Source organism: Micromys minutus, assembly GCF_963924665.1.
Source record: "Micromys minutus genome assembly, chromosome: 27".
In the NCBI taxonomy this organism is placed as follows: Eukaryota; Metazoa; Chordata; class Mammalia; order Rodentia; family Muridae; genus Micromys; species Micromys minutus.
The window spans coordinates 5,366,465-5,510,643 of NC_137962.1; the positions used below are offsets into that span (position 1 = coordinate 5,366,465).

Genomic DNA, 144,179 nt, shown 5'->3' on the forward strand with positions numbered 1-144,179 from the left:
GAACCATAGGCTTCTGTCTGTTTATAGCCACGGATCCTTACCTGGGTTATAGGATACAAAATAAAACAAGAATAAAGAAATCTGGAAACAAAGCTAAGAAGTGGTTCATGCAGAGTTGCCACTGATCACTCAGTGAATGTGTGCTGGGTACCACCATTTGAAGATGCTCTCACCGTACAACATTGAGGCTCAAACTGTGAGCCATGACTGCCTGTTTTCAGTAGGCTCACATTGTTTTGGGGACAGAAATCTATGAACTTGTCATCAACATGCATTTATATATAAAATTTTAAATATTTTCAAGTTAGGACCACATTAGTAAAATGAGAATTGCACACCTTGCTTAGTATAGACTTTTGGGGACCCTAACTTTTAAAGTCTATACACATACCTGTGACTCAGTGGCCTGAAGATCACCTGAATAGCCATGTTTCTGTTCTGAAAGAGAAAGGAACATGCAGAAGACCAAACAAAAGATGTTCTTTTATTTATTTATTTATTTATTTATTTATTTATTTATTTATTTACATACTTAAAATCTTCATTTTATTACTTTTAAGTTTTCATTTTATTATTTAATTTATTTTTATGTGTAGTAGTATTTTGCAAACATGCATATTTGTACACCATGAGGCAGCAGTGCCTTTAGGAAGCAGAAAAGGACATTAGATCCCCTAGAACTGGAGTCACAGATGGTTGTGAGGTAGAATATGGGTGCCAGGAATTGAACTCCAGTCCTCTAGAAGAACAATGAGTACTTGTAAGTACTAAGCCAGTGGTTCTCAACCTTCCTAAAGCTGCGACCCTTTAAAACAGTTCCTTATGTTGTGTGACACACAGCCATAAAATAATCCTGTTACTACTTCTTAATTGTAAACTTGTTAATGACATGAATTGTAATGTGAATATCTGATATGCAGGATATCTGATATGTGACCCCACTGATTGAGAACCATTACATTAGTCTCTCTCTCTCTCTCTCTCTCTCTCTCTCTCTCTCTCTCTCTCTCTCTCTCTCTCTCTCTCTCTCTCTAGCCTCTCAAGGGATATTTTAGTATCCAGATTAAGGAGTGATGTTCATCATTCCTGTTCAGTCCCCATTGAGCAAAGCCCAGCCATTTGTCTACATACTCTTGAAAGGAACCTTGGGAAATGTAGTCAACCTGTGTCTTCAAGAAGGAAAGAAATGGGTGTTATAAATGGCTTGAAATTTATGAATTTCTCTAACATTAGATTATGTTTTTTTTCTAAGAAATTTGACACAGTGACTCCTAAAGAGTATTTAATGGAGAGAGGCGGGGATGATGCTGTCATGTGCAATTGATGTTGGCCTGTGGCCTTTGTGCAGGAGGATGGAGTAAGTAGAGTATGAAGTGGTGTCCAGCTGGGCTACAGATAGGCCTGTGTGGGCACATCTGCTTCCTACATTGTATAATGGTCTGTAATTAGCAGGTTGCTACAAAAGAACACAAGACTCTCTAGTGAGGTGGTTTTAAAGCCACAACAGGAAATAGAAGCAACAAGAACAGACTGCAGAAAGGTAGTCTGTAAACCGATCCTGCCCTTTAGTGTGACTTGGGAGCAGGGTCTATTTTGTTCCTCTAAATTCCGACTTTAGGTCTCTGTTAGGTCTTGTCTAATTGATCATCGTGCTGGGACTTTGTACAAGACTTTGCAGTTAGACACAGCCCTGTGGCCTGGCTCCAAAGCTAACTTCTCTGTGTCTTGGCATCCTGTCTCCGGCATCACTGTTCCTAGCAGTACAATTCTCTGTGACTTCTGACTCACCCTCTCTTTGTTCCTCATTGACAACTTGTCCTCTTCATTCACATTTGGTCTGATCCTCTCTTGGGTATGCTTATAATCATTGGAGTATCCCACGGTAATTCTTAACATCTTATGTTACAGATTTTTGTTTACTTGTTTATATGTCTGTCTGGTGACCCTGACACTTTGAAAATGTGAGAAACAATTTAACTTTATAATCTGTTGGACATTTCATGGACAAAATGCTTCTGTGTTAGCATGGTATTCTTAAAATAATGTTTAAGTAAGTATTCTGCCTTGACTCACGAAGCTCAATGTATCTGTAGCTCTGTTTTGATTGGCCATGGGATTCTCTTCCACTTCATCCAATGTGTCAACTCCTTTTTTCTCTGCTATTTACATGACTGAGTCCCTCTTGCCACTCTGGTCTCAGTGCATTTGTCAACTCCTCAGACGGGCCATCTCAGTCTTCTAACGCGAGAGCTGTGTTCTTTAATTTTCTTCAATATTTTACACTTGGAAAATTTCCCACTTATGGCTCCTCATACATCAGGATTAAATACTATTACAGTCTGGTAAATACCTTTGTTGTATGCATGCAATATACCAGAAATTAAGAGCACAGATCAAAGTGTTCACATGAGTTTATCATGTTCATTTATCTAATAACCTATTTATTGCCTATCTCTTTCACTTGAGTCAAAATTGGTCATAGGGGGAAATTTATTTGAATTACTATAGTATGTCTTAAATTGTAAATGCTCAGTGTATATTGAATTAATATAATTATAGAACCACTAAGTATTTCGTCATCCTATGCTCCTTTTCTTTGCGATATCAGGCACAAATGGCCATCTTGGGGGCTGATTGGCTGAGTAGATGCCAGCCTTCTAAGTAGAAAAGCAGACTACTGAGTTCTATTAATATAATAGAAAATACTTTTTGGAAATTCATGTAAACAAATAGTAAAACTTGACAGATGACTCAGCAGTTGAATGTACATTTCTTTTCCTTGCATAGGATCTAAGTTTGATTCTCAGTACCAGGTTGGATGTTTCATAACCACTTATAAGGCCATGTCCAGGTGATCCAAAGCTCTCTTCTTGCCTCTCAAGAATCTTCACACATGAGGCATATGTTGACACAGGTATATATACCTGCAAATAGAAATAATAATAAGTCTTTAAGTGAATGAATAATAGTTATATCAAACAAATACTAAAAGAAAAGCATGGGAATTGTATCTAGGCAAGAGACGAGTTCTTTGTTGTGCAAAAAATAAAGTCTTCATTGATTATTAGTTTACAGGAAAAATTTTTAGAAAGCAAACTAGTAAATGGCCAAAACCTAATGTAATGGCTGAATTTTATGATTAGATATCAATATCGGGAAACAGACTGCATTGGAGCTGACTCACATTAGTTTGCAAGCTGTCCCAAGAATGGTCCTGCTATCTTCCAAGGTCTTCCTGGTGGAGGTTTAAGTAGATTTAAGGATTTCATACTTACATCAAGGCTAACAATGCTATCAATCAGGCTTTAAGGTCAGGATAGCAAACGTTGTTTTAAAGTTTTGGGAGATGATTTTATATACAATTGCACATCTTAATTGGGTTTCAACTCTGGGAGATAAAAGTAGAAGATTGGACAAAATGGAGACTGAGGATTTCCATGCATCAGGATTCCTGGCATTGTCAGTACAATGCTTTATACATGCATGTACATATGTACTAATCTATTGACAACATCAATGTAATTGTGGCATTTAGTTCAAAGAGAATGCTTGGCTGTTAGATCTCATCCAGATACAGCCATAAAGAGGTTATTTGCAGACAGAGACTGGGCAACATTTTGCTAGACCTCTGAAAAAAAGAAGCTCTTAGATTCTTAGATTCTTAGAACTATCTTTGTCTATCCAGCTCCATGATGTATATTTCCATTTTGGGATTAAAATATTCTGTGATCATGATAAATGGTCATAGATTAAGTCATTAGAACAGGAGGCATAAAGCAGCTGGGTGACATTGGATGAATCACATACATTTTTCTTCTTTTGACTTTGGTACCTATTTTGGTAAAATAGAGGAAATGGGGACCCATTGCATGACAATAAAGGGACCGGATCTATTGGGGCTGCCTGGAGAATAATTAGAGGCAAAAGATTAAGGGGTATTGGTTTAAAAAGACCATGTGTGAATTTGGAAACTAGATATAGAATAAGACAGTTGGGTCTCTGTACAGGCCTAGAGACATCACCTGTATAAATTCTGGACGATGACCACAGCAGAATAGATCAGTGGTAGTTTCAGGGCATAGCAGCCCTGTGTGCTATGCTCATGAATTTGTACCAAACCCTGCAAATATGTCTGTGTCTGCTGTGTGATGCTGGGGGCCATGGCTTGAAAGACAGCTGAGACAGCTGGAAGAGGAGCTAGGGTGACTTGAGAGCTGGCTTGCTGATGGCTGCCAAGCATCTTCCATTAGGCAGCACATGGGCACTCCTCAAGCATTATAGCTTCCAGGAGATCATACTTCCCCTCCATGGCTATTTAAGATTTTTGTTTCATCTTACTTGTTTTTTTGTTCATTTGCTTGTTTGTTTTGCCATGTTGGGAACTTGACTTTAATGCCTCACATATAGTAGACAAAGGCTCTACTAGTGAGTTATAGTTCAAGCTCCTTGAGATTTTTGAAAGAAAGTGTTCCAGCAAGCAGAGTAGAACCCGGCTTTTTACTGTGCAGCCCCGAAAGTCGCATCATGTCATTTATGTTTATTTATGTTGAACTTTATTGAAGCTATCATGACTTGGTCATGTTGAAACTCGGGGAACACAGACTCGATTGCTCAGTGGGAGAATCCTTTTAGAACTGACAGTTGTACCATAAAATCATCAGAGAGCTTAGATAAGTTTCTTGAATTAGTAGGAAGATTTTTAAAAAGTATGGAGAAGAAGCAATAAAAAGCAAAAATAACCATCATTATAGCTATCCATGTAGTATGTTGGTATGGTAGACACTTATGTATGCTTTACAAAGTTGAGGTCACTCAATTGCCACAATATTCCAGAGAGGCAGTAATATTATTATATCTGCTCCGTAGCTAAGAGAACAGGACGGCAGCTGAGATGACTTTCCAAGGTTCTTTCAGCTAATGATTTGACATAGTAGGAGCAGCAACACCGAGCATATATTGAATATTCACCAAGTGCTTGGCATGTGGAGAGCCTACATGATAAAATACACTGGGCTGTGTCAAGCCCGTGTTATGAATTGTCTTAGTTTTCCCAATAATCTGGCAATGTATATACATTTGTTGTACTGCCTTGTACCAGAGAAAGTGGAGGGTCAGTGACATTACCTGCTCAAAACCAGGATGTTAGAAAAGGCTCAGTTTCATTTTTGTCTTCCGTGAAGTCTGGAGTCTGGGATGTATTCAGTTGAGAATGGGGAGAGATGAGTTAGGGAAGGGGGTTCTATAGATTTTGGTAGAATTAGATTTGGACAAAGTTCAGTGTTTCAGTGGGCACAAAGGAAAAAATATCCTCGGATTATGAGACAATGAATATGCAATTGTAAGTGTGTGTGTGTGTGTGTGTGTGTGTGTGTGTGTGTGTGTGTGTGTTTGTTTATGTGTGTGAATGCATATGCATGTGAGTATTTGTGAGTGGTATGTGTGTATACATGTGTGCCTCTGTGTGCATTTTTTTGTGAGTGATATATGTGATCCTGTTTGTGTGTGTGCACTCAAGTAAAGCTCCCCTGAATTCAGCAAGCATCTTTGACTATCATGAGTTTATCTCTGCTGGTTCCCTGCTGGAAGTAAGAGAGGCCCATACAGCATTATGGTCCATATGGCATTAACTCCCACATCCTTCCCAGTGCTCAGCAAGGCAGTACTTCCAATTCACTGTCCAGGGAAATTGTAGAGTGATGATTAATATCTCTCCTTTACAAAGTCCCAGAGGCCTGGAGATGCAGGAAGAAAAACAGTTAGATGCTCACTCAAAATCGAAATCAGAGTTCAGATAAGAGAAAGTTGATTATGCTAATGGTATCTTTTTTTAATTAAACAACTTTATTTTAAAAAACAGAAATAAATGTACAGATTTAAAAGCATTTTTGCATAAAACTATATGAATATATATATATATATATGTGTATATATATATATATATTTGTCAGTATTGGGTCTTCATGTAGGACTATGTCCAATTTTCTGAGGAACTGCCAGACTGATTTCCACAGTGATTGTACCAGCTCACAACCCCTCCAACAGTGGAGGAGTTTCCTGTTTTTCTGTATCCTTGCCAGCATCTGCTGTCATCTGAATTTTTGATCTTAGTCGTTCTGACTGGTGTGAGGTGGAATCTCAGGTTTGTTTTGATTTGCATTTCTCTGATGACTAGGGATGTTGAGCACTTCCTTAGGTGCTTGCTAATGGTATCTTATGAAGAAATTTGTAGTAGCATTGGGGATGGAAGCAGAAAGTGAATGCATAGCCCCTTTGTGCCTAGAGTTTTCAGATAGCCTGGACTCTGCTCTGCTCACATCTGTTCACCACGACTTCCTCTTTGACCTGAAAGTCACCATGCTGATTCATCCGTCAGTCACTGAAGTCTGGATTCCCCGTGGCTGTGCTGTTCTAGAAGCCTTCAGCTGTCATTTGATGCTTATTAAGGACAGTGAGTCAGGATGGTGGCTTAAGACACAATTTCCACTCTGGTCTGTGCTCCCTTCCTCTTCTCCTTTTGCTGAACTGTTCTGAGTTTGCACATTCAGAAGGTTTTTTAGCGGGTAAGAAGAACTTGGGCTCTGGAGTATCAGAACTCAAGGGAAGTCTTAGCTCTGCAGTTTACTGTGTGACCTTGAACAGGCTTATGTGCTTTGCATAGTTGCTATAGAGCAAAGTAGGATTATACGTTTTGTGTATGATTAAATATTAGGGCTTTGCATAAGATTTAGGGAACACTCATCATGTAAAAATACCCACAATTCCCTTGCGTAAAGGATTGTATACTACATTTTTCACACTTTAGCATGTATAGATGACGGGGTGATTTTAGTGTCTTTCCGGTAGAATTCTGGGAACCATTTTCTCCCCCTTTTTTTCCCTTATTGACTGATATGGATCATCTCTTCAAAGCACTTTTCTGTGGATCTCTGGGGTGAAGGGAAGCAACAGCTCTGGACGTGGTAACATGTCTTAGCCACCCGGGCAGCTACAGCCTTGAGGTCGGCAGCCCATGTGCTGCTTCTGCTCTGTGACTCTACTGCTCTGTCCGTGGCAGAGTTTCCATCTGTTTCATTGATTGTTTGGTGACATGACTAAGCACCAGAACAAGTCTTTTGTACTTGGATGCTGTGGGGCAGAGCTGGCAGGGCCTGTGATTCCTGACTTGGGTGGGTTCTTAAGCTCTATTAGATGGCTCATCCCCACACTACCACCTAGACTATTTAGTACAGATATTACCACAGATTCCTTTGATCTCTTTAGAAGCAAAGAAGCGCTGCCTTCACATCCTTTCTTCCCTGAGCCTGACATGTAGAGACTCTTTCACCCATGACCTCTGTCCACAGCAGGTAAAGCCACCCTTTGCCATACCCCGTCTGTTCCAGGTTCTCTTTCAGCCTGATGCCTCTGTTCTTTCCAGTTAATGGACATATAAATGCTGTCCTTCTCAGTCAGCATAAAGAATGGCTCTTACCCTCCCCTGAATAGATCTAATGGAAGCAGCTAAGAAAGCGAGAGTCATAAAACAGCTATGCAACTCACTAGTTTTATATGAACAAATCGCCTAACCTCTCTCACCCACAACTGTTCATATTTGAAAGGGCGGGGATCATGCTAATTGCCCTGTTTCCCCCTCCACCCCATTTACTGTGAGAATCCAATGAGATAATGTCTGTGGAAGTGCTCTGTAAACCCAACACTGTAATTATAGCAGGATGGTGTATTATTATTAAAAACTGGTTTTCCTGATTCCTCCAGCCCCTCCTCCCTCCTTCTCCATCTCCTGAGTTGACTGGACAATGGAGACTCAGTGGAAGTGAGCTTTGGGGCAGAAAACTAGCAAAACTTCTGTTTTGCATATCCAGAAGTCAGATGACTTCTGACCCCGGGAGTGCCCTTGGCCTGGCAGCTGAGAATCCTGGTGGAAGGAGCTTTTGTGATGTGGGATGCATCACACAGTACCCAGTGAGTAAGTCCTGCGTGGGTCGGTGTTTCCAGCGACCTGGCCGCACGATGCACTTCACATATGCCGCTCTGGTTACTTTCGTTGTCGTATTGTCATTTCTTTTAGGGATCACATGTCCTGGCAGACTGCCTCCACATTTCCTTGAAAGGAACCTCTTCATTTATGTTACCAATTAGCTTAAGCCCCACACTGTTGTCTCCATTTTCTTCAAGGCTTTTCAAGTGCAAGGATTGGTATCGAGTCTTCTGGCCTTTCTCCTAGGGCTTCTGAGCTTCTCCTGTCTAAACCTTCAGCAATTTTACACTTATACAGTTATTGTTGCTATTTCTTTTTAACGTTTTAAACCTTCTTTGTCCAAAAACAGCTCATCCTAGTTCCCAACCACAGATAAAGTTGACCTGAACCCCTTTGACAATGTGAGATACCTTTTACTACACTTCTGTAGTAACTTGCTTTCCTCTTCAGGAACCACTGGTGATGCTCATGCCTCAGAGGCTGTCTTTTTCCAGAAGCTGATAATTCCACAAGACTGGCCTCACATGCAGAGTGGGGGGGGGGGTTAATATTCAGGACCTGGTCTCTGAAAGTGGAGGCTCTCAAAGATCTTAACAAATAAACACAGATGGGCAACACAAAAATGCATGCTGCTCTTAAATTTTCTCTTAGATCTTTATACATGCCAATCAGCTATAGTTGCTTAGTATTTATAGAACGCTTTCTCTGTGTTGAACCTCTTATATAACTCAAACTTCAAACTTCCCTGTGGACTCAGAAGTACTGTTATTCTCCTGCAACTTATGAAACACTGTGGCCCAGGAACTCTTGGTTATTTATCCAAGGTCACCCATCCAGTAAATAAAAGATAGATCTTGAGTCAGATTTGATTTCTTCAAAAATCCAAATTTGCTGGGCTGGACTGCATGGTCTCTGGTCTGAAATCTTAAACTATATTATGAATTAGCTTCCTGCTTTTGCTCTTCTTTTTCTTCTCCTTTTTCTTCTTTTCTTCATTTTCCTCCCCCTCCTACCCTTTCTTCTCATCCCTTTCTTCTTCCTCCTCCTCCTATTCTTCTTATTTTTCTTCTACCTCTTCTTTTTGTCCTCTTTCACTTCTTCATTCTTCTCCTTTTCTTTTGAGACAGTTTCTCCATGTTGTCCTGACTGTTCTGGAATTCACTGTGTAGATGGGCTTGAACTCAAGAACCCTCTTTACTCTGTCTTCTGGGTTCTTGGATTAATGGCATGTTCTCCCATGCCCAATGATGGCATTTTGCTCTTTCTTAATAGTTGTCTGAGAATTAAACAAGAGATAAGATACAGAAAGGCTTTAGAGTGTGTGTGTGTGTGTGTGTGTGTGTGTGTGTGAGAGAGAGAGAGAGAGAGAGAGAGAGAGAGAGAGAGAGAGAGAGAGAGAGAAAGAAAGAGAGAGAGAGGGCCACAGGTTGGTGCCTTTTTCAGTAATTTTCCATCTTATGTTTTGAGATTGGGTCTCTCACTGAGCCTTGTACTCATTGATTTGGCCAGACTGACTGACCAGAGAACTTCAGAGATCCTTCTGTCTCTGTCCCCTCAATACTAGAGTCGTAGATGTATGCTGCCATACTCAGCATTTAATGTGGGTGCTAAGAATCCAAATTCAGGTCTTCATGAATGTGCAGCAAGCACTTTACTCACAAAGTAGCTCCCCAGCTCGAGGTCTTAGATTTCCTCTTTTAAGTTCAGGGAATTTTATCCATTAAAATTAATTGCTATTTTTCTTTCTTTTTAATTAAAATGTTTTATTGGATATTCTTTGTATTTACATTTCAAATGTTATTCCCTTTCCTTCCACTACCACAACCCCTCCCCCTCCACTTGCTTCCATGAAGGTGTTCTCTTTCCCAACCACTCTCTCCCACCTCAGTTTGCATTCCCTACACTGGGAAAACACACTTTCACTGGACTAAAGGCTTCTTCTCCCACTGATGCCAGACAATGCTGTTCTCTGCTCCATGTGCACCTGGAGCCATGGGTCTCTCCATGTGTGCTCATTGGTTGGTGTTTTAGTCCCTGGGAGCTGTGGAGGGTTCAGTTGGTTGGCTTATTTTCTTTATGGTCTTTGCAGACACTAGGGACATTAACATATAACTGAGTTTCTGGAATTTTGTTGGTGTTTTTATTTGTTTGTTGTTTGTTTTTCTTTTTTTAACAGAAGATCTTACTGTTACTGTGTAGTCTGGGCATCTTTGAATTCACCATTTTCTGTCTCAGCCTCCCAGTGCTGGAATGCCAAGTGTGACCCAGCATATGTAGCATATCTGAGTTTAGCTGAGGAACCGGTCACTTCCTGGGAGATGGACAGCCCATCCTTTGTCAGTTGAACCTATCTTTCCAGAGAAGCCTGTCGTCCTAGAGCAGTGATTCTCAACCTTCCTAATGATGCAACCTTTTAATAAGTTCCTCATGTGGTGACCCTCGATTATAAAATCATTTCATTGCTACTTCATAACTGTAATTTTCATAGTGTTACAAATCATAATGTAAATATCTGATTTTCAGGATATCTGGTACATGGTGGTTGCAATGGAATCTTAACCCACAGGTTGTGAACTGCTGCTATAAAATACACTTGCATAGGATCATTAGAAAAAAATCTAGCCCCAATCTTCCATATCTTTTTGGCTACCTTATAGCAGCTGCTATGTGGGCATGTCACCCTGACTACATTCTAGGCTCTGGACTCTTATATATTTCTCTAGACAGGATGGCATGTGGATCTCTGAACTCTTTTTTTTTTTTTCTTTCACAAAACAAAGGTTAAAGTCTCAGTCCCCATCAGGTGAGAACCTGGGGCCAGAGGCAGCTCTCCATTTCCTTAACCAATGATAACTGAGGCCAAAGATTCAAGAATTAGGATGTTCAGTGTACTGCCCATTGGAACCATGGGAAATGTAACGAGTCCAACTTTGATAACACACCATGTTCACATGAATAAATGGCGTCAGGAATGACTGTGGAACTGAATCCCAACTGACCTATGCAGAGAACAAGGGAAAAAATGACAAATGTAAAGAGCAGGGGTGGGTCACAATGTGACAATGTTCATTTATATATGGAAGAAAATCTGAAAGTGTGATGGGTAAAAGTGCTTATCTTGAGGTCATGAAAGTATGGGGACTTTTCTTGTTCTAAATTCTCTAGTTAGGGGAGGAAGTATAACTTAGTGGTTATGGAAATGGACTTCAGAATCTAACTGGTCTGGCTTCTGTCTTTTGTCACTTGAGAGCGTTGTCACCTGAGTTTCATTATTTGTAAAACAAGAACCATGATAGTGTTTGCTCCCTAGCCTTCTTGGGCTTTGTGGTGGGGGTTCTAGCTGTATGCTTGATGCTCTTCTAAGCAGTCTGCATGTGCCTTCTCAATCATTGTTTGAACTCTACACGTGAAGAAGCAGAGAGGCCAAGATATTTCTCTAGTCCTACGATAGCTGTTACCATTCTTGGCACACTAGTTCATTGATGATGGCCAACATGGAGTTTGTTCTGTCATCCACATCTCCCTGCTGACTCATTCTGGACCCATTTTCACTATCTCCGCCCCACCCCCAGAATTTTCTTACTGGCACGTGTCTTCTATCCTCTAGATGTTTTCAGTCTTATACTTACTTGTTAGGGTTTTTTTTTTTTTTTTTTTTTGAATGAACTAATTATTGAGAGAGCAGGTGGATGGGCATTCAAATCATACCACTGAATATGAGGAAGTATAAGAATAAACCTCATGACATGGCAGCGAGGAGTTACCAGTTACCTCTATTTCTCACCACAGAGGCCCAGGCATGGACTTAGCATTTGTCTCTTGCTAATCATCTGGAGAAAGTGCTAGTCCTAATGAGATAGTGGGTAAGCAGAAAGGCTAGTCAGTGAGAATAGCATCATCCTGGGATCCTAGAGGAAGCTACAAGAGAGGGGACAGTGATGTGAGAACAGAAAGTAGAGAACTGATGTAAAAACTGGCAGAGCTGGTGAGCTGCCAGAATTGGGGTCTCATCTTTGCTTTTTCACCTATGGCTTAATACAGTCTTTGAGCATCATTTTCTTCTCCTCTGTCTCCCTCCTTCTCGCTCCCCATGTCCTTCCTGCTTCCTTTTTTGTAAGATGCATGTGTGTATCTATTGCTCACTTGCTGTGGTACACATGTTAAAGTGAGAGGACAACCTTGAAGCAACATCTTACCTAGTTTGCCTTTGAGATAAGTAAGCCAGCTTCACTCAATGAGGAGTTTTTTATTTTTACTTTTTAAATTTCCATTGCCCATCTTGTCATAGTAGCCCTGAGATTATAGGTACATGTTTAAACACTCAGATTTTTACTTGGGTTCTGAGGATTTGAACTCAGCTCTTTGATCTCGTGTGGCAAGCAGTTTACTCACTCTGACCTTTCTTTGCAGCCTGAACTTTGTTTTCTGATGTTCAAGATGCTGCAGTTGAGTGAATAGATTTTAGCAAATCCATGTAGGGACACATAAGGCAGGAATATGCAAGCACTGGGTTCAACTGAGAGGTCCTGGCTCAGTCAACCTGGATCACCCTGGTAGAGAGTGATCAAGAAAGTCTCTCAGTATTAGCCTTAGGCCTAAACATGTATCCACAGGCATGCCTGCACATGTGGGAATCTATATACACAAATGCATGAACACCCTATGCACATATCCCCACATACACATGAAAAAGGGTGAAATGCAATGCCTTATATGTAGTAGACATCTGTTTACTCTTGTTTGAATTTAAACGGTCAGTATTATTGTTTTCTTTGCTTTTTTTTTCTTATGTAGAAAAGGGCGATATAACCTCTATGTAGTCCAGGGAGGTCTTAAACTCACAATTATTTCTCAGGAATTTGAGTAACTGAGATTTATTATCATGTATTGCATCCATCTTCAATATTATCATAATTATTACCATTTATTTATTCATTTAGTCATGGGTCAAATGTGTTGGTAATATTCTAGTCAGGGTTCTAGTGGCTTGTGCGCTGTGGCCTGGCTAATCCAATCATGGATGTTTCCTAAGAGAAAGGCCAAATGCCTGGTGGTTGCTCAGTCCAGGAGACTGGATATGTCAGCTAGTCAGTCTGGGTTGGTATCTTCAAGAAGTAGGAACTAAGGCCTCAGCATCAAGACAGATAACCTGGCCAGCCGAAGTGAGGACAAGTAGGTAAATAACAAAAGCTTGCTTATTCCATGTTCTTTTATGTATGGCCCGGGTTTAGGGTGGCTCTTCTGACCTCAAATGATTTAATCAAGAAGAATCCCCTTCTTCTATGCCCAGATACTTGAGTTTCAGTTGATTCCACATGTGGTCAAGATGAGCTTGACCCCTGCTTCTGAAGATGCGTGCTTCAGCTTACCCAGACATCCGCATTGCACAGCCCTTGACTTGCCCCTTATGTATGACTTTTTTTTTTAGATAAAACCACAAACCCACATGGGCAATTAGAGATTCCCAGTGGCAGCAATTTAGGATGATTTTGACTAATTGCTTTCCTCTGTGAAAGAGGACATCGTCTTTGACAGCTGGCCTGAGAAATCAGCTGTGTTTGAGGAGACTTTCTGTTCTGGCTATGAAAATGGTCGGGGTGGGCAGTGAGCTGCTCTAGTCAGAATGTTGTGTCTGCTTTAGACCTGCACTGGCCAAACCCTGAGCTCTGGAAGACACTGCACTGAGTCAATAGGCCTTTGAGTATGTGGAGTTATATCCTCACTCACAGTTTAACAAGTTTAACAAGGGTTGCTACTGAGAGGATCCCTAGACAAGGAAAGGATGGAACATCTGATGACCTTATATTTCCTCTCCTAAAGTCCATTGGGAGTAAATTGTGTGGCCTCTTCTTTCCCTCCCTCATTTCTTCTTTTCTCCCTTCTCCATCCCTTTCCTTCTCTTTCCCTCCCTCCCTCCCTCCCTTCCTCCCTCCCTCCCTCCCTTCCTTCCCTTCTTTCTTTCTTTTTCTACTTTTCTGCCTCAGAGAAAGAAATATACCACCAGAGGAAAAGGAAATCAATTTACATTCTTACTTTCTTCTAAGGGCAAAAGAATGCACTGGTTTACTCCCAGGACTCCCTTTCCATCTCTGTGGTCATCAGTGGGTGGAGTTAAGTGCGATAAGGCTGGGAAGGGTCTTGTTGCCACACTTTGTGCTCCTGTCTTTCTGGATGTGGTTTGTGTCACCTCTGAGCACTGTTTCTGTTCTCCTGAAATCGTGTTTACAGTGAATGTAGCATGCTGGGATCACACAGTGAAACTGTAGGGGGTGTCTGAGTTCACATGTCCTGCATTCCAGGCAAATGTTTTTAATATTGAGCAATGCTATGGTTTGCCAGGGTGAGGTCTATGCAATTGGAATGCCACTGAAAAGGAAAGTCCCGGACAGATAGTGACTCAAATCATCTCCTCCACTCACAATCCTTCGGGCTGTAATTCCTTCTCAATTCCCTCATGATAAATACAGCTCAGTGTCCTTACTGACCGCACAGCTCTTATTGGCTCTGATAAGTACAACTTCCCAAGAGATAGGGACACAAACTGTCATATTTTGTTGAGTCATGTGTGCTCAGCAACTCTTTCCCAAACATTGCATCAGTAATTGGCAGCTCCCAGGTCTCTGCTGAATGACACTCCATGCCCAGGAAAAGCTCTATCCATTTCATTAGAAAAAAAAAGTTGTCTCCTCTGCCTGGCTGTGATAGGAGGCTGAACCCCCGAGGGAGCAAAGACAAACTGCACTTTCAGATAAGTTAGAAAACGATGGTTATTGTAATTTCCACCTACACTGGTCTCCTAGCAACAAGACAGCTGGTGGCTTCTATCAGGAAAAGGAAGCCTGAAACTTGGGGGAGCCCATCTGAATTCTTGTCTGCAGTCTGATTTATTTGAAGCTTGGCTGCATTCTTGGGTGTGGAGACCCAGAAGTCCAGTCATCAGAGCATTCTCTGACCTTCACTTGACCTCCATCAGTGAGCAGATAGAGGGAGAGCAGTTGAGAGGTGCTTACACAAGATCCTTTAACAAGAATCTGCTTGGTTGGGAATGGATATTTCCTGATTTGAGGAGGGGCAGTTGAAAGCCTGCCTGTGACATAGAGTGAAATCCCAGAAAAAGCAAGGAGCTAAGTGGGTATCAGAAGTCAGGGCTCCTACTGGTGTCAACCTCTCCCTGAGGAGGACAGGCAGTGAGTCCTTGTGCTCTTTTTCTCACACAGTGTTGCCTTTTTCAACTATAAAGCAAAGGAACTGAAATAGTTGTTCTCTCAAAGTTGTATGCCTATATGTGGTTTTAAATAATTTCCCCAACATACCATCATATGATCAGCCTTTCTGTCTGTCTGTCTGTCTGTCTCTGCTTCTCTCTCTCTCTCTCTCTCTCTCTCTCTCTCTCTCTCTCTCTCTCTCTCTCTCTCACACACACACACACACACACACACACACACACGCACACACACAAATTCACCAATGTTGAGCAAGAATTCAAATCCAGGTCTGGATCCTACCCTATGAAGTTACAATATTCACATGCAGCAGCAGCTATGTGGCTGATATCCATGTCTTGTCCAATGGTTCTACTCTCAACTATTAGTCTATGGGAGTAGAACTGCGACATTCTTTAACAGAGACCTTAGTTATACTCTGCCTTTAACATCTAGTAGACTCAGAAGTCTCCAGTAGGAAACAGAAATAAGAGCCTTTGAGTAGCTGCTACAATGTGGATTAGGAACCACTGACATGATGTTCATACTCAGTGCCTGTTCCACAGTAAGAGCTCACTAAACAAGGAAGGGAGGTGGAAAGACAGACAGAAAGAGAGGCAGGTAGAAGACAGACAGGCACACAACAAACACAGAGACAGAAAGAGAGAGAGACAGAGAGAGAGATATTCGTTATAGATCCTTGGAGTGTAGAGACTTGTTCTAACTGTTCCCCAACCTTGGTATGTTTGTGGCACACAGATAAGAACTAACTTCTTTAGCTAAACAAATTCAGCACACACATACACACACATACACACACGTGCCCACCCAGACACACACTTGAACACACACAGACACACACACACCCCCACTTATGCATACACACACATGCACATAGGTATGCTAAAGAATAATGGACATCAGGACCCAGTCTTTTCAGGACTTTTGAGGCAGAGCCTTCATTTTAGAGCCTCACTCCACAGCTAAGGTTACTAAAACGATCTGACAGCGATTGATATTTCATACACCATTTAGTGTTCTTCAGTAATTCCTGAAATATGCATTTTTTGGCTTTGCCCAACACTCTTGATTTCTCCCACACTGGTCAGATAACATTAGGGTACTTCTCACCACCCCCCTGCCTCTCTTCTTTGCTCATCCGTCATTATGTCACCCCCCCTTTTACATCATTGTTTCAGAGCAACTTTTCCAGATAGTTTGCTACTCTTCACAACTGTGAGACTCAGGATGTGAGTAAAGACAGCAGAATGGAGAATGACAGCCAAAAGTGTAACTTCCACATCTTTATTCACATGAGTTGTGAGGTGATGGGGTGGTATAGGCCTTTAATCTCAGCCTGTGGGAGGTGAAGAAAGGAGGGTCAAGAGTTCATTGTCATCTCTGACTGAATGGCAAGTTTAAGATCAGCCTGTACCACAAGATAATTTGCTTTCAGATGAATAAATAGGTAACTAGACAACTAAATGTAGAGCATAAGGGGAGGAACATGCCAGACATCTTTTATCAAAGAGTGAACTTGCTGCTTTGAAACGGTAAAAACCTCACCTACTCCTGTATCACCACTCTGGAGCCGTGAGTACTTCCTGGGTTTTTGCCTTTAGGCTCAGGATATACTTTTTATTTCTTGTTGTTAATGACCTTGGAGGATGAATACCAATGATGAGACCTCAATTTCAAAGGGCATAGTTATTGACACTTAGACAGATTAACTAGTGAACCCGTATAACCTGAGTTATACCTGGCATAATGAAGATTTCTACTTGGGTAGCATGACTCCAGAGCAAACTCTGCTGGCGGGTATGGTCTACCAATTTACTCAGTGTCCCTAGGGTTTTGTGATCCCCTGCTGATCTGGAGCCTCCTTTTGGCTCATCTTGAGGGCATCAGATCATTATGGTAGGACACATCATTGCCTCTTAGATTAAGAGTCCAGAAGCTAGACAAGCAGCAGCCACTGGAGTTTAAGAGTGAAAAGACTTTTCATAAGGTCCCTGTGATTATTGAACTCCAGCTGTGGAGCATAGCCTATTATTAGGTTGTGACATCAAGTTAATAGTTCATGACCCACAGTGCAAAAAAGTGAAATGAAATACAACAGACAGTAGTAGAGGCAGTGGGTCAGTGGGCCATGGCGCACTTGTATGTCATCGATATGTGTATATGGTTTGAGTCACTATGGAAAAGAAGTTTTTATTGATGGTTATACCTGCCCATTCTTTCTTTCTTTCTTTTTCTCTTCCAATTCATGTTTTATCTAAAGAGGTTTCATGTACTGTGTGGGGTGTGGGGGGGAGACATAAAAATAAATTAGAATGAATTTCATGAAAGTCTCTCTTCCAGGTTCTATCTGTTCCCTGTTTTGTTACTTTATGTAATATTTCACATTCCTAACAGAGGTGGGCAACACAAGTCTTGTTGTTGCCACGTATGCTTAGCACCCACTAAACAGAAGAGAATCGAAGAGCCACTGAGGTCTACGTCAGAACTGTGGTGTGTTGGATAGTGATCCATTCTTGTATGATATGGCATTATACCCAAGAACTGGTATGCATGTAGGTGTGCACGCAGAGCTGGGCAGACTAGTGTAGAATAGGCAGGAGGATTAAAGGTGTGGTTACGGCTGTCTGTTTTAAGACATTTGTAGGGGTTAGTGTGACAACTTATTACTTATACTGTCTTTACAAATGATGTTCAGAATTGAGAAAATTATTTAAAGAAATGTAGTAAATGTTGCTATCTGATGAGTCTAGAGGAATAAAAGCTGGGTGGCATAGTGGGGACAAACATGAACAGGAGAGATTATCCTTTGGTTCAGATCAACAGCGTAAGTACAAATGTGACAGAAATTTAGTTGACAGTATTACAGGGCTCAAAGTCCAGGGTTGTTAAGTAACTTATCTCTGAGTAGTCACCACATCCTGGGCCCAAACTCAAGGTAAATGTGGCTGCACTCAGGTTTTTGTGGACATAACATTATGGAGTTATAATCTGGGCATAACTGGGGCAGAGTTTACAAAAAATGGTTCAGTATTTATTCAGAGTTTACAGCCTCCAAGCTAAGTCTCTTTCTCTAATTCCTCATTCTAGCTTAGTCCCATGACTTACTTTGAGAATCAGAATATGACAGAAATTACTTGTCATTTGAACCTATTTCCCAACTTTCAGCACTCTGGTGTGTGTGTGTGTGTGTGTGTGTGTGTGTGTGTGTGTGTGTATGTGTGTGTAAATAAGACATGGTTAGTCTTCTGGAAGAAGGCAGTGATGAAGGTCCTTATCTGTCCCAGTCAAAACCATCCTGTCCCAACCAATAAAGCCACTTGCCATCTGTATAAGCCTATTTGAGATCAAGCACACTCATCTTGTGCTAGAGCTGCTAACCTGAGAATTGAGACCTTCTTTTTGAAATAGCCTCAGAGCCTAGCAGATACATGCATAGCCCTGTACTAACATACCCGTTCTGAGGGTCCTATCACAGCCATGTCTGAGTATAAGAAACATTAACTAGAAGCATTCACAATCATTATCTAGAAACACACACACACAAACACACACAGTGTTCAGTTCAGGTTGATGAGCAAGGCACTGTGGCTCTGAAAACCTTCTGGATAAAATGTTAAGAAAGCTATATACTGCCCAAGTTAGCCTTGAACTCCTTAATCTCCAAAGTGAATAGACGAGATTACAATTTCCTGCTGTGTTGGCTCAGCTTTATGAACTCCAGGTTGTTCAGAGTAGCTAGCACTATTTCCAGATAGCAGAGGACTAGGCATAAATGATCTTATCTTTCTGTTCTAGGACCCAGGCTCTCATTTCCTCTTTAACCATTAATGGGAAGATGAGGAGACAGGATCTTTGCATTTTTGGTGGGTCTAGAGAACTTGAGTGATCTTCATAGCTAGCTGTAACATTGAGAGCAGGTACACCTGTCTTGGTGCACAGCTGGATGGTGGCTCTTTCAGAAAACAGGCAAATAGCATGAATTCTCCATATTGTTCCTTTAGGTCCAGTGTTTAATTGTTTTGTCACATCTCTTTGGGAAATGACAACCACAAAATACAGAAATAAAAAAACAAAGGTCAGTTTTAAGAAACTTAACTTTAAGAGTGAAGAACGTTTGCAGAAGTAGGGCCTTGGCCTCTATCACATGGGATTGGACACTAGGTAAATAAAGCAAACAAACAAATAGAAAGAGAGACAAAGAATTCAGAACTTTGATAGTATACGAATTGACTACAGTTCTTAAAGGATTACATCCATTTTTACTGAAGCCACTCGGTAGGCAGTGTGAACCTTGCTCCTTGGACCTTGTCTTAATATTTTCCTGGGCTATGTGACCTATTTTGGTCAGTGTGCAGAGGCAGGAGTTACAGAGAGGTAGACTTGGTCCTTCAAATGACGTCACCTGTTTCCATTTATTCCTATGAACTTCTAACACCATGATAACAGCATGTCCTAATCAGCCCAATGATCCCAAGCTAGAGGAGAAACAGTAGAGCCACCTGCAGCATACAATGAATCCTTCACAGCTAGTCCACACATTTACACCTGAGAAATTAATGCCTCCTGTTTGATGTCTCCAAGGCTTAGATAATGAGTCTTAACCAGCAGCAGCTGAAGAGCACACTTCTGAGACTAAACTTAGCAGAAGGACTGGCAGCATCACCAGTTCCAGATTCCTGATTCACGGAAGGACTGTGTTTCCAAGCAGGATGAGGTGGTGGAGTGAGCTGCAGGGGAGGCTCTGCTTTATGCAAGTTGTTCATGGCTTTTCAGGCAGCGATCCCGGGTTCATGCATAATGACTATGGTATTTGGAGGAAGGCTTGTGGTTTATTTCAGTTGTGTTTCAGCAGCTGGGAGGGTGAATATTGGGTTGTGTGCATGAGTGTGTAGAAAGGAATTGCAGAGTAGAGACTGTGGGGAAGGTTGGATGCCTCATTAAAGTGTTGTCCTTGGATTCAAACTACTGGGCACTTGTCATTCAAACTGTTTCTGCTCCCACTGGTCTCTTAGTCCTCCTCAGGAAGATCCAACTCACCACGTTCTTACTAGCATGAATCTGAGTTCAGGGGCCACCTACTGGAACCCCAGGTTTTTGGGTCTCTGGACAAAGAGGCTGTATCCAGGGGCACATGGTGACACAGCAAAAATCGAGACAGTTTATTGAAAGGGAGACACTCTTGGGAGTGGGCTAGATAGTTGCAGAAATATACTGTCAAAACTACTGGCCATGAGATTCATGGACCTTTATGGGTCATTAATGTAGCACGTGCTTCTCTTGCTTGTACAAGATTATTCTGTGACAATTATGTTAAGTATCTGTTGTATGTAACCTTTCCAGTACTTCTCTGCTAACTGGCTTCACAGGTTTCACTGGCTTCTTTCACGTTCATCTTGATGTAGTTGTTTTTTTTTTTTAGTTCCCTATTCTTCTACCACTGAGTTTAATTTGTATCTTCCATATCCATGACATTTCTATCCTGTGAGGACCAATACCACTTTAAATTCTTTAAGCTGAGTATAGGTGTATAATGTCTTAACATTCTTTTTGACTTTCTAGGCTGACTTACACTTTTCCACCGGCTCACAAAACATGGAGTTTGTTGCTCTCACTAAGGCCCTGCTTTTAAAGTTGAGAGCCTGGAGAAGGCTGAGAGCATGGTTCTGCTCCTATCTACCCTTTTCCTGGCGGGAAGTATTTCTCAAATGCAACGGATTTCATTGTCTTTCTTCTGTAAGTTTGAACCCCTGCAAACTTTGATACGCACAGTCTCATAGCTCTCTAGTGCCTGACTTTCATTTATTCAGTCATCATCTGGTAATTGAGTCTTATTGAGTCAACAAAGCCCACTCTTTGCTATTCATGTGTGTGTGTGTGTGTGTGTGTGTGTGAATGTGTGTACATTTTTTGGTACTATTCAGTTGCTCCCTGACATCTTCTACCATGTGCTGTTTTTTTGCTCTCTCTCTCTGAGTCCTTAAAGATCACTCTCACATGAGGACTCTTGCTATCCCTTTGGCTATGATTTCTTCCTCAGTCTGTTAGTCTTCTTAGTCTGTTCTTCCTCAGATCTCAGTTTGAGTCGCCTTGACTGTCCTGAGTATTTATTCTGAGGGCTCGAGCTTCTTTCTTCTATCACACCTTCTAGTCTTTGCTCTCAAACTGTCAATACATTCTGAATGTCTTGTATCCCTCTTTCTCCTCCCTCCCCTCTTTTTCCACCCTTCCAGTCTTCCTTCTTTTCATATAATGCTTAATTCTTGACTTTTTTTTTCTCTAAAATACAATCTGAGGTGCTAGTATGACTGCTCATGGTGCTATGTGGAGAACTGAGGTGGGACATAAAATTAGCACTTGGCTTGGTCTGTAAGCAAAGATGTGGAAGTTAATGAAACGAGAGGGAGATATAGCACTACAGGTTGAAGCTACCTGAAGATGCAGGACCATAATGTCCTCATTGGTTCTTTTGACTCTCTGGAAGCTGGTTCAATTGAAATATGCACACAACTACACATACAGCATGCACAAATATCCCAAACAAACAAACATCATACTCTATGTTTGTGTAGTTTTCAGAGCCTTCTGCAACAAATATTATCTTAACATATATGAGGACAGTGACCAGTGGGTCTGTTAAGCTTGAATTACCACAGCAGCAATTTTCCTTAATAATCATATTCAGGTCAGTATCCAAGGTCTGGATGCTGTGTGACAAAGTAAGACAGTCTCCAGAGGGTCCCAGTGTGCAATGGCTGGCTCAGCAGACTTACCAGGAACACTTAGCTCTTTGGCTCCAGCCGTTCTTAATGTCCTCCTAGGTTTGTGTCTAAAACTAATGGTAGAGAAAAGAGCCCCATGGAGTTCAGCTTGACTGTGAAATCAGTGGAACTCCTCTGATAGAGAAAGTAAGTGGGGAAGCCAGAGCTGACCTCCCTGGGGCTGTTTAGGGGCCAAGGGTTCAGGGAGTGCTTCACACAGGATATCTAAAGTTGCCCAACTTCCAGGAGGATCTAATTAGCAAACATTTTCAAAGGGATCAAGCTGACTCCTGAAACAAAGTCTGCCATACACAGCCAAGGTGGGTGAGTAAATGTTTAAAGGGTATGCCTGTGTAGGTGGAGGGAAGAAAGAGGAAAGACCAGGAAGAGATAGGTGCTAACTTTGGAACACTGTTGTGTAACTGCCCTTGACCTAGCCCCTTTCAGTAGTCAAACAAGCTTCTGTGGAACTCACCAGACTCTCAACCAGGCTGTATCGACAGAGAACCAACATACAGACACCCACGCTATCCTAGTACCATAGTAATCACCACAATGGTTTAGGATATTTGGTTTCTGCGAGAGCTGCATAAGGGTCTGGAATGGGACACCGTACATTGGAAAACTCCTGTTAATATGCAATCAGTAGTAAAAGTTGGTCTTTACCCCAGCAATGGTGTCATTATATGGACTAACTCTCTGGGGGTGGTGTTTAAGGCTACATGGATGTCTGTCCACTGCTCCTCTACAGAAGGTCAGCCTCATCTAAGGGCTTTTTCATATTCTTCATGCATTCTCAGTTTTTGTGGCCAATTATCACACAGCTTTTGCACCACACTGTGTTAGAACAGCAATTAGCAGGACTCCCTGGGTCTCAAAAAAGGCTCTGGGAGAATTAAAGTACAGGCGGACAAATGACCTGTTACGAAATGCACCTCCAGTGCTGGTCCTCTGACTAACCTGGGACAGAAAGACTTTCAGCACTGAACTTAAAAACCTATAGTCATACATGGATTTAAGTTCATTTTCTGGAGAAAATTCTAATGGAGAACAATGCAAACTATTATTATTATTATTATTATTATTAATTATTATTATTATTATATTTTGTTTGTTTTTAGAGGATACATGCATGCACGTGTGCATGCACGTGTGCATGCACTGTGTGTATCTGTGTTTGAGCAAGAAAATAACTTTCAGGAGTTAGCTCTCTCTTCCCACTATATGGTTTCTATATGAGTCCTGGAGACTGAACTTAGATCATAACACTTGGCAACAACCATTTTATTCTACTTAACCATTTTGCCAGCCTATGAGTGAGACCCTTAATAAGTTTTATTTGAGGTGACATAACAAGGGAGAAAAACAAATTCTGTCTTCTGGGCACCTGTGGTGTCGCAGTCATACTGCTGACCACCATCTATTTATTATCTCATCTAACTTCACAGTGAGTTTGAAAACCAGGCACTATGACCACTGTACAAGACAAAACTTGGAGACATCTGCTATGCCATATGAGTCCCAGTTCCTTTGCTTTCCTCTGGCTGGTTCTAGGATTTGACCTCTCACAATGAAATGAGCAAGATATCATTCAGTTAGCATTAGACAGGTACAGGAGCAGCAAAGGAATGAGCCACTTACAATGAAGGTTTTATCTCTCCTGGGAAAATGGGAATTTCCTATTTGGAGAGAGTGGCTTTGCTTTGAATCTTCTGGCTACTTCCTATGACGCTCTTGTATGTTATGCTAGTTCAAGACTTAATACTTCTATTGGAACGAAAGAAACCTTTTCATTTCCTCGGGTGATCATTCTCAGGAAAGAGCTAGTTTTGGAGGAGGCAGACTCTTAGCAAAAGCATACTCCCACCTTTCCACTGTACTCTGAGAGCCTGAGTGAATTGTCATGCAGAAGCATCACTTGCTGCAGTTTCCTATCATCTGATAGACACAGAAAGGAATGGGGCCAGCCTTTCTGCTCCATCTTTTGGAGAGCTGATGCCATAGGCTGAGTTTTAAGAAGGAACTTCAGTGGGGAACCTTTGTATGCCACTCTGATTTCTGAAGCTATGAGGAAAGTCTAGTCAACCCTGTGGCAAATGCCGTGTCAGGAAGGATGCAGAAAATGTAAATCAAATGAATGATACATTCCAGCTTAGGAGGTAGGTAGGCATTTTTAGCTGATGCTGAAACTCTGGGTTTTGTTTATCATCTGCCCAGATATGGACCGAGCACATACATAGAGAAATTCCCTAGGACCGTACTCTTTTTTACCACCTTTCTTCTTTTTCTTTGGAACAATGAAATAACAGCAAATAGAAAAACATCTTGCAATCAGTTTACTTGGAGCCAAGCCTGAGCTTCATATATTTTTCCCATGAGTTAATTGAGTTTAATAATTGCATCTCTTTAAACTGAGTTCTTGTTACTCTTTTAAAGAAAAGCTGACTTAGTGCCTTCAGAGCTTAGCATGTGGTATGTTGTGGTGGAAGTCTCTGTAAAGTCTGCTTCTCATTTTTCCCACGCTAGGTTTTTCAGAGTGCTGGAGACACACATATATGAAATTTGAGCAGCACTAGTGGAATCCTTCAGATAGATTACTGTTTCTAGAAACAAGAATGAAATTATAATCTTTCAATGAACTTTTGTAATATCTTCTTCATCACTTTCTAAGCAACCTTTGACTTTCCTATTTCTACTAACTTTGCCCTACACAGTACAGATCACCATTACAATAGGCTAGTCATTGATGTCCCTGAAAGCTGTCACTATCTAGGCCGGCTCAACTTACACACAACATGCATTCATTTCCTTAGCAAATGCATATCAGATAGCTGTTAGGACTTTAGAACCATGGTAGATGTTGAATATTTTCCTAGTGAGTTCAAATATCCACCTCTCACTTTGAATTCTATCCCTTTTATTCCTGATGCTTTGAGTGTTCAGTGTTCTGAATCATATACATGCATACTCTGACTAGACCAGTCTCTTCATCACCTTTGCCTTTGTTTTCCTGTTCCTCCTCAAGCTATGCCCTCTCATCTCAACCTCACTTTTTCTAACCTAATAATGAACCAAAAGCTTAGGTAATAATTTTTTCATGAAACTTTCTTGTCTCTCCCTTGCAAAGACCCTTGCTGCTTAGTGCCTTTCAAGTTGCAAATTAAATTTTCAAGTACATGTTTTACCCCCTAAATACCTGAGAATTGATTAGCTATTAACATAATACACATGTTGGAAATAACCCATTTGCTATTGGGAATATTTAAAACATTACTTCAGATGTATTTTTATCTAACTCTTATTAATGATGTACTTTCCAATTTGAGAAAAGATTCCACCTTCTGCAATAATTACAGTGGAAATACAGTAAGTTAGACCGGCCTTGGGAGCACCATGGCAGGTAGGTAAAAAGTTGTGACCTTGCATATATAAGTAGATTCTAATTCTGAGAGTAAAATGTCTAATACGGAAATTTTTGTTATGTCTCTCTATGCTTCATTTTAAAAAATAGAAGATAGAAGTAATGGAGATTAATTCTATTCTCCAATTTACAGAGAGCAGTTGTAGAAATAGTTATAGACTCTCTCTCTCTCTCTTTCTCTCTCTCTCTCTCTGTCTCTCTCTCTCACACACACAGAGTGAGAGTGAGTGAGTGAGTGTGTGTGTGTGTGTGTGTGTGTGTGTGTGTGTGTGTGTGAGAGAGAGAGAGAGAGAGAGAGAGAGAGAGAGAGAGAGAATCCTTTGTGCTTATGAGATGTGCCCATTATTAAAATCGACCATGGATGCTTTCGTTATGATATAGAAGCAATGACAGTATTTGGATCATTGTACTATCAAGGATGTATCTCAATCTACTGTTCGATGGGTCTCATAGGTTTTTATTTGGAGAGTTGTCTGGCATCGAATTGCCTTCCTTGTTAGATAAAGAGGGCTTTTTTTTTTGTTTTTTGTTTTCCAGTACCATATATAGAATCCAGGGCTTCATACATGCATGGCAAGCACTCTACCATGGAGCTACATCTTCAGCCAAATTCCTTTTATTTTGAGATGGGCATACTAATGGCTTGCCTTATACTTTGTGCCCCTAGCTATTCTTGGATTTTTGAAAAAAAATTAGATTATGTTTATGTATCTATATGTGGTGGTGGAGTATCTATACATGAATGCAGGGACCTATGAAGGTCAGAAGAGGATGTTGGATCTTCTGACATTGAAAGTGCTTGTGAAGCACTTCCTGTGAATACAGTGAGCCAGATTCAAGTCCTCCACAAGAACATCAAGAGTTCTTAAAGACTAAGCCATCTCTTTTTGTCCGTAGCCTTGAATTTTTGATTTGTCTCTCTCAGCCTCCCAAGTAGCTGTGACTACAAGCTGGTAGCAGCAAGTCTAAAGAACCTCTACTCATCACAGGTGTCAGCAACTGTCTTCAATGAGAATGTCAGACTTAGAAAATGCTTAAAATATGGCCTCAGTGGGAGAGAAAACACATAGCCTCACAGATACTTGAAGTGCCAGAGTAGTGGGATACCCATGGGGCACCCTACATGCTCAGAGGAGAAGGGGAGAGGAGATAGGAGATGGGTTATGGAAGAGGTGACTGGGATGAGGCTGTAAAGTGACTAAGCAATAAATAAATAAATAAATAAATAAATAAAAATTTTTAAAAAAGTGATCCACTCAAGCCTGCCAACTTATTTCTAAGACTTGTGAGTTTGTGATATTCTCGTCCTCTGAGCTTTATTTTATTTTATTTATTTATTTATTTATTTATTTATTTATTTATTTATTTACTTATTGATTGATTGATTGATTGATTGACTTTGATTCTTGTACACTGTACTCAAACACTCTACCTCTGAGTTACACCAATAGGTTTTTAAACGTTTGCTTTGGGACAGTGTCTTGCCATGTTTCTCAAGATAGCCACTAAATCACTATACAACCCTAAAAGTCCTTTAACTTCTGATCCTTCTTCAGTGCTCAAGTTTATCAAGTATAGGATATAGAATGTGGCATGCACTACTATATTCTCCACATTGCTCTGTGATTTTGAAATGCTTGTGCCTAAAAATTAAGTGGTCAGTCAGAACTGTTCACAGTCAAATACTCTGAACTTGTTTTTATAAGCATTTTATTACTATGGACTTCAGATAAACTTTTGGCACAAGCTGAAGACTCAATCATCTATTTTATAAAAAAAATATGAACTTGAAGCTAAGAGTGTAGCTTTGGCAATTTAGGGTGTCTCTGACACTTTTCTAAGCAGCAAGGAAGTCGTGGTTCAAAGATTCATCTTTGATACCATCCTTGTGAATGGCTCCAAAGTAAAGGGAAGGATTTTTGCTGCTATTGTGGTACTCCCATTGTTTACTTCCACAGAATCCTGATCAAAAAAAGAGGAGTCAGCACCCTATAGATTAACCATTTGCTTTTAAGTTGCATAACATTTAGTTTCACAATATATAATCTCTCAATGTGGCTCAATAGCATGTTCCCATTTTTCAGTCTTTTCTTAGAAGGGTGGATCAGTCAAGGAAACACGAAAGTTCTTTTTCTCAGTCCATGAACCCATTGTAAGGAAGCACTGCCTTGTGTTTAACCTTTCCAGTCTAATTATTGCAGAAGTCGGTTATCCCTTTGTCCTTCAGGTGTCTCAACCATAAACTGGGCTACGTAGCAGCAGAGTATCATTTCAAGTAATAAATAAAATTATTGTCATGCTGATGCAGTAAGCAAGATTCTCCCAGGAATAAATCTACCTAGCAATGATAAGAAAACCAATGGTAAGAATTTTATGAAGGACTTCTGTGGTTTGGTTATGCACCATTGAGAAGAGTTGGTAACTAAATGGCTTTGATGAGGCATGGGCTACAGCAAAGTTCTGTTTTTCTTACTCAGGTAGTGACCTTTTGTCAGGGAAAGGAAGGGGCCTCAGTGCTAGCCAACACAGTCTCTTTACTAAGGCAACTAACTAACTGTGGGGTGGCTATTCTACAGATGAACAAAGTCTAGTGTAGAGCTCTACCTTGGGCATCCAGCTAGAACACAAAAACAAATGGACTAAGGCTACTCACTAGCTTTGTTGGCTAGCTCTGATAAAGCGAATAAAATCACTTGAGCCTGACTATGCTCTAGAGGTGAGGGTATTAGGTACACAAGCTGGCTGGATCCAAGAACTTGAAACTAGCTCTTGGAGAGACTGTTTCAAACCAAGTTCAGATGGGGAAATATAATTTCAGTGCCTTCATAATTGATGAAGAAGGGGGTACGTATGTTCTGTGCTGGTTAAAGGGTTGCAGGGCCGAGGAGGTCATGGCTTCCACTGATAGTCAGCTGTGAGGTGGAGGCCTGTGACCCCAGCCCTTCTGCTCCTTGTTCAATGAGACTGAAAGAGTTGGACTCAGAAAAGGACTGCCTCAAGCCTCACTGAAATCTAGGCAAAGAGCTCTAATTAGACCTTAACTTCTGGTCATCTTTCCCCTCATTAGTCATCATCTTCTATCTCCAGCTTCTTCCTGTATAATAATTTGATAGGTAACATTCATATTGGTTGATTTGCAGCATGAAATTATAGGTAAATATAATTTGTTAAGCAATAATTGCATGGTATTTACTTCAATTTTTTCCATTTATTCATTAGTTTAAGGTACACTTGTAGAGTTGTGGCCATGTAGGAGATGGAAGGGCTGCAACAGTATGCAGGCCTGGAGTACTTAAGTGTTAGCTGGAATCACTATCACTGTGACGAATACTAGCTAGAAATATATAAAAGAGAAAAAGTTTACTTTGGCTCACACTCTCAGAGGTTTCAGTTTACTAAGGGAGGGAGAGTAGTGTAGTTGTGTTCCTTGCATAGCAGTGGAAAGAGATAGATAGATAGATGATAGATACATAGATACATAGATACATAGATGATAGATAGATAGATACATAGATACATAGATAGATACATAGATGATAGATAGATAGATACATAGATACATAGATACATAGATGATAGATAGATAGATAGATACATAGATACATAGATACATAGATAGATACATAGATGATAGATAGATGACAGGCATGGGGAATGTGGAAGGCAAGAAGAGGCAGCTGCATGGACAACATAGAAAAAATATAAGCTGAAGATAGAAGAGAATCTAAAAATAAAATACTAGGAGAAGGCTATAAAACCACAGTGCTGCTGATAAAGAACTTATCATCCCTTTAGCAGATAGTATTGACACAGTACCCTGCACTGAAGCATTGAATGGCACTGGGCGAGGTGACGTAGAGTAGGTCAGTGGAGTGGTCTAAAGCTGGAAGCTGGCAAAATTCTAAGGCTCTTTGTCGATGGCCATTCAGAGAACTTCTTTCATACCAGCTCAGCAGCATGCAGCTCTGCAGATACAAAGATTTGCCTTTCAATCTAAATGCTATGCCTTTTCTTTTTTGTCTCTAGGGCTTTGGATGGAATGAATGTGATTATCCTGAGCTCAGGAGTCTGAAGCCTTAGGTTAATATATATTCAACAAATATGCCCAAATGTATTTGTGGGCCAAGCTTCTAAAGAAGATGGTGAAGATAATGATGGTAATGTTGAGGATAATGATTGTGATGATGTGAAATGTATAAATTCAATATGACAACCTACTGATCACTTTACCATATAGGCTTTTCAAAATATGGCTTAAGATTGGTATTAAAATCTCTAATAAATGCAACAATTTATTGGATATCATATGGCATGACAGACAGAGCTGGGACAAGGACCCAGTACTCCATTCCTTTATCTAAATCTTTGTTTCATATAATGAAATTTCCCTGCTCATAATCCAAAGGAGGAAACAATAGCACTTTTAGGTATATAAATCAGGAAAAGTCTCTGTTTACTCTTTCCTACAATAAATGAGGATAGGGAGTTGTATTTTTTTTGGTGGGCATGGAGAGGGGAGATCAGAAGTGACAAAAAGGTAATGTGTCATTGCATCTCTAGTTAAGAACCCATTGGAGTTTTTATATAAAGAGGCAAACTAGAATCAAAATACCCAACTCTGCTCCTTTTATCTGGCACTTACTATGACTATATGGCACAACTCTGTGACTCAGTTTTCCTTTTATATCGTGATGTAATTAACCCCTAGAGCTGTGAAGTTATATAAACACATGTAAATAATATGTAAGTACTTGGAACTGTGCCAGTACATGGCTGCAGTTTCAAGGACATTCGGGTTTTAAGATTCATATTTCAGGGGCTGGAGATGTGGCTCAGTGGTTAAGAGCACTGACTGCTCTTCCAGAAGTCCCAAGTTCAATTCCCAGCAATTACATGATGGCTCACAAGCATCTGTAATGGGATCCAGTGCCCTCTTCTGGTGTGTCCGAAATCAGCTACAGTGTACTCATGTACATTAAATAGATAAATAAATAATTCTTGAAAGTGATTTTCATTTCTTCTCTACTTATCATTCTTACCTTCCTAGAATTCATCATTTCACTGGTATCTGTTTCCAGGAGGACGACAGGTCTAGAAGGGCAAATAGAAGGGGTTCTTCATTTCTGTAGTTCTAGTACCTAACACATAGAAAGCCCATATGGACAATTGTTTATTGAAAAAGTGAATGAATAATTACTGGAGTATCTTGTGTAGTGCAGAGTTTAAGAAAAAGTAGATAAACTATTATTTATTTGATCATCAGAGGAGTCCCAATTCTTCATGACACAGTAAATAAAAAAAAATCAGCAACAAAACATCAAAAACAAGTAGGTGCATGTCTTCTCAAAGTTCTGCTCCTTTTGTACTTTTACATCAACAAATACATCTCTAAGCACTTGAAATAGAGCCAGTGTTCACTTTGAACAAACACTAGGCGATCAGGTATTTGTGTTATCTGAAATGTTTCCATTCCAGATGGATATCTGGATCCATTCCCCATGAACAAAAGGAATAAGGTTCTATTTTGACTGCTCTCTATAAAAAGTGAGGATTCTACTATAATCTCTGTTATATATTCAGCTAAGAACTATGTCCATTGTTTGATGAGTATTCGATCCATACTTGTATAAATAGTTGGGTTTTCGAAACTCTTTGATTTTCTTATTACTATAGCAAAACTCGTAGTTATTTTATCCTACTATTATAACTGTTAAAGAAGCTTTACTTATGAGAAAAGTTTAAACCTAAGGTGCTTTTTATAGTTACTCCTGCAACCAAAGTGTCCCAGGTAAGGACTCAGTGAAATTAAAAAGGGTTCTGTTTGCCCAAAGCTATTTACCAGAGTTACTAAGCAAATAGGAGAAATGGAACAAAATGATAAAAACAACCTGTGGTTCTTTCCTGTGGGATTTTCTGAGTTCTATCAAGACAAAACTAATAACTGATGGAACTGGCATCTTAGAGAAGGAGGAGGGCAACATGCATTGCCAAGATCTCAAAACCTGTATTCCATGAATGTAGTCATTCCCATTTTCTGTAGTTCTATCCAGATCTTGTAAAAAAGGATTCTTTTGGAATGCTGTGCAGGTAGAGACACTGGCCAATGGCATTCCCTGGAATAGAGGGTGGGCTAATCCTGGAAGTATGGCCTGAATGGTTCGACCTGGCCTTTCTCAGAAATGAGGGCTCATTATGCAACCATATCCAGTAGCAGCACAAAGGACATGGAGCATTTGGTTGGTCTCAGGTTATCAGCAGTGGCACCTTTGTGGCCTGGCTCAGAAAAGGATGCAAATATTTAAGTAGCTGCTTGGGTTCTCACAACTGGCTCACTAGACAGGCTGACGGCTCATTTGCTTTGAAGTGAATATGATTTTATTCTATTGAATAGACTAGGAAACTGCTGTGAAAGTTTCTTAAGGCATTCAGCCAGGAACTGTTAGTGCCTAGTTCCCAATTTGGAGCTTTGGATGCCACATCCCAAACTGTTTTCTTATAGCAAGTCATAGTAGAGATTAGGAATATTTAATTCATTGTCATTGTCAAATTTATTAATTTGCTTGGAATCTCTTTTTAGTCTCTGAAACTCAGGTAACTCCCAGGTTTGCAGGTTTTTCTGGTAGCCAAACACCCTTTGGATTTCAACAACTCACAAACACAGAACACTTAATCAGTATTGGGAACAATGCTAAAGGACATACAGACTAGAACATCTCTGTCCCTTGCAGAATTATTACCTTTGTCTCATATTATTAACCCTTCCATTTAATAGTGACAATATTAGATTTAGTCTGAAGTTACAAGATTGCCCAGGTATAAAGTGAATGACATTCCCGAAATTTTGAGGCTGTGAACTGGCCTCCTCCTGTAACCAGGCAAGATGTCCAGTGGAGGTATTGTGACACCAACCCTGCCATATAACCTCTGACCTACAATTTGTCCTGCCTACAAGATATGCCAGGGAAAAGGTGGTGCAGAAATTGTGGGAGTGGTGAAGCAATGACTAGTTCAGCTTGAGATTCATGCTATGAGATGGTTCCTGTTGCAGTAAACATTAAAAAATAAAAAATGGTTTATCTCTTTATCAGCCCTGTATCTCACTCTGTGGGCCTGACTTTAGTATAGAGCCCAGTGTGCCTCTACTGCCCGGTCCGAGCTGCTACCTGGGTCTCACTCCGTTCGCACAACTCCCTTCCCTTGGCGGTTTTCCTCTGCCTTCCCTATTGCCTCCATCCCAGGTGTTTCTCTACCCCAAAATCCCACACAAACACAACTCTGTAGCTCGATAGCTTTTCATACAGGTTTATGTATTCAATTCTGAATCCACAAACCCTCTACACAATAAGATTACATCAAATAGACAAAGATACAAACTGCCCTTCTGTATGAGATATTAGACCTATGAAATCCTAAATGTTCATAGCTATTTAACTCCAATTAAACCCACCTGGATCTAGCTCCTCTTTATGGAGGTTCATCTTGGAGTTTCTCTTCTGTCCTCCTCCCTCCTCTAACCTCTCCTCTCTGATTCTCTCTCTCCACCTCCCTTACCCCACCCAGTCACTGGCTTTTCATTATTTTGCTAATTAAAATGGGAAGATTCAGATGAAATCACCTCATGAGTTTGTGACTAGGCAGTTCTTCTTTGGGAAGTGGAATTAACATTAAAATAAGAACAGCTTCAAGACAATCTATAGGATCTCACCCATGACACTGCCTGTTGGGGCAGGAATCAGAGTCTGGAGTCTGGAAAGACCACACACACAAACACACACACACACACACACACACACACAGCCAATGGAATGATTTATAATGATAATGTGATATTCTCATAGATAGTTGCCCAGCCCAATTGTCATTAGAGAGGCTTCATCTAGCAATTGATGGAAACAGATTTAGAAACCCACAGCCTAATAATAAATCTAGCTTGGGAACCCTGAAGAAGAGACAGGGGGAGGATTGTTGGAGCCAGAGAGGTCAAGAAAACTCACAGAATGAACTAACCTGGACTCATAGAGGAACACAAAAATTGAACCATTAACCAGGGAGCCTGTATATGTCTGACCTGGGTAGTCTGCCCACATAATCACAGCTGTATAGCTTGGTCTTCTTGTGGGACTTCTAACAGTGGAAGCAGGAGTTGCCTCTGACTCTTTTGCTCCTTTTGGAACTCTACCTGCTACTGGGTTGCCTCATCCAGCCTTAATATGAGGGAAATTGCATGGTTTTAATGCAACTTGATATACTGTGCTTGGTTGTTATTCATGGGAAACTTCCTCTTTCCCAAAGAGAAACAGGATCGAGAAGGGCAGAGAGGCAATGAGGGCAAGAACTAGAAAAGGAGGGAGGAGAAACTACAATCTGGATGTAAGAAAAATAATAAAGTACCTTCTTCTCAAACCAACCAAACAATTACCCACCCAAACAAACATCAAACCAAACCAAACCAAACCAAACCAAACCAAACCAAACCAAACCAAACCAAACCAAACCAAAACCATAACCATAACTGTTGTTAAAATCATGGAACACCAATGTTGCTAAAAGTCATGGGGCTCCAATGTTGTTAAAAGATGACATCACAGGTTTCAGCACCAATGTTAGGAAAAGAATGAAGTGGGGGACTATGGCCCATGGAGGTATGGTGAGGTGTGGGGGCAAGGGAAATGCCTCTGGGGGGGGGATATGTTGGGAATCCCTTCCTCCTGATGGACCAGCCACACGATGGTTTAGTATAGAATAGACTTTATTCAAGTCATAAGAGAGTTAAGAGGGTAGTAGAGGAAGAGAGAGAGAGAGAGAGGGAGGGAGGGAGGGAGGGAGGGAGAGAGAGAGAGAGAGAGAGAGAGAGAGAGAGAGAGAGAGAGGAATAGAGGAGTAGAGGCCGGCCATGAGCACATGGAGGGAGGGGAAGTGAAGGGAAAGAGGAGGGGTAAAGGGGAGAGAGCAAGGCTGCAAGAGCACGAGAGACAAGAGAGGCAAGAGAGAGGAGGGGGCAAGCAGTTTCTTTTATAGTGTCAGGTCACTGGGGCAGAGCATACCTGGCTATTGCCATGTAACTGAGGGGTGGGGTATACCTGATTGTTGCTAGGTAAATGAGGGGAGGGGTTTGCATAATTCCAACAACAACCATAACCATAACCCAAACCCAAATAACAAAACAACAACAAAACCCCTCAAACTAACAATCAAACAAACCAACCAACCAGCCAACCAACCACCTGAAGCCTGTTTGGCTTCTTAGTATTAGCCATGCAAGTGCTTGTCCAGAGGTAAGCAAATGACATTAGTGGTTTTCAATGTGTTCTTAGAACTAGAAGTTCTGGTGTCTATCAGCAACTTGCTAGAAATCTAAATCCTTAGTTCCACCCAAGACTAACTGAATTGGAAACTGGGGGGGGGGCAGAGCCATCAGTCTGGGTTTCAGCAGGTTTCTCAATGTCACTGATGCACACTGAAGCATAGAGATGGACAATTTATGCTAATCTGCCCTATTTTCGGGCGAGGAAAGACTGATACAGATTTCAGGCACTCAGGTCCTAGGAAGATATTTTCCAAGAATAAATTTTGTCTTAAGCTTGTGAACTACCTGTGAGGGAGGAAGAGGAAGCCTCTCTCCGAAAAGATTGTGATGGGAAGAGTTAGGAAGTGGTGACATTCAGTCACCTTACAAGAGCATGGTGTGTTAGTAGGACAGACATTGTTATTCTAGAAAACTCCCTGAGAACAAGTGATTTGGCCAACCTAATCTAACTAGAAACTAATGTTGGTCTCCACCCTTCTGTTGGAGTTCCTATGCTATATGTTGATCTGCCCTGGAGTGAGTCAGGTAGACTTCCCAGATCTTTGAATCATGAGGAAAGCATAAATTCATAACTTTGAATAAGACGATTCAGAATCAGAGGAGACAGAGGACAGCAACTTGTGTCTGGATTGGAGGATGGAAAATAAAGAGAGGACTTAGGGAGTTAGACAAAGCAGCTTATGGAAGTTTTCAGCTGCTATTCTAGAAGACACAACTTTCTCCTTGTTGTTTTTTTATTTACTTATTTTTATTGAATATCTTATTTATTTACATTTCTGTTTATTATTTTTTATGACTTTTTATGTTGGATGTTTTCTTTACTTATATTTCAAATATTATCTCCATTCCCGGTTTTGCCTCTGGAATTCCCATATCCTATTCCCTCTGCCCCTGTCTCTATGAGAGTGCACCCCCACTCACAAACCAACTCCCTCCCACCTCCCTGTCCTTGTATTCCTCTACACGGGGCCATCGGACCTTCCCAAGACCAAAGACCTCTCCTCCCATTGATGTCCATTGAAGGCCATCCTCTATAACATATGATGCAGGAGCCATGAGTCCCTCCATTTATACTCTTTGGTTGGTAGTTTAGTCCCTGGGAGCTCTGGGAGTTCTGGTTAGTTGATATTGTTGTTCTCCCTATAGGTTGCAAATTTGTTCAGCTCCTTCAGTCCTTTCTCTAACTCCTCCTTTGGGGATCCCATGCTCAAAACAATGGTTGGCTGTACACATCCACTTCTGTATTTGTCAGGCTCTGGCAGAACTTCTCAGGAGACAGCTATATCAGACTCCTATCAGCAAGTACTTTTTGGCATCCACAACAGTGTCTGGGTTTGGTGTGTGTATATGGGATGGATCCCCATGTGGAGCAGTCTCTGTATGGCTTTTCCTTCAGCATTTTCTCCATACTTTGTCTCTGTATTTCCTCCCTTGAGTATTTTGTCCTCCATTCTAAGAAGTACTGAAATATCCAAAATTTGGCCTTACTTCTTCTGGGGCTTCATGTGGTCTGTTACGAGTTTTCCTCTTGACACTGCTTTCATTATATCCCTTCAGTTTGGGTATGTTATTCCTTCATTATAATTAAAATGTCTTTAATTATTTCTTTATTTTCTAAGCTTTTGGTTTAATATCTTTATGTCTATCCCTATCTCTACCTATATATATATATGCAAAATAACTGGCTCTTCAGTTATATTCCATTAATTTACGTGCTTGTCTTTGTACCAATACCATGCAAATTTTTTTTCATGATTGTTCTGTAATACACCTTGAGAACAAGGGTGGTGATTTCCCCAGAAGTTCTTTTATTGTTGAGAATAGTTTGTGCTATCCTGTTTTTTTTTTTTTTTTTTTTTTTTTTTTTTTTTTTTGTTATTCCAAATAAATTTGCCAAGTGTTCCTTTCTAACTCTATGGAGAGTTGATTTGGAATTTTGATGGGGATTGCATTGAGTCTGTGATTGCTTTTGACAAGATGGCCATTTTTACTATTTTAACCCAGCTAATTCATGAGCATGGTAGATATTTCCATCTTCTAAGATCTTCTTTGAGTTAAAAAAAGATTTTATTATTTATTTTATATACCTGAGTACAATGTTACTGTCTTCAGACATACCATAAGAGAGGGCATTGGATCCCATTACAAATGGTTGTGAGCCACAATGTGGTTGCTGAGATTTGAACTCAGGACATCTGGAAGAGCAGTCAGGGCTCTTAACCATTGAGCCATCTCTCCAGCCTAATTTCTTTCTCCTGAAACTTGAAGTTCTTGTCATACAAATCTTTCCCTTGCTTGGTTAGAGTCACATCAAAGTATTTTATATTATTTGTGACTATTGTGAAGGGTGTCATTTCCCTAATGCTCTTTTCAGCCTCTTTATCTTTTGAATAGAGAAAGGCTATTTATTGATTTGTATGAATTAATTTTATATCAATACATTTTGCTGACGTTGTTTATCAGCTGTAGGAGTTCTCTGGTGGAATTTTTGGAGTCACTTCAGAATACTATCAGCAAATAGTGATATTTTGAATTCATCCATAGCAGTTTATATCTCTTTGACACCCTTTTGCTGTCTAATTGCTCTGGCTAGAACTTCGAGTACTATATTGAATAGATAATGAGAAATAGTGGGCACACGTATCTAGTCCCTTATTTTAGTGTGATTGCCTCAAGTTTTCTCCATTCATTTTGATGTTGGCTACTAGTTTGCTGTATATTGCTTTTGTTTGTTTAGGTATGGGCCTTGAATTCTTGATTTTTCAAGACTTTTCCATGAACTGGTGTTGAATTTTGTCAAATGCTTTCTCAGCATCTAATGAGATAACCATGTGCTTTTATTCTTTGAGTGTGTTTATATAGTGGAATATATTGATGGATTTCTGTATATTTAACCAATCCTGAATCCCTGGGATGAAGCCTACTTGATCCTGATGGATGATCATTTTGATGTGTTCTTGGATTTTGTTTGCAAGAATTTTATTGAGTGTTTTTACATCAATGTTCATAAAAGAAATGGGTCTGATGTTCTCTTCCTTTATTGGTTCTTTGTGTGGTTTAGGTACGAGTGTAATTGTGGCTTCATAGAACAAATTGGGTAATGTTCCTTTCATTTGTATTTTATGGAATAATTTGATGAGTATTTGTATTAGGTCTTCTGAGAAGGTCTGATGGAATTCTGCACTAAACTCTTCAGGTCCTGGGCTTTTATTTTTTGATTGGGAAATTTTTAATCACTGCTTCTATTTCTTTAGGGGTTATGAGACTATTTGGATGGTTTATCTGATCCTGATTTAATTTTGATACCTGGTATCTGTCTAGAAAATTGTCCAGTTCTTCCAGATTTTTTCAGTTTTGTTGACTATCAGCATTTGTAGTATGATTTGATGATTTTTTTTGGCTTTATTTGGTTTCTAATGTTATGCCTCCCTTTTTATTTCTGATTTGTAAATTTGGATATGGTGTCTGTGCCCTCTAGCTAGTCTTTCTATCTATTGTTGATTTTCTCAAAGAACCAGCTCCTGGTTTTGTTGATTCTTTGTATAGTTCTTTCTGTTTCTACTTGCTTGATTTCAGCTCTGCATTTATTTTTTGCTGTCTACTCCTCTTGGGTGTGGTTGTTTGTTTTTGTGCTTTCAGATATGCTGTTAGCTGCTAGTGTATGCTCTTTCTAGATTCTTTTTGGAGGCATTCAGAGTTACGAGTTTTCCTCTTGACACTGCTTTCATTATATCCCTTCAGTTTGGGTATGTTATTCCTTCATTATAATTAAAATGTCTTTAATTATTTCTTTATTTTCTTTTCGGTCAAGTTATCATTGAGTAGAGTGTTGTTTAGCTTCTATGCATGTGGGCTTTATTTCTGTTTTGTTTGTGTGTGTGTGTGTGTGTGTGTGTGTGTGTGTGTGTGTTGTTTGTTTGTTATTGAAGACCAGCCCTAGTCTGTTGTGATCTGACAAAATGCATGGGATTATTTCAATCTTTTTGTATCTGTTGAAGCCTGTTTTATGAACTGTTATATTGTCAGTTTTGGAGAATGAGGTGCTGAGAAGAAGGTTTATTCTTTTGTTTTAGAATGAAATGTTTAATAGATATATGCTAAATCCATTTGGTTTATAACTTCTGTTAGATTTGCTTTGTCTCTGCTTAGTTTCTGTTTCCATGATCTGTCCCTTAATGAAAATGAGGTGTTCCTGTCTCCCACTATTTTTGTGTGAGGTTCAATGTATGCTTTGAACTCTAGTAAAGTTTCTTTTATGAATGTGAGTGCCCTAGCATTTGGATCATAGATGTTCAGAATTGAGATTTCATCTTAGTAGATTTTCTCTTTGATGAATATGAAGTGTCCTTCCTTATCTTTTTTGATAAATATTGATTGAAAGTTGAATTTCATTTGGTATTAAAATGTCTACTTTCACTTGTTTCTTGGGACCATTTGCTTGGAAAAACATTTTTCAGCCTTTTACTCTGAAGTAGTTTCTGTCTTTATCACTGAGGTATGTTTCCTGTATGCAGCAAAATGCTGGGTCCTGTTTATTTATCCAGTCTGTTAGTATATGTCTTTTTATTGGGAACTGAATCCATTGATGTTAAGAGATATTAAGAAAAAGTGCTTGTTTCTTGCTGTTATTTTTGTTGCTAGAGGTGGAATTATGTTTGTGTGGGTATCTTCTTTTGGGTTTGTTGATAAAAGATTACTTTCATGCTTTTAAAAAATAGATTTAGTTTTCCTTTTTGTGTTGGAGTCTTCTATCTATTATATGTTGTATGGATTGATTTGTGTAAAGATATTCTGTAAATTTTGTTTTGTCGTGGAATATCTTGGTTTCTTTATCTCTGTTAATTGAGAGTTTTGCTGGGAATAGTAGCCTGGGTTGGCATTTGTGTTCTTTTATGATCTGTATGACATCTTCTTAGGATCTTTTGCCTCTGTTGAGAAGTCTAGTATAATTCTGATAGGTCTTCCTTTATATATAACTTGAACTTTTTCTTTTACAGCTGTTAATATTCTTTCTTTGTTTTGCACATTTAGTGGTTTGATTATGTGATGGGAGGTATTTCTTTTCTTGTCCAATCTTTTTGGAGTTCTGTAGGCTTTTTGAGTGTTCACGGGTATCTCTTTCCTTTGGTTAGGAAAGTTTTCTTCTATAAATTTGTTGAAGCTATTTACTGGCCCTTTAAGTTGGGAATCTTCATTTTTTTCTATACCTATTTTCATAAGTTTTGGCCTTCTCATTGTGTCCTGGATTTCTTAGATGTTTAGGGTTAGGAACTTTTTGTATTTTGCATTTTTTATTGTTGTGCTAATATTTTCTATAGCACCGTATGCACCTGATATTCTCTTCTATCTCTTGTACTCTTTTAGAGATGCTTGCATCTATGACTCCTGATCTTTTTCCTTAGTTTTCTATATACAGGGTTGTTTCCCTTTGTGATTTCTTTATTGCTTTTATTTTTATTTTTTAGACCCTGGATGGTTTTGTTTATTTCTATCACCTGTTTGGTTGTGATTTTCTGTAATTATCTAAGGAATTTTTGTGTTTTTTATTTAATAGCTTTCTTCTTTTTACCTGTGCTCTCTGGTATTTCTGTAAGATAGTTATTTATGTCCTTCTTAATGTCCTCTATTCTTATCATGAGATGTGATTTTTAAGTCCAAACCTTGCTTTTCCAGTGTGTTGGGGTATCCAGGAGTTGTTGTAGTGAGATAACTGGGTTTTAATGATGCCAAGTAGCATTGTTTTCATTTGCTTATGTTCTTGAGCTTGCCTCTTGCTATCTGGGCATCTCTGGTGTTATTTGGTCTTGCTCTCTTTGACTGGAGCCTGCTCCTCCTGTGAGCCTATGAACTTAGAAGTGACAGCACTCCTGGGAGTCCAGCTTTCTCTGAGTGATTTGAGTCAGGAGAGCTGTGCCACAGGGTTAAATCTAGGGTGAAGATGAAGACTGGAAATTCTCCTCATCTTAAAATCGTTAACATCACTATTTATTTTTGGAAGTGCACTAGTATGAAGCAGGCTATAAAATGTAGTAGAGGTGACCTTGATCTTGAGTGGCAGCTTTGCTTCTGACCTCAAGAGGGTGATTTAACCTTTCTGATATTGGCTGCCACATAGATCCCCCATTGTTTACCCAAGGCCACTTCCTATTTATACTCCCTTTTTCTATTTCCTCTATTCCCCACTATGCCCACTGTGCAAAAACCTTGCTCCAGTGGATGTTCTCCTCTAATCCCTTGTACTTTGAAAGATAACATACTTGATGGACTTACTTCCTCTTCAATGCATCCCAAATTGTTTCCAGTATCCAGAGCATCTTGAAATCATTCAAAATATTAGCTATGTCAAAACTTGTGAGGGAGGACAGTAAGGCCTTCAAAGAGTCTCATCTGAGAATTATATCCTGATTGGTTGCTTAGCAGGAAAAAAGAGCTGAGTCATTTTTTTTCTTTCTTTTTTTCTTTAAAATCTGTGTAAAGGACACCATATTTTATTGAATGATTGAAACACACCACCTATCTGGTGGCACATTCTGAATGTTATTTCATTCAGGAGGTACAATGATATCTGTGTACTGTGTATAATTATCCCCATCCTATAAATTAGGAAAACGCAGTCATTGATCATTTGAGTTAGGATTTAAATCTAGTTTATGAATTTAGCTCTCTGTCAAATGATGTCTTAAATAGTTGCATTGTTCTGAAAATAGAGGCATTGATGTGGAAACCCTTGGGAAGGCAGCTGGAGAAAAGCTTGCAGAGGCAGAGCCTTGGTTTCCAGTAACTTGCAACTATACTTTTCTCACCATGTCATGTGCTCTACTTACTGACCATCTTTTTCTTTTGGCCTTGGAGGTAAGAAATAACATTAGTGATAGGGTGGAGAAGGCAGAAAGTAGGGAGAAAACTTGTTGGACAAGACATCACTAGAATGTCAAGAAGCAGACTACAGTTTCTTTCTACAGTTTCTTTCTTAATACTCTTCTTGTATAGGCAATGAAGTTTGGAAGGAATGTGTAAAAAGGCACTGCAGGCAATGAATGCTTATATATAGGTTAAATTCTCATTTTTATTCAATTCAAGATACTAGCTCATGTTACAACTCTCATTCAGAGTGGGTCTTCACCTAAACTTTATAATTGCTTATGGACATTACCAGAGGCCAACCCAAATATGCTCAGAGACTTTTCTTTTATGTGATTCCAGATCCTGTTGTATTAACAAATCCATCATCATTGTTGTATGTTATTTACCCAGCTCTAAATGGTTTTTGTTTTGACAGATAAGCTTTTAAAATAGCTCTTATCATTTGTATTTTTACTTATTCTTTAGACTTGTGTACAATGTATTTTTATCATATTTTTGCTCTCCCCCAACTGCTCCCAGATCCTCCTTTATCTCCTTACTTATTTAATTTCTTATTCATTTTTTTCTCTTAACAAAATGGAGTCTGATTTGTTGTGGCCAACTATTCTGAGTATGAAGTTTCCTCTGGAGAGTGGTTGACACACCCAGTAAATTCTGTTGATAAAAATTGGTGTTTCCTCTTCCTTGAGTTCCAGGATTGTAGAACTAGATGTGTGTGTATGTGAGAGAGAATGATAGAGAGGCACAAAGAGAAAGAGAGAGAGAGAGAGAGAGAAATAGAGGCAGAGAGAGACCCAGAGAGACATGGAGAGAGCCACATAGAGACAGAGATAGACAGAGAGACAGAGAGAGATTGAAGTCCACGATGGTGAGGTAATTTCCTTTCAAGATCCAAGTTTTAGCAAACAGAAATGACAAACACTAGTAGGGCCCCCGCTCCTGATCTTAGAAGTTCTCCACACCCTCTCTTATATAATACTTGTAAACATCCAAGACAGAATCAATCCAGGCATAACTTGATCAGTCAATTCAATATAATGAAAGTTACTTCAGTATAAATGAAGAAATGTCCATTGTGTAGTAATTTTGAAACGACTCATTACTGGAAGTCAATGTTATTGTAAAAACATGAGGACTTATCAAGTCTTCCGTATAACTCAAGAGCCAAGAGTCATATGAAGAATCAAGAAGGTTCTTTGCAGACGTAAGATGACTGTTTTCAGATTAACTGACATTGGGATATCACATGGCATACTCTGTCTGTCAAAGTAAATGTCAGCTTCCTTTGCAAAACATGCTTATTTCAGTGACTAGATAAGTATTGTATCACCAGAAACTGTTACAGTTATTGTATTTAGCCTTCAATATGTACCAGACATCACTTTTCATCATTTCCCAACTTTACAAATGAAATTAAGGCTAGGAAACATTAGGTATCTTGTCCAATGTGTTGTATTAGTAAGTGATGAAGAGCAGATCGAATCCAGATCAAACATTTTGTACAGTGCTTTCTCTTTTTTTGTGGAAATTGCCAACAAGAGCATGAAAATCCTTTCCTCCCCCCACAACAGGGAGATTAAAATCGGCTGGGTAGATGGATCAGATGATCTGTACAATGAGCTAATATCTATTCATACCATTTAGATGGCTCTTGTGTTGTAAAAGTAGAAATTATTTTGTTTTATCTATGATTGCAGCTTCTCTGGTGTATCAGTTGAATCCTGCCCCCCACCCACCCACCAAAGCAGGTTGTTCTGTGTATGAGAACACTTAGTCTTCACTGATTGATGCTTTGCAACTCTCTGAATAAATTTTACACTAAGTGTAAGAAGAGATCCCCCCCAAAGCTCTCTGTTCTGACCACTTTAAAATCAGAATAAAAGGTACAAGTTTGGGTTCTCTGAGAAACATACAACAGAAGGTTTGAAGAAACACCTGTGGAAAAAAATAGGGAGGCAGAAAGAGAAAGCAAATAGTCTTCAGACCCCCTGAAGGTCTTCCAGCTATGCAAGGAGAGGGGGAACAATGGAAAATCAGGTAGAAAGAGATTCAGACTATTGTTCAGTATTCAACTAAACTGCCAGGGTTACTCATGATAGAATTACCCCTTAAAAAAACTCTACATCATAGAGACTCACCTGAACTACATTCTCCACAGCCTCATTTAATTAGTGGCTAAGGGAGCAACAATGGATGTACCAGGGCCCCACCATCTGGGCATGCAGCCAATTACCTCTGTAGTAGATCTGAGCAGAAGAGTATCCCAGCTATTTATTGAAGTGAAAGAGATTTACTGTTGAAAGCAGAAATCCTCATTAAAAAAAAAAAAAAAAAAAGGCATCTAACAAAACAACCCAGACCATTTGTAATAATGTAGGTTTTTTACCTAATATCAATGTTCTCTTCTTTTCGTTGACTTTCACTTCCTTATGTGTTTCAGTTAGCCCAATCGTGTTAACAAAAACTCCACCCAAGTTGGTAGAGTTCCTCATTTGACACTTTTTGACAAAATTGTGAATAAGCCAGGGGAACATCTTTAGATTTCCCTTTTCTGTGAATTATGATACCCTGCTGTGTGAATTATGATACCCTGCTGTGTGAATTATGATACCCTGCTGTGTGAATTATGATACCCTGCTGGGGTTTCACACAGTTTATTCCATGGGATGGGGGAAGCTTCCTGAGTCAGGTTATTATAGTTCCTTGCCTTTATAACTTACCAATATGAAATCAGCTATCCAAGGGGCTTTGACCAAAAAAAAAAAAAAAAAAAAAAAAAAAAAAAAAAAAATCTATCTGTCTGTCTATCTATCTATCTATCTATCTATCTATCTATCTATCTATCTATCTATCACCTATCTACATACATACCTACCTGTTTATATATCATATATCTATTGCTATCTATATCAATGAGGGGAAATTCTCTAAAGGTATATTTTCAATGAAAAAGTGTCATAGTGCTTGGTAAACACAAAATATTCTTAGGATTTATCTCCATTTCAGGGCATGAATTAAAGAGCTACTGAGGGCCTTCACGGGGATTTGGCGTTTTAATCCCTGAATATGGTTGCTTATAAGATGTTTGAAAGTGTCTGGATTCCTTAAGCAGAAAAATAAATGTTTTCCCCCAACCAACCAAAACAAAACACTGTGCAGAAGGGCCACAAAGGAATGAACAGGGTATTTAATGAACCTCTTCCACCACTTTCTGATTTCATACTGGAATGAAATTTAAAAAAAATTATCTTTGGGTACAAGTTTGACTCAATTGGTATGAAGTGGAAAGAACTAGTAACTGTTACTCTCAGACCTGCTACACACCAGCAAAATATTCTTGAGTTCCCCTTAATCTTTAGCTCTACCTAGTGAAAATACCATGGCCCTGAACTCCAAAGGAATGGAGGGCAACCAGGGTCCCTAAATAATCATAAGGGACAGAATGTCCTGATGACTCATGTGGGGTTGAAAATTCTGTGAGAAATATGTATTTCTTGAAGGAAGTTTCTTGAAGGTTGTTTTTTTTTGTTTTAGTTTTTTATTTTTATTTTTTGGCCTTCTATTAGATACTTTCTGTATTTACATTTGAAATGTTATCCCCTTGGCCCCCTCCACTCCCATCCCCCTCCATCCCCCTCCACTTGTCTTCATGAAGGTGCACTGGCTCCCAATCTTCCTCTCCACCTTGGTTTCCCCTACACTGGGAAAACATGCCCTCACTAGAACAAAGGCTCTTCTCACATTGTTGCCAGACACTGCTATTCTCTGATACATATGCAACTGGAGCCATGGGCCTCTCAATGGTTGGTGTTCTAGTCCATGTAAACTGTGGAGGATTTGGTAGGTTGACAATGTTGTTCTTCCATGAGGCCACAATCCCCTTTCAGCTCCTTCATATGCATCTCCCCCAACTCTCACCCACCAGCACCTTCACTGGGGTCCCCATCCTCAGTCTGATGGTTAGCTGCAAGCATACTCAGCTGCATGACTCTGGCTGAGCTCCTGAGAAGGCTTCCCCATCTGCTTCCTGGCAGCAAGCACTTCCCAGCACCAGCTATAGTGCCTTGGCCTGCTGACTGCAGAAGGGGTGGATCCCCAGGTGAGGCAGCCCCTGAATGATCCCCTCTTCAATCCCTGCTTTTCCAATTGATCCTGCACCTCCTCCTGTGAGTGTTTTGTTCTCCCTTCTAAGAAGGACTGAGGCTTTCACATTTAGGCCTTTCTTATTTTTGAGCTTCATAAGGTCTGTGAATTGTTTCTTGGGTATTTAGAGCTTTCTGGGGCTAGTATCCAATTACCAGTGAGTGCATACCATGTGTGTTCTTTTGTGACTGGGTCATCTCACTCAGACTGATATTCTCTAGAAAACAGCTCATTTTAAACAAGAAGTTTATTTAAACAACAAGATGCTCAACTTTAAGGGAAAATTATCTAGAAGTGTTTTGTTCAAGAGTAATTTATCCCTACGTAAAGACAGATTGCCCTACATGTAACCGGCACATGAAAAAAGTCACAAAATTGTCTTTGCTTTTACAATGGTAAACGAAAAACATTAAGATTCTAATCAAGCAAGGTATTCAAGGATTCTTTGTTGCTGGGTTCTTTGTTAAAACAGTGAGAGCAAAATAGCTTACTGGAATATAAAGAGAAGAGTTGAATGAGCCACGGATGGAGAAGTGGGTATTTTCACAGTACTTTCTCCAGACCATCTCCATCTGATGTAACTAAAACACCACACTGGCCATTTAGTTTAAGAAAGCAAAGAATACAAGAACAATACGCTTGTGCACATATTAAGTACAATAAAAAAAAATGGGGCAGGAAAATGAAAGAAGAGAGAAAACCATACTGTCTGTTTTGTTGGTTGGCTGCCCATCAAACTGTAAACTGATCTGCCTCATTTCAAACCCTTCTGGTAATTCTAGGCTTTCATTAGTTTACTATGTGGTGTTTGCCTCTTAATCTTAAACTGCACCAGAGATCCATCCTGTCCCACCACCTTCAAATTAATATGATTGTTGTTCTCAGTCTTGACTCCTTCTCTGGGTTTCTTGTCAGCCATGGTGAGCATCAGAGTCTCCTCAGCTGCTGCTTCACAAAAGAGGCACCAGGTCCACACTGAAGGGGCATAAAAGCAGCACCAGGAGCAACAGAAGAAGGAGGTGGGCCACAGTCTTGAGTTTCTAAAAAAAGATTGTGACAGTCATTGGTTTTTGTTTGTTTGTTTCTGGATGAGAAGATATAGAAATCTTTTGAGGAAGAATTGTATAGAAGGAAAGGAGGTCTGGGTGGAAGGTAGTATAATTAGATTTGACAAACTCATCATCAGTGATATTTTGAATCAAGCCCTGTTGTGGGATCAGTGAGAAATGTTTGCTACTCTCAAGGGTTCAGAGCTGCCTAGGGCAGTGAGATATATAAACATTGACTTAGGACATAACTCCACAAGACAGCTGCCACATGTATAGTGAACAGAGGAAGTTGAGACAGCGAATTTCCTTGGAAACGTGAATCCAAGGAAATTATATAGGAAGTAGTCTGAAAGAGAAAGGTAGAGGGGAGAAAGACGATGGAGAGGTCTGATATCAGTGTGTGATTCCTCTACAACCTTGAACTATACAAAGCTTTGGGAAGCATAGTTTCATAGCTTACTTGGCTAAACACTATCTGACAGTTCGTCAGCCACTCCTGAGAAGAATGAACATGAAGTCTCCTATACTCCACTATCACACTTGGTATGGATAGTCACATGTTTCATGGCAGAACTAGCATGATTATGAGGTGTATTCTCATCCCTACTTGAGCTATGTCATAATTCTTGTATATGCGTTATTTTTATCTCTAGAATCCATAAAACCGAATTTGATAAATCACGTAAGAATATCAGTTTGTAGACCCGAGTCAGTCTGTTATTTTACAGTATGGTTATCATCCACAAAATGCTGGCATTTGACAGACTGCTTCACTTAGCAGAGCAGATTGGCACCAGGTTTGCAGATTGTGCTCTGTCCTGTCCTGCTTGGCCACACTGCTATACTTCATACTGGGATAACACTGAACGGACCATGTGCTTCAACTTCATTGCAGAGCTGTTCATCTGCTTGGAAGGCTTTCTTCTTGGCTTATGATGATGGTTTTACTTTCTTCCACCATGTTTCAGTTCAGTGTCTATTGCTTAAAGAGCCCTACCTTAATTGTATACCAAACATAGGTTTCTCAGGTACTCTCAGCAGTACCAGCCCATTCAACTTCATTGTAATTCTTCTTAAAGTGTACTTTTTCCTTTTGTTTTTGTTATTGTTAGTTTGTATTCTGTTTTTTCTTTCTTTAATTTAATGTTGTGTCTAAGATACCTGGAAAGCTTCTTGTTTTTTTCTTCTAGGTTCAAACCACCCAGTACAATGTATGGGAAAACAGTGATGAATATTGCCATTAACATGCCATAATATTAAAGTTATTTTAACTTTCTTAACTCTTTGGTGAAAGAATATTTATCTTGGGTTGACAATATTTGAGGGAAAGAATAAATTTTGTTTCACGATCAAGACACAAATAGCGTCTTTGGGCAAACTGCCATTCTTCTGAGCCAGGTATCCCCCTGTGTTTAATCAAACAGTCCACCTAATCAAACTGTTGGAATATTAAGAGAGAAACAAAATGTATACTTCTGAGCACAGTGCCCATGGTCCAACAGATGCTTAATTGATGCTTGATAAATGGATGTGTGGGAGGAATAAAGCATGCAGTTCCTTGTATCTCTTCATATATTTTCAGAATGTCCCTATTGCTTTAGAGCTACGAAAGAGCCAAGCAAGGGCAGGTTACATGAAAGCAAGAAAATCTTCTGTAAATACTCACTCCATAGACATAGGGTCAATGTTGCAGAGGAAGAGAGATACCAGTTTCTGGCCCAGTTGTGTAAGAAAGGGCATTTCACCACACTCTCAGGTACTTGAAGATTTTGATGGATGGAAATGTAGGGTGGTGAGCACTATGGTCAAAGGCACGTTTATAGGATGAGAGTCATAGTTTGAAGAATCTATGTTGTAAGACAACAAGGTAGAAAAGTTCATTTCACTTGACATCTATCTGTCTTGAAATCAAATATGGGGAAGCTCCTAAATGTTGAGATGAAGAGGTTCACCATAGCTCTGTGCATGTTGGTGAGTCTTGAGCTAGCTAACAATACAAAAGGTGGATTAAAAAAAAATTAAAACAGGAAACTATTTTATTCAAAAGATACCCAAAGAGGTAATTCTTCTGTATTGAGTCCAAAACATCTGTGTTGAAGAAGGTCTCATGTTGATGTGTTCGGTTTCAGTGAAGGGAGTCTCTAACTTGTTCTCTGGGAACTACTATGTGTTCTTCCCTGAAGTGGAGGTTTTAATCCCTATCATAAAGGAGCTTACATTACTAGAGAGATCAAGAGATCAAATCAGTGGTGGTTAATTCAATTTTATACACTTAAATTCATAGATTTTTTAGTCGTTTCCATGATTCAGGTTTTGTGCTAATGGCTAGGTGGAGTTAAGGATAAAAGGACATTCCTGCTTTTAACAGGACTCATTTTTCCCTGGGGAGCAAGGTTAGCAAACACCTGACTTTGTACTACATGGCTAAGAGCCTGTAAGAATGGTGTGGACTTGAACTGACACAGACATAAGGTAGAAGAAGTAACGGAGGGTAGACACTGGAAAAAGCCTTCTCAAGAGCGATTCTGAGCTGATTCTTAGAAATATAAAAAAGACTGTGGTCTATAAAACATGAATGTGCATGTTGTAATATTTAGGTACTCTGTATCTAAATCTACCTTCTAGAAGTGTGATCGTTTGTTAGGATAAGTTGTTCTATCCTCAGTCTCTTCACCACAGAAATGGAAAGACTTTCAGGGACTCTTGTAGGTTTGTTGAAGAACATAATGAGGATCAGAAAAGTTTCTTATAAATAGCCAGATAGTAAATATGTTACATGTTGAGGGTATATGGTCTTTGTCTCAGTTGCTCATCTTTGACATCATAGTGGATAACAACTATAGGCTTTAAGACAGTAGATGGGAATGACAATTGGACAAACATATAGACACTACTAAGTTGTGCTCCTATACATGTTATGAAATATTATTGTGGTTTTTTTCAGTCATTAGAAAATATGAAAACCATTCTTAGATCTCTACCCATATAAATTCAAATGGAATGTTAGATTTAGTTCATGAACCATGGTTGCCAATCCTGACAGTAGTGTGCATAAATATATCAGCATTATCCATGGTATTAGTGGCCTTTCTCCTTAACATAACAAATATATAACATGAAAAACTCAGGGGATAAAGGGTTTATTTCAGACTGAAGTGTTAGGGGATACAATCCATCATGGTGGGGAAAGCATGGTGACAGCAGAAGGAGGCTGTTTGTCACACAAATAGACTAGTCAAGTGAACAGGAAATGGGGCTGAGCTATAAAGCTTCAAGACAAACATTCAGTGACCCTGTTTTTCTAGCAAGGGTCTACTTTCTAAAGGTTCCACAATCTTTCTAAGCATCACCACCAGTTGGAAAACAAGGTCTCAAACACATAAGCCAAGGGGGACATTTGAAATTCCAATGTTACCATCAATCTATGATATGGCTCAGAAAATGGAGTCTGAAGTGGGAGTCTAAACATTCATACCAGATTCCAGAAAAGACTTTCTGCCACATGGATATTCAGTCATGAAATGTTAGGCATCGCAGCAAGGCAGAATACTGATACCTAGTCCCTCCTTTCCTTCAGATTTTTCTGTACATTTTTGATGTGGGTTATTTCAGAGCTCTCGGGATGACAAGGTAGAGCCAAGGAGAAAGACAGAAGAAAACAGGAACTGAGGGGAAGAGAGCACCTTATTCTAAGAGTACTAGTTGTTATCTTGGGTTCTACTCCTGTCCTATGCAGGAATGAATCAAGCTTTACCCAAAGGCATTTGAGCATGAAAAATGAAGCCTACAAGATACACACTATTCTCTCCCTCACTACTCAACCTTGGTACCCTGTGAGGGGAAGATTCAGTGCTTTGAGAAAGAAAGGTGTAAATCATTATATGAATGAAATGAATACATATGAGTACCAAGAAACAATTCTTAATTTGAAGCCATGTCTTTCCCATAGCCCAAGGGAAGGCATCTATTATATCTGTCTGTTGTCTCATTTCTTTTAAGAATTCTGAATGCAGTTAGCTCATTTCCTTTTCACAGAATTTTTTTTATATAGGGAAAAAGTGTTGCATGTTTAATTCTCATACCCCAGGATAACTCAAAGCCATGTATAGCCAATGAATCTCAACAGACATAGTAGTCTCCCTGATGCTTCCAGGCCATGGTCATAAAACAATCCATACTCATCATTGAAAAGCAACCTGTGACTCTCCTACTTAGCATCCCTGGGAGAGCTACACATTAACCCAGTCTTTTGACAGGGCACATGCTTTCTCCATCCTCTGAGGCTTTTTGTGTTCCAGTTATATCTCTTCCCTCACTGTGGATTTAAGTCATTGCAGTTTCTGGAAGTCAAGGCTTGTTCATATGTTCTGTGCCTGAGCTATGCTGTTCTCCTAGAATCCATGTTTTCCATTCAAGATCAGCTCAATTCATGTGAAGACAAGACATTACAAAGGAAATAATTTGGAGAAGCTTTGTAACAACTAGAACTCTAAAAATTTCCTTGCTACTTTCAAGGTCCAGACTCAGGAGAGCAAACACTGCAGCAGTGGGCGGTGAGTCCAGCTGATGAGACTGACTCAAATGGTGAGCATCTTCTGTTCACTACTAGTTCAAAATCCAACAATACATTTTTTAGTGAAAAGATGAACCATGACTGAATTCCTCACTCACTAAGAAGGAAGCACAAAGATGTCAACAAATAGAGGGTTCCACAGAGAGTCCAGAGAAGGGAGAACTGGATCAAGTTCTTAAAGACTGCCCAGTGACACTTGGATCTTGAGAGTCAGAAAGATTTGAAGATTCGAGAATTGTTGAAAAAGTGAGTGTGGGTGAGTTTGGTTGCCAGACATTTCTGTACAAAGGTGACAGGATGGAATAATGGACTTTCAAAGAGAACTGAGGCGAGGTATGTGGGAACAGGGAGCACTGAGAAAAGTAAGGAGGTCAGGGACAGATAGAGAGTAAGTATCCTGTAGAATCACAGATGCCAAATTACCCAGAAACTCAGTAAAAAAAAAAAAAAAAAGGACTCTCCTCCTACAATTTGGGTGGGCAGAAGCCTGGTATGTACTGAAATTGGAATAAGATGCTGCCACTGTGCTTTCTGCCACCAGCAAGGTCATCAATGATTTAGAATTGTCTTAGGGACTCCTAGTCCACTATTGCCTTCTGGTTATTTTATTAAAAATTTTCACAAAACCATTAGGTAAACAGTATAATATTCTTAAGTACAAGTTAAAGTGCATTTTGTAATAAGAATTCAGAAAAGGCTGCAGGATATCTGTGGTGTGGGTGTGTGTGTGGGCACGTGTGTATGTGTGAACACATGTGTATGTGTGTGTAAGTGTGTGCATGAGTGTGTAAGTATGTGTATGTGTGCCTGTAAACCTATATGTATTTACCTACTTTTTAGTAACTGAGGGGTTTTTCCAGCATTTCTGCTTGAGCTTATGTGGCCTTTAAAGAAGAACATTAAACACTTGGGTAGTAAACAACAGTACCAAATAACACATTCTCAACTTTACACAAATATAGAAATGGATTTTTCCCTTGCTGTATACAGTCCCCTTGGGAAATAGCGCTTAATTAACTAAAGATGGTCCTTGGCATTAGTATTGATTGGTCTTGATTTGATTTGGAGTCTATCACTTGTCATTGTTCCTTCCAGGTGGTATGTGGATCGCTTCTTATTTCTGCTCAGTTGGCCTGTACTGAACCTATACAAAGTGTCAAGAATTGCACCATCTACCTAGCAATACTGTTGCAGTCATCACAATAGTTATGTTCTAGAATCAATCCAGATGCCCATCAATGGGAGAATAAAAAAAGAATGTGGTGTATATATACAATGAAGTGTTATTCCACCATTAAGAACAAAGTCACAGTTTTAGGAAAACAAATAGAACTGGAGATTGTCATGTTAAGTACCATAAGCTAGACTCAGAAAAGACAAGTATATCTTTTTCTCAACTTTGTGGCATCTACCCTCCAAAGAAAGAATGAAAGTAGAAGTGTATTTTGAAAGAGGAAGATGAGTAGGAGATGGAGGAGAAAACAAGGGTAAGTGTGAGAAATAAGGACAAATCTAAGTGTACCTTATCTACATGTATAAAATTGTCAGTGAGACCCACTATTTTATACAAGCAATATACATTAACAAAGAAAAGAATTATCCTATGTGTTAAGAAAGAGAATGTTAGTAGGCCTGCAGGTATAGGATTTTAAAAGTCCTTATCTTGAAGATTAAATATCCAACAACAGGTTTAACTTAACCTGTTCTTTGACAAATTCATACAAGCATAGAATACATTCTGATCACCCCATTACTCCACATATCTTACCTTTCTCCTGCCCCTCATCTTCTCCTCCCATGAAGTCCCACCCAATTTCTGCTTATTTCTGCTTTTTTGTTTGTTTGTTTGCTTTTTGCTTTGTGACCTGCTTGGTTAAATCATGGTCACCAACAGGACTGTGAAGTTATGTACTGAAGCATGAATAACTTATCAGTGGCTACATCACTGAAGACAATGAATTTTCTCTTTGCCGGCAACCCTTGACTTTTAGTACTCTTCTGGGTGAGACCACAGACTCCTCCATTTATCTCTGAATGTTTGGGGTGCTGGTCTTGCACAAGCTGTATACAGTTAACTCTACCTGCTGGAAATTTATGAATGCCACAGCCATGCCATGACTGTAAGATAATGTTTCAAAGCCCTGCTCATTTTCTGGCTCATGCCTTCTTTTTTCTGTCTCTTTCGTTATGTTCCCTGGACTTTGGAGGACATGATGAGTGTCCTATTTAAGACTGAGCACACAACAGTCATGAGCTCTCATCACCTTGAGCAGCCATGTGACTCTGCCTTAATTGCTGTCCATTGCAAGGGAAAACTTCTTTGCTGGACACTGAAGGTAGCACATGGGCATAACCCTAAGTATTTAGAAGGCAGCCTGATAATATTTCAATTTATAACAAATGTTCATTTTTAGTGCTTGATGGGTGAAACTGGGTACTCAACACCCTATAGCCTAGAAGGTAGTACCTTATTTAGCCTGACCAGGGGTGTTTGGAAGGGTCAAGGAAGATCATCTCTAGAAGCTAACACAGTGTAATTACCTTCTGCTTTCTATTGGTCCAGCTGTAAAATCAGGGCCTTCAAAATTGGCACTCTCTGAAGTCAATACACATATCAAACTTGATTGTTGTCACTTGCTTAATAATCTTTTTTGGAACTTAAACAGAGAGTGTTTCTAAATTGCTCTTCATGTGTTTATACTAGTATGTTACATTATCTGACACATAATGTGTACATTTTAAATACTTTATTGGATATATTTAATTTACATTTCAACTGTTGTTCCCTTTCCCAGATTCCTCTCCATATCCCCTATTCCCCCTTCCCCTGCTTCTCTCAGGATGTTCACTCACCCACCCACCCCCTCCTGCCTCCCTGCCTTGACATTCCCTTACACTGAGGCATCAAGCCTTGGCAGAACCAAGGGTTTTTCCTCCCACTGATGCCCAACAAGGCCATCCTATGCTACATGTGTAGCTGGGGCCATGGGTCTGTCCATGTGCACTCTTCAGATAGTGGTTTAGTCCCTGGGAGCTTGTCTTGGTTGTTACTGTTGTTCTTAGGGGGTTGCAAACCCCTTAAATGCCTTCAATTCTTTCTCTAACTCCTCCATTAAGGACCCCGTTCTTAGTTCTATGGTTGGCTGCAATTGGAGCTATGAAGAGACACTATGACAGAGGCAACTCTTACAAAGTAAAGCATTTCATTAAGGCCTACTTACAAGTATACATGTTTAGTCCATTGTCATCATGGTGGGAAGCACGGTGGCACACTGGCAGACAAGGTACTAGAGAGGTATCTGGATCAGCAGACAGCAGAAGTGAGAGAGATACTGCTCCTGGTTTAAGCATCTGAAACCTGGAAATCCACTTTTAGTGACACACTTCCTCCAACAAGACACAGACACACCAAGGACATACTTCCTATTAGTGCCACTCTCTAATGACCAACCCCTTTAATATATGTACTTAGGCGCAGCACCATATAATTCCACGTGACTGTAACATGTCTTGTTAGTTAATTGGATGGTCAGTAAGTGAAACAGGAAACTACACTATTTTAGTGGTGTAAGCCTGAGGGAATTAAAAATTTTTTTTTGTGAGAGGCAAAGTTATAGGTCTATTATTTGCCAAATTTCCCACAATATATTAGGGGAGATGGTAAATACATAAATTTCATTTGCCAACATATTTCTAACTTTCATATGGTTTTGTAAGATGGAATGCACACTTGTTTTTCTTAGACAATATACTTTCAGTATTTCTACAGAGCCAGAAAGCAGTGAATCCTTATAAGCATCCAGTGACGTCAGCACTGGTGCTGTCTCAGTTTTACCACCCTGTGGCCTGAGATACTCAGTAGATTGCTTATGATAACCAGCTAGGAAATATCAAGGTTAGGATTTCAGGTAAGTTCCTGGACTTCAAAGTGTATGTGTCTTATGACTAAATATTAAACTGGTTAGAGACTCAGTAAAAAAAAAAAAGCTCATTAATTAAAAATATTTAAGTGCTCTAAAGAGACTTAAACTATTACCTTTGAATAGTGTGTACCTTATGAAGTAGCATGGAGAGAAAGTGTTGGCAATCCCTCTATGTCAGCCCTTTGCCCTAGTAACCTATAAACTTAGGTTTTCTCTATAGAAAATACTTCTCCATATCCCCTCTACTCATGTATGTATCCTATTCTGGTTCCTAAAAAGCTCTTGTTCAAGTTTCCAGCATAAGATTTAGTCGCACACTGCTTTGTTTCCTGTAGATGTTTTACCAGCATTCATGTCTTCTGTGGTATAGTGGCCACTACATATGCATTTACATTTTTCTTCAATGAGAGCCTTTGTTACTCCTTCACCACAAACATTCTTTAGAAAACCCCAAACCCCAAAATGAGCATTGCAATTTACTGCTGCTATAGAAATGTGCAAATACAATGTTTGTGGTTACTCAACTCTTCCTGCAGAAGGCTTTCTTTCTTAAAATCCAGCAAATATTTAATTTGTTGTTCATAAAGCAATTATTGTTATAACTTCATTGTGCCATATTTGGTGTCATGATAGTAGGAACAGAATTCTTTCTATAACCCTTAACAGTTTCTGTTCTGTTGTCTTGAAACCTCTCTAAGAGGAATAAAATACTTTATTCTAGTGCGATGGGTGCATCTTGTTTTTTTTTTTTTTTTTTTTTTTTTTTTTTTTTTTTTTTTATAAAACAGTAATAATTCATTGTTTATTTTCTTGTCATGGAGAGTATGATTCTTTCTAAATTCAAATTTTCCACCCAATAACTCTATTTTATGCTCCTCTCCTGGATGGTCTTTCATTGTTTTGTCTCTGCATCAATTGTCTCCAATGTCCTGCCCCAATACCACCTCAAGGCGATCTTCAGCACTCACATCTTTGTAACACCTAATATAATAATACCCAAAACTTTCTAGTGTATGGGCAATTCAATGTGTCTTAGTTCAAGCTTTCTCAAGTTGGGAACCAATTGCCTTCTTGGGAGTCAGGTGTCTACCTTTGTCTCTAAGTTGGAGATGGTCATATAGAATATGTCCATAATGATCTCAGAAATGAAGCTGAGGAGTAATGCTAACTCAGTGGATAAGGCACTTATAGGACCTTGTAACTCAAGTCCTGATTAATATACTAAATATTTCTCATATGTATTCTCATTTCTTCTCCCATCCTTTTCCTTTGGACTTCGTGTCCATAGAGTACAATGGTGGTTTGTTCCTTGATCTGCTTGTTTCTGAAGCACTCAACCACACATCCAGATTCATATGCACTCCAGAGCCCTGAATTGAAAAATGTCAAGTGACCACACCACTTCCCTAATTCTGAGTTCATCAATTGCTTGAGGTGTCCAATGTGAAGTGAAGGATTATGCTGTAAATATTACTTGGATCCAGGCTCTATTCTTTCTCCTTATCACGCTGCTCCACTGGGCTATTTTAAGTAATTTGATGTTCACATGACCACACCTTCTCAGCTTCCTTCTATCTCAGATTTTTTCTTATGGTATACATGGGCTTCACTACAACAAACTCATCATTAGTTGAAAAATGTCTCAAGTTAAAAATGCATTTAATACACCGAGTCTAGTGAACATTCTAGTTTATGCTAGCGTCTCTGAAACATTAACCTACACTTGGACAAGATCATCCAACAGAGTTTTATAATAAAGTATTTTAAAAACTCACATAATGTTTTGACTATAGTAACCTATAGAGTTATGTTTGTTTCTGCCCATGATCATCTATCTGCTTCAATTGAGCTTCATAAACCAAGATCACAATATATATGGCCAACACAGAAAAAAAGTCCAGAACTTAATCTATCAAGTATGATGCCTATCGAATGCATATTTTCACCTATGACATTTGCATGGTTATGAGAGACAGCAACATAAAATGACATATGTGGCCCCATTGTGACTGGGGTTCATGGAATGGCTGTTGAGTGAACGAAATTAGGGACTCCAGAGATGGATCAGCAGGAAAGAGTGACTGCCACATGGCCATGGACCAGGTTCAGGGAATGAGCTATGAAGAACTGTGGCAGACTGTGGGAACAGCCTCTGTTCTAGAAATTGGTATAGTATTTTTCATCTTTGCAAGTTTTCCTAAATGTGCTCCTCAAATCCCTAGATACACATGAATGTTATGCAAATTGTAACAAGTTTAGCTTTCCAAGCAAAGCACACTCTCAGCAAAATGTCATCTTATTATAATTTTTATAAAATGAAATCAATTTAACATTTCAGCTTTTTTTCCATGTGACTTAGAAAAACTAATTGGCATCATCAATTAGCAAATCTGGAAAATGTTGAAATAGTTTTAAAACAGTATTTTTAAAGAAATTATGCCATGTTCTTGAAAGTTGTTGGGATCAAATAATTGATATAAGAAAAATGAAACTGCCTTAACATTTGTGAGACTTAACTTCATTATCTGTAAAATGGAAAGTAATTAATATCTTAGGTATTTTCATACTGATATGGTTATAAAAATTGAAATCACCTCCATTCTTATTTTTACCTTTTGTTGTGACAAAAAGATCAATACTCTATCTCTCTACTTCAAATTCCTAAATCTAAGATTGTAAGTATTATATTGATTGACTAGCTTGCCAAGTCTTAAATACTTTGAAAAAGAAGACAAACGCTAGACATCGTATCACTAAATCTCAAACTCAAAAGAAGGAAAAAAAAAATTACATCCAAGTAGAGAGATTGACCACTTAGCAGACAGGAAGGTGTGAGCATATTTACAAAAGATGAAGGGGAAGAAACCTGGAGCTGCACAGTTGAACATTGAACATTTTTAGGTAGATGGAGACTATATGGAATAAGTGTCCTTTTAGGAGCAAGACTAAGGAAATTAGTAAAGCAAAACAGACAGAAGAAATGGAGACAAAGACTATTGCTTCCCACTGAACTCAACTCTCCTTCTTACTATTCACTCTCTTTTTTCTTTTATTGGATATTTATTAAATTTACATTTCAAATGCCATCCTTTTTCCTGGTCTCTGTCATGAAATGTCTTATCCCATTTCCGCTCCCCCTGCTTTGATGAGGTGCTCCCCAACCCACCTGCTCCCTCCTGCTTCCCCGCCCTGGCATTCCTCTACACTGGATAGGACCAAGGGCCTCTCCTCCCATTGATGCCTTCCTCTGCTACATATGTGGTTAGAGCCATGGGTCTCTCCATGTGTACTCTTTGGATGGTGGTTTAGTCCCTAGGAGCTCAGGGTTGGGGGTCTGGTTGGTTGATATCTTTGTTCTTCTTCTGGGGTTACAAATAATCAGGATAAACTAACCTTGGTACTTTGATGATGATGATATTATCAACACATTTTGATACCTTACATTTAAAAAATACCATTCATCATAATATAAAACATGACGAAAAGAGAAGATGATAGGCTAAAGGAACTTAAATGAATTGTCAAATAGAGGCCACAATGCTTTGATAATTACAGCTCATTGTTCCTGTTGCAGAGGACCAAGTGTAGAGTTCAGTTTCTTGCATCCATATTAGGTTGTTCACTACTAATAATATCTCTATCTCCAGGGCATTTGATTCCTTCATATGGCCTCTTATAGTTCCTATATACATATGGACACATATAAATAAAAACATTTAAGTGTCAAATTAAGAAATGTATATTATTTTTCTCTTGTGACAAATATGAGATAACAAGTTTTCAGAACTAAGATTTATCATGACTCAGTTTTATAAATTTTATTCTGTGATTACTAACCTGTGATTTCGGCTTGTGGTAGCATATAAAGGCTGGAGCTTAGGTTAAAGTAGAATCTTTCTTGGATGGGAAATGAAAAGGTGAGAAAGCAGAAAAGAAACGGTTCCATTATAGTCTTCAACATCACCTTCAGTGACCTAAAGCCCCCTGTTACAACCCACCTTATAAAGTTCTACCCAATATCATAATTTTTGGAAACATATATTAAATAAATGGGTCTTTGGGGGGAAACATCAGAGCTTTAAATTATAGAATAACACAGAATTAATTTTCGTCAACTTCCCCTTTCTTCTCTGAGCACCAATAGATTTGTGCTAGAAAACACTAAGTACTACTTATGTGTACACGTTTTAAAACATTTCAAATTTATTATTCTTAAAATGTGGAAAATAATTCTCAACAACTTACACCACTGTTGTGACTCTTAAATAGAATATGTACAAAAGTAACTTGCAAACTACACAACAATATTTGCATGTGAGACTTAAAACACTGTTTAGTATAGCACTTGATGAGAGATCAGTGAAAAGATGAGGTAGGAGAAATGACAGAGATGGGTTCACAGAAGGTCTTCAGGGTCATTGTATTAAGAAACATGATGTTTTTCCAGAATAAATAAGTGGAATATTGTTGAGAGAGTAAGTAGTAAGAGATGTGCTATGAGATGATGAGTTAGGATGCTAAGCCCAGGGCAGATGACAAGGTAAAGAGAGGGCAGAAAATCAGTGGAGTTTTCCAGTCACATGGGTAACAGAAGGAGAGAGTTTCGGTTGGAATGGTGATGGAAGGGCTGGTGGGAGATGGACTTGCCTGGCAAATATGATGTGGGGTATGACGGAAGGAGAGAACCATACTGGAATTGTAATGTGTTCTATACACAGGAAAGACAGGTTGCTGTCCTTTGTGGTGTGAAGGCTGCACAGGATACAGGCTTGATAGGGAGAGGGAAGAGTGCAGTTTAGGATATATGAAGTTTGAAGAGTGGGCTGGGTATCCAAGTAGCTGTATCTGGTAATGAGCTGTCTATCATACACTAGAGATTGGGTGATAGGACTGGACAAGAAACTAAGTGCTGCTCATGGGAGACAAACGCATGCAGGACGCTTCAGTCCAGGTGGCAAGGAGGTTTACTCAAGATAATTTTACTTTCCTTTTAACTTTTTTACATGAAGTGTGTGTGTGTGTGTGTGTGTGTGTGTGTGTGTGTGTGTGTGGGTGTGTGTACTTATGGATAAATGTCAGAGGACAACTTCTAAGACTCATTTCTCTGCTCCTACCATGAAGATTCAGGAAACAAAGGCTCAGCCTTACCCGCTGAACCATCTCGCTAACCCTATTTTATCTTACTTTCACATAAGTCCAGGAACTAGAGGTTCTAATTGCTTTTCCTCTCTGTCCTTCCATCTCTCTGTCCTACAAAGGACTAACCATTTACCTCACACTTTCTTGTGCTTTTCTAATTCTTTTGTTGCTTCTAACCTGTTTCTCAAGTAAATCCCAACACTGTGTTGGGATTTTGATCCAAGCTATAAGGAAAGCTATGGAGATGTCAGATGTAGGAAATGAGAAACTGACCACTGAGAAGCAGAGATGAGATTGTTACACATCTGCCCACAGATGTAGGTGTGACTCAAAACATCTGCTATCAACCAGGCTCCTGTCATACGTGTAAGTTAATTTGGTCTGTGTTTTCGTGGGACCAAACATTTGTGGTTTTTAGAGAGCATACTGGAGGAACAGGCCTATTGATATCTTTTTTCCTTTCAGAAAGTAAATATTTTAGTGGAGAAAGTTTATCTCTGAGAAACCTTAAGATATATTCAGAAAAAATGAGAGTTGATAGATGAGCAGTTGCCTAGAAAAAAATGACTCGTCTTTAGTTATTTTGTTTCAGATTAAATGTTACATCATCTCTAAGTCATCATTGATTTCTAAAAGAATGAACAGCAAATCTGTGCTGCTCAGGAGGTATAAACAAGATTTATTACTGAGGCAGTGTACTTTACTTGCAAAAAGCGATCAGAAAATAAAGGGCAACCCAGGCTAGGGATGACCTTGAAAGATTCTCTGTGCATTTCTTTCTATGTGTGAACTTACATTGTATAAATGAGAATGTAAGATATTTCTGTACAGCTTTCTATTCTCCTTTGACAAAAGAGCTAAGGGAATTTCAGTGTTTTTGGGCATTTGTTTATAGAATTGTTTGGGGACCTCTTATCTATGTTTTGGCTATCTTATGCTGGTACTATTGTAGCTGGTTCCTATTGTCTTCTTTTAGCTCACTGGGCTATATGCCCCTGGAAACACACCAGGAGAGATTTTAAAGGCCTCAGGCATCTTCTAGTTGTCTTTCCACTTCAGGTATTGAACTTCTGAGGCTTTCGGAGGGTTAAAGCGTTTACTAGTCAAATGCATAAAAGCTACAGATCAAGAATTAAAAGCAAGAATCTAGACTCTATGTCCAGTGCTCTTTTTCTTCATCTCTGAATTACAGGGATGCTAAACCAGGGTAGCACACTATCAAGGAACATCAGAGGAGTACATGGTAACAGAGATGTTCTGTGTTATTTTAGAGTTTTCAGTTTTACTTCATACTCTGAGACCCCAAATTTTCACAGATGAGTGAGGTTACAGGGTGGAGTGTGTGGAGGAGGCAGGTTTGGGAAAGGAACTGGTGAGCTCAGGCTTGCAAAACCCACAGTTGTACAACAGCTCAGTGCTAGCCAACACCCTAGGGTGTGCAAAATGCTAGGAGAGTGCACAGCCACCTGGGTCTTGATTCTGCTTTCAGATAGTAACTGCAGGGCCCACCAACACTCCCCACTGCAGGTTATACGTTTAACATTCAGAAAGTAACTGCAGGGCCCACCAACACTCCCCACTGCAGGCTATACTTTTAACATTTTGACTTTCTGAACAGTCAGGGTTGGTCTTCCATTTGAGGCAAATGAGCTACAGTGTTCCTTGAGTCACTCTCCAAGCCTCCTTGCTGGGGAAGAAGAGGACTATGCTTAGAAGGCTTCAGACCACACAAGACAGTGCGTGGTGGGCTGAGGTGTCTATGCATTCTGTCCCATTGTGTAAATGGGACACAGTCTTCAACTTTTACATTTTCACAGCTGTGACTTACTGAAGAACAAGGTGGCCTTGCCACTTTATGCCTAACTTCTGTCCATGAGTGCAGGATCAATACCTGCCTCTACAGTAAAGTTGCTCACAGCCATGACTTTCCTCTGCTCCTCTGTCCTCTCTGCCACAACTGTCAACTTGATATAAGCTAGAATTATCTGAAAAGAAGAAATGTCAATTGAGAAAATTCTCTTTACCAGATTGGTCTCTGGAACAATTTCCTTGTTGAAGATTGATGTAGGAGGATCCAGCCCATGGTGGTAGTGCCATCCATGGGCGGTGGTCCTGACTCCTGTTAGAAACTCAGCTGAGCAAGCTCTAAAAAACAAGCCAATAAGCAGCACTTCTGCAAGCATTCTGCGTCTGTTCCTGCTTTCAGGATCTTCCATGCTTGAACTCCTGCCAGAACTTGCTCAGAGATGGATCTTTATGTAAAAGTATATGCTGAAATCAGCACTTTTTCCCTAACGTGCTTTTGGTCAGTGCTTTATCACAACAGTGGAAACCTTAACTAAGATGAGGTCCTTTTTAGATCCCCTATTTTAGCTGCCTTTGGTGTTGCCTCCCCTTCTTTACACAACTCAGAGATTTCATGTATGGGCACCTCCATGCCAATGGGCTCTACATTTAGGAATTTAAACAACTACAGAATGAATATAGTAAAGAAAAAAATCTATGTGTCTACAACATGTATATTTGTATTTTGTTATTCCCATGAAGTATGGTAATTACATAATAATTCCTACTAGGCATTATAAGTAATCTAGAGATGATTTAAAGTATCTTGGAGAGCACGAATGATTATACACAAGGCTAACATCATTTTACTGGGCTCTTGAGCATCCCTGCATTTTAGTATCCAGGATGCAGAATAGGAGGAGATGTGAATCCCGAATCTAAGTTCCTGCAGATTCTGAGGACCAAGTGAAACCTTATAATCTTTAAAACACCATTGAAATTTTCAGCTGCATGATAACTGCTATCTTACGTTCTGTACTGCCATTATGAATCAAAGCTCTTTCACCAGTAGTACATTCCAAAATGCCGGCTACCTGCGAAACATGCATCATTAATGAAGGAGGGAATATCAGTTAACTTAGAAAGGGTCCATTGCTTATCAATCCCAGCTGCAAATTATCTGCATGACATTGATAGTTTTCTCTAGTACAGCACTTAGGATATTTACTTAAATATTTGCAGTGATAAAAGGGTGGGTAAGAAATTGCGCATTCATCAAAAGTAGGCAGACTGATAGAAGCATATAGACATGTTACTCATCACAAAATTAAATTACCATATGTACATGGTTTGACTTGTCATTTATGTACTCATATATTTATAAAGCCATCATCCTTAATCACTTGCAAGAATGAATGAATGCATTTAAACAACAAATGTTTGCAACATAAGCTAATGGTTAATTGAAAATTTCTTCTTGAAGGAGAAAGCTCAAAGACAGTATGAGAGAAGACAAAGGCTTTTTAAGAGAACATCAAGACACGGGAATAATATATAGTCTGAGTTTAGTTCAATGTAAATAAATTCCTTGTAAGATACCTCCAGTTTGTTCTTTTTAAAGGATGTTATACAGAAAGACAGTTCAGTTTAGGAAACAGAGGATTGATCTGACATTGGGAAATAGGTTTAGATTCTCCACATAGTTGGTTCTAACTATATGACAAGAAATTACATGTCTCCAAATCTCTTGTCTCATGTTTAACCTGAGACTAATGGTACAACATTGCAGTTGGGTTGTAGCACCACAAACTTATGACAATGCTTTGAGATACTAAATAAATCTCATTTGCATTAATTATTTCCCACCTACCAAGCCATCTCCTGAAAATCCATATTTTGTGGTCCCTCAAAACATCGCTGCTCCTAATACTAATACATTATCACCACTACTGCCCTTAATGACAACACTAATAGTTATAGTGAAGATTTCTTGAGAGTTTACCACATTTTTGCCATATCTCAGTTTTTTCCCAAGAGTTAAGCATTTGTAACTCATGATGCACTTATGCCATACCTTTTATAATTTCTCCAATTGTGTAGATAAAGAATGAACAACATGGGCAGAGCACCGAACCTTGTAGTCACTACCTGGTATTGCTTGCAGCAGGAGGCCTGTAATCTGTGTCCAGTCAGGTCCCATCTGATTGAATATCTTCAGGATGAGCATCTACAACCCTCCCACACTCTAGCAGCTGGTACTAGAGGTTCTGCTTAGAAATGATGCCTTGAACATTGTGATCTGGAGGTCCTGCCCACTAGTCTCTTCCAACCACTCTTCATAAAGACCTTCAGTGGAAAACACACAGAACTATTGAAGACAGTGGTGGCAGCCTGGCCTTTTCCATGACTTCCTGTGGGACCATTGCTGAAAACCAATGATGTGGAGATGATACAAGCTGTGCTGGATGGCGTTGATATACTGGTGACACAGAAGGTTAATCCCAGAAGGGGGAAGCTTCAAGTGTTAGATTTGAGAGATATTTACCAGGATTTCTGGGATGTATGGTCTGGAAGAGAGGATGGAGTCTGCTCAGCAGATACTGGGAGTAAGAAGCAAATTTCAAAGAACCCTTCTAGTTATGCACTGAGGCAGCATTTAAAGGTGGTCCCCAATATGAGCCTCCTCTTCTATCTGAACAAAGTCCAAAAAATGCTTGCTGCAATGGTCCCAGAAGAGAAAAGACTGTTTGCAGTCATGCTCTCTAAAGATGAAGATTTGTGTCTTCCCAACGGAAATTACGAAGGAGGTCTTTAATATTTTCCAGCCAAACTATATTGAGAATTGGAAATATGCACACATGATGTCCTGTTCTTCCTAGGTTTATTTGCACATTTCCTTGGCCAGATGAAAAACCTTCTCAAATTTCATCTAAATCAAATACACTTTGTGTATAGTGTTGTGGGTGTGTATACAGTGGCAAATGTAAAGAATTATGTTGCCAAATTTCTTTCTCAGTTCTACAAACTCAACCCGCTCCAGCATCTCTACATAACTGGTGCCTACTTTTCCTATGACAACATGAAAGAGTTATTCAGATGCCTGCAAAACCCCTTGGAGTCATTGCCTAGGACTTTCTGCCATCTCTCCAAGTCAGACTTGAAACACAGTTCAGAGTGTCAGAGGCTCTATCAACTGAAACACCTGCACTTCAATAGTGTAGTGTTTTCCAAGTGATGTTTCAAGAGTCTCTGAATTCTCCTAAAGAATGGATCTAAAACTCTGCAGACACTGCAGTTAGAGCACTGCAGGGTGAAAGACTCTCAAGTCCTCTTGCCTGTCCTGAGCCAGTGTTCCCAGCTCACCAGCATCAATTTCTATGACAATGATTTCTCCAGTTCCGCACTGAAGGACCTTCTGCAATGCATGGTCAATCTAAGCAAGTTTTCTAGAGGGTTATCCTGCCCCTCTAGAGAGCTATGATCACCTGTGTTATGTTGTGGTGGAGAGATTTCCTCATCTGTGTCCTGAGCTTGTGAATATACTCATGACCAAAAGGCAGCTACAGTCACCTGTCCTTGTTGTTGGAGGTGCTGTGTCTATGACATGAATACCAGACTTTTCCTTTGTTGGCAGTAAGTAGGAGATGGATTCTGGATGCTGTGGAATGAATTCTCAGGAAGTACATTCACCACAGAGTCCTAAAATTTATGGCTTTATTTGAATTAGAATCCAAATGTTGTTCAGTGGATTGAGACCAAAGGGGTGACTTGACATGAAAAACAATAGGATAATAACATCACGTGTGTTGTGGAATCAGAAAGACAGTTCTGCATTTTTAAGTATGCCTTCATTAGGACAGGATCAACAGTTACTTCCCTATGATATATGACCAACTTATGTAATGAATGTTATTTTATTGTGTGCTGAGTTACTGATGTCAGCTTTCGGTTTAACATCATAGTATCCTATGACCTCATGATGTATGATCAATGAAATTGTCATCTAAGGCATGTTGGTAGTTAATGCATTAAAAAGTCAATTATGACATTATAAAAATGGTCAACACAGAGAGGCTAAGTCACTTGTTCCATAGCACACAACTCATAATCAACAAGAATTTGAACTCACACAGGAATCTGAGATACTAAGCCTTGAGGACAATCCAGTCCCTGTCTAATAATAATAGTGAAGTTCATGGTGACCTCAGCTGCACACTACTTTTTCTTTTTTTCAGATTGAAGCTGTCATTTCATCCTGGCAGAAGCTCTATGAAACAGAAGTTATTGTCTATATTTTACAGCTGTGGAACTTGAGTCAAAAAGATTAAGGGGATTTTCCCAAAGTCACACTGTTCCCAACTAATAAACCCAGACCTCTTCCCTTTGATGGAGCTGATGAGAAAGTTCTCCTACCCTGTTTCAGACTTGACACATTTCCACAGGAGAAGCTAATTATGGAGACCCTAACTTGGTATGGAACATTTTTATTTGTTTGTGGCATTGTCTCTGCTCTGTCAAAATCAGGTCATAATGCCAGTTATTTCTGCAAGCACTAGGCAGCTTTGTGAGCTTAGACTGAGCTACAATAGGCTTCTGTCCAAGATGTTACCAACATGGGAAGAACGTATTCTGAGATGACATCCCTGGGTGAACTCAACTCATGATGTCAGGGTCAGCTTCTCTTCAGGTGCTGATCTTTCTCACATTTCCTCTGGGAGCATGTGGTTAACCTTAGATGCAGCATGCCCATGTCATTACTTTCTGTAGATTTTAAGCATGAGCCTTCTTCCCTGCTGTCTGCAGCTTTGCGTGCTCCACACCTGGCCCTGATTCACCTGTTTCAACTGCTTGTCCTGCTGTCTCTCAATAATGTCATCTTGGAGTGTTATTGCAACTCATACTAAGGTGCTTCTTCACCAAAGGTTCAGCTCTTTACACTCTTGTCTTGGTTGACAGATCTCAGCTTACATATGACCTACCTCACACAGCGTTCATGGCACACTTTTTTCTTCGCTCTTCTATCTCCTTTGCTTTCATCGCTTCTCATTATAGCATTTATTACATCACTTAATACATTAAAAATTCTTACCTTTAACCACCCATCTTTTGTTCTATGTTATAAGCTCTTTGTGGCTCCTAGCTTCCATGTTAACATCAGGATACATGAAGGCATTCAATATATCACTGTTGAGAAAACACTGATTTCTATCATTAAAGTCATAAAATGCTTCAAGAAGAATCTCTTCACTCATATCCCAGTGAATCATTTTGGTACAGATATTTTCTCTTCTTTTATACCATGTCCTTAATGCCTGGTGTGAATGAAGTAATCAGTAAATGAGAGTCGACAAGAATTCTAACCTAATTTTAGGGCATGGCTTGCCAATCCATGAAAGGCCCTCAGCCACGCATATCTTTCCATACATGTCTTTGTAAGAGCTCCTTCTCTGCTTTGTGGACTAGATGCAGTTCCTCATTTTTAGTCAATAGAAATAAGCAAAGATGTTTGATGTCTTAGTTAAATTTTCATTGCTGTGAAATGATACCATGACTACAGCCACTTTTAAAAAAGAAAACAATTAATTAGGGCTGGCTTACAGTTTCAGAGGCTTAATCTATTATCGTGATGGTAGAAACATGGCGTTCCAGATAGACATGGTACTGGAGAAGGAACAGAGAGTTCTATACCTTGATCCAAAAGTAGTAGAAGGAGACTGTATTTTATACTGGTTGTAGCTTAAACATAGGAAAGTTCAAAGCCCAACCAAATAGTGACACACTTCCTCTAGCAAGACCACAGCTACTCTAAAAAGACCATGCTTTCTAATAAAGCTATTCCTTATGAACCAAGCGTTCAAAGACATGAGTTTATTGTGCATATACCTATTTAATCCACTACAACTTAATATAAGTTTTTGATACAGCATCTCATATAGCCATTGGTTGGTTTCTAATTTCTGATCTTCCACCTATCCCTCCCTGGTGCTAGGGTTGGATGTGTGTAGTAGTAGAGTGGGCTTTTTTTTTAGTGGGTTATTAAAAGGCTAATGGTTGTATGTTGGGCCTCTCTCTTTTCTCAGCCCAGAGACACAATTTGCCATATTGTCACATTTCTCTTGAAAAAACCACGTGATATGGTAAGTGTCACAGTAACAAATTTGTGTGTATGAGCTGCCAACAGCTGCAGGGATGGCTCCTCACTAAGAATGAGGTTTCTGATGACTCTCAATCACATATTTATTGTACCTCTGTGAGAAGGGGAGCCAGAGGTGCCTACTAGATGCTTACCTAGATTTTTGATACAGAGCCTGTGAGGGCTAAGAACTTGTTTTGCTAAGACAGTACTCTTAGGAGTCATTTAATACATAGACAGAAATAAATAACATATCATTTTATATACAACAATATATATGTTTAATTGTTTATGCTTTACTATTAATCACAGATTGAAATTGAATTAAGTACAGAAAGTTGACAAATTGTTTGTAGTTAATCATTCTTTTTAAAAACCTTGCTTACATTGTGCAACAGTACCACATATCAAAAGAGGTGCAAGCATGCATGTGTAACCAGAAGAATATAAGCAAACTTTAATGTTCTCATTTTATTAATTTTCCTTAAAAATGAACTCATTCTGCAGAAATATTGGAAATCATTTCATTTTCAAATAGAGAATGACAAGAAAGTTAAATAGGTGCCCCGTTTGGGATAGTCTATGAATTAGAGTCTAAATCATTATGAAATATTGTTATGTATTTTTCTTTAACAAACTAAAGAGGAAACTCTCAGTCAGCATTAGTCATGAGGAGGAAGTCTAGAAATTATGCCACAGAGGGTCATGCACAATCTGTGGGACAGAGTGGAGCCTCAGAAATGAATTCATGAATGAATGGGCAGACCAAAATTTAAACATGGCTTGTCACATTTATTTTTCAGTACATTTGAGTTCTCCATCTCCATTTTCATCAATAAATGGGAAGTATAGTTTTTTTTTTTTTTTTTTTTTTTTTTTTTTTTTTTTTTTGCAGGTATAGGATTTAAAGTATATGGTAGAGTTTTGACAAAACCTCTTTCCTTTAGTCTTCAATTACCTGTGAGTAATGATTCTAGTTTTAAGGTAACATCAATTAGTGACCTATAATTTGATTAATATTCACTATATTTTAAGACAATTGTTTTAAATACCATAAAAGTTGCCACCTTCAAGACTTCCAATGGAGGGATTGAGACATCAACCAATCTGTAAAACCTTTGATCTATACTTTGTCCTGCCTTCAAGATGTGCTAGAGTAAAAGAGGCAGAGAAATTGTGATAGTAGCCAACCAATGAGTGGTCTAGCTCAAAAACCATGCTATGAGAAGAAGCCTACCCTGACACTGCTTGAAGGAGCAGGAACTAAGAGTTAGGTAGCCCAGAGATCTAGAATAGAACCAAATAAAACTGGTAAAAACGCCAATAAAATGATTCCTGATGATAGATTTTTTGATTTACTTGTAAACAGGAGCTTAGTATAATACTCTTCAGAGAGCATTCATCCATAATTGGTGCACATACTCAATCTCAAACATTAGGTGGAGCTCTGAGAATCCTGAGGATGATGAGGAGGAAGGATTGTAGGACCTAGAAGGACAATGCACACCACACATACATACACGCGCGCGAGCACGCGCGCGCGCACACACACACACACACACACACACACACAGCAACAATAATAGAAAAAAACACACATGCAGTATTAATGAATCTTTTCTTCTGGGTCTCACAGAGACCGAACCAACAATCAGGAAGCCTGCATGTGTCTGACTTAGGTTCTTGGCATATATGTTATGGTTACGTAGCTTAGTATTTTTGTGTGACTTTTAACTGGGAGTGGGGGTGTCTCTGACTCTTTTGCCTACTCCTTGGATCATTTCCCTCCCACTGGGTTTCCTTATCCAGCCCTAATAAGCGGGAAGGTGCCTAGTCTTACTGCAAAATTGATATACCATGTTTGGTTGATAGCCCTGGGATGCTTTGTCCTTTTCTGGAGGAAAACAGAGGAGGACTGGATGGGTGCTGGGATTTGGGTGAGACAGTGGGAGGAGAAAAAGGAAGAGAAACTGCCATTGGATGTAATACATAAGAGAAGAAGAAAAACAAAAGACATTACATAAGTAACCATCTTAGCAACTTTTTTGTTATGTTAACCAGTATAATTTTCATTCACTATTAATTATGTTTGTACTCTTGAATTAGCACCCCTGTTTATTTCCAAAAACTCACTTGTTTTGCAGAACTAAAACATTATGCCTATTAACTAGAGAGCCTGCCCTTCTTCCAGTGGACCCTGGAAAACACTATTCTATGTCTCTGTGATTTTAACTACTCTATAATCGTGAGCACTGTGAGTGTACTTTAGGTGTCTCACCCACTTGAAATTATTGAGCATATGTCTGTGTGACCGGCTGAATGTGTTACACTATTCTCAGGGCTCATTTATGTTTCAGCACATACAAGATTTTCTTCCTCTAGTGTTTTGTTTGTTATTATTTTGTTTTTAGCTGTTTTTAAAAACTTAAACATGGTTGTACTGAGGCCAACCTGTGACTGAGTGGTCCTCCACGGGTCCTCCACATGGAGTGGATGAACAGGCAGGCCTGTGAACAAGACACAGTGCCAACACTGCTGTCTCTATCTTTAAAATACAAGCGCTTTATTTAGCTGGTTTTGGAGATGCATGGAGGATCAGATAAAGACAAGGACTGCCTACTGAGCATGGCGGCCAGCCTGGGTGCTGGAGACCATTCTGTGGCTGGACCGGTGCAGTGTCAGCTGCTCAGTCCACGTGTCTCCCAAACACTCTCCTCTCCTTTGAAATAAGGAAGTTGAATCTCAAGTTTATTCATATCTGCTTAAAAAACAATCTTGGACACACATCTTTTATACCAACCCTCAGGCAACAGGCACAGTTCACAGAGAATTTCAGGCCAAAACCAAAAACAAACAAAAACCAAAGGGCATTTTCCCTCTTAAAGGATAAAGAAGAAAGCAAGATATGGCTCCTAAGTTCTGACATCATGTAATAGCCACAAGACAATTATTTGAGTGCTAGACTATTTTCTCTTTCTTCCATGTGAAAGGATGAGAGGCCATGAAAATCAAAGAATCATGAGGTAAAAGTGAGCATGCTCTATGTGCTCATTAAAATGGGCCATACTAAATTCAACTGGAGGATAATGGAGTGAAATTAAAGGGACTTCTAAATTCTGTGTCAGTCTCCTTCAATCATTTCTAACAATGTCCTCATGTGTCTTCCTAAGGGTAAGGAAAACTTCCAGGAAACCAACTGAGATGCTGCCATTTCTTCCTTTGATCTTCTTCTTCTGTCATTTGGATACCAAGTCACTACAGCAGCTCTGCTTCAGGCCCGCCCTGGGATCGCGCCTGCTCCTCTTTTTACTTCAGCCTCCTACGTTCTGCTGCTTTATAATTTTTACCTTAAAATGTTCAACAGCATGCATGTTTTTAGCCAGCAAAAATTTCTAGTATTATGCTTTTTTTTACATTTATTTTAATGGTGCTTTTCTTTAAGTGAGAGGCTCTGGGAAAAATGGGGCATTAAGGTTGACAGCACGTGCTGGTGGGATAGAATGTCAGGTTCCTTTCCTTGCCTACCATTTTTTTTTTAAAGCTAATCAAATTCGATTATAGCTTTGTTTCTTTGTTTGGATTAAGTGGCTTCTGCAAAATGTCAGTGTTTGCTTTTGTCTTTTTTAATGTATTTATTTTATTGGGAATTAAGGGAATGCAGTTCTATGACTCAGTTTCTTTCTTTGAGTTTCATTCATTGTTGGCAGCCAATTATGTGGATTCTTTTATTAGACTCTGCCCCGATCTAAACTGCTCGGTGTGTGGAAGACTCCTCCATGGCTCCCTTTCTCTTCTATACTGTGCATTTGGATCTGTTTCAAGCTTCCATTTTTCAGTGGTAGAACAACCCTACTTATTAATAATTTAAGTCTCTTTCTATTTTCAAGTAATATAGCTACATAATTTGGGGGGAGGGGTTGGTATGTTTCATGGGGCAAAAGTTCAAAGAAATAAGCAGAAAGTCCAATCTCTAAGGAGATCCTGCCCGAATTTTCTCTTCCATCTTTACCTGTTACTCGGGTGAGGAAGGATGGGATGCCTTTTCAAGAATGTTATTTTATGGTATGTACTCACTGATGAATGGACATTAGCCCAAAAGCACAGAATACCTAGGCTAAAACTTACGGATCACAAGAAATTTAACAAGCAGGAAGGCCCAAGTGAGAATCCTTCAATCCCACATAGAAGGGGGGAACAAATAATCAATGGAGGCAGAGAGAGGGAGGGATCTGGGTGGGAGAAAGGAAGGGGAGGGGAAAAGGAAACAGGTTCAGGTATGGGAGGGGACAGGAGAGAAGCCAAGAGAGCCAGGAGAATGAATGGGGGCTAGTGAGGGGACACTCTAGAAAGTATAAGAGATTTGGGAGGTGAGAGACTCTCAGGACTCAATGACTCTGACCTACTAAAATGTCCAACAGTGGAAAAAGGGAACTCAAACTAGATAGACAGGGCCTGAAGTGGAAGAATGAGGTTACCATTCCACAGTTAAAATTTCTGACCCAGAATTGTAGTGCCTAAAGGAACTGCAGGGATGAAAATGGAAAAACGACTGAAAAAAAGGTAATCCAGTGACTGGTCCAACTTAGGATCTATCTCATGTAGTGGGCACCAAGGCCTGTCACTATTACTGATGCTATGATGTGCCTACAAGCAAGAGCCTAGCATGGCTGTCATCTGAGAGGCCCTATCAGCAGCTGACTGAAACAGTTGCAGATACTTACACCCAACCATTAGACTGAAGTCAGACAGGGACCCTATAGTTAAAAAATTCATCATCTAAATCTCAGATGAGTATGATGGTGGCTGGAGGCCAGAAATGGCACATGGAAGTATGAAATGTCTGAAGTCAGAGGGAGGATGGGGTAAACCTCCTCTCCAGATTCTTAGGAGTATTCTCTCTTTTGGCTTCTTTTCCCTGGATGAACCAATAGACTTCTAGCCAGGGAAGACATGTCTCATCTTGTGTTCGTACCTTAGAAATGGTACCGCATAGACTTAGCCCTGGAGACTTAGGAGAGCCATTTAAAGCATACTTCTTGTTGTTTGCAAAAGATGAGAAACTGAGTAAAAGCTAAACCAACACTAAGGCATAGTGACCACTGAAAGTAATAATGTTAGCCCAGCTTGTCTCTCATTCTGTGAACACGTTTCCTTCCAGCTTGGGTTAGAGGACAGAGAAAAGGGCTCCTCTTGCTTTCGTACAGTGAATATTTTCGTTTCAATTAGTTGTGATACCGGTTACCTAGAATTTGGACAAGTTCAAGGAAACTGCTTGTTGATGGCTAGTTAAAAAATGTCACAGCTGGTGTCTCGCAGAGCTGCCCATTCAGCATTTTATTGAACACTTGTGGGCAAGATGATATGAAGCAAGCTCATGAAGAAATTTGGCACGATTCACATCAGTGGCAGGACAGAGGGATATGGATGCAGGAACTCCTGCTCTGGCTCAAGAGTTGAGCACACAGCCTGCACACGGACCACTCCCTGCAGGCATGTGACGTTATTCACTCTTGGCCATCCCAGTATTTAGAGTCAGCTCCAGACATTTACCAACTGGAAATAACATAGTCGATTTCTCTTTCTCACTTTTTTTGACTTAATCATTATAGCTCGTTTTTCTAGCTCCCTCTCCTAACATTTCCCGCAGTTTAGGCAGAAGCCGAGGCTCACTGTAAATGGCTCACAGAAAGTAGAAAGGGATTAAGCTGAGGTGACCACTGGGAGGAAGTGACCCTGACAAATCTCTGAAGGTTGTTGCCAGGCATGATGGCTTGGGCCAGCTCTGCTTGCCAGGATTGAGCTGTTCCTTCTTGTGTTATCTCCATGGACCAGAAGCCGGGCTGGGAAAGAAGATAGCATATTTAAGGCAGGTGCATCCCAGGTGAGAGCTGGTTGTAAAACAAGCACTGGACTAGACATTGCAACCATAAATTATGACTTAAAGAAGAAATTTTGACCCTGAAGGCAGCATGCACTATGAATCATTTTTTCTTGAAGTTAACAAATACTGACAAAGTGGCCTCATTCTGTCTGAGGAGGAATACAAACAAAAAAACAAACAAACAAACAAAAAAAAAACAGCAACAAAGTGCTGGTTTTGTTTGTTTGTTTGTTTGTTTGTTTTTTAAAGTGCTCCAGGAATAAAGAATACATTGAACAAAGCTTTGCAGTGCTGGAAATGGCTTACTCTGGAATCTAGTTATTTAAGACAATTTTGCTGTATGGTCGCAGGGTTGCTTGCAGAATTGTTCTGACTGACATCGTTTCAGTGTTTGAAGGTGAGATATGGAAAGGAAAAGGGGTTAAAGAGATGACAGCGATGAAGCAGGTGAGAAGATTGTGTGCTCAGATATGATAAAAATTAAACCTTTGTGGGGACGAAGAAGGGTAGGAAGCAGCAGTGCTCTTAGAGGGTGTGCCATTCATGTAGGGACCAGAGTTGATGAACTCTCCTTGAACTTTGGGGGAGGGAAGGATTAACAATGACAGATGTTGCAGGAACGTAGGGAGAGAGTACACAGAGCCACGTGACTCAGCACCTCGGAATTAGAGGAACAGGATACTTATGGAGGCCGGAGAGCTAACTGAAGTTTAGGAAACCCCAAGAATCACTCTCACATGTGTGTGGAATGGTGCAAGCTTCAGCCTCCAGAGATTAAAAACAAAACTGTATCAACTCCCAGGCAAATAATCTGCTTTGAAGACAAACACGAACCAAACTGGGGTCTTGTTGCTGGCTTACTCAATATCAGATAACACACACATGTAATCTCTTTTTATTCTAGTTAGTATCTACATATGCAGGGTGAAAAATGGTGCCCCAGGGCTAGCAAAAGAAACAGCACATATGTTTATAAGCTAGCTACAAATTACTCATCTGTGTTGTCAACAGAGCGGACAGAAGAATGGCCCAATGGGAGGGACAGTGGAAGGTTCAGAGAAGCACTGAGGAAGAACACAAGCCTAGCTACTGTTTCCACTAGAAAACTGAATTAAATCCCCAAAGTCATGTAGAAAAGAGTGTTTATAATATTTACAATCATAATATGAAAATGATCCGGTCCGTCAAAAAATTTATAACAAGTACAAAGTGAGATGAGCTATGACAGGGAAAAATGTGATAAACATATTGTCTAATGGAGGAGGCAAGAATAATGTCTTTGTGATGTGTGATGTGCTTGTAGCTTCATTTTCGAGGCGTACTCCTAGGTTCAATTCTCTAAGATGAGCATTTATTTAATATATAATGAAAGTTGAAGAATATAAAACTAACAAGGAAGAAAGCACTTGACAGTAAGTTAGATCTAAAAAAAAAAAAAAAAAAAACACACAAAAAAACCAACATCAACAACTAGCAAAACTAGCAACAACACTTTGAAATTCATGTGAGTTTTAGTCTATAAGAACCCACTACATCCTTAATATTCTCATATCCTTATATATTTGTGAGGCAATGATACAGAAGAAGGTTTGGGAGGTAGCTAAGGAATCTCAAATGTGTCTACTTTTCTTGGGAAAGGCGAGCCACCACTGTTGCCCATCCAGGCATGGTATGAAAGGTAAGAAAAGCTGCCACAGAGAAACTTAAGGTTCTTCATGATTCTCTAAGGTGACTGAGGAATGCCCACTAGAATTTAGAGTTACCTTATAATATACAATGAGGGAGTCACCCCCCCCCCCAATCCTATGCCCTTGGCATTGAGCTTTTGGATGCAACAGCAGATGTTTGAGTCTACCCTTCTTAGTTCATGTTTCCTCATGAGGAAGATATGGGCTTACCTCAAAGACTCTTGCAGGATTCAAAGACACTGGCTGTGCAGAGCTCTTAGCCAGAGAAGTGGTAGGTATTTCACTGCTTTGCCATTGTTTTCCAAGAACTCTGTGCTAAGTCTAGATAAACTCTGAGGCCTGTGTGCTAGGAAATCTCATTGCGATGGTTAGCTGGAAAGTTAGTTCTTGGTGTATTTATTTCTGGAAAGAAAAAAATAGGAACAGAAAAGGGAGGCGGGGCTAATATCCAGAGTGGACTTAGGGATCTCATCTCTATTCAGTGCTCTGTCATTGTAGTTAGCAGGCTTCCCTAGTTTGGACAATGTTCCCACAATTTCCAACTACCTGTACAATCTATTGCAGGAGAAGCCCCTTGTCTACTTAGAGTTCTAATGATGAGGGTTATGGCCTCTTACTTTAACAACTAATTCTACCTCCCTTTTCCCAGGAAGGAAGCATCTCAAGTTATTTATGGCTCCCTCTTCATTTGGTTGCATAAGAGCAGTTCTTCTTTGGGAGGGCACACTTCCGTACTTGGGGATCCTGCAGTCTAGAAAGGGAAACTCCTTTGATGAATCACTGACAAAGTCAGGGCTTGGCTGACCTCAAGTTTTCAAAATTGAGCCTCCTGCACCACATTCTTTGGAAAGTCTCGGATTTCTCCGTACATTGGAGTACCAACCAACCAACACCCTTCCTTCCGTCTGCATATGTTCTTGCCTGTATACGAGGAATCTGCCTCCAGGCTACATTTCCTCAACTTTCACTGAAGAAACAATGGCCTCTATTCTTAGTGGCAGTGGCAGATCATGTGCAGAGCACATGCAGGAGGAATGGGATGTTGCCATTTGCTTCTTTTCTTGCCCGTGTTGAGGTTTATCCGTGTCCACTGGCTTCCCAGTTTCCTGCCTTTTGATAGTTCCTTGCCATTATGAGCCTACCCAACAGCTGTGCTTTTAGTTTCCTGTATCAAGGTCTTTTCTTCTTGAAATAAGCAGAGAGCCTGGTTTCTTGGTATTCAGACTGTGAAGCACCCAGCTGAATGAAGAGCCGTGTTCTTGGGCTGTCTTTTAGCACCTCTTCGATGTTATCATCCCAATCAATGGCTTCAAAGCTGAACCACAGAGTGGGAAGCTAGCAGAAACAGGCAGTGTGTTAGTCAGCAGCTGAGAGACACAGAGACAGACAGAAAGACAGAGACAGACACACAGAAAGAGACAGAGATGGTCAAGAAAGAGAGGAACATTCCCAGTGTACAGCACACCTGTATAAATATATCACATGCCAAGCAGAATATTGCAAGCCCAAGTCTAGTCTGATCTACATCTTTTATGCCTATCTGGGAGACATAGTAATGTCCTGTTCAAAGAAAACTCAAAGACTGGGGTTTAGCTAGGAGGCAGAGTACTTGCCTAGCACTTGAGAGGCCCCATGTTTTATCACTGACACTACAGAAAAAGAAATGAGAAAAAAAGAAAGAGGCCTTTAGGACCATCAGGAGTTGGTGGCTGACCTAGGCATGTACTAGGAGCTCAGCAAAGGCCTCCTGGGGGCCCACAGAAAGTGTGGAGCGAAACTGAAGAAACCAATAGCAGTAAGTTAAGGATGCTGGTGAGTCATTTCAGTTTCACAGGGTTAACCATTTAACAACTATTAATCACTGGGAAACCAATTAAATTCCCAACCCCAGCCACTTGGTCACCACGTTCTGGTTTTGTAAAACTTTTCAAAAATCACTAGTTAGAAAGGAGGGTGGGAAGAACTTAGCTGGATTCCCAGCTGTTGCAGGTGTGTAACATATGGGTCACCTTCCTTCAAGGGAGTTCACAATTGACACTTTGGCACCTTGGAGATTCATCGAGGAAGACGCATGAGTCCATTTTCTCTTATGGTGTTTGTGTGTGTGTGTGTGTGTGTGTGTGTGTGTGTGTGTGTGTGTGTGTGTGTGTACAAATATGTATGTATGTATAAATTAATGTGCATTTTAGACCAAGTACTGGCAAAGCTTATCCCTAGAGGCAGATAGTAAGTGTCTTTAGCAGTGGTCATATGTTCTGTGCCTGAAATATTGTACTCTGCCATTGCACAAAGATCTGCGATAAGCCTTTTCCAGATTAATGAGAATATTTGTGCTTTACAGCAATAGGGAAAATAAAAAGGTTTTATAAGTTTATCCACTTGCTTGTTTTTGTAAATAAAATTAGTTTAAGCTGTGAAAACCATGTTTACTAAAAAATGTTTTATTTACAAAAATCTGGTCAGAGGGCTGTTTTTGCTTTTAGCAAGCTCACCTTTGCCATTTTTTTTACTTGTCCAAATCTGAAAAACACAATATCCTCATTTATTATTATTTTTTTCATGAGTTCAAAACTTGGTATTGGAATAAGAGGCAAAGGCACAGCTGGCCTGATGTTTAAACTCTTACTGAACAAACTGAAGATGGTCGAGACACCAATCTTTATTCAACCTTTGCTACTGTTGATGGCTCTGTGGTATAAGTTGTCCATGCATAAGGCTATGCTGACGGCATGTGCACATGCATGTTACAGAAGAGAAAACTGAAGCGCAGTAACTCGGTCCAAAGTTATGGGCACGATCTGTTTCCAGACGCCCAGGCTCTTTGGTTGTCTTCTTTCTCTCTTTCTTTTCTTTTCCTTCCTTTCCTTTCCTTTCCTTTCCTTTCCTTTCCTTTCCTTTCCTTTCCTTTCCTTTCCTTTCCTTTCCTTACCTTTCCTTTCCTTTCCTTTCCTTTCCTTTCCTTTCCTTTCCTTTCCTTTCCTTTCCTTTCCTTTCCTTTCCTTTTCTTTCCTTCTCTCTCTCTCTCTCTCTCTCTCTCTCTCTCTCTCTCTCTCTCTCTCTCTCTCTCTTTTCTTTTTCTTGTGCCTGGGCTCTGGAATTTGATATCTAATTTAAGGAATGCACAAAACTGACCATGTTGTGTCTGTGTCCCTGAAGTCCCAGCTCCTCCTGTCTATCTGTTCAGGGTTATGCCAATTGTTTGTTCCATCAAGTCCTATTTTTTTTCTTAAGCTTTCTCTATGTATCATTTAAAACATCTTACTACAAGTGCAACATACTGCATTCCGTATGGAATTAGATTAGCCCAAAGCAGATATATTTATTTTTAAAAATACACTACTAGATAAATCACTATCTGCTCACTAATATATAAACAATGGAACTTTCTACCCATGTGTAAATTTTAAAAAGCTTTAAAACCTTTCGACATTTTCTATACAGTATGTTTTGATCATGTTTTCCATTTCCAAAATTCTTCCCAGATTATCCCCACCCAGTTGTATGTCCCCTTCTATCTTAAAAAAAAAAAAAAAAAAAAAAAAAAAAAAAAAAAAAAAAAACAAGAAAATTAAGAAACACACACACACACATACACACACACACACACTCTCAAACCCACAAAAATGAAAATCAAAATTAACATGCAAAAGATCAATAAGACCAAAAATGACCAAACAAAGCAAAATCTACAAAAATATCATTAATTAGTTTTATGCTAGTCAACTCTTTTTGGGCACGGGGCTTCCCACAGATATAGTTTAATATCTCAGCTTTCTTGTTGCTGTGATGAATACCCAAGAGAAGCAGGATACAAGGAAGAAAGCTTTATTTCGGCTCATAATATTGAAGGGTTGCATCCAAAGTTGGTTAAATACCTTCCTTGGATCAAGAAAAGGTAGACTGTCATGGCAGGAGTGGATGTTAGTGGAGACAGATCACCTTTTATAGCTGAAAAACTAGAAGACAAATAGGTCAAGAAACATCTCAAGGGCATGTCTACAAATTACTTCCTTCTATTGTCTAAACCCCAAAGTTTCTAGTATCTACCAAAGTAGTTTGAGCACCAGCTGAGGAACAAGATGTCAACCCCAGGACGCAGTAGGGGCATTCCATATTCAAATCATAGTGCTGTAACTATGTTTTCTCTTCTTTGCCACTTTTCTTACTTGTTTGCGTTTGTTTCTGTCTTTTCCTTGTGTGCTCCCTGTTCCCTTTCCTCATATCATTTAGAAATACAGTCCCTAACGCTGGACATCTCATCTCCAGCATGATTTTCCTCTTGCAAGACTGGTTAGTTGTACTCATTGTATAATTTCCTATTCCACGTTGTCCCATATCACTAATTCCTCCTTTCTCATTGACTCTACAAATATATCATTTTCAAAACAGCCCTTGATCTCTGGTGACTATACTATTTCAATTCCCATACTGTCATAATTCATCTGTGCTGTGTCTTCTATAATAATTCCATGCACTATAAGGTTGAATATTATTCCAATGTGAGTGTATACTATATTTTCTTTGTCTATTCATTTATTTTGTGGGCTGTTGAATTGTGGTCATTATACCTGTCATGAATTAATTTGCACCTGAGCACATAAATACAGCCTATGCCCCACTTGATTTTAGACAGGTTCTCACTCCCTGGCTCTGGCTAGCCCTGAAGTTACTATGTAGCCAGGATGGTCTTGAACTTGCAGTGAACACTTTGAGTTAGCACTCAAGACTTTCTTCAGTACCTTGCTTGTTCTCTGTCCTTCATGGTATCTAAGAAGAAGAATATTTTCTAGAGCATTTTTATTCTATGTTCTAATCCTAAATTTCTGAAACAATATAAAATGTCATTTCCCTGAGAACTTACACCATTTCACAAGCCTGTGCTGAGTTAAAAAGTATACACATTTTTACAGTTATTTTGCTGTTATTTCAAAGGTGCTCTCCTGTATGTATATAAAGTGACTCTGCTTTGACTTAAATTAAAACAAGTTTGAACAAGTAAGGAGTCCATATATTCTGCTCAATGTCATATTCTTCATTTAAATGATTATTTGTGGCATCATTTCTAGTGGCCGTCAGGTCTCCTGGCCCATGACTTGCTTACAATGAGACTGTAGGTAAGTTGTACAACTTTTTCATGCCTCAGTTTCTGGAGCCAAAAATTCAGTAATACATATAATAAAAGATTTTATGAGAGAATAGTGATGATATCTGAAATAAACCAGCAATAGTTAAATTGCATTGGTAATACTTAGTAAATATTAATAATTGTTAACAATAGTTTTATCATTGTTCACCAAATACATTTTTGGGTCTAAATAATTTCTTAGTGACCTTGAACTTGCTCTTGAATTTTTTTTTATTTTATAAAGATCTAAAAATTTGCTACATAATTGTAGTAATTTCTTTGTTAATATCATGTGGGGCAGGTCTCTTTCTTCAGAGAAGATTGAACCAGACAAGAAAAGACAACCCAAAAGATCCACCTCTTTTTGTCTTTGTCTGTTTTAGAACAATTCTTGGTCATGTAGCACGGGGGCCAACTCTAGAATTCTCTGCTCAGGCCTTGGTTTTTAAACAACCCTCTCTCATAATTCATTACCAGGCTATCATTCTTGCTGATCTGTGGACCCAAAGCCTTTCTGGGTCTCTGCACAGTGATGCATGGCCTAGAGAAAGCTTAGTCAAATATTTACATGGAAGAATGTAGCATTTCCTACCCTGCTGCTCAGATTACCATCAGGGTCTTATCTTTCCCCATAAAAGGAAATGCAGACATGTATTTAGTTGTCAACACACAAAAAATACAAGGTCTAGAAGAAAGTCTTGGAGATTTCCCTATGTTCTACTGCATAATGTATCTAAGGGTAGGAGGCAGGCAAAAGTGGTACTTGGAAGTCTCGGAGGCTAGTAAGTTTGTGAAGTCGGGTGCATGTCAGGTGTAGAACATCCAACTTTGCAATAAATGAGTGCCTTTGGGAAGAAGCAGAAGATGTTCTGATTATTACTTCTCTCACTTCTTGTGTTTGACTGGGCCATCAAAGGTAAAGGACAGGCCCTCATATTTGTGATAAGAAACTTGATTTCTAAAGTGACCTATAGAATGCTGCATGAGAGTGAGCTAACGGGCAGAGCTCTGCAGGGAATCCTTGGGCACAGCACTGACCTCCCAACTCTGGCACATCATGAAGATGCTTGGTGGCCTGTGTCTCTTTTTCTGTAAAAACCACACACACAATAACTTAGTATGTTGGGGTTTTGTAAAGATGACACTAGGTGATCTATGCAGAGCCTAAAATTGTAATTGACTGCTATGAAAGTGTGAGTTCCTGTACTTACACCAACTGAACAGAAGCCAGCATCAAAATGATAATGTCAAGCTATTTGGATATTCCAGATGCTAGAATCATGAGCCACATAAAATTCTTTTAAGTTCACAAATTATCCATGATTACACATTCTATCAATGCCAACAGATTAAGAGAGACCTTCTACACTAGTTTATTTCACAACTTTGATCATTATAATCAAAGGAATATTGTATATTGAGACAAGTATTTACAGGTAGTATAGATACTTTAATATCCGAATTGGAAGACTGCTTAGAATACAAACAGTACCAACTATTTTCATACATGGGGTCTACAGTGGTAGCCATCAATCTTTGGCCTTATGTTCTCCATCCTTCTGGAGTTTTCAGCATACCCACAGTTGCAGCCTTGAGCAGCTTTTGGCTACTTTTGGAAGCTTGAAAAGTTTTCTCTGTATTGAGCCATTAGTCATCTCCTGGTAATGATCAGAGAGCCAAGTAGAGTTTACCCAGCTACCTTCCACCTGACAACCTTTCTAATACCACAAACTAGCTTTCAGGTGACATGGGATCTGCGATATTCTTAGCGTCAAATGGCACTGGGCACTATGGAGGACTTACTTTAGCAGGAACTCCGCTTGACAATGGTGGTCTTGTGAACCTATCTTGTTATAGCTTGATTTTCAGTTTAAATACTAATGACACAAACTAACTACACTGTAATTTATAAAGCATATTAGCATTTATAAATTAGCATTGTGTTCTCAAACACAATGAAGCTCAGAGTAGTGATTTTCCCATTCTACTCAGATAACTTCTCCTTACTTGAAACTCTGTGGATGCTGATACAAACCTACCTACAATCTTCTCTATGCTACCTTCAGGCCATCCATCAGGCTTTTCCATAACTTGTTTATTGGTCTTCCCAGAAAATATATCTCATGCCACATTGATTTTATTAGGTCATTTCCTCTTCCCCAAACCGTAAATCACAAGATCAATCTCTAAACCTCAAGACGGTCCCTCAGTTCTTTTATATTGTCTTTTTCCTCTGAGCTTTAGGGAAAGTGAGGCACACTGGTGAAACACAGAGAGTGTACTATAGCAACAATATGCTGGTAGAGTGATAGGGTAATTTGGGAGCATGATCGAGCGGGATAAAAATGGGGAAGGGCAGCCATCATGAGTTGGATATTCCTGAGGTACAATTCAACAGCATAGACATCCTCAGAATAGTGTTCTCAAGCTTCCCGATGCTGCGATGCTCATACCATTTCATACAGTTGCTCAAGTTATGGTAACCCCTATCCATAAAGTTACTTTTGTTGCCACTTTGTAACTGTAATTTTGCATCTTTTATGAATCATAATATAAATATCTGATATGCAGACTAATCTTAGGTGACTCCAGTGAAAGAGGCATTCAACCCTCAAAGGGGTCATAACATTTGAGCACAATTGATTTAGAGTGTCAAGAGGAGCTATGGCAGATATTATACAAGAGAAACTATGCCATGTCTGTAAGTATAGTAAACCATAAGGAATTTTGTGTTGTTGGAGCACAAGATACAAAAAAAAAAAAAAAAAAAAAAAATATTCAGGAAGTTTGTGTGGGAGGAGGGCCAGGTTCTGGAAGTTGTCATATGGAAAATTTTGGCCTTTATCCTGAAGGCTGAAATGAGCCAAATTGGATTTGAAGTAGACCAGTGCCCACCGAATTGGTGATCTGTCAGGAAGAGTCAGCCAATGGGAGCCCTAGGGAGGATGGTGTGGTGAAGGGAGGAGGTGAAGATGGATGAGATGAGAGAAAGTAGATGACAGTGACAATACTATAATAATGGAAGAACTTTTAGATACTTTTAAGAAGGAAGATAAATAGACCTGATGATTGGGTGATTATAGATAGAAAAGCAAGGGTTCTGTAATGTCTGTAGGAATTTCTAGATGGGCTAGAAGATGGTGTCTTATTCAGTGCCGTTGCCACTCCTGTACTGAGGATAAGGTTTTATAAAGAGAAAGCAAGTTAATTTACTGACGGTGCCTTTCTAATATTTTTGTATAGTATTCAAGATGGCGGGTTAGCCACTTACAGTTTTTTTCTTCTTCGTAGGTACTCTATACACATCTGTGTACTTAGGAATAATCATGTAATCAAATATAAGGAAAATGCAATCTTTGCTTTCCAGACCAGGCTATTTATACTTCTGTTTGCTTTTCTGTGTTCTGCCAGTCTGTTGAGCACAGGGTTGGGAGGAAAGAAAATCCCCCTATTCATTGTGTGGACAAAAGCTAGCCACCAATTAGGAATAGACACTTCACACACCATAGCAGCAAATAATTTGCTTCTGTGATGTTCATTATAGCAAGCAGCTACCTCTGCCTGATGGATGTACTTTTCTTGTTTCTTGTTTTACCCAGAGAGGAAAGAAGGCGAAGCTTAGCTGAGAGATGTTAGGTCAAGAACCATTACCTCATTTACTTCCTCAAATGCACTGAGACTTTTCAACTTCTGTTGAGAGAGAGAGAGAGAGAGAGAGAGAGAGAGAGAGAACCCTGAAGTTAGCTGGTTTTCTTTGGTCATTCTACTTTCCTCTAGGCACCAGTACACGAAGCTGTGCTATGCACACGGTTTTACAGAAAATGCCCGCTCCACATTTCTTTTCTCCTTAGAAAGTAAGATGAATTATGGGGAGGAGAAAGAAGTCATCAGAAGACAACTGAGAGAAAGAAAAATCAATTTACTGAACTTCTATTGGTTCAAGGTCAGCTTCGGTACATATCATTTGCCAGCAGAGCCGTGGGCTGGCCGTGCACAGGAGAGTGTTCTTCCTTTGTAACACCAGGCTCCTCCCATTGCCCTGGTTCTCATTTTCTTTCTATTTCACTACACAAGCTACATTAGCGTTCTTTCTGTTCCTCAAAAGCTGCCATGTTTCTTTTTCATCTTGGGAACTTTGCAAGTGCAGTTTTATCCCTTGGGAATCATTACCCACCCCTTCAGTTGCTAATCCTTATGTTTTCTTTTACTCACCCTTATGCTTGCTCCTAAGAATATCTTTATCAGTAAAAGGTGCCTTGAGCCCTGAGCTTGAGCTATACCCCGATACACCCACATTTTTCATTCTGGACTTCTCCTTTGTGGCAGTCTCCTGACCTCTGATTGTGTAATCCTTTGCCCTATGCCCTGCTCTATCCAATAGTGTCATCTTTTCAAAGGGAGGGATCACGTCTGAGTGTTCTCTCTGTCAGGAGACATGAACATAGCACCCTAAATAGAGGGTAAGCAGGAAGCACATTTTTTTTCCTGGCAAAATAATTTTTAAAAATCTGCCATTTCCAAGTAGGTTTCTGAAAAACAAAATAGACACTGTGAAATTCTGAAATGAATCATCCACTAAGTAGTTAGATACTTAGTTAAATCTAAACCAGAATGTGAGAACACAGCTTCTTCTGGATTCCTTGTCAATACTGAGGTTGTCAGTGGTCCCTGAACCTTACTGGGGACATTCCTTGGGTGCTGACATGATGGTGACTTGATATGCCAGTGTAACTTGGTTCTGAAAGAGAGTCAAAGAGTAGCCGAGCTGGAATTGTGGTTATCCCCTTTAGTAGCTAAGCCAGTTTGGGTGATTTGCCTCCTTTCAAATGGAGATATTTATTTTTTCAGAGTTTACACATATGCTGTTTGCAAGACTTACATGTGCAAATGTAGACATATATGTCTTATAGGGCGTTTGGCACTTAGCAGAGTCTCAGGAAAGTCTAATAGTCTGTCCAGTATGAGGGCCAGGTTCAGATGCTGAGTCATAATGCAGGTGAACTGACCAGTGTGAAGCTGGAAATGAGGCAGTCGTTTTATCCTTTGCTAGTGACTGAAGATACTGAGCAGTCTGGAAACTAAACCTTCCTTCCCGTGGTTTTGATGCATCCCAAAGTGTCAATTATCTGCATTTAGGATTGCTGTCTTGCAGAAGAACTGCATTTTGATACCATAAACTCAAGGTTCCATTTTGATGAAATTTGCTTTTCTTGACATACTGTGAATTCTTCATTTGTAGACAGCTTTGTTGCACAAACACATCTTGTCTGTTTTGTCTTGTCTTTGTCAAAAATCAAAGCCAAGTATCACCAGCACTAATGGCTTCCCAGGGACAATCATTTCTGCTCTTCTCAGAAGCTGGCTTTGGCAGTTTCTGTCATTGTCAGAGATCATTGATGGAATTACAGTATTGTATTTCAATGTTGCTCTTGTTTATTATCTGAACAGCCTCTCTACTCAACTTGCTTTAGCTTATCTGAGAAGACACAGCTAGCCCTGAGTGAGCCATGTGGTCTAGTCAATTGCATTTCTACAATTTCATTAGATGCTGGATAAATTAACTTTAGCAGACATGCTTGACAGCTGTGAGTATCCATCAGTCTTCCAGGGTTTCTAGTTTCTGTTTTTTATTTTTTCAGAGAAGCATCCGTACCAAGAATAAATGATATCGATACAGGATTACAGATTCATGTACTCGTCAGATCCCTAAATACATTAAGTCTTGTCCACCCTTCTTTGAGCAAAAGAATAGGGGTAATCTTTAAAAAAATAAATAATTAAAAGTTTAAAATCTAGATTACTTTAAATGAACTTGGGAGGTATTACTCTGTGGCCCCAGAGATATCCAAAAAGTTAGTTTGGCACAGCATCTTTATCAAAGAGTGCTTTTTAAATAGTACAACAATACTATCAAAGCTTCATAACATCTTTGAGAAGCCAAAGGATGTGCAGGAATATTTTTTTGTACCCTTAAGTGTAATTAAATGCTAACGCAGGCATGAGACTGACCTCCAGAACACAGCTTTCAACCTAGAGATAGATACCTTGGATCCTTCTCTTCTGCTCAGTCTGTAGAACACTATGTGTCCTTACTTCAAGAGTGAGGAGTGATGCTTCATCGCTTATGGGGAGAGGTGAGTCAACACAATATGCTATCACCAGAGAAAAGGAATCCAGAAACAAAACTACATCTGAGAAGAAATGAATTTATTTTAAGAGAACGCATGTTAAGATTCTGTCTCTTATGGGATGAAAAATTTAGCTGAGTCTCAGGATTATCAAACCTGTCATGGCTTTGATAACGTCAAGAGCCATCCCTACAGTCAGAGCAACAAAAAGTGTGACAGGTTTTAAAATTGAAATGAGGGTCTATTTGTCTTGCTTCTTTGAAATGAAACAATAATTTAAGATATTATTGAAGGAGAAACAAGCAATAAAACCAACCAACCCACCTACCAAGCTAACAAAACAAAAAGAAAGCCCAAAATAACAAAAGAACTTAACATCTTCTCCAAACTCAAGGCTAAAAATGGCTTTTACTTGGTTTTCTCTTGGAAGAGTGTGTTTGGATGGCAACTCTGAGGGTGCTTCATTGAAGAAACAGAACTGGGTTGATGGGGGAGGAGGTCTGAAGACCTCATCTGATAGTACCTACAGAAGAAGGAGGATGAGGAGAAGGGGAGAGGAGAAGGGGAAGGAGGAGGGGGAGGAGAAGCATAACAATCACTTGGCTATAGTCCAAAGTATTCAACAGGGACAAATGCAATCTCTTACATTCACATGCAAATAACTGCAAGTAGAATGCACAGGATTCAGAATCCCCTCCATCAGTATTTTTGAATAAGTGATGAGGAGATGGGTAGGCACCTTTGAGGAGATATTCAGGGAGAATACACAGAATCTCTAGCTGACCATAACCATCATTGGAACCAAGCATATACTGATGTTAACAAGCTGAACAATTCAAATGAAAGGACTAAATGTTTTTCTTTCTTGCTGTGACTATGCAATTGCAAGGAAATCTTAGGATAACTTTGGTCATGGTAGAGTGAAAGGGAGTAATAATTGAAGGAGGGCCAGTGTGGTACAGAGTCTTTAACATCAGTTCTAGGGAATGTTGAGGAATATTTGTTCTTCAGCTTGCAGAACAGAAGGGGAACTGGGAAAGATTCTCTAAATCATTGAAGAAGGTACAAGGCTTCTTTTCTGTTGTATAGAAGTTGGCTATGAACACAAAGGTCAGTGTTATAAAGCAGCAATTGGCAAAACTTTCCTATAAAGAAACAGGTAATAAGTAGTTTAGACTTTGGAAGACACACGGTCTCTCTTGTAGCTACTTAAATATGTCTTTGTAGCACAAAACAGTACCATAATCACCATGTCAATGAATTAATGTGACTGGGTCCCAATAAAACTTGGTTTTAAAAAATTGGCATTTGGGTACCATTTGCCAACAGATAATAGCCCCCTCCACCCAGTCCCTATATAAAGTCTTCTCTTTTACAAAACCCCAAGATTTCTAATAAACAAGATTGTTCAGAATTGCCTAGGATAAGCTTTAGCCTATTAAAATATCCTGGATGAACTAGACTGGGAAAACACAATGCCAATTCATACATCATGCAGAGGACTTCTCTTAGAAATATATGAAGAACACTTACACAAAACTAATTATAAGACATCCCTGTAAGGGGGTAAAAGTTAGGAACAGACCCTACATGAAAGAAAATATGGAAATGGAAAATGAGTATCCACAAAAATGCACTATATGATTTTCACAAGGGAAATGAAAATTAGAACATCAATGAGCTCTCAATATACCTACGAACACGATTAAACTGAGAAAGATGATGTCATGAGTCCATGTTAAGTGTAAGCAGTTAAATCTCTTAATTGCTGGTGAGAGAGTAAAATGCCCGATCTCAGAGAAGCTCTCTGTGGCAGTTTTATACAGGGTTCTTCTTCTCCTCCATCTCCCTCCCCCTCCTTTTCCTCTTCCTCCTTTTTGACCTCCTTCTTGACCTTCTTCCTCCCTCTTCTTTAGTTTTTCATTGGTTTGTTTGTGTGTTTTTTCAAGACTTGTAAGGTAGGCCGGACTCAAACTATCAGAGATTTATCTACTTGCCTCTGCCTCTTGAGTACTGGGATTAAGGCGTTCCTTAATCCCAGACTTCAGAATTTTGATCTTTATTGTCAACCCACTATTATTCTCTGAAGTGGTTAGTAAAAGTATTTAGATTTACCAAAAAACTTGTATAATGTACAAGCAACCTTATTTGTGATTATAAAAACTGAAAATGGCTGTAGACTTTTGAAAAGATAAGTATACAGTAATGTTTGTGATATATTTCTGATATAAACATATACACACATATATACATGTATGTGTATGTATGTACATGTGTGTATACACATAATATTAAATGAAATATTACATAGTAAGGAAAAGCAAACTGTTGTTAGTACATAACACACTTTACAATATATTGAGGAAAAGACATCAGACACAAACTATATACTATGATATTCCATATACATGAAACTCTAGTGCAGAGAAATCTTCCTGCACCAACAGACCAGATGACTGAATAAGATTTGTTGTTCAGTGAGTAAATAGACTTATTTTAAAGGACTGTGAAAAAAATCATATTTCAAGGACAAATTTGAGACTGTGTTTGTGTGAGTAGCTAGTATCTATACATTAGCAAACTGTGTTAGAGACTTAACGTAGGCAAATTGTTTTACATGCAGGTTTTGAACTGATAAAATAGATTTTAAAAGGCCAGAGGCTGGGGAGATGGGTTACTTAATAAAGCCCTAGCTGGGCTAGTATTCAAACCTATGTTCAGAGCCTATGTTCAAATGAAGCTGTGTTTAGTGGTACACATTTGTAGTCTCAGTTCTGTGAACATGGAGAGCTTCCGGAAGGTCACTGGCTGACTAGTCTTAAATTCCCAGTGAGGTCTCCGTCAGTGTAACTCATGTATTTCTGTATGCAAGTGTAACTCACGTATACCTGTGTGCACACGTAGCCTTACACGCAAGTACCTTTGGGTACATTCATGCCTACTATTCCCTTGTGCTTGCATTGGTCACACACTTGGTTCATGTAGCTGTCCGCTGAAGTAGCAGGGATGTTTCTACATGACTGGTGGGACTCTAAGGCTTGCAAAGTGATGTTTGAAAGGCCCTGAACTTGGTTGTTTGCAGAGTTTCTAAATTAAATCACTCAGAACTTCAGAGTCCACACTGAATATACCATATACTATCAAAAAGTCCTTCTAATTTGAGATTCTAGGAGTATTTTAAGTTATCAGTTGACTGGTGTTGGTGTTAAACTATGAGATAAACAAGAGCCCACTGTCTATTTTGCACATATTTCTGAGTCCTTTGGAGAGTAACATCATGGATGGCCTGTCACAATGACAGACCAGAGAGAGACTGGGGAGATTAGCCACAGCATCTTCCGGGTATGTGAATATCATCTCCCAGGCCTCACCCTGCCAGAAATTCACCAGATTTACTGTAACTATAGACCATACTGTGGCCTCATAAGGACCTGGCTCAAGGGTCAATGCACCACAATTCATGCTATCTTCTGAACATGACATCTTGGAACGTCATAGCCCTATGTATTTCTCAGATTGATACTTATACTGTAGCAGCCCGATCAGAGTAGGAATTGCACATCACAAGATCCGTTCTGTACTTTCTCCACTCTAAACTAGCCAGGCCCTTTGGGCAACCTACTCTGAACCTCGGTCTTCTGATGTGTGAAATAAATTACTGTTTAATCTTCAGTTTGGTTAGTTTGTAAATATGAAAACAAGCTGCTCTCTTCTGCCTCATTGGCAAATGATGAAACAAACGGTTTCAGTCAGATTAATTGGAACATACATGCACTGTGTCGAGGGTGCTTGCTTTCCTGCTTAAGGATGCGCTGGTCAAGTTTTCTCTGTGGGTTTGTGTTCGAGGTTGGTTAATACCTACTCCTGTCTCTTGTTCTTGTGTCAAGGATAATAGGAAAAGCAGGCATTTGAAGGGAGAGAGGGAGTGGGAGAGAGGGAGAGGGAGAGAGGGAGAGAGGAAGAGAGAGGGAAAGAGAAGGAAAAGGAGGGAGAGAGAGAGGTGGGGGGAGAGAGAGAGGAAGAGGAAGAAGGAGAGGCTATAATCATAGGGAATTTAAAATAGATCTTTTGCCAGTTTTAAATATATGGCTGATAATTCTATAAACCTTGAGAAAGCGAATAAGGAATGTGGCAGTTTCCCAGCAGACAGAGACATGGTGCCTGGTAATGTTAAGCTAAAAAATCATATTATCTACTCAAGTTGCCCAATGAACCAATCCTATTTGTCTTTGATATCTAGCAATATAGTAGTTACTTATCTTGATGCTGTTACAAGCTATCTGAAGAAAGCACTTAATGTTGGAGCTTAATTGTCTTGTGGTTTGAAAGGACTGGGGAAGGCATAGCAGGCAGGTGGTCACATTGCATCTGAAATTAGGAAGCAGAGAGAGATGAAGAAACGCTGCTCCTTTTGGGGATCAAGCCCATGGAATAGTGTCATCCTCATTCAGAGGGACCCTTCTTTCTTCAGTTAAATTACTCTGGAAATGCCCCGTAGAAATACATAGATAACAACATAAGTAAATGTCACAAATAGAAAGTCAAATTCTCATTTGAACAGAAAAACATTTTAGTTGTTTCCAGCAAAAATTTATTTCTAATAATTCCAGTTCACTATATGTGCTGTGTCCACGCACATAACGTTTAAGTTGCAATTTGCCTCAAGAGTTTGCATATTATAATCTCATATGCACCTGATTTAATCTCATGGCTCAATATTTATTTTCATAAAATAAAAGACAAGACCGTTTATATAGCAGATCTATCCAACTCTCTTTGTATTTCTGTTTACTCTTGTGGCAGGCTCTAACTATGCAGCTCAGACTGACCTTTAATTTTGAATATTTCCATCTCAGCCTCATGAGTACTTGGATGACAGTCATGTCCCACCATGCTCTGATTATTTCTACCCAAAAATATAGTGCATTTCTGCATTATAAATTTCCTAAGAAATGTCTTGAGGACTCTAAGGAGAAAAAAAAAAAAACTTGTGTCCTTAGGTATAAAGAGGTGCAATTTTTTTTTTAACTTGTTATAGTGAAAGCACAGATGTAGAAAGCCAGGTAAGAGACATCAAATAGCTGTTTTTAAGACAGCAAAGTGATGTAAGTCAATGTGTATCAAAATTCTTTTTAAGATGAATATATATATATATATATATAATTTATTTTGATAATGTATCTCTATCTCTAGCACAGGGAAGAATTAAGCAATCAAGCAAGATCAAGATTAAAAAGTCTCACCGTTGTGTTGGATAAGCTTCCTTTCTTATTTAAACAGACAACTGACAATGAAATGCAACTCTAACATGTGTCATGAATAAAATAATACTGAAGAGATGCTTTCACTGACCCTTTTTTCCCCCTTTAAGACTGATGAAACTGCAGAACACAAGGAATTATTTCATTATAAATCTTGTGATGGGAAAAAGGAAGGCCTAGTGTCACAGAGATGGGGCTTGTCCCTAAGAAGAAATTTCACACAGTGATTTGTGAAGCTACCTATCAGGAGAGGAGGCACTGAAGATGGGATGATGATGGCAGGCCGGACAACACCTTGAGCAGGCACTGATAGCATACACATAACATTGCCTTATGTTTAAACATAAGCCTCTTGTTAAGGCCTTGCAGATGTGGGGTGTTACTAGATTTCTTTGTTATTCCCACTGTGGCCACATAGAATGAATTTTGATTTTACTTTTCAGTATTGTGTCTTTCAGGGGCCTACTGAAGACAGGTGACCTTAGAGTTGCCTGCTTCTGATCAGAACAACTCTAGTAAGAAAATCACGTAGAGTGTCTTCAGTAGGACAATCACACTCTGCAGTGTTCTCGCCACGTTTGCTGTTCAGCAGGCTTGACTGGAAGCACCTCACACCACCTGCCTTGGGTCTCATCGTGTATCTTTGAAGTAGATGATAGTGTTGAGAATTTATGGATGCATTTTCTCTGTTGTATCTAAGTGACAAGATTTACCAATGGAGGCTTGGGCCTCTGCCTCTTACAGTCTTTTCATCCCACCTTCCAAGGTTTTAGCTCTCATCCTTCACCAAAAAAGCTTCTTTTTATTACAGGTGAAAATCGTTACAGAAAGAGATTTTTAGTCCATTGAATTTTTAAATTGTATTATTTATTTTATGTAAATGTGGCTATTTTGCCTGTATTTTATGCATGTATGGATATTTTTATGTATGAATATGTATGAATGGACAGGTATGTATATATGGGTATTTTGCCTGCACGTATGAACCACATACATGCAATGTCCCTGGAAACCAGAAGGGGGCTTCACACCCCGTAGGAGTAGAGGTATAGATGGGTTGTTGTAAGCCTAGGTATGTGTGCTTGAAATGGAGTCTGAGTCCTCAGAATAACTGCCAGTGCTTAGTCACTAAGTCATCTCTTCATTCCCCTAACCTTTTATTTTTGACTATCTATGCTATTGTTCTTTTCACATCGCCTCTTATTTAAAGAAAATCCTCAATAAAAGTGTTCTAAAAGAAAAACTAATGTGTATGAGTTGTGACAATTATGTAAGATGTAATTTGAAGCTGTACTTCAGATAGATAGTGCACATTAATGTGTCTCCCTGGAATTTCTCTCCAGGATGGGGGTCACTCTTGTAGAATGTGCTCAGAGCCTGCTCCTGACTCTCCTGCCAACTGGAGACTTGGAAGACCTAGGAAGGGTGTTGGCTCACTAGCTTCATCCAGCAAGACTTATGGAGACCGTATTTCAATGCAAACTCAATCCCAGTGAACTATCCTAACCCTAAGGAGCAAATGATTCAAAACTTCTCCCTCTGTTTTGTTCCTTTGATTAACATAACAGCTAAGAAGGGCTGTTGGTGAGAGGAGAGAACCTACTCTCCCAAAGGAGCTGATGACATTATACTGAGTGATTACTTAGCAGGTCTTTGTATGCAATGGCCCTATTTGTGGCTCTATTGGGAGTTTTATGCCTGCAGCAGTGGGCTACTGGTAGCTTGTCTGTAACTATTGTTATTAGGTAGGGAGTGCTCAGCTTCCTATGAACCATAGTAACTCTCCCTCTTAGACAAGTTTGTTTCACTATGGAGTTCTGATTTTAGCCACATCACTTAACTTTTAGTTAGTTTAATCATTTTTGTTCGTTTGCCTGGGTTTTGCTCAATTTGTGTATTTGGTGGTTGGTGGTTGATTGTTTTGAGTTTTGGGACAGTTTCATATTGCTGTCCAGACTGGTCTTGAACTTGTAGCAATCTCCTTGCTTCAGCCCCTTGAGTTCTTAAATCATGAGCTGCCACATGCAGCTACCCCACACATTCTATGTGCTAATCACACACATAGAAGAGGACAAAGGTAAAATAAAAAAGTGTAGTGTTCAAATTAAAGGGTCAGGTGAGCAAAGCAGACAGTTCAGGAAGCAAATTGAAGGCCACCAGCAGTTGCCTCAATTTACTCTGTGGGGATGGAAGTTACAGGGTATTTCTGAGGAATGGATGGATGAATGAATGGATGAATGGATATATGGATTGATGGATGGATAGATGGATGGATGGATGGATGGATGGATGGATGGATGGATGGAGGGAGGGAGGGAGGGAGGGAGGGATGGATGAGCCCCTCAAAGTGGCCAGAAGTTGGAGACTCTCACTGGGGAGAAATCCTGGAGTTAGAAAGTACTGCACATAAGTCCAGTGCAAGGAAGTGAGGCAGCAGGAGGCTTTCCACCTGGACCCTGCCTTCCAGTAGTTTTTAGGGTTCCCTCCTGCTCCTGATTTGCATGATATAATAGCTCAGTGGTGATGTTGTATTTGCCTATGAAAGAAGATGACTGCTTTAGCAAAAGAAACCAGAAGGTTTAACTTTCAGAAGCACTCTTGCTCCACCCAACTTTTCATAGGCCTTCCTCACCCTTGTCTTTCATATTCAGGGAACTTGCTGGACTGTTGAAGTTCAACCCCAGTGAGCAGTAAATGCTCACTAGCAAGTGTTTACATGATTTGGCTTTTCAAGACAGGGTTTTTTCTGTATTGTCCCTGCTGTTCTGGAGCTCATCCTGGAGACCAGCTGGCCTCTAACTCAGAGATCTTCTTGTCTCTGCCTCCCAAGTGCTGGGACTAAAGGTGAGCCACTACCACTGCCTGGAAGTTTGCATATCTTAACTACTGCTATTCATGTTTTGATGGAGGGATGATGAAAGCTGAGCACATACACTGAACCATACACATGTAAAGCAAAAGCAAAAGTCATAAATCAATAAACCAATGTGCAATGCATTTCTGTGCATGCACACATTTATGCAAAGGCATGTGAAGGCCCAAGGTTGGTGTCTAGCTTTTTCCTTAGGCACTCTCCACCTTATTCACCGAGGCAGACTAACTGGCCCTTGCATAGATCTCCTATACCTGCCTTCTGAGTACTGGGGGCTGCTTTTCCAACCAGAAATTTCCATGGGTCCCTGAAGTCAGAAATCTTGTCCTCATGTTTGAAAGGCAAAATAGTTATCTACTTTAACTCTTTAGCCTCCAATGTATCCATTAAAGGAGCTTATCTATTAAACAATATTTCTCTCAGGTATCTGCTATGTTCCACCCTGGACTAGATGCCCTGGGCCAAGGATTGGAAAGGGTCTACTCCTTGCTTTAAATGCTTTTGACTTTTCTGCATCATATTTATCAAGGAGGACAAGGAAGGCCCTGGAGAGTACAGAACTCTGGGGAATATCTGATTTGTGTGAAATTTTGTTTACAAGAGCCTTTACAAGCGGGGGTTGTGGCATTCATAGATCCTTAAAGTAATAATCAACATAAATATATTAAATCTATGAACTTTGCATATACAACAAAATATTTAGACCATGTGCCTTTGGCTGTATATGGGTGGGAACTTGTTTCTTTCATTTCTTGTTCAACTCCGTTGAGCATTCTGCATTTGAAGCTCGTTAGCTCACCTGAATATTTGTCTTCAGAGTAAATCTTGACACCACGTCAATGCTCCTGTTACCTCTTAGTATAGGATCCTGTTCCATTTCTCAGACTGCCTTGTTCAGTGTCTTACAGCCAAAGGAAGCTTCATCAAAAGAGCTGACTGTGCTCCAGTCTTGTCCAGTTTTCTACTTGAGCCTGTGAAGAGCTCACACTCTTGTCTGTTTGTCTGCTGTGAAGTGTCCTGCTATTTCTCCCAAGAAAGGCTGAGAATAAAGAACCTTTCTTAACTGGGGTGCAAACACACACACACACACACACACACACACACACACACACACACACACACACACTGAAACATCTCTCATATTCTCAGCTTCGACTGATGCTTTGTTTCTTAACTACCGTGTGGAGAGAGGTGTTTGGATACTGTATTAATGATAGCTCTGCACATGTACAGGGCACATTCCACTTTCAAAGGCATTTATAAACACTGCAAGATGAAAGCTTGTGCTTCTCATCTTGGGAAAAAGGAAAGTTAATCACCACCATGCAAGGTTCATGGGGGAAGGCTACAGATTCTGAGAACTGCCAGGGATGTCAGAGTTCACCAAAGCAACCTCCAGGGCCTCCAGGAACAGGGAAAGGGTTTTTTTTTTTTTTTTTTTTTTTTTTTTTTTTACTTCCCAAGTTTCATCTCAAGTAAATTCCACCATTCTGTTATTTTTAGTCTTTTATCCCTTCCTTTCTGTCTGTCTCCTTTCTTTTTCTTTTCTTCCCTGAAAACCAGAACCTGCTTTATGTCTCTAAGTTTGAGATGGTATGCTATGTACTGATAATTGTAATACCCGGGCTAACTGACATAGCACATCATATTATATCCCATGACCTCTTATGCAGTAAATACAACACACACTGCTCTTCGCCTTGGTACCTTCCTTTGCACTCTAGTTCTCTTGTCTAAAGGCTCTTGGACTTCCAATCCCATCCCTTCAGTTTTCTCAGATAAGCATTGTCCCACCCTGTAGTATTGTTATCAGCATTTTCTTCAGGAGGCAAGTGATTCTAGTCTCCAAAGCACGGAGACAAGACTGTTGATCAAGCTTCCTTTTCTCTCTAGGTTTGTGAGAGGGATAAAAAAAATGAGCATTCACAAGATGCCTGCCATTCTTTAGGCTGCACTGAGTACTCAAGTGTTCGAACTTCACTAAGAGCCAGCAATATAGGTATACTTCCCACATTTGTGTGTTGTGAGATGGAGACCCAGAGAGATGAAGCCACTGAGGGAAAGCCTCACAGCCAAGATGCAACAAAACTAGCATCTTAACCCAGATGTGTCTGTACTGAGAGCCATGCACTGTTGCTTGGTGGTGCACAGTAAGTGTTCAGGAACTAGACAAATTACTTTCTATTCTTCCCCAAACCCTTCATTTCATCATTTGCCCTCCTAAATTCCTCCCTTTCAAAAAGTAAATCTATCCAGAGAATCAGTACCATGATTAGTGTTTTATTAGCATTTGGGATGTGCCACAATTTTTTTACACATTCCTGTCACTGGATCCTTAATGGCCTATTAAAGTTCTGCTGTTTAAATGAAAGAAGAGTCATGGCAGGGCTGATTCTTCTCCACCCACTGCCGTTTGGAAGCAGTAGTAGAGAGCCCCGACTTGCTCCTTGATTCCAATAGCCTGTTCCTCTGTGCTAGATCCTTCAGTTGTAAAATAAGATGATCTACAGGACAGATACTGGCAGTCATTGCCAATTTGTATACTGAGATTTGGCTCCATATTTATTAGGAAAGTATGAATGAAAAATGATGACAATCCTACTCTAACAGTGACAGCAGCAGGTATTCTGAAGTGTTCCCATGCACCTTCCATGCCAGGTACTGTGCATTTGGCTTTTCATAGTTTCCCCATCAGCATTCGGGTTCCTCTATCTGAGAGTAACCTCATTGTCTGTGATGTCAGGTTAAGTGTACAGAAAAATGCTGATGTTGAGTTTAGATCTGGGTACCTCTGACCCCTATGCCTGCATGCTTAATTAATACCACACACAAGAAAAATAACCTCTGACCTGCATAAGTATAAAGGACTTCCAGGTATCCAAATAAGAACCTCTCAGAACCTGGGTGAGTGGGGGATTTTATCCAGTTCCCTGGCAAAGTTTTGAGAATGTCATACTGTCAGTGACACAGATGAAAAAATAGAAATGAGGGTGGGGATGGATAGATGGCACTTTCCATATGTCACATTTTGGTTGTGCTATTTATGAGTGTGTGTGTGTGTGTGTGTGTGTGTGTGTGTGTGTATGTGCTCTCATGCTATGGAATATATGTGGAAGTCAGTGGATAGGGTAAGAGTCCTTCCTCCCACCTTGTTTGAGAAAAGATCTTTTGACTTTGCTGCTGCATGTGCCAAACAGCCTTCAGAGACTCTCTCTTCACCTCTAATCTGTGGTAAGAGTACCCGCATTCCAGGCATGTACTGTCTAGTTCAACTTTCTATAGGTTTGTCAGATTAAAATTCGCAACCTCATATGTGTACACCAGGCACATTGCTCACTGAGCCGTCTCTCTTACTTTGGTAGTAGCCATTCCAGATGAGCCCTTCACAGGTTAGATTCCCAGACACAGCTGTGAGTTGTGTTTCTCTTTCTCACATGACCAGAATCTTCTGGGAAAAACAAACAAGCAAACAAACAAAACAAACAAGTACCTTGAAGACATCCTAAAAACCCTGAAACCCCTGAGAATGTGTGGCATACAAGAGGAGCTTAATAAATGTCTCTTGAATTGGTAATGAGATATGGGGTGGTGAAATCAGGAGTGCCATTGTTTACCTAGAGTGTGGAGGACGAAAGAATACAATATCCGACCAGCTCTGTCCTGTTCTGCTAGTGAATCGCTCTGGGTCTTGAGTTAGCTTCTTTTCCTTCTCTAGGGTATGACACTAGCTACTGGTCTTCATGAGAGGGCTGTTAGGTTCACCTTAAGACAGAACACATGGGGTGCTTACCTGAAATAATGAAATAAATACAATGGCAGTGACGTCAATCATACCACAATAAAGAAATCTTGCTTGCGTAGATTGTCTGCCCACCTGGCACTTTCCAAATATCATCCTCACAGCTATCCTGGGGGTCATTATCTCTCCAGTTTACAGATGAGGACACTTTGAGATACTATCACTCTTAAATTACATAATTATGGAACCCAGAAAAGATTATGATGTTAATGTAGTTTTCTAGGAGTTTGCAGAATATGAGAGTCGAGGAGCCAAGACCGGCCAATACTCTCCATGGAGGCCTAGCCTGGATGATGCTGGGGATGTTTGTTCACTCTAGGACTGATGAGAGTGATTGGAAACGTGGGCCATCCTCCATTCCTGAAACTCAGTGCATCACTGACAGCCCAGGGATGAGTCCGCATCCACCGCTCTCTGGAATGGACCTCCTTGGGATGCCTGGACTAGATTAAAGCAGCCCATTTTGATGCCAACTGGCCAGAGGCTTTGGGCAACTGCATTACCTCATCTTCTTTGCTGTCTTGAAGAAACAAAGATAATAACACTTTCCCAAGGCTGGGGCTGGGTACATCCTAATTTATGTGTGTTTTCAAATGGCTTTGAAGATGGCAAATGTTATTTAAGTGCTAAGTATTATTATTTACTGTGGTTCTAAATGGTGTTCTCCTGACCATTGTCAGGCTACAAAACAATAAGGGAAATGGTAAAAGGCTTGTGAAGTGTCCAAACATCTATAAATGAGGTAACCTTGGCCTGGGCTCTGTGATGGTATCTACAAGCCTAGCATTAGCTTTGTAGCATTTTTGTGTGGGCAGACAGTTGCCTAATTTGCACTTGAGCATGCCAGCAGCAGGCCCTGGCACAGGTTGGGCACTCACTGGTGATGCAGGGCTCTTTGGATAGAACTGGGATGCTGACATCATGCTTTGCTGTGTTCTCTTTGAGATGCAAATAAGATGCTGGAGGAGCCCCTTGCCCTTTCATCATTTAGCCTTAATAGAAGTGAATTAACATTCATTGAGCCCTCCCCTGTGCTGGACACTTTTATGAATGTGATCTCATTTATTCTCAGGAGAGTCTAGTGAAGTGGCCCTGAATGTTCCCATTTTACAGGTGAGACAACTGTGGCTTGTGGAAGGTAAGCAATTTGCTTCTGATCACATGAGTAGTCCAAAGCTAACCTATGTTTAGAAACTAGGACAGGCTGCAGACATGGTCCTCCATTATGGGAAACTGGAGGCAACATGCCTTGCTCTGCCTCCCCACCTCAACTGCCTGGGCAAATTCTCTTAAGTGCCTTGGCTACTGTCCTTAAACATCCTGGATCCTTCTCTAGTGTCACTGAAATTGTTTGTTCCCTCATTTCAGATCCTTGATCTTCAGGGACTTAGTCTTCTATTTCTGGGCTTTTCTCATAAACTGCTAAGAAAACGGTATGTTCTCCCTTGGTGTCTGCTCAACTTGTCATCTGTGTAGGAATGATTTCTGACACCCCAGATAGCAGTTCTCTAGCTTTGGTACCCAAAACTTCACCATCAACATTACCTTCAAACTTGTGAGAAATGAAAGTTTACTGGCCCCACCCTGACCCTACCAAATCAGACTCCTCTGGGCTCTGAGCAGCAGGCCCACGTCTCCTAGGGTTATCTGCTTACTGAAGTCTAAAAATGACCAGGGTTCTCAACCTCAACAGGACTATTATTTTAGGCCATCCAGCTCTTTGCTGTCCTCCTTGGGTAGGGCAGAGTATGCCTAGCACAGTGGTTCTCAAGATGTGTGTCTTGACCCCTTTGGAAGTTGGACAAACTTTTCACAGAGCTCACCTAACCATTGAAAAGGGTAGATGTTTATATTAAATTCATAAGAGTAACAAAATTACACTTATAAAGTAGTAACAAAAATAATTTTGTGGTTGGGAGTCACTACAACATGTGGAACTCTACTAAAGTATTGTGCTATTAGGAAGGTTGAGAACCATCAGCCTAGGAAGACAATGGAGAGCCCACTAATCTCTACTCTGTGGGTGTTCAATCCACTGCTTCCCCTTCTTACCCTCCTAGAGTCCGTAACAACTAGAAATGTTTTCAAAAGCTGTCTACATTCTTCTGATGGGCAAAATTGAACCATGATTCTTGACTCATATATGCATATATACTTCTCTACAATACTCCCCTAACAACTTGCAAACTTGGAAATCTAGGCTAACTTAATAAATTCTCTTGCTTAAGGCAAGTATCCCTTGTCCAAATCAACACTGGATCTAAAGCTTTGAAAGGACTCTGACATTAGTAGCTGGAGTTGGATCACATGCAAACAGGTTTTTTGATAATGCATCACACTCTGAAGGGAAGAACTCCTCCAGCAAACCCCCAGACAATGTAAGTAAATATTGAAGAGAGAAATAAATTCTTAGAGTGACACAGTCAATCTCCTAAGAGAGGTTCAGTGCTACCCTTACTGAAAGAGAAACAAAACTGCATTCTGCCTGCAAGAGCCATAAGGGATTTGTTGGCAGAAGGAGGCTTGACTCAGCTTGCCCTGGGGTGGCTCAGTCTCTGCCTCTGCCTAGGGTCCGTACACCCAAGGTCTACATGTAGAAGAACATGTGATGATCTTTCAGATTCCTGACATTTCCTCGGACTGTAAAATTCTTTCTAGAGCCAAGGACATATAACATGGATGTAGGAAGCAGGAATCACTTGGATCTTCTGTTACTGGCTTTTCCTGTCAGGCTCCAGATCACAGACAAAGACTCCATGGGTTTCATGGCTACTACCAGGCTTCGTGTAAACTTGGGATTTTGGAGTTATTGCTAATCTGAGAAAGTGTAGATACCAGTGAAGTAATGTTTGCACAGTGTATGCCTATGAATGTGTTTAACTCTCCAAGAATTATTTTTCCTGAAGAGACTTTAGAAACCAGGAAAAGTATTTAAGTATTATATTTATATCTTTTAATCAGATTGTATTAACAAAATTTCTTACATCACTCCACTTAACAGATTGCTTTAAATATGAATCTGTGCTGTTGTAAAATGTCACTACTTTCAAACTCATATGTAAGTTCAATTTCAAACCATTTTAAAATTTGGTCATTAAAATATTCCAGCTTTAGGAATCATGGTATTTAGAAATCAGCAGTTAAGAGCATTGTCTGGTCTTCCAGAGGTCTTGAGTTCAATTCCTGGAAACCACTTGGTGGCTCACAGCCATTTGAAATGGAATCTAATGCCCCCTCTGGCACATCTGAAGACAACTACAGTATACTGATGTATATAAACTAAACTTTCTAATTAATTTTTTTATTGGATAGTCTCTGTATTTACATTTAAAATTTTATCCCTTTTCCCCCAATCTCTTCCTCCTTCCCCCTTCACTTGCTTCCAAGAAGGTGCTCCCTCTCCCAACCACTCTCTCCATCTCAGTACTTTGGCATTCCCCTACGTTGGGAAAATATGCCTTCACTGGGCCAAAGGCTTCTCCTCCCACTGCTGCCAGACAATGCCATCCTCTGCTACATGTGCAACTGGAGCCATGAGTCTCTGCATGTGAGCTCATTGGTTGGTGTTTTAGTCCATGGGAGTTCTGGAGTGTTTGGGTGGTTGATAATGTTGTTCTTCCTATGGGGTTGCAAACACTTTCAGCTCCTTCAGTCTTTTCCCTACCTCTTTCATTAAGAGAAAGAGAAGGTGTGTGTGTGTGTGTGTGTGTGTGTGTGTGTGGAGAGAGAGAGAGAGAGAGAGAGAGAGAGAGAGAGAGAGAGAGAGAGAGAGAGAGAGAGAGAGAGAGATAAGAGAGAGAAATCAAGGTATATTATTTCAGTTATTCAGAAAGAACAGAGGCATGTACACTGTTCCAGACCAACCAACCAACCAGCCAACAAACAAAACCAAAACAAAATAAAACACCCAAAACCAAACAAACAAACTTCACTCACACAGGAGATTTACAAAAGATCAGTTTACTAATTAACACCTCGTAATACTTCGCAGGTGAATGAAGCTAAAGCTTCCCTTTGATATATATTTTATATCCATAATGTCACACATGTCTTCTACATCCTATTACTCACATTTTCAGTCATAAACAGTTCTACAAAAGACATTCTGTGTAATTTTTTTTATTTAAAATGGGGTCGGAAATTTAATCACTGGCTCCAAAAATATGAACACGATTAACCCAACCAGATTTTATATAAAACTGCTTTCTATGCTTGTCCAGAGCTTGTCCAGTGATGCTCTGGACATTTAGGCTGAGGGAAGGAGGAAGTAAAAGTATCTCATTTCAGGCAGATGTGCTAAAGGAACATCTTCCACTTGTTTTCCACTTGTACTTCCTAACACCAGGAGTGCCAGGTAGAGCAGAGTTTAGGTATTTTACTAACAAAGTCATCATTTCCTTTATGATTGGTCATGAAATCTACTTGAAAGGTGATACAATTGTTTTAAAGGCTCCAAAACCCAGCTTCTTTCTTTAGAGTAAACTTCAATGCCCATGAGACTTGGATTTCTTCTTGTAGGAATTAAGGATAAATGGTCCTTTGTCCTCATTCACATTTTCTTACAGAACCAGGTTACAGAAGGAAGCTATAATCTGGTTTCAAACACTCAAGGGCTTCATCACTCAGAACTGCTTATTGTCACTGGAGTTAGAGCAGGAAGGTTAGCTTTAAATGCTTGTAGCAGCTGTCCACTGAAGGACAGGATATAAAGAAGGGAATCTTCTCTATTCACCTAACTATACTTTTCCCTCCATCCCTCCCTGCCTCCCTCCCTCCATCTCTCCCTTCCTTCCCCTCCTTTCCTCTCTCCCTCTCTCCTTCTTTTCCTCCCTTCCATTCTGTCTTCTCTTCTTCCCTTTATTTGTTCCTCTTTTCTTCATGAAATCTCAATTCAGCTGAAGTTCATGGTTAGAAGAGATAAGCTACTGTGATTAATACCACAATATCACTAATTGGTAGGTTTACTGTTGAGGGAAAACCTCAAATTACCTAGGCTGAACAAGGAATATGACCTTGGTGAGTGTAATTTTTAAATGAACTCGGGGATATTTGGATGAGCCTTTTGTCTTTCAATTTCTATTAGGGAAGTTCTTCTGTTCTGTTCCTGGGATGGCAATTACATTCTTTGACAGAAAGACATCATTATCCCACATGGACATTCTTGATCAGCACTGCAATGCAAGTATGGCAGACTGCGGTTCCCTTCTCCAGCTCCCAGGACGTCCTCTAATCATTCCTCTGTTACCATACTCAGCTCATCCACCATACTATTTCTGCTTCTCACTGGGCACACCGTCTACCTCCTTTAGCTGCCTTTCAGTTCTTTAGGTATGATTGTGTGATTGCCTCTGATATATTAAATATAGTCTGAGAAACCATCCCTCTCTTTTTTTGTTCTGACACAGGAAAACCTCTCTCCAATCCTGTCTCGTTACTTCTGTCTTGGAACAGACATAGATGACCCAATAATTTTGGGAGCCTTGAGTGATATATAGTGAACTAGTCCTGTGTTGGCCCTGTCACCATATACAAAGTTTTTTTTTTCCCTAGATCTTAGGACCAGTGTAGGAAAAAAAGAAGGTTCAAGATGGTGTGCTACATGAATTTAAATTTATTCAAGGGGGAATTGTCCCTAATTGACCAGATAGTGAACTAATACTTTGGTAAGGGAGTGGGAATACTACTTGACCATTTGACCATCTGCTTTGTTGAAATACAAACACTAACACTATATTAAACCTCTATTACACAGTTATACAATTGTGTGAAGAAAGGCTCTGAGGTTAACAAAACCAGCTCTGTCCTCTTGATTCTATCTGTGGTGTATAATAACATCCTGTAAAAAATGGATGGACTTCCTTCATGATTGAAAGCTGAAAGGCAATGTGGATCATGGGATTACCTTTTACTTGAGAATTCCTTCAGTGAAGCACACAGTCCAAGTGTATGTTGCTGCTCAGCAGGTTTCCTGGTTACCTGTGCATTGTATTTAGCCATTCCATGGCATCTAGAGGCACACTGTTGGGAGTTGGAATCAAATTCAGAGTCAGTGTGGAGCCCTAGTAAGAATGACTAGACAGATGGTGAGGATCCAGGTACTCAGGGAAGGGAAATATACCTTCCATATCCCCGTAAGTTCAAAATGTCACATGGAAGTACACAATGGGCTTTCTTTTCCAGGAAATTATTTCTAGAAGACTCACTGACATACAAGATATTTTCTGCATAGTATACTTGTGTCTTCTTTGTGTTTTGGTTCTCTTACAACTCTCAGAATGATGCATGCCAATCATAAATATATTTGGCTTGCAGTTGTTTAGAGCTTGCTAGGATTCATGAAAAGACTTAAAAATCATTGTTTTTCAATATTTTTCCTCTTATCTATCATTCATCTTTCTCACATAACTATTCCCCTAATTTAGACATTTTCACAATATTCATAATATTTCATAATTTATAGAGGTATTTTTAGAACTACCTATAGGAACTATCAAAATTAGCTTGAAGCCATGGGAGTCTTCAATCTCAGAACTCCTAATAATAGGAACTATATTTTTCCAGAATTTTTATTATGTAAATATATATATTTAAAAAGAGCTATAGACTTATATTGAACATCTGGTTTCCTAATCTGATTTTATTCATTAGTAATACATTCCTTATCTTTCCTAGAAGAAAAATATCACTTTTAATAACACTAGAACACTGTGTGGTTGCATAATCTTTTACTGTAAGATGATATTATAGTAGAAGTAAACAGTTTCTAAGTTTCTTTTAGATACATAAAGTGTTGTTGGGCATTCTTTAATGAAAGCATGGATCTTTGAGCACATCAGGGTATAATGCTAGGCATGACATTATCAGGTCAAACCCCATAAAATCATTTAACTGTTTTGTAGTTTATTTTGACTCTTAACTTTTTATGACACAAGTTCTCACCATGTAGCCTAGGTTAGCCTCAAAATGACAGTGGTTGTCTTGCCTTTACTTCCCAAGTGCCAGAAGACAAACTTGTACCATCATGGCTGGCCCACTTTTATTATGCTTTTGAGCACTATCTGTTGGTACAACCCTTCCCAGTCCTAGTGGAAACTTAAAGCTTGATTTATGAGTCATTATGAAAAATCTATAACAAGGAAGAGGGGAAACAACTTTAGGGTTTCCTGTAAAAGGCAGATTCTAGGTCTCACTAGAAATTCCTTACCATATGAGAGGTCTTTTCATGGTCTGGAGCTCCTGTGGTCAGCTTTGAACCTTTGAAACAAGATATGAGAAGACTCCTGTATGTGTGGTGTCACTGTGATGTTGCAAAATAGTAGAAGAGCTCCAGGTTTGGACAGGGACTGATGTTGGTTGCTGGGAGCTTACTTTCTATCTGTGGGAGCTGCAATCATTTTGAATCTCTCAATAACTTAATTCTGTCCTCGGAAAGAAGTCAGCCTTTCTCTCCATGTGAAGTTGCTGTGGAAGCATTGATCAAGAAGATCTCTAGTCAGGCTAAAGGGCAAATGCTAATGCTGCACCTTCAGCACATAGATGCCCCTCAAGATTAGAGCTAACATGTCAGTGGGAAGAGAAAGCCAAAAAAAGAAACTGCAAGTTGCTTGCGTTGTGGATCATGATGCTCACCTTTCTCCACCCAAGGTATAAACTCAAAATTCTCCTTAGTTTCTTTATAAATATTTTTGACACTTCTATCCCCTAAACAACATAAACATAGGTGGCTCTCAACTCTCTTTCAGAGAAATTTGAGTTATTGGCACTGGGAACACACAAGTGGATCTTGATCAAAAGAGCAGAGTCATTTCCAGAATGACATATCCATGAGAAAAATAATCCTTCAAACGACTATGTTCAAGATCCCAAGGAAATGGTGGGTAAGAAGGCAAAAGTTAAGGTCCTGCCTCATAGGTCCTGTCCTCTCAGGCTACCTGTACCGCAGGTGTTAATCACAATTCAAGTCTGTTTTATGCAGCTTCTGTAAAATCTAAAGCATTATTTCTTGTTTCCTGCTAGATTATTAGCTCTAACTACAGGACTTGGGCCCCACTGGATTAGTTTTCTTAGTAACTATCTTGAAATTAGGAGAAAAAAACAAATTCATGTGTATGGATAAAATCAGTTTGTTGTTGTTAAACATGCCTATTTATTCCTTCATTGCATAAAAACCCTTCACTGGAAAAATCTCTCCTGGTTGCCCATCAGAAATTAAAGTCTATAGTAGTAACTAAGGGTTTAAAGATGATCATGTCAGCAGACTCCTAAGTCTTCGGGAATTTCCAGAGCAGGTAGGTATTTAGATGCTAATCACATAATTATCAGGGAAGGTTTTTATGGTCAATCCCCCTAAAGAAATTTAGGGGATATTAAAGTAGGATGTAATTTTATGCCCTGCCCTTCTTTCAGTGGTCAGGAAAGGTTTCTGTGAGGACGGTGGAAGTCATCAGGTGCTGGATATGGGGTTAGGAAGTTCACCATAGACAGAGAGAACTGTAGACACTGGGTCTTAGGGTGGAAGAGAATGAAGAAGGTAGGGAAACTGGATCCTGACCAGTGTGGCTGGAATGAGGGATGTGAACCTAGCTGAGGTGGTTCTCCCACAAATGGGATTATCAGTTATAGCAAAATGTTATGTGTACTCATGAAAACTCTTCAAAGAATCTTTAGCAAAAGAATGAATTATCAGTTTTACACTCAAAATCTAAGCAGACTTGATTTTTCTGTTTCTTTGCATACGGGGGTGGGGGGGAGAGAGAGAGAGAGAGAGAGAGAGAGAGAGAGAGAGAGAGAGAGAGAGAGAGAGAGAGAGAGAGAGAGAAAGTGTTTTCACCTTGATTTTTTTTTACCTTATTTAAATTCCTTGGATTTTCTGTGAGTTTTGGGTCATTCCGAGGATAATATTTATTTTCGAAAGAACCAACTTCCACTGATGAATCATATGAGGTATACACTTATAGATTTTATGGTTTCATAAATATCAATAAAATTATGCCATTTGAAAATGACAAAAAATATTCACAGAATTGGAGAATGTCATGGTAAGAAGTATAAACCAGTCACATTGACAAATATCACATATTTTCTTTCATGTGTGGTATTTAGTTGGGCTTGAAGAAGCTGCAAAAGACATTAAAATAAGAAAGAAATTGTTAGAGATGTGGTGAAAGGAATAGGAAAGGAGCAAAGGAGGTGAGAAAGAGCAACAGAGAGGATGAATTTAATCTAAATATATCATATGCATGCATAGAAATGAAACCCAATACATTATACCATTAATTGAGGTTAACATGAAAGAGAAGCAGTATGAAATGACAAAAAAAAAAAAAAAAAAAAAAAAAAAAAAAAAAAAAAAAAAAAGAAGACAATAAGAAAAAAAGAAAGAAGAAGAGGGTAGTCTCTGAATTCAGAATTTGGCTTGTCTTACTTTCTGGAACATTTTTCACTAGGAAGATTCTGTCCTTTCCCTTATAGACATAGTTTTTGATCTTTCATGGACAGAGTTGATTTAATTCAAATGAAATCCCTCCAGGTTATAGGCTGTATATTGAGCCCTGAATAATTTCTCTGTTACATGACAATCATGACAGTGTCCCTCTTCCTTCTATCCTGCTACCCAATGACTCCTCAGATCTAGGCAGTGATTGCAGAACCCTGTATCGATTCTTCCTCCCACCGCCCATGTCCACTCCCTGTGCTGCACGGCACCATGTACAATGTAGACTTCAATGCATTTTTCTAGAAACTTTTCTCATTTATGGAACATACAATGAAATTTTACTGTCTTTGTTATTATTTACTGAATGTTAGTCTCTAACATTCTTTTTCTTTTTAACAAATATAGTTGATTAGAGAACTTGTACATATAGATCATAACATATTTGGGAAAAAATAGAAATGTAAGATTTCATGTCACACATATATAGAGTAAAACTCTCCAAAACAAAACTATTGTAACTAAAAATATTTAGTCACAGACCACCTAAAATCAGGTGTGTTCCTTTTGAGTTGAGTGTGCTACCCTTTGGGAGCAACATCTAAATTTTTAATCACCCACATCTACATCTTTAAAACAGTACATGAAATTTTTATTTATTCTAAAATTCTGGGATATGCTTGTGTGGAGAGCAACGGCTCCCATTGTTGGGGGCCTGCAGTGAATAATGTCCCTGGGCTCTGTATGTCTATTCACAATGTTCCCAGATGACTTTGCCTTCTGAAGAGCAGAGATTATCACTCATTTACATATGAGAAAACAGCCCTCTGAAAGCAAACCAGGTGGCTCCAAGTCCCACCCTTGTTTGGAGCTTGACTGGCTGGTGTTGTTTTTCTTTTACACAGTGGGGTCCTGATGCACACCTGGCTTGGTTGCTCATTTTTTAAATAGGATTTTTGCAGATTTTATGTTAAATCCTGACAGTACTAAAATTAAACCATAGAAGATGGAAAGTAAATTAATTATATTGAAGACAAAGGTAGTAAATATTGAAAACTTGTCCTTGTCATTTTCCATTACTTTAAGCCTTAATGATCAGGGCATTTTAATGTATTGCTTATGCACAATGAAAAAAGTATTTGTACTATTTGAACACTATGGTGTTCAGCAATAGCCCCTTGATAATTTGAAGTTGGTCATGATGAGACTGTATTATAAAACTCATATATCCACCTAACTAAGACCTCTTTCACTCCTGATCCTTTAGAGGGTCTTGTTAATTTTGTCAATCCCACAACAGAACCTCCAGGTTTATTCCCTGTCCCTGATTTGGTGAGAATGATCTGTCCCTTATATGATGAACGTTCACTGCAGGAAGTATGTGTGAGAATTCACGCAGGCCGGCGGCTCCGATTAGATGTGGCACCAAAGTGAGATGAAAGCGCAAAGGATTTCTTAAAATGTCCTGGTTTTGAATGACTTCGCGGAAATGTTGGGGCCATGTCAGAAATTTCTTTTTTGATGAGTAAGAAGAAAATTACAAGAACAAGCAGATTCAAGAGTGAAACCCATCTGTGTTGGTATGTTGGCCCAAATGAATCACACATGTCAACAGACTACTCTTCTACTCACAAGTAAAATGTTTCTGATGTAAAACACATTTCAGGAATTTCTCAGATGTTTTCCTCACTGTGATGGGAGGCAGCCCACTCAGAACATTCTCTTCTTATTATAACATGGTACTCATTCTGGCTATTAATATATACCATTCTGGGATATTAATGAATGAATGAACTATTAACATATATTATTTCATTGAACAAGAATGTAGTAAATGCAAAGGATGTGGCTCAGTTGGTAGAATACTTGCCAGGCATGCATTAAGCCCTGGGTTCAATCTCCAGCCCTACATGGATTAGTCACAATAGTGCATGACAGCGGAGGCAGGAAAATCTGAAATGCAAGGTCATCGTTAAGTATGTAATGTTCTTATAGGTCAGTCTGGGATACATGGGACACAGCTCAAAACATAACAAGTAACAAAAACATTGAAAGATATCATAAAAAATATAGTAATGATTGTTTCCATTGCCCCGTTGAGGGAAAGAATGCTCATGCAGATGATATTTACCAAAGTTTATCAATGAGCCCTGCCTGAATCAAAAGCCTGAGATCTAAGATACCACATTGGTTTCCAGCCGTATTTAAAGGATCCAAGCTAAAGTTATACATTGAATGAACAGATAATTTATCTTACAGACAGATTTTCACAAATGTTAATTGCTGAGATAAAATAAAAAAGAAAGAAGAGAGAGAGAGAGAGAGAGAGAGAGAGAGAGAGAGAGAGAGAGAGAGAGAGAGAGAGAGCCCTCAGCTTTGTCCACGTCCTTTTCTAAATTTGATTCTAACTATCAAATGAGATAGAAAACCACATGTTATAAATTGCCAGATATGATGCTGCCTGGGTTGAGGAGAGGTTCATAGTCATACTTTGACCTTGATCTGCATTAAAGATTCCCCTCAAAGCAAGTTTGTCTGATGGGGGAGGAGTTGGGTAATAAAAGGTCAAGGGAAAACTAAGACATGCTCCTGTAGAGAACCAATTTAACTGGAACAATCTACAAAAGAAGCCTTAGTGACCAGCACTTGTGTTTCCAATGAGCCTCCTGGCCAAGAAAGACTGACGCTCACCTCTGTTTTCTTGTACTTTCCGTGATTCTTTGCTCTGTGTGTGCTCTATCATCCTGAAGGGATGGAACATTATGTCCAGTGCTGGACAGCTCAGAAGATTTCAAAGTGTATGACCCAAGTATGGCCGGTGGTAATTTGAATTCTGTCTTGGTCCATTCTAGAGCAGAAACATCAGAGACACGAAGAGTAGAGACCTGTGATCTCCTCTCTCTGGTATGTCTATTTTTTTCAGTGTCTAGGAATGCTGACCTATCATCCAGTAACATCGTGGGCTTCCTGCTGATGAAGGTGGATACCACCAAACTGAGTGGGGCAAGGATCTCTGATGTCACTTACCCTTCTTCTTGTTTTGAACTTGAAAGAGGGCCCTCTGATGGGCAATGCCGTCTGATGCTCTCTGACAGCAATCTTATTTTCCCACAAATGTAGAGGACAGCCTCCTGACATGACCCGTTTGAAAATTTTGTCATTAGCTCTAGCAGGACTTTTTCAATTCAGGAAAGCCTTAGGGTTTTTAGTCTTCTAAAGTGACCAGTAAGTGACTGTTAGCCTCTGTGAAGATCTCCAGACAATTTGTACCAGAACCAGGAATATCTTCTAGTCCCTACTCTGTCCTTTTCCTTGAGTGGGACATGGCATTCTGCTTAAAATATATCCCTGAATATGTAGAGCTGAACTCAACATGTCCTCTTGTCCATAGATAAAAGTTTAAGTCACCATTTCCAGGAACAAAAACTTAGTGGAAACAAAAGCCAACTCTGCTTGATAGATGAGTGGCATGAAGTTCTGTGAAGGGTTTTATGTCCATTGTCAGAAAAATTTCTCATTAGAAACAATGTCTTCATGAAATTTGTGCACAAATGGATGGAACTAGAGAATATCATCCTGAGTGAGGTAACCCAGTTACAAAAGAACAGACATGATATGCACTTACTGATAAGTGGATACTAGTCCCAGAAAGCTCTGAATACCCAGTACCAAAGAAACAATTCACAGACATTATGAATCTCAAAAAGAAGAAAGACCAAGATGGAGATGCTGCAGTCCTTCATAGAAGGGAGAATAAAACTCTCGTGGGAGGAAATGCAAGGTCAAATAGAGGTACAGGGATTGAAAAAGAGATCACTCAGAAGCTGCCTCACCTTGAGATCCACCACATATGCAGCCACCAAATCCAAACACTATAGCTGATCCCAAGAAGTACTTACTGGCAGGAACCAGATAGAGAAGCCCCATCAGGGACTATGCTAGAGTCATATAGATGCGTGCAGTTAACCATTGGTTCAGACCTTGGGGACCCCAATGAGGTTACTAAAGAAAGGACCTAAAGAGCTAAAAGGGACTGCAACCTCAGGGAAGAACAACATTATCAACCAACCAAACACTCCAAAACTCCCAAAAACTAAAACACCAACCTTTGTGCACACATTGATCTAGTTGTGTATGTAGCTAAAGATACCAGTGTCTGTCATCAATGTAAGAAGAAGCTTTTGTTCCAGGGATGGCATGTTTTCCTACTGTTGGGTAATGCCAAGGCAATGGGGTAGAGAGTGTGATTAGGAGAGAGTGCACCTTTGTGAAAGCAAATGGAAGGGGAGGGAGTGGGAGCAGGGAGAGACTAAGGGATAGCATCTCAAATGTAAATACAGAGTATCTAATAAAAAAGAAAAAAAAAGAAAAAATTCTTGAAGAAAGTTTTTGTTTTGTTTTTCTTGAGAGAAAGTGAGGAACAGAAAGCCTAAACAGCTCAAGGTTAATGCATGGTACTCCTAATAACTGAACACACATCTGCCTGGTTCTGTAACCATAACTCATAACTTCTTTACCCCTAATCACTGAGGATTATCAGTCTTCAGGGGATTGAAAACATTTGGGGTTGTGTTTCTGAACACTACTCATTAAATGTTTGCTTTCACAATGACCTGCTTTGGAAGAATTTTCTTCTTTGATTCCTTCTCTTCTTCCCTCCTTCCTTTTCTCATTTTTTTTTCTGTTTTCCAGTCTCTTTGATTTTTTTTGAATTGATAGTAAATGGAATTCAACCCACCACTACCATGGAAGTGAGAACTAAATAATCAAGATGGTAAATATAGAGGATACACATGCACACCCCCACCCCACCCCCACCTCACCCACATTCCTCCACACCCTCACAGAGAGACAGACAGAGAGAAACAAAGTCACATATTTGCTGCTTGGGTAAAAACGAGTTGCCACATCACCACTAGAGTCATAGTAGCGACACCTGTCTCCTGGAAGCAAAAAGTTCATTTTCAGTGACTGTGTGGATAGAAAGATGCTCAGCAATTTCCAGATGGCCCACAGACACTGAAATAAGATCTTGCACATAAAATAAGAAGGTCACAGTGGCTAAAATTTCTATAGAAAGGAAGGCCCAGAAGAGGTAAATGACTTATTGTAGCCCGTAACTCAGTAGCAACAGACATGGAACTAGAATTCAGGCGGATGTCTACCTAGAGCTTTTCTCACTGTAGCGATGGCAAGAGGCTCGTGCTGCTGACCTAGGCTAAATAGTTAAGGCAGTATTCTATAGACTGTGCACAGTAGGCACTGTAAATTCACACTTAAGTTTATATTACTTCCCAGTCATTTAGCCTTAGACAATGGTATTATCTCCACAATTCTGATACTTCTCATTTAACTTAAGCGTTGTAGCAAGCATGAACTTCCTTCTATTACTGAAGAAATTAAATATGATAATGCATCTTACATGGTACTTGCCCAAGTGCCTGGCACAAAGTAGTCATCGTTGCAGACACTACCTCTTTCTTTTGGGCAATGGAACAATGGGAAAGATAACATATCTGGCAGTATGCGTGTTAGTATCCTTAGGTACCCTGTAGACTCTTTGCCTGCTTGCCACTTACCTACTAGGCACTAGCCCATGGCTCCAAAGGAAGTAACTGTTTGTTCTAGCCAAAGGAAATCAGCTGCCAGCTTATTTGACCTTGTGTAATAAAGACTTGTGCATGCCAACCATAACTTCCTGGGGTCATATGCATGAGGGCAGAGGCTTAAAAGTCTTTTTTAAGGACTTAGGGCTTCAGCACCACACAAGAATTGACAAGGGAATTAATTGTACATGTTTGTCTGTTCTGTAAAGTCACCTTGGAACTGCGAATGTTCAAGGGAGATTTGGGACAATAAAAAAGGTCTTGTTTTGCACACCAGTGAAGTAGGCTGTTCTCTTTGGAAAACTGGCTTTAGAAAGATTTTGCTATGGTGGTGTGATGGACCTGTTGTCAGACTGAGACTTATCTATCAACAGGGGTTAATGTGTGAATCTTACACTGATGGTATCTGTGACCTCTGCTCTGTGAATGAGGAGGCATTCTTAATGTCCACTCAGACACAGCTCACCCTTTGTGTCACCCCCAAGTGAATATGTCTTACCTTAATATGTGCGATTTGTCAGCTACATGGCACAAAAGCAAAACTTCAGCTCTCTACTCAGCCCTGCACTTTGGACTCTGCACTGTAGTTTTGAATACCTACATGATATTTCCAGGTGCCAGGCAAGCAATCATTTCTCATATATGTCTAAACATAACTCTTGAATTTTTTTTGTCAATCTCAATGCCTTGTCTGGGTGATCCTTAGACTCCACATTTCATGTATCGTCACCACCAATATCGAATTTCTTTGCCTAAGTCTCCGCGATCTTTCTAGACTTCCTCTGTTCTCTCACACATTGAATCCAATTTGGCAAAGACCTCTTCATTTTAGCTTGAAGACATTTTATTCAGATCCTTCAGATTCACTTCAAATACACCTGTACCATCTATTTTGCTTGTTTGTTTGAGTTGGAGTTTTGTCTTGTTTTTCCCTTCCCCATGCTGGTCTATTTTGGCTAAAGGGATGCCTTCTTGAATTTTTAAAAACCTTTCTTTGCTCAATACCTATAAGCAAGTCTTTTTGCACCTGTCAAATAGAAACATTCCCACTGAGAAGAAACTTTCTATGATGTCTACACCATCCTCACCCAGCTTTCAAATAGAATAAAAACCGTCCCATACTGTGGTCAGTGGATCCTTTCTGAACTAGTCACTAAGTTCTAGATCTCATCACCCATCTCCCTCCCTCTGGCACACTGTGATCTAGACAAACTGGTTTTATTTATGTTGCTTAAACTCCCAAGTTCTCTTTTATGGTGAGGCCTTTGTACTACATGTTTCTTTCAGCTGGCTTCCTTTGTCTTGGACCTTCCCACTGTGGGCTCCTTCTTCTGAGTATATCTCAGTTCAAACATCTGAAGACATTTTTCAGAGTCAGGGATAGCCATCATGCTTAATATAAGCCTTCAGTCTCTTTTATATCACTGTGTTTTGTATTTCGACAGTTAAGTGTCTCTATCTCATAATATTCTATTTATTTAGATTTTATTTATTGCCTCTCTCAATTATTGCTCAATAACAACATGAATTCAAAAGGAGAAAAATCTCTCTTCATAGAGATGGCTCAGTGGATTACAGAGCTTGCTCTGCTAATATGAGAATCTGAGTTTGAACTGCTAGACCTTATATAGAGTGCTGCGCAAGACTGTTCATGCTGATGGCTCTAGCATTCAGCTAGAGACAGGCAGATTATGAACTCTTCCTTGTCAACCAGCTGAGCCAAAAATCTGTGAGCTCCCCATTCAGAGAGAAACCCTGTCGCAAAGCAAAGGGCTGATGTGACAAAAAGAATATACCCAGTATTCTTTTCTAGCCTCTACATGTGCTTATACAGGAAAAGGCATCCACAGATTCATGAAGCATGCACACACACACACACACACACACACACACACACACACACACACAAACACACACACACACAGACAAACACCACACACAAAATGTACACAACATTTCTTTTTTTTTTTTTAAACAAATTCTTTACATGTCTATTGTCCTGCCTTTCTATTTAACACTTGGCCTGTTATAGAGTAAGAAGGAAATTTTAGTTTGTTAATTGACTAGATTACTTTGGTTCTGAAGTTCTACAATTGCTTCAGCTGACCACATATTAAAGAAAGTTTTAAGTAAGTTAGGTATCAAATGGGTTAATAAACATGGCTTCAAATATTGTTCTGTTCCTTTGAATACAGTTTGTAATAAAACATAAATAAATAATTGTGTCACCTTGAACTTGCATAGCTAGAAACACACCACAAAAACAAGATGCAACTTAAAAACAAGTAACTTTATTCAAGTGTGGGTCTCTGTATATAGTTTTTCTAGTGTGGGGAGCTCTGTGGAAGCAGCCTCACATTAGTGTTTGACACTTGGCCTTTTTGTTCCAACCTGACTGCACAGAGACCTCTGTTACTTCTAGAAGCTTCTTTCTCAGCCTTATCTGCTCCTTCTCCTGTCCCCATCTCTGTCACTTTTAGCTCATGTTGCAGGGCACTGTTACATTGTTCAGCCTAGTGAGCAGAGCACACAGTGTTGTATAAAAGTCTGGTTTTGTGGCTTTCTAAATGGAGGGCTTGCAGCAGAGGCTTTGCCTCCTCCTACCCTCAGTGCTCTCCTATGTCAGAGGGAAATGATGAATCACGTTTAAAAGGGTGACTGTGATCAGTGACTGATCTCTCTAGCCTTAGTGCTTACATTTAAGGTGTTATGCAATTGGGAAGATCAGGACATAATGCGCAAGCATATCCTTCAGCATTATACCCATGATGGGACTTTTTTCTAAGCCCACTCACTGTTCTTAGCAATTCAACAATTCAATTAAAGCATAGTGAGTTTTCCTTCTAAACTACCACATATTTCATGAATAGGTATGAGTCTTTTTTTCTGCAAGAAAAGCTAGATTCCTGAAGAACACACCCCAAAACTAGGACCTACCATATTTTCTTTGTTAGATTGTTTTTAAGTCCAGATAATAATAGTTTCTTCCCTTTGTTGACTTCTTTACGTTCTGCTGTTACTACTGCTATTATTGCTGTTCTACTTTTGCTATTACTTTTGTTGCTATTCCTACTCCTGCTATTACTAAGAGTAATTGACATTTACTAAGTATGTATTATGTGAAAGGCAATAAGCTACACCCTTTATATGTGCTACCTTGAGTCATATGCATAATAACCAATGAAGAAAGCAGAACTTGCCATGGTTAGGAATGCGGGTTGGACACTAGACTTCCTGGCTGTAAAATTTGTTTATGACTATGTGAACAGTTCTTGGAAGTTCCCTATGATGGTGAATCTACATGTTAAGTGACTGAATTCAGAACCACCTAGGAAACGTATCTTTGGGTATGTCTATGAAGGGAGTCTCCAGAGATGTTTGACAGATGTGGGAAGATCCATGCTGACTGTAGGTTGCACCAATTTGGAGATTGGGCTCTCAGACTGAACAAAAATGACAAGAGGAAGAAGCTAAGCTGAGAAAGAGGTGTTCGTGGATCTCCATCCTTTGTGATTTTAGATCAACAGGCAGCTGCCTTGAAGGCTTACTGTCATCCTTTCACATGAGAACAGACTGTATCCACGCAGACCAAACTGACCTTTCTAACTTGCTTTAGCTTGATGTGCTGTCACATGTTCATTCATTCATACACACTCAGCCACACACACACAGTGCTGCTGCTGCTGCTGCTAGTCAAGCTTTTTACCATTGGAATTTTCTCTCTCCAGACCCTCTGTACCCCACTCTGCTTCTACAGTATAGGCCTTTCTGCTCATCCAACATGAGTCTCCTGTATGATAGTAGTTATTAGCCTCCTAGAGTTTTCTAGTAGCTTGGGCATTACTGTAGCCCAGGGAACAAGCCTTTTTCTCCCTTACCCTATATCATCTAGTACAACCTTGACACATTTAATGTGTTTTGTTGGAACCTGCTAAATGAATAAAGGAATGGGCCTTTCAAATTTGTGTTTGACACTGAACTTTGCAGAAACTTACTGTAATATCTAGTGTTTGTAAAAATCTTAAAGAGAAAAATTTATGCCTTCTTTTTTCCCTTCCCTCTTTTCTCCATGGGTTTAAAGGTCATTATTTCTCCTTTATGAATAGAAGATTGAGACATTATTGTTATCTAGCTCCCTGAAGCCAGACACCTTTTTTTTTTTCTTTTTTCTTTTCTTTTTTTTTTTTTTTTTTTTAATGAAGGAGTTTAGATCAAGAACTTTAGACTTTTTATTCCTGGTCCTGATTTAGTAACTACTACATGTACCTGATTGAAATTTGGGAAATTCATTGAATAATCTTGAATGTCAAGGCTAGTGCCATACTTGGCCTTAGAATGGCATCTTGCCATCATTGACTATAGGCAGGATTTAAAGTTTCTCCAAGCGACTCCTAGTGGGCCCACAAAAATAGTCCAGGGACTATATCTCTAAGCGTGTCTGTGATAGTGGAAACTGTACAAACTGACCTATTTAGGTTCCTGCGGCCAGCTTTACTAACTATATGACTGACTCATATGAATGTGGAGAAATTTCAAGTTAATATTTTATTAGCACGTTTTTGTTTATAGTAAAATATTTCAAAATTGCCTGCACTATATGAGCCCCGGAACTGAGAGAACACTGTTATTTTTGCTGTTGTTGTTGCTCTGTTTTGTTTGTTTGTTTTTGGTACTTGAAGATCAGTTTCATCATTTTGAAGATTAAGAACTTAGATACAATTTAAATTTCATTAGAAGAGGTATACTAGTTACTTTAATGTTGCTCTAATGAAACATGAAGACCAAAGTTTGCATGGCATATTGTTCCAGAAGGATAAAGGCCTATCAGTTGACAAGCATAGCACCATCTGGCAGTTGCAGAAAATTGGGAGATCGTGTCTTTAACCATAGCAGGAAACAGAGAGAGTGAACTGGAAGGAGGGCCGCACTATTACAACCTACCCCAGTGATATGCTTCTTCTAGCCAGATTGCATTGCCTCACAGAAAGCCACCAACTGGTGACCAATTCTTTAAATAGTTGAGCTTTTGGGGAATATATTCATTCAAACCAGCACAAAGGGTACAAGGTATGGCAAGAAATTTAGAATAAACAAAGAAAACAAGTCTTTCACCATGTTGATTATTTCTATCTTTTTCTTCTTGCTTATTTTTTCATTATATTCATTTTAAAAGCGCAGCTGTAAAGCTATTTCTGTGTATTCTTTTAACATTTCAACAAGCCTTTCTCCCTCCCATTTCAAGTACAGTATTAATGGCCACAATATTTATTTCCTATTGGTATGTATTTATTATAGACAGTATTGGGTTTATAAAGACCTTTCTTTCAGGTATGACATGCTCTTTGACCATCTACATGCTTCTATTCCCTGCCCTTAGACCTCTTGTTAATTTTCTTTCAGTCTTTTTTTCTTTACTCTCACATCTATACTCATGGCTGTACCATATGTATCTGCATATGCTTTTACTTATCTATAGAGAATTCCATGACCCATAGATAAAGGGAACATGAATTATTTATCTTTCTGTGTCTGGCTTCTATCATTTAATAGGATATCGTCAGTTGAAGGAAGTTTCCAGCAAATGACATAATTTTGTTTTTTACTGTGGATGAATGAAACTTCATTGTGCATATAGAGCTCATTTTCTGTATATGTTTATCTGTTGACAGATACCCAGGATGGCTGCAAACCGTGATTACTGTGAATAGTGCAGCAGCAAATATGTATATTCACGTATCTTTGTGCTATGATGACTTACAATATTAAGCTATATACCAGGAAGTTGTTAGAACTGGTAGTTTCTCTTTAATCTTGTGCACAACCTCCAAACTGATTTCTATGACAGCTGCTCTAGTTTGTGTTTCTGTCAGCAGTATAAGATTTTCCTGTTCTCTGCATTCTTGTTAGTATATTTTTGTTTTGTTTTAAAGTGTTTTTAAACAATATTTATTTTACAGGTATGTCTGTTTTCTCATATGTATGTATATACACCACATACATGCAGTGCCCATGGGGGAAGTCATAGAGAGCATCAGATTCCCTAGAATTGGATCTACGACGGTTGTGACATACCATGTGTGTGCTGAGAACTTAACCCAAGTCCTATGCAAAAGTAGCCAATGCTTTTAACCACGGAGCATGCTACAGCTCCCACAGTTGTGTTCTAGATTCTGGCTGTTTAAAGATGGAGTGAGATGAGGTGGATTTCCCTGGTGCCAAGGATGTTAAGTACTTTGAGCGCTTATTTGCCATTCTCGTATCATCTTTTCAGAGCTGTTTCCTTGTTACATTTAGTCCATTTATAGAATAGATGTTTAGTTTTAAGGTTTTTAGATACTTGAGACATTACCTGTCAGGTGTATACTAGGCAGAGATTGCCTCCTACTGTGTAGAAACTTTCTTTACTCAATTGTTTTTGTTTGTTTGTTTTTGTTGTTTTTTAAATTCCATTCAATTCAATTCATTAATGTGGTGTTATTTGATGAGCTTTTAGCATCCTTTCCAGAATGTCCTCACTCATTCTTACATCTTAGACTAGTTCCTTACTCCTTTTTTCTAACAGTTTTAAGTTTCAAGGCTTACATTAGAGTCTTCAATCCAGGTGCTTTTTGAACACAGTGAACTCTGCTGATCTGAAACTGTCCACACTACATGTGACTAACGTATTTTCTCAACATGATTTGTTGACAAAGTCATTTTTTCTTCAATGTACATATTATTAAAATAGTTGTCAAAAGAACAGTGTCCATAGCTGTTGAGTTTACTTCTGTATCTCTTACTCTATCCCATTTGACTTGTATGTCTGTTTTCGTGCTATTTCGATGCTGGTTTTGTTACTGTTCTTCTATGGCATGACCTTAAGTCAAGGATAATGGCACGTTGACACTTCCAGTAGTGTTTATATTTATTTATTTATTTTTATAATTTCTATAGAGAGTGATATTAGAGTTTTGATGGAGATTGGGTTGAATCTGTAGATCAACTCTGGTAATATGATTTTCTTCATTTTGCCAATTCATAAATATTGAAATATTTTTTACCATCTTTTAGTTTTTATTTGATATTTTAAAAGTTTTATAGTAGGTGTCTTTCACTCTCTTGGCAAAAGTTTGTTCCTGGCATTTTATTTTAATTTTTGAAGCTATTGTACATAGGGTTGTTTTCCTGCTTTTCTTTTATGTATATCCACTAACAGTACATGGGAAAACTCCTGATGTTTGGGTGTCAGTTGCCACATTCTTAAATATGTTTATTGATTCTAAGAACAGTTTTCAGAATTTCTTATTTATAGGTTTTATTTTTCTATAAATAGGGATAATTTGAGTTCTTTGTTTCCTATTACATTTTTTCTCTTGTCTCATTGTTTTAACCAGGACTACCAGAATTATATTTCATAAGTGTGTAAAGAGGATAAAGTTAAAATTCACATAATAGTAAGTTTAGGGTAATAGAGGGGCTAAAGAAAATGGAAATGTTTACGTTTCTCTTATATAATTGAATTCCTTCTCACTGGGAGGAGCGGGTATGCTAATTTGTACTAATCTGTACGTAAAGAACTTTGGACTCTATCCTGTTCTGTTCTGCTTTGATGATTTTCAGTTTACTTTGTTACTGATGTTAGTATTTTTCTATCATTACCTATTTGTTAGGATAGCTGAACTCCAAATATATCTGGTTTATTCCTTGAAAAGACCAGGCAGTGATACCAACTATTATCTTCTGCAGTCATGGCCATAGTATTCAGTGGCTAGGTGGTATTCTTATAGACCATTGCTAACTTTGGAGTTTTGTAACTCTGGATCCCTATATATAATTTTTATTTTCAGTGTCAATGGTCAGGTATTCTGATTCTTCTTTGTCATTGGTTAGAGCATACAATGTTTTCACACTGTTAGCTTTGAGGTTCCTCACCTTACATTATTAGCATGTTAATGTAATTTGGAAAATTGGTGAGAAAGCATTTTATATAAATTTTTCCTCATCAGATGCAGAAACTGAAGCTCAGTGTAAAAGGATATAAATATATTTGGGTAGGCCAGAGTTACTTTCAGTAAAAATTAGGATGGCATTGTACCATAACTGTAGCTAGAAAGAGACAGACACAATGTTTTAAGGACAGACAATTGTGTGTGTGTGTGTGTGTGTGTGTGTGTGTGTGTTCTCACATAGTACATTATGGTCTCCTATCATAATGTGGGATTTGATTTGATGAGATAAAAGGCAGGATATGTTTGCTTTTTCCTACTGAGAACAGAATGTAAGGGGCCAGGCCAGAATGCGGGACAACCATCACAGTCAGTTTCAGAAAAATATATAGATAAGAGATAACAGTTCAGGTTAAATGATAGCATAAAACAATTCAGGGCTTGGTGGTGGGGGTTGGTTTCTACTCACATCATCAGGGCTGAGATATAGTATTTCCTGATGGATTCCACATGGAATATAAGAAGAAAGAGAAAGCAAGAAAATGCATGGGAGAGGCTGGAAAAAGAAAAAGAAAGGGGTGGGATGATACTATTATAATTTCAAAGGGTATTGTAAAATAAAATGAAATAACTCCATGGACATCTAAACGAAATGACTAAAGACTAGGCTGAAAGACACGGACAACTGAAAAAGAGGTTGATTGGGGTGTAGAAGGGAGGCAAGTTGAGACTAAAACTCAAAAAGTAGACCATTTTTAGTGCTTCTCAGATTTTGAGTGAAAATGTTAATCAAGACAATTTTTGAATATGCAAGTGTAGAGTGAAAGGAAAGGCCAGAAATAGACATTGGAGGATGTTGAGAGTGGGATCTGTCTGGGGTGTTGGAGCAGACTAGAAAGAAGACCAAAGTCTACTCTTTGAAAAGAGATGTAGAGCGAGAGAGTGAGAGAGAGAGAGAAATGTTTACATTTGTTGAGATTTTATTAATTTTGAAGTTTGTGGGTATGGGTATTATGTCTGTGCATCTTGCAAACATTGTCTGCAGAGGCCAGAAGTGGGTACGGAGCCTTTGGGAGGTTAGCAGTTGTGTGGGTCCTGTAAATGACACCTGTGTTCTATAGTGGAACAAACCACGTTCCTAACTGCTAAGGAATCTCCCCAGCACATAAAACAGTTTAAAAAAGATGCAGATGTGGTAGGGTGTAAGTTCTGTACAATATCCCACCCTGCAGAGGACGTGTACGTGATGGAGTCACACTGTCTAGAAAGAGCATTAGTTCCTTTCTGTAACTACTGACAACTCTTGACTTCCAACAATGCTCCTTTGTATTTCTCTGCCGTGTGCATAGACAGCCACTATATGCTAGTATATGGTACACTGATGTTCTACTCAAAGCCTTGGGAACACCTCATTGGGTATCTGACTAACACAGCATTTCTTATAATTTATTATAATTAGATTTGAACAAGCCTAACATTAACCTTTACTTTGTTTCCTACAAAAGGGAAACCCACCCAATGCAATCCAATAAAAAGTATTAATTGTTTAAATTAGTTATAAGTTAGCTATAATTGGACAATCTATTCTGTTTAATGAATAGTGTAAGTAGTATTGGCAGGGAACATAGTTAATCTGCTTAAAGAAACAAACTGGTCATGAAAGCTTGTAAGCATTCACTGGTCTAACTACAGTAATAGAAACCCTAGAAACACATCGTTTTAACTCTGTTTTCCATACACTCTCTTTAGAACTACAACTGAGGCTGGAGGCTTAAGTATCATCCAAGACCACGTTTAATCTCAATGCTAGTATTCCTCTCATCATTGCTGTGGCCTTGGGGGAAATGTTCTTTCATCTCTCTAATAGGAAGAGAACACTGCTGCTTTCTTGAAAGGGCCAGGAAATTTATAGAACACATGGCATGGACTAGGTGCTCAGTCAGGATAGGTTTCTTTGCATCTCTGAGTTTAGTTTTCAAAGCGCAACTTTGAAGATAGCATTTTTTAAAAAGTTGTGGTTTCCTTCTCTCTCTCTTAGAGCCTGAAGCTCACTTAAGAATGTGTATTTCTGGTGGTGTTTTCTTTCTCAGATTTAGTGTCCTTACATTGTAGAAAATCAAAACTCACTATCATATGAATGTTTTATATAAAAAACTTTGCTTGAAGGGGTTTGCAACACCATAAGAAAAACAGCAATATCAACCAACCAGACCTCCCAGATATCCCAGGAACTAAACCACCATCCAAAGAGTAAACTTGGAGCCACCCATGGCTCCGGCTGCATGTATAGCAGAGGATGGCCATGTTGGACATCGATGGGAGAAAAGACCCTTTGTCCCGTGAAGGCCTGATGCCCCGGGTAGGGGGGTGCCAGGGTGGGGAGGTGGGAGGAAGTGGGTCAGTTGTTGGAGGAGCACCCTCATAGAAACAGGGGGATGAGATGAGATGAGGGGTTCTAGAGGGGAAACTGGGAAAGGAGATGACATTTGAAATATAAATAAAGAAAATGTCCAATAAAAGAAAGGGAACATAAAGCTCTGCTTAGGAAGAATGACACAGTTTTAATTTCTCACTATGCCTGGCCTTAAATATTTCCTTTTCATTTATTTGCTTAAGTGACACTCCCTCACCCTACATCCATGTACATATGAGCTTGACAATAGTGAACTATTTGATACACTCTGGTCAAGGTAGTAAATGATCAAGATCTTACTTTCTGAGCTTAAAATGCTATTTTTTTGATATTGTTGGTACAACAAAATTTTGGCTTACACAAAACAATTCACAATATATACTCTCAATAAACATGATCACACACAAATTCAGATGACAAGAAGGTAACTGAATGCAGCCTGATGCCACCGCTCTAGTGTAAGGCAATGTTTTGTGTGTATTGGCAGCATGACTGCATTTATATATTCCATACCAAGTTGTTCACAGTTTTCCTTTTAAAGTTAAACTCTTCCCACTGCAGGGTTTGAACATATCTGTAAGGTAGCAGGATTAACTGGGCAGTGTACTATAAAATAAAATTAAGATGGGCAGAATGTACTAGAAAGACCCTGGTGCTGATGCAAACCTAATTTTGAACTCTAACCCAGTGACATATAGAATGGCTTTGTATGTGACTAGTTTTTCTCAGTTCCACTGTGCTTCTTCATCTATAAATCAGAATTATTAAAAATACTTGGAAGATTAGAGAAAACTGTGCTACATGCTTATCTTTGCCTCTTCACAGAATAAACGTTCAAAGACTAGTTACTAGTATTATCAGAGGTCAAAAAGAGGAGAGTTCCCAAAGGGGACTTCTAGATGGTTGGGATATAGAAAGTTTATGGAGAGATCTAGTAGGTTAAGGATAAAGAACTAACTATGAAGAATAGAAGAAGGAAAGTAGAAATTCTGTTTATATAGGTGTATGTGTGTATAATACATTTGTGTGTATGTATATATGGTGTGTCTCTGTGTATAAGTGTGTGGTATGTTTGTGTAGATATGTGTGTATAAAGTATATTTATGCCTATGTGGTATGTGTATACGTGGGTATGAGTATATGCGATGTGTATGTACATATGTATGTCATAGGTATGTTTGTGTGGTGCTCGTGCATGTATGATATGTACACATATATGTGATTCATGTATGGTATTTGGGGTGTATATGTGTGTAAATGTATTCATTTATTTTTATGGATGCATGTGTAAATGCTACATGTGTTGTATGTGTTAGTATCTATTTATGTTTTGTATGAGTGCATGTATGTTTGTGTGTGCTGCATGTGTGTATCCAAGCACATGTGTGTGATGCATACACATGAGGGTATGGGTATGCATAGCAAATATGCATACATACAAATACAGAGGATGATTTCAGGTGTCTGTCTCTGTTATTCCCTGCCTTACTAGTGTGAGACACTACATACTACTCATGCAAAAGGTGTCCATTCTGGCCAGGCTGTCTAGCTGACAAGCTCTTGCCGTCTACCTACATTCTTGGGGTCACAAGCACTCAGGTCTATGGTTACTGAGTATCAAACAGATGTTCCCATGTTTCAGTGCAAGTGCCATGACCCAATGGACCATGTCCCAAGATATCCACAGTAGAAAACATCTGGCTAAAAGTTGTCGTCACAAGATAAATAAAGTTTGGTTTGGAGATAACCACACATATAAATAAAGTGCTTATTGTCAAAGACTATTTGGGAGATAAGTTTCCTACCCTTGAGAGAATCTGAACCCAGAGTACAAAATAAAGCAGTGTGATCAGACACTAGATGAATCCCAAAGTTTACATCACACCTATAACAGCAGTACTTTATTGAGCACCTGCCTGTCAGCAGGAAATGAGTCAGGAGCCAGGATGCACTTTTAGAGATTAGCAAACCAAGTTGCAAGGACTCAGGAAATGTTCAGTGACAGGCATTTGGTGGGTAGTGTCACTGAACTCCCAACCATCACTCCACTATTAGAGGAAGTAAACCTTGAATGTTCAATCAGGAAATTAGAATGGGCCCTGAAGTGATGAAAAGTTTGTCAATGACAGAGAAAAGAGGAAGATGTAGGCATAAGAAAGATCATGGATGATATCATAAATCTTCAATTTCTATTTCTGGGAGCAATGAAGAAATTGTGATACAGTATATTTAAATTTTTTATGTTTTATCCTGAATAAATTAATAATGTTCTTGGTTTTTCAATAACGAAAATTTTGGTTTATAAACAAATTTATTACTGTACGAACATAGAGAAAACAAAATAAACAACATAATGAGTGTAGCTTTTTATTGGGTAAATTTTATTTACATTTCAAATTTTAACCCCTTTCCTGGTTTACCCTTCATAACCCCCCCCCATGTAATCCCCCATCCCCCTGCTTCTATAAAGGTGCCACCCATACCTCCCCCTTATTTCACCTACACTAGGGCATCAAGCCTTGGGCAGGACCAAGAGCTTCTCTTCTGATTGGTGCCCAACAAGGCCATCCGCTGCTACACATGCAGCTGAAGCCAGGGGTCCATCCATTTGTACTCTTTCATAGTGGGTTAGACCCTGGCAGATTTGGTTGTTGGTATTGTTGGTCTTATGGGGTTACTAATCCCTTCAGCTGCTTCAGTCATTTCTCTAGCTCCTCCATTGGGGACCCTGTTGTCAGTAAATGGGTGGCTGTGAGCATCTGCCTCTGGATTTGTCATGACCTGGCAGAGCCTCTCAGGAGACAGCTATATCATGCTCCTGTCAGCATGTACTTCTTAGCACCAGCAATATTGTCTGTGTTTGTTGGCTGTATACGGACTGGATCTCCAGGTGGGGCAGTTTCTGGATGGCCTTTGTCTCTGTCTCTGCTTCTAACTTTGCCTCCATATTTCCTTTAGTGGCTATTTTGTTCTCCCTTCTAAGAAGGACTAAAGCATCTGCTCTTTGGTCTTCCTTTTTCTTGAGCTTCATGTGGTCTGTAAATTGTATATAGGGTAATTAGAGATTTTGGCTAATATCCACTTATCAGTGAATGCATACCAAGTGTTTTTTTTTTTTTTAAATTAGGTAACCTCACTTAGGATGATATTTTCTAGTTCCATTCATTTGCCCAAGAATTTCATGAACTCAGTGTTTTTAATAGCTGAGTAGTACTCCATTGTGAAAATGTACCACATTTTTATATCCATTCCTCTGTTGAAAGACATCTGGTTTCTTTATAGATTCTGGCTGTTATAAATAAGGTTGTTATGAACATAGTGGAGCATGTGTCCTTGTTATATGTTGAAGCATCTTTTGGATATATACCCAGTAGTGGTATATCTAGGTTCCAATTTTCTGAGGAACTGCCAGACTGATTTCTAGAGTGGTTGTGCTTGCTTGCAATCCTACCAACAATGGAGGAGTGTTCCTCTTTCTCCACATCCTTGCCTAAATCTGCTGTCACTTGAGTTTCTGATCTTAGCCATTCTGACTGGTGTGAAGTGGAATCTCAGGGTTGTTGTTTTGATTTGCATTTTCCTGATGACTAAGGATGTTGAACATTTCTTTAGGTACTTCTTTGACATTCAATATTCCTCCATTGAGAATTTTTTTGTTTATCTCTGTCCTCCATTTTAAAATAGGCTTATTAGACTCACTGGAGGCTAACTTCTTGAGTTCTTTGTATATATTGGATATTAGCCCTCTATCAGATGTAGGATTGGCAAAGATCCTTTTTCATTCTGCTGTTTGTCATTTTGTCCTAATGACAGTATCATTTGCCTTAAAATTACTTTGCAATTTTATGTTGTCACATTTGTCCATTCTTGATTCTAGACCATAAGACATTGGTGTTCTTTTCAGGAAAATTTCCCCTGTGCCTATGTTTTCTAAGCTCTTTCCCAGTTTTTCTTCTATTAGTTTCAGTGTACCTGGTTTTATGTGGAGGTGTTTTATCCACATAGTTTATCTGATCCTGATTTAACTTTGGTACCTGGTATCTGTCTAGAAAATGGTCCATTTCCTCCAGATTTTCCAGTTTTGTTGAGTTTAGGCTTTTTTCATAAGATCTCACGATTTCTTGAATATTTTTCAGTTTCTGTTGTTATGTTTCCCTTTGCATGTCTAATTTTGTTAATTTGAATACTATCTCTGCGCCCTCTGGTTAGTCTGGCTAAGGGTTTATCAATCTTGTTGATTTTTTTTTTCTCAAACAACCAGCTTCTGGTTTTGTTGATTCTTTGTATGGTTCTTTTTTTGTTTCCACTTGGTTGATTTCAGCCCCGAGTTTGATTATTTCCTGCTGTCTACTCCTCTTGGGTGTAGTTGTTTCTTTTTGTTTCAGTGCTTTCAGATATGCTGTCAAGTTGCTAGTGTAAGCTCTCTCCAGTCTCTTTTTGGAGGCACTCAGAGCTATGAGTTTTCCTCTTAGCACTGCTTTCACTGTGTCCCATATATTTGGATATGTTGTGCTTTATTTTCATTAAATTATAAAAAAGTCTTTAATCTTACTCTTTGTTTCTTCCTTTACCAAGTTATCACTGAGTAGAGCATTGTTCATCTTCCATATTTATGTGGGCTTTTGTTGTTATTATTTTGGAAGAGCAGCCTTAGTTCATGATGATCTGATAAGATGTATAAGAATATTTCAATCTTCTTTTATCTGTTGAGGCTTGTTTTGTGACAGATTATATATGGTCAATTTTGAAGAAGCTACCATGATGTTCTGAGAAGAAGGTATATTAGTTTTTTTTTTTATGATGAAATTTGCTGTAGATATTTGTTAAATCCATTTGTTTTGTAACTTCTGTTAGTTTCACTGTGCCACTGCTTAGTGCTTAGTTTGTGTCTCCACGATCTATTCATTGAAGAGAGTGCTGTGTTGAAGTTTCCCACTATTATTGTGTGAGGTATAATGTGTGTTTTGAGCTTTAATAAGGTTTTTTTTTTTTATAAATGTAGGTGACCTTGCTTTTGGAGTATAGGTATTCAGAACTGAGATTTTACCTTGGTTGCTTTTACCTTAGACAAGTATGAAGAGACCTTCCTTATACTTTTAATAACTTTTAATTGAAAGTTGATATTATTTGATACTAAAATGGTTGCTCCAGCTTGTTTCTTGGGACCATTTGCTTGGAAAACTGGTTTCTAAACTTTTACCCTGAGGTAGTGTCTATCTTCGTCACTGAGATGAGTTTTCTGTATGCAGCAAAATTCTGGGTGATCTTTTCCATACCTAGTTTGTTAGTCTATGTTTTTTTATTGGCGAATTGAGTCCATTGATGTTGAGAGATATTAGGAACCAATGATTATTGTTTTCTGTTTTTGTTTTTGTTTTTATTAGAGGTAGAATTTTGTTTGTGTGATTTTCTTCCTTTGGAGTAGTTGAAACAAAATTACGTACTTTTTCTAGGGTGTAGTTTCCCTTCTTGTGTTGGAGTTTTCTATCTATTATCCTTTGTAGGGCTGGATTTGTGGAAAGATATTGTGTAAATTTGATTTTGTCATGAAATATCATGATTTATCTACTTAAGTTAGGTGAGAGTTTTGCTGGATATAGTAGCCTGGGCCGGCATTTGTGTTTTCATAGGATCTGTATGACATCTGCCAAAGATCTTCTAGCTTTCATAATCTATGTTGAAGAACCTAGTGTGATTCTGATAGCTGTGCCTTTATAGGTTACTTGACCTTTTTCCCTTACTGCTTTTAATTTTTTTTCTTTATTTTGTGCATTTGGTGAAGGGAGGAATTTTTTTTTCTGGTACAATCTATTTGGAGTTCTGTAAGCTTCTTGTATGTTCATGGGTACATCTTACTTTTGGTTAGGAAGTTTTCTTCTATAAATTTATTGAAGCTATTTATTGTTCCTTTAAACTGGGAATATTCACTCTCTTCTATACCTATCATCTTCAGGTTTGATCTTCTCATTGTGTCTTGGATTTCCTGGATGTTTTAGGTTAGGAGGTTTTTTTTGGTTTTTTTTTTTTTTTGCATTTTTTTTTTTTTTTTTTTTTTTTGACTATTGCGTTAATGTTTTCTATGGTATCTTCTGCCCCTGAGACTCTCTCTTCCATCTCTTGTAGTCTGTTGGTGATGCGTGCATCTATGACTCCTGATTTCTTTCCTAGGTTTTCTATTTCCAGGGTTGTCTCCATTTGTGATTTCATCATTGTTTCTATTTCCATTTTTAAATCCTGGGTGGTTTTGTTCAATTCCTTCATTTTTTTGGGTAATGTTTTTCTGTAATTCTTTAAAGGATTTTTGTGCAATTTGTGTTTCCTCTTTAAGGGCTTCTACCTGATTATTTGTGTTGTCCTGTATTTCTTTAAGAGATTAAGTCCTCTATCATCATCATGACTTGTGATTTTTAAATTAGAATCTTTTTTTTCCTGTGTGTTGGGGTATCCAGGACTTGCTGATGATGCCAAGTGGCCTTGGTTTCATTTGCTTACGTTCTTGGACTTGCCTCTTGCTATCTGCTTATCTCTGGTTTTAGCTAGTCTTGCTGATTCTGACAGTGGCTAAACCTTCTGTAAGCCTGTGTGTCAGCACTACTGGGGGACCAACTCTCTCCTAGTATGGTCTTCATAGAGAGAGCTGTAGCACAGGGTCAGCATAGGACACAGACAGAAACTGGAAGGATCCTGTCCTAAATTCCTTCTGGATACCCGTATCCTGAAGGCTCTAGGCGGGTCCCTCAAAACAGAAGTGGTGGTCTTACATATACTCTCAGGTATGTCAGCACTTCTGTGGGCCCAGCTCTTTCCCAGTGTGTTCTGGGTAGAAAATGGGCTGTAGCACAGGGTAAGCTCTGGGTGCAGGCAGAAACTGGAAGTATCCTGTCCCAGAATGCGTTACTGTGTCCTGAGGGCTTCCAGCAGGTTCCTCTAGGGTCATGAATTTGAGCAAAGGTGGTGGTCTCACCTGTTCACTCAGAGATGTCAGCACTCCTGGGAGACCAGCTCTCTCCAAGCAGGGGCTGGGTACAAAGAACTCTGGCACTGGGTCAGCTCTGGGCATAGGCTGAAACAGGAAGGATCCTGAGTTTAGCTTTAAAAAATATTTATTTTCTATTTTATATGTATGACTGTTTGCATGCATGTGTGAATAACACATGTATGCTTCTTGCTCAGGGAGATCAGAAGAGAGGTTTGATCCTTTGGAACTGAAGTTATATCTGGTTATGGGATGCTGAAAACTCTTCCTGATTGTTCAACAAGAGCAGCAAGTTCTCTTAACTGCGGAGATATTCTTCCAGTTACCTGAGTTCTTTTACAGGAAGTATTCAAAGTGCTGTGCTGGCCCAAGAATGCATTGTATATGCACTCTTTGCTGCCTTTTTTATTTCCAATAACCTTTACTCAATTTACTAGAATTTTTTTCTGGGCCTGGGAGTGCTCTGAGCTCCTGCTAATTGATCCTTTTTTCCAGTGAGCCTTCCCTGTCTCTTACTCACCATTCCATCTCCCTGTGTCCCTCTCTGAAACTTTGAATATCTAAGAAATCAGTTCCAGAACACTAGTTCAACACTCTGTGCCATCATTCAACACACAGCTACTCTGACCTTTACTTAGATTCATGTTCTTTAAAGAGGACAGAAGCTCTTTTTGTTCGAGGCTGATTGTCACTTTGCAAACCAAGTTTTGTTGATATTTTTGGATCTGTTTCAAAGGGAGGGAACAGAGAGAACACTACATGAAAAAAGCTAACCAACCAACAAACCAACCAACCACCTCCCTCAAAAAACAAAACAAAACACCCTTACCTTCTAAAGAAGACTCTCGACACCAAAGATCAGACATGTCTCATAGTGAAATTTGAAATTGCTGGCAACAGAGTGCACATAAAAGTTCTCTTTGTGACAGAAGTGGTGCTGGAAAGAAGTGTAAAGGAAGAGACTCTGAAAAGCTATTCTGGAAGAGACCCAGTTTTCCAGGAGTTCTAAATGTAAACCAGCAGCAGGGTCCTGGGACAGAATTTCTTATTAGACTGCAAGGGACCATGGCAGAGGCCATGTGGGATATAAGTGAAGATGTCTAAAAGTTAGAAAGTGGAGACTGATCCTGAAAGCAGACAGGTTCATTTAGTGACTCGTTTTCTGGTTAAAAATAATGATTTCTGCAGGACCATTTAAAAACTCTATTTAGTGTAGAGATAGTTCAACTGGTTTGATGGCTGTAACATGTTGTACTAGGCCTGGGTTGAGGCTCCCCAAAGAATGTACCTTTGTGCTCTACAGTTTAATCATTATCAATGTATCTTTGAAATCCATGCTTACTACTCCTAAGGTTGACATAAGATGTCCATGTCTTAGGTTTATATTACTCCTTTCCCTTGGTAGGCACAACAGAACATTCTTACATAGTCACGAACACTGTCACCTATTCCCATATTAAATTTACATATTACAATCAGCACATATTTATTTGTTTCTATTTTTTGAGCATTTGATCAGGTATGCTGATCTTTCCATATTTTAGGATGCAATTGGGTTTCAATCTGAGACATCCTTTCTGAACGTCTGACTTCACAGTAAACAGCTTTTCACTTACACAATAATGATATTCTCAGAATATCATTGTCCAGTGCTTCATCTTCTTGAAATAAGAATGTTTTCTCTGTCATTCATGTTTTATATTTAGTCTTCAAGATTCTCGTATTAAAACATTTATACAGTGTTAATGTTATTTTCAGTTCACCTATCAACTAGATTTTCATTGCCTATCAGAGTCAAACTGTGCTTTATTCACTGCATGATTTTTCTCAGGCTACTTGATGTTTCTATTCTTTTCTTTCCTTACCTGTAAAACATGGATTGTAACAGGTACACATTGTATAGTTTCAATGAAGATTAAATGTGGGACAATACTTTTCTGTTTTTATTTCTGTTGCTGTAATAAAATATCCCGACACAAGCAACATATGGAACTAATTGCTCATTTTAGCTTATAATCCCAAGTTATAGTCCATTATTGTGGGACTATAAAGTCACAGAAATAGGAGCTGAAATCTTTAATCACACCACACTCACAGTTAAAAGCAGAAAGAAAAAATGCATGCATTCTTAGTTCACAGATTTTTTTTTTTACCCTTACAAGTTAAGGCTCCCAATCTGGAAAAAAAGGGTGCCACTTACAGGCTAGATTACCTCATATCAGTTCAAGCAATCAAGACAATCTTCCCAGTACAATTCCATAGATCAACCTGATCTAGTCACACTCTCACTGGGTCTCTTTTCCCAGGTGTGTCTATGTTGTATCAAACCAACAGATAAACTACAATAGGATGATTTTTTATGACTGCCTATCCTCATTTTTTACTGATTCATACTTTATAGAATAATGCCTGGTCCATGCAAGAATTGATCAGTTTTCAACAAGGACAAGAGATAACTGAATATCTTTGAGCCATGCCCTTTGGCTCCATAAAATCTTTCTTTGACCTCTATGACCTGGGAGATGTCTGGTAATCTGGGGGTGAACACTGTAATCTATTGTTTGGCACTTTCCTGGATGTCAGGAAACTACTGGTCTTGAATGCAAATGGCAGCTGAATATTGGTCCCTGAGCCTGACTATGGAAAGCTCTCATTTTATTAACATTTTATTGATACTTAGTGATGCTTTCTTTCATTGCCTGCAAATAGACAACTCCTGATGGTAGCTGATGATATTGTTCTAGAGGAGAGAGCATCTGACCACAGACAGTTGCAACTCACATCTATGCTCTTGGTTTTATATGACCTGGCAGAGCTATTAACAAGAAGAGTATTATCTCCTGGCTCTGGTTGCACCCAAACACATGCTGATCCAAATACAATGACACCAATGTCATCTCTGAATCCACCAGCTTTTTGCTCTGTGCTAACTTCAAATAAAAAAACAAACAAAATTAATAAGACATAACCTTTGAAATTGTGAGCCTACTATTTTGTTTGTTGGATAATAAATACTGACAGTTTATTACCTATACTTCTGTAAGGTTTGCTAATGAGCAGGCAAATTCCTTATGCCCATTTAACTTGGTTAGAGAAGAAATGGATTAAAAGTGCAGGACAGGTTGGGAAGCATGAGCTTAGAGGGGAAAAATAAAGAAACAGTTCACATTCTAATTCCTTTCCCTATTTACCGTGAAACCTTGGGCATATAATTAAATGTGAAGAAAATGCTACTTTTTCTCTCTTAGTATTTTATTGTATTTAGTAATGTTAACCAGACCACTCTGGAAATTGTAAGACATTTCTGGTTTATATAAGGTGACATGTACTGTACCATGCAATAGTGTACATTTTAGAAATCTAAAAATCCATCTTTTATTACCTCTGTGGTGTTATTACATCCGGTTATAAAATTAATGATGCTATTTTATTCCTTGGCTTTGGATAAAGGGGAGTTAGTGGCTGTATTTCCCATTTATTAATAATCAACAGTGAAAACCATCCAGATTATGTCTCATGGCATAAGTCAGGCACCTTACTTAGCTTTTGTGTGTCAATGGGTTTCATGATTAGGTTTGTGATGGGTTTTGAAGTTAGAAACAGAAGAACACCAAAGATGGGAGTCTGTGGTGGTTAGTGTAAAATATCAACTTGACAAAATCTAAAATCACTTGGGAATACGTTTCAGAATATTGTAATTAATGTAAGATTATATTAATTGAGGTGGGCATACTCAACCACCAACGGTAGCACCATTCCCTAGACAGTGTCTCCTGTACTGTATATAAACAGAGAAAATGATCTGAGAAGGCATGCCTATATTCAGGCTTATATTCTCTTAGGAGTAGATATAATGTGACTTGCCTTTTCGGGTTTCTAATGCTATAATTCAACCCACAATAACCCTAACTAGGAAATATGAGCTAATAACCCTTTCTTCCACAAGTTGCTTTTGTCAGAGTATTTTATCACAGAAAAGAAATTAAGACAGGATTTATGTCATAAAAACTTGAGATGTCCAATATTTCTCACAACTGTAACTATCACCACCATGTCTTTGTCTTTATCATTATCAATGTCCACATTTTTACTTTCTTCGACTCCCTTACTTGTGCCTCTGACTCAGTAAGGCCAATCTCAGCTTTTCCACTGTACTTCAGTCCCCTCCCATATCAAATAACAGATTGTTTTTTATTTTTTATTCATAAAAATCTTTTCGGGTTGTGAGGGTCTGAGTAAGAATGTCCCCCACAGTCTCATATATTTGAATACTTTACCCTCTGTCGATGAAACTGTTTGGAAATGATTATTTGTTAATGGAGGAAGTGTGCCATGGAAGTGAGCTTTGAAGTTTCAAAGACTCAGGTCATTTCTATTTTCTGCTTTATGAATGTGTCTCAAGATGTGTGCTCTTCAGTACTGCTCAGTATCATGACAGACTGTGCTGCCATTACTCTGCACTATCAGAGTCATGAACTCTAGTCCTCTGGAACCATAATCCCCAAGTCCAATGTTTTCTTTTTTAAGTTGCCTTACTCATGGTATGTTGTCACAGCAATAACAAAGTAATGGAGACATATATCTTTTGAAAAATCATCTGTCATAATCACAGCTAGCTAGTTGTTAGAGGTATATGTGGCTTATGTTTTTTGTTTTTGTTTTTTCTTAGTTAAGGTTTTCCTGCTGTCAACAGACACCATAGCCAAGGAAACCCTTATAGAACAACATTTGATTGGGGCTGGCTTACAGGTTCAGAGATTCAGTCCATTGTCATCAAGCATGGCAGTATCCAGGCAGACATAGGGTTTGGAACTAAGAGTTCCACCTCTCGTTACGAAGGCAGCTAGGAGAAGACTGGCTTCCAGGCAGCTAGAATGAAGATCTTAAAGTCCATGTGCACAATGATATACCTACTCCAACAAGGCCACACTTCCTAATAGTGCCACTCCCTGGGCCAAGCATGCACAAACCATCACAGGTACCAATAGGGGAAAAATTTTATGCTCTTTTAAATTTTCACAATTCTAATAGGAATTCTGTACCAAGAGAAGTTTTAGAAAGTGATTAAGTATTTATTTTCTTGGAACTACCTTTGTCTTCCATTATATTAATCCAAATGATAGAATTGTGGTGCTGCACTCTTCAGGCCATGGAGACTCACTCTTCCTGACTGATTTGTACTAATATCAGTTGCTGTCTTCATTCATCCTCTCACTTCCATTCATGTGTTCATTCTTCATAGTTAATATTTTCTCCCCCATGTCCTCTCACATGAACATTAGGGTCACTCATGTTCTGTTTTGTACTAGTCTCTAGATTCAAGAAGATATATGAAACCCATCTTTACGACCCATGAAGTCCTAGAAAGAGATATTGAAAAGAAAATAGCATCAATTCAGAATGTTGACAACTACAATTAAGTAGGCATGAGGTATTAAAAAAACATAAGTAATGGCTTTTTCTATCTTATTAGATTAGAAAAGGAATGTAGAGAGATTTGGTATGGAAAGTAGGTCTGGTTAATAAAAGAAGCTTTTAAAGGGTCCAGTAATAAGCAAGGTGACAACTCCATTTGTCGGCTCTCCGGCATCTTAGTAAAGTATATCATCAAGACTGGCTGCCCTTAGCTCCCTATATCTTCTCATTTTCAATTCATTTCTTGAGACCTTGAGCATAAATCTTGAGATAAAAATGAGGCATGGTGGAGGAAGTCATCAACTAACTTTAGAATCTATCTTCAACATTAGCACTGAAGGCCAGGAAGATATCATCCATCTGTGCTGCCACTTGAATCCCTATTGATGTCCGTGGGCTGGGCTGCTACTAAGAGCTATGAAGGTGCCCATGGCCCATGCTCTGGCAGAGGGCTGTGTTGATTTCCTTGATATATACTACCACTGGGAACCATGCTGATATTCATGTTGGTAGTGAATATCCACGGTCTGTGCTGTTGCCAGAAATGATGTAGAAGTCCCGATTCATGTTTCTGCTGACTGCCTGACTGTAAAGGGCAAGGAGGCTACTTTTGTGGTGGAATTGATGGCTGCAGACTCAGAGTCGAGAAGGATAGACGTAGCACGTTCTGTCACAAACCTCTGTCTCTCTGCTCCAAATAGTCACACCCAACCAACTTCAAATCCTTCAATGAAAATGAAACACCTGCAAATTATACAGCAAGTTGGTAATGGGACATCTGAAACCTTACTCCAAGTCAGTAGGCAGGGGCTGAAACAAATAGAGAATATCGAGACTCTGAAACTGTTCCTACTGTCTTCCTTCAGCTAAGGGTACATCCCCTCCATTATACTAGGCCCTTCTACTGTAAAGCCTTCCCACAATCCTCCCACTCTCTGACCCCTGTTTCTCTAGCCAATCTAAGAAAGACACAAGTATTGCCCTCTCTCTGGCCCAAATACATGCTGAGGCATCTGATTCTCACTATTACACTCACACATTTTGCTCCCCTTTGCTGGCTATAAGTCAGATAAAGACTGCAGCTATCTGTTAGTCTTCTCTGTATCATACGCACACTGAATGATTCAACAAAGCAAACCCACAGACGCCATTTCTTATTTGAGTTAAGGTGCCTTTCACCTTCAAGTTATTTGTTAGCTTTCTTGAAATCCCAGAGAAGGTCATGTCCCTTTTAAGGAAGCTTTTATTTTGGCAGTATGCTTGGAGCAGGGAGCTGTGTGGGCCTGGCTATTGGGCAATGTGCAAACAGAAAGCTCCTGTGATGGATGGGCTTGAGATTGCCATCAAGTGCATAGAGTTGAAAAACCAGTATTTTTACAGAAGCAAATACAGACTGTGGTTATCCAAGCAGATAAATCCTGGGAATTCTTACTGTGTCTTCAACAGGATTTCCTTGGTTTTTCTCTTTCTGTCTTTCTTTTTCTGTCTCTGTCTCTTTGTCTTCTTAGAAAGGATAAAAAAGGTTCTCCTGCCTTCAGCTGTAGATTTCAGATCCAGGGGTTTGGGCTCAGGCATGTGATCAGCACAAATGTGATGAGTTCAAAGCCCCGAGGCAGAGCTCTGTCTTGCTTATTGCTCAGCACGTACAAATCCGGTACAGACTGGGAGTGTGGGGACAGAAGATTCAAATACTGACAACACCACCAAAGCCTCACACATGTTGCTTGGCGTCTTTGGGGCTCAGTTTCCACCTTTGTGAACACTCTCCTTTCCTAAACCGGATTTTGTAAAGAACCGAATGCCATAAAGGGGTTAATAAACAGACACTGACATCCAATTGACACCTAGTAATATGGAGGCCTTTCCCTCCCAGCCTTGGGGAAGTTGAAGCAGACAAGAAATGGGGAGGAAGTCTTTACTGAGGTTGCTCAAAGATGCAGAGGGAGGACCGTGCATGGAAGCTGATTTCTTTGTAATTATATATTTTTACCTTTTTTGGATGGGGGTAGAGGCCAGTATTTCCCTTTCTAAGGCTGTCTGGCTTCCTTTCTCTTGCTCATCTGTCTGAAACCACCAATTGTTCTTCAAATGAATGAGGCCACAGCGAGTCTCCTAACAACCACAGTGCTTTCTAAGGACCCTCCTCCGTCTTTTGTACCTAACCTTGACCTTCCTCTTGCTGTTGCTCTTCAGTGACCAATTTCTAAATTCCAGGAACTCAGGGCTGTACTTTAAAGAGCAGCTTTTCTCACTTCTGTCTCAGGGCTTTGACCCACACAACACATCCTGTTAGAAAAAAAAAAGGTACTGAAAATGGTAATGACAGCAGCGCACATCTCCCTTGTTTTATCCCCCATCCTGAGAGTGCCCCAGGAGGTGACAGGGTGGCTTGTCTATTGTTTTATGTGTTTTGGGGATCCTGTGTCTGTTTCTTTGCATTACAAATTCAATGCACTTAGCACAAAAGTCAAATAGCATGAGTGGAATCCAGTGAAAGGACTCCATCTCATTCCTATATCCAATCCCTGAATTCTGCCCCTGAGAGCCAACCTGCTCTTGCCAGTTTCTTGGGCCTTTCTATGGGATTCAATGCATACTTATTTGGTGGGATTTTGACATTCAAAATGTGGCATGTCATTGCATCTGGCTCTCTCTATTGAGAGCACCACGCTCCACCAATCATTTCCCCACACCCCTCTTTTTAAGCCAAGGGATAATACTTAGGCTTATGAACCTCTGGTTAATTCTAAGAGTTAGCTGAAGGGCTCTTAGATTGCTTGCAAAAAGAAAAAAATAGAGCAAATAGGCAAGACAGCAGGTGAGTGACAGAAAGCTTGCCTAGCCAGCAGGTTAACTCCTAGTTTCCTTTCCAGTACTAGGTTCAGCTCCCAGTATGACCACAATGAAGGGAGGGGGGGGGTGGAGAAAATGGAGAAGCTCTTAAAATTTCTGATTCCTATGTCTCTATATCACTTCCTTGGATTTAATTCTAAATCCACTGAGAAAATGGGAGGTTTGGAGGTAATGTGCTGTGCTTCAAAAACACAAACACCCGGAATTTCTGGAATGTTCCTGCTTGTGTTTCCTGTCTTTTTGTGAAACTCTTATTTGAAGATTAGACTCAGAGGTCACTTCCTCTAGTCTTTTTTTTTTCCTTTTTCCTTTTATTGGATATTCTCCGCATTTACATTTCAGATGTTATCCCCTTCCCACAAACCCCTCCCTCTTTCCCCTCCCATTGCCTCCATGAAGGTGCTCCCTCTCCCAACCCCTCTTCCACCTCAGCACCTTGCCATTCCCTTACACTGGTAAAGAGCCTTCACTGGACCAAAGGCCTATCCTCCCATTGATGCCAGACAATGCCATCCTCTGCTGCATATGCCCCTGGAGCCATGGGTCTCTCCATGTGAACTCACTGGTTGTTGCTTTTGTCCCTGGGAGCTGTGGTGAGTTTGGTTGGTTGATAATTTTATTTTTCCCATGGGGTTGTTCACAATTTTAGCTCTCAGTCCTTTCTCTAGCTCCTTCATTAGGGTCCCCATGCTCTAGTCTTAAAACTTTCGAAACCAGCTCCAGCTGGGGGAACTCATTGCTCACTTCTTAAGTATCAATGGTGGTTTCCAAACTGCCTCATGTGCATGGGCCTCTTCCCCACTGGGACTTGTGAACTCAGATTGCTGAAACTACCACTGCCATACTGCCACACCTCCACCCTTCCATCGTACCCAGTAGAATTCTTACTCCTCTAGAATTTTTAATGAGCTCTGAGCATCTTCCTTCCCACCAAGGGGCTGGTGGTGCCTTTGTTACTTGTCAGAAGCACACTTGGAGAGCTAGTTCCCTCTCCTGTGCCCTCTGCTGAGTTAAGTTTCCTACCCCATGACCCCTCAAACTTGGCCCAACATGGATTGGTTTCTTTAAAATGCTCAACCACCCTTTCTCTCTTTTTAGTCCACCATTCATATGAAGGTTACAGTGCTTAGTCCATATGTTTTCTTCAAGATTTGGAAGAATTCTCAAGTACACTGTAATAGTTATATATTCATATATATTGTGTGTGTCTACACATGTATAAAGTGAATGAATGTGTTGAAATAATTTATTGCATTTCTTATAGTTTTTCTGTACATCATTATGTGTCTTCCATGTCCACTGCTACCAGCTTTGCTCTGCTGGTCTGCTCTGTAGCTGGAATTTAAAATTTTTACCTCCACCTCTTTTCTAGTTATTATCCCTGTGGCAGGACATGTGATGTAATAATAAAATGTATGACTGTAAATGTAAGAATTGTCACTTTATTTTTAACCAGAAATTCTCATGTACCCATGTCATTGCACATGCAATAACCTCCATTCTTCTTTGGCATCATTATAACCTGATCCTCATGCCAAGTTGGTTCAGCTCTGTGACATGGGAAAGCCTGTAGTTTCTGGTATGAGCACACTAGGCACAGGCTTTGAAATTCACTAATACTTAGAGACCAGGTAAGGAGAAAATCTGTGGAGGGGAAAGGGGAGATTGTGCTGAATGAAAGCAGGAGAGCTTAAGCCTGTGGACAGACAGACAACAAAGTTGCCACGGTGATGCTTGAGAAGGCATCATAGCCAGGAGACAGAAATCCATGGTCACGTGATGGCAGGGAGGTGTTGTTTCTAATAGTGAACTCAGATATAGGACATAGAGTGATGATGCCAGAACCAGCCATTTCAGGCTAGATTAGGTGACTTACTGTGTGTGTGTGTGTGTGTGTGTGTGTGAGTGCCTATTCTATGGCTTACATGAGAAGGTCAAATATCCTCAGAATTTTCACCTTGTTTGAGATGGCTGACTCTGTGTTCACTGCTGTATGTGACAGCCTAGCGCGGCTGGCTCTCAGGTTTCTGGTGGTCATCTTGTCCTTGCCTCTCAGTTTGGCCTATGAGTGCTGGTATGGCAGACACAGACTACAGTGCTCAACTTTCCCATGAGTGCTGGGGGTTCAAATTCATGGACTGATACTTATGCAACAAGTGTTTTCCTCACTGAGTCATCTCTTGATCCCAAGAAGTGTTTTATAATACTCCTTATTTTCCTGCAAAAAAAGGAGAAGACAAAAACCAAAACTGTACAGCATTTAAGAAGAGATAGCACAAAAAGAAAAATTCTCTAAGGTTAACCTTTGATTTTTTCCCCAGCATTTTCTTTTCTTTGTATGACAACCAGTGCAAGCAGCCAGGAAGAGCAGTCATTTTAAAACCTGCTTTAGCATCTGCTAAAAGTTGACTAGTAGTCAGTCAGCTTACAAATCGAGTTATTCCAAAAATGACATGGACTGTCTCTCCCATTCCCTCTGTGTGCGGGTGTTTATTCTCAAGTCACCTCGCCTCTGAGGAAACTTGTGCTGTTTCTCAGAAGGATGAAGATGACTTTTCAACAAGCATACCTCTAGTATGGCCAGCCCACTGTGTCTTGACAGCTGGAGGGAACTCCTCTTTCTGAGCTCCAACAGGAAACAGTAAGAAATGAGAACAGGAAGCAATGAGACTTAGTAACACCAAGTCACACCTTTGTGCTTAAAGCAGCAACCTGCAGTTTTGTGCCAGGTACCAAATGCCAGCATTATCATACTTCACATGGCTGATTAGATTTCTACACATGTGCTGGCTTCTCCCTTTTTCAACTGATTTGTCCAAGGTCAAAATACAATTGCTTTCAGAATAGTCTCTCATTAAAGCAACCGACTGTTTAAAGTATACTAATCAGAGCAGCGGCTCTCACTATTTGAAAGCATTGAATTACCAAGAGATGCCACAGACTGTGGCAGACACCTGTACTCCCAGCACGTACTGAGCTGAGAGCACCAAGAGTTCGAAGGCAGCCTGGAGTGCTGGATTACAGGAGCTCTGGGATGCAACCTGGGCATCTGCATTGCTCACATGTTCCCGAGTCCTGCTAATGCTGCTGCTAGTTCAGGACTAACACAGAGAACTGCTGATGTGGAGGAAGGAAAGCATCCTATCCTGCAGAATTCTAGAGATTTAATGTCTGTAAGCCTCAGTTCATAGCGAATAGGGACATAAAGACCCAATAAATCTGGCAGGTACACTTAAAATCTATAAAGAAAACATTATTATTTTTTCTTACAGTTTTGGCTGTATGTGTTCATGTATGTATATGTTCATGTATATATCTATATGGATCTATCTACATACGTTCATGCTTATGTTTGTGTGTATATAGCATGTGTCATATGTGTACTTTTTTGTTTTTGTAGGTATGTCAATGTATATTTCTGTGTGTGCATACGGAAGTGATAGTTCATCATTTCTCAAGAATTCTTAATCTTGTATTTTGAGACAAGTTCTCTACTAGGTCCAGGGAAGTCACTGCTTAGGTTATGCTGGCCAGCCAGTGAGCCCGAGTATGCACTTGTCTGTTCTACAGGACTACAAGCCTACACCACCATGCCCAGCTGTTACCCAAACGGTAGCAATGGAAGCTAGGTTCTTATGCTTTCTGTGGCTGAGCTACCTCCCCAGTCCCTTCTTTTTCTTCTCTTCTCTTCCCCTACTCCTTGTTTTCTTTGTTGTGTATTCTTCCAATCTGTGCACAGGGGAGGAGAGAATAATCATCCTAAGTAGGGTTTCTAGTGCCTGTTAGTGGCCTGGCAGGCATGGTCCCACCACGTTGGAAATGCAGAGGACTGCATGGATGCTCTTGAGCATGGATGATTTTCACTTCCTTGAAGCATCTCATTCATTGGGAGACCTGTTCTCCTCTTCTAGAAACACTTTAGTCAAGTTTTCTCTCTCTCTATGATTATCAAAGACATTGAGGTTGATTACTACCTTTATCCGTTCTAGAAAACAGGTGCATGGGGCAGAAATCAGCAAGATCTGGACCAAGATCTTGGCTCTGTCATTTAGTAGCCTGTAAACTTGAATATGGAGCTTGTGCTGGTTTGCTTGACACAAATTGGAATCGACTGTGAAGAGGAACCTCAACCGAGAAAATGTTTTTCTCCAGTTGACATGTAGGCAAGTGTATGGAGCATTTTCTTTTTCTTTCTTTCTTTCTTTCTTTCTTTCTTTCTTTCTTTTTTTCTTTCTTTCTTTCTTTCTTTCTTTCTTTCTTTCTTTCTATCTTTCTTTCTTTCTTTCTTTCTTTCTTTCCTTTCTTTCCTTTCTTTCTTTCCTTTCTTTTCTTTCTTCCTTTCCTTTCTTTCTTTTCTTTTCTTTCTTTCTTTCTTTCTTTCTTTTTTTCTTTCTTTCTTTCTTTCTTTAAAGTTTTTATTAGATACTCTCTGTATTTACATTTAAAATGTAATCCCCTATTCTCACCCTGTTCCTGTCCCTCCTCCCCCCTACTTGTCTTCATGAAGG

At 39.4% G+C, this 144,179-nt stretch overlaps 1 pseudogene across 1 annotated transcript; it reads left to right on the forward strand.

Moving 5' to 3' along the window:
* Positions 1 to 6,240: 6,240 nt before the first annotated feature.
* LOC308438118 (PRAME family member 12-like) lies at positions 6,241 to 65,800 on the forward strand (annotated as a pseudogene). Its single transcript has 2 exons — positions 6,241 to 6,448; positions 64,530 to 65,800. The product of its transcript is annotated as a PRAME family member 12-like (transcript).
* The last annotated feature ends 78,379 nt before the right edge of the window (positions 65,801 to 144,179 follow it).